The 122,453-nt window shown below is 45.4% G+C and overlaps 1 protein-coding gene across 1 annotated transcript; it reads left to right on the forward strand.

The window, feature by feature from the left end:
* The first annotated feature begins 23,421 nt into the window (after positions 1 to 23,421).
* LOC142748403 (uncharacterized) lies at positions 23,422 to 58,369 on the forward strand. The gene is made up of 5 exons (XM_075855503.1): positions 23,422 to 23,688; positions 41,164 to 41,302; positions 47,062 to 47,141; positions 56,854 to 57,591; positions 57,920 to 58,369. The coding sequence occupies exons 1-5, from the start codon at positions 23,601 to 23,603 to the stop codon at positions 58,126 to 58,128; spliced, it is 1,254 nt and encodes a 417-aa protein (XP_075711618.1). The 5' UTR covers positions 23,422 to 23,600; the 3' UTR covers positions 58,129 to 58,369.
* The last annotated feature ends 64,084 nt before the right edge of the window (positions 58,370 to 122,453 follow it).

A 122,453-nucleotide genomic window follows, 5' to 3' on the forward strand; every position in this document is an offset into this window, starting at 1 on the left:
ACCGCTCAATCAATGGAAATATAAAAAAGTTCTGGCTCTCAGAATAAGGAGACACAAAACTAACTTTATTTTTAAAAATTAGGTTTTTTTTCTGCCCATGGTTTCTCCCGCTGTAGTAAAATGCAAGAAAGTTCCTTTAAGTTACTCACTAGATGGTACCGGACTCCAGAGGCATTGTATCGTCTAAATCTAACAGATAACGATCTTTGCTGGAGATGTCGCACCACTAAGGGTATGTGCACACGATGAGAGGCTTTTACGTGTGAAAAGACAGACTGTTTTCAGGAGAAAACAGATGCGTCGTTTCAGACGTAAAAGCTCCTCCTCGCATTATGCGAGGCGTCTGTGACGCTCGTAAATCTTGAGCTGCTCTTCATTGACTTCAATGAAGAACGGCTCAAATTATGTTGCAAAGAAGTGTCCTGTATATAATGTATATAAGTGCCCTGCATATAATGTATATAAGTGCCCTGCACTTCTTTGCCGAGGCAGTCAATTTACGCGTCGTCGTTTGACAGCTGTCAAACGACGACGCGTAAATGACAGGTCGTCTGCACAATACGTCGGCAAACACATTCAAATGAATGGGCAGATGTTTGCCGACGTATTGTAGCCCTATTTTCAGGCGTAAATCGAGGCATAATACGCCTCGTTTATGCCTGAAAATAGGTCGTGTGAACCCAGTCTTAGGGTTCCATGTCCCATATCTGGTGGACGTGTCCCGTACTCCAACAATTTTGGTCTTATGTAGAACAGACTTTGGAGGAAATTGGTTTACTCACTTCTCCCTTGTCAGTTGAGATGGTGCTGCTTCTCTGCCTCCCAAGATATACCGCCCATCTAAGACGAACTTATTATCGCACCTGCTGTCTATAGCGAGAGCTCGGATTCCTCTTTACTGGCTGGACATTAATCCTCCAGTATTACAAGACTGGCTTAATAAAACACAAGATATATACAGATTAGAGGAAATATCTAGTTGGGACACTCATAGACATTGTTACGTTGGGTATGTGGACCCACTGGGCCGTACCGCCTTGACGGTATGGCAGCTGGCCAACAGGACACAGGTCACAGTCTATAGTTCTTATAGTGCACCTGTGGTAGCTTCAGACAGTAGCAAGAGAGGCTCGGCTGGGACTAGGCAGCAGGCAGAGGCCAGGCGTGGCGTAGCAGGACAGGCGTGGTACACAGCACAGCACGACTTCAGCTTAACACGGCACTTGACCAGGTTAGCACAGGTTACAGGTAGCAGGAATGGGGAACACTGGGACCTGGAAAACACTTAGGAGACCATTTTCATAGACAGACTAGGGTAACGACAACAAGGCTCAGTCAAGGCAGGAAGGGGCATAGCCCTTCTTATAGTCCAGGGTGCTCTGGGAGCAATCAGCTCAATCTCACACCTGTGTGCGCTCCAAGGCTGGACTGAATTTGTGAGCGTACCCTGGTGGTCACTGTGGAACAGGACGGCCGCATGTGCAGACATCTCTGGAGAGAAGGGCGTCGGCCGGATGGAAGGAGTTCGTGGTCAGCGACCACAGACGTTACACACATTCTCTATTTCTTAAGATCTGGTCTCCATGGAGTACTTGGTGGCGAACACACAATGACCACAACGTTTAAATGTTTTATGTACTTCCATCGTACTACCTTCCTGCTTAGTTATGTGAGTTTTGATATTCCTTATATACACGCTAAATGTTCTGATACATTTGAAATGCTTGTTTCTATTTAACTTGCATGGCCTAGGATTGTGTATGCTATTGCTAATACTTTTTTGTTTTCATTATCAAAGTTTATTAGATTTTCAATTTTAAAAAAAAGTACAATAAAGATACAATCACATAGAAAGTAAATGGCCATTCGACCCAAACAAATCAGTAGGATACAAAGAAAGTATAATATATAATATAATAATATATATAATGTCAAATACACGAGTTAACCATAATGTGTAAAACATAAAATAAAATACTATGAGTATGGAAAATGTATATTTAGAAGGAAAGAAAATAAAAACTTTAAAAAAAAAAGGAGTACATAAAACAAAAGGATATAATATGCATAGTATTTATTATTAAGAAATGGAATGTGATTCATGATGTGATTCAATTCCGAGACCCATTCAAGTAATGAAGGGCATTTTGTGGCTTTCCAGTGCCGAGGAATCACACATCTGGCTGCTGTAATGAAATGTCTGAAAATGTCTCCTTTCAAAGCTGTTTCATGGCCTGGTAAGAGGGAGAATAGTCCTATGGATGGTTCAATAGGAATTTGAGAACCAAAAATGACATTATAAAGCGAGAAGATGCTATTCCAAAAAGGAAGGAGAACAGGACACTCCCACCAAACGTGAAGCATAGTGCCAGGGGCATTGAGGCATCTCCAACAACGGTCCCATACAGAGGGAAAGGCTTCGTGGAGCAGAACCGGGTAACGATACCATCGGGTCAGTATCTTATAGTTCTTTTCTTGAGCATAACAAGCAGTAGGCAGTCTATGAGTAAGAAGAATAATTTTGTGCCAGTCCTCGTCCGGGATATGAAACCCCAATACACGTTCCCATGCCTGCAGGTAACGAAGTTGCGAGAGATCAGAGGAAGAGCGAGGTAATGTATGGAGGGTTGATAGAAGTTTAGAGGGCATAGAAGGAAGCAGCAGAACATTTTCCAGTGCAGTTTCCAGCACAAATGACGATATGAATGCTCTAAGTTGAAGATATTCCAGCCGGGATAACCTTTTGTGAGGACAAGACAGGTGAAGGGATGAAAGAGGAGGTAGTTCCTGTGTAGTGGTAAGTTTGGATGAGAGCCTTACATTGTCCTGTTTATTCCAGAGCAGAAACGCATCCGATCCGATGCTGGTGGAAAATCAGGGTTGTCCAAAAAGGTCCGGGACAATAGGAAAGGTTGGAGGACACTGCATCCCCATCCCAGGCCACCAAAAATTGTTGGGTCGATACTGGTAACGTGAGTGTGTGTCTGTGTTTTTTGTCTATCCACGGAAGAGATGTTAACCGCAAAGGTGAGAGTGCATATTCCAGGCGTACCCATTGTTTATGGGGGAAAGATCGAAACCAAATCAGCAACCCTCATTAAAAGAGCCGCAGAATTATACTTTTTAAGATCGGGCAAACACGCACCGCCCTCCAGTTTAGATCTACACAGCACGGACAGTCCTATCCGAGGTTTAGCAGTACCCCAGATAAATTTGTTTATAGCTCTATGTAGTTGTCGAAAATAGGATTGAGTTGCCAAAATCGGTACAGATTGGAAAATTTTTAAAAATCGGGGCAGAATATCCATTTTGACAGCATTGATCCGCCCAAACCGGGAAAGATGTGCAGTGGTGTACTGCTCTAGATCTCTCAAAGTACGATGGAGTATAGGGATGAAGTTGAGATGAAACAACGCTGCCAAATCCTGCGGAATCTGAATCCCCAGCTACTTAAGGGACTCTTGTTGCCATTTAAATTGGAAATGTTGTTTTAAGCGGTCACCTAAATCAAGACTGAGAGATACATTCAATACCTCCATTTTAGAGTAGTTTACTTTAAAATTGCTGAGCTGACTGAAACGTTCAAATTCTTTGAGTATAGATGGTAAGGTTACAATTGGTTCTGAGATATATAGCAAGAGGTCATCAGCGTATAGAGCAAGTTTTGTATGAAGGGACCCTACAACTATGCCTGTGATAGATTGGTTATTACGCATGGCAGTCGCTAAATGTTCCATGGTGAGGACATATAAAATGGGGGAAAGCCGGCAGCCTTGTCTAGAGCCATTCGAGATATGAAGCGAATCCGACAGTAAACCATTCACACGCCGGACCCGAGCTGTGGGTCATGTTTTGACCTAGACCAATTTGTGATAGGGACCCCTGAAGAAATAGCCATCTGATCCTGTCAAAGGTCTTCTCAGCGTCTACAGAAAGCAGACAGCTTGGAATATGCAGTTTTTGGGCATAAGACATGAGTAAGAGAGTTTTGTTAGTGTTATCTCTTGCCTCTCGCCCCCTAACAAACCCCACCTGATCATCATGGATGAGAGAAGGAAGTATAGGAGATATACGAGAGGCAATGGGCTTAGCGAATAGCTTTACATCGACATTAATCGGCGATATCCGGCGGAAGTTGGGGCAAGACGTTGGATCCTTCCCAGGCTTTGGTAGCAAAGTTATATGTGCCTCCAGCGATTGAGGGGCAAAACCACATGTAGGGGAGATGGAATTGAAAACCCGAGTCAAAAGATCCTGGAATGTCTTATAAAACGTATTATTGAAGCCGTCAGGCCCAGGGCTCTTTCCCAAAGGGAAATCTTTAAGGGCTTGTGTAATTTCAGTGTCTGTGAAGTCTGTTTCTAAAAAAAACACTGAGTAAGTACAATAAAATATATGAAGGTGTTTTGCCTGGTTCCCTTCATGCTAGAACAATCAAGAAAAAATATAGAACTAGGTCCCTGATATCTAAATCAGAGAGAGAAATACAAACAAAATTACACTGGAGGGACCCGCGAGTCCCTAAGTGGGAGAGTGTCTAGTCAGGAACCAAACGAACGCTGGACCGGAGCTCCAGCACATAGTAAAAGGAGTACAAGAGAAGAGCACCATAGTATAATAACAGTATAAAACTATAGTGAACATCAGAAGTAAGTTTAGCACGCCGGGACAATAGTAGGTCCTAAACATGAGTTATCAAAAATATCTTCGGTAAGAAACATATCCTACATATTTGGTACAATTGAAAATGACAGGTATAACTATCATATATCAGGAACTTTCAGCCCTTTGGTATGAGCAGTACACGGGCTTCATGCCAACAGAAGTGGGAAAAATCAACACAGAATTCAAAGAGTTCCGAGAGTGAGTCAACGGCAGCCGGAGTGCAAGTACTCACGAAAAAAACCTCAGGCTTCTGGAACAGGTGCAATATGTTGCCTCTCTTGTCGTCTTCCTCGTATAGCTGGAGATCTGCCACATCGACCGTGGTGCATTCTTTGAGGAAGTGGCGGGATGGAAGCCAATCCAATATGGGGACTCTAGGTAGATCAAGAGCCTCGCAAAACTCAGGGATATCTTCCAAATCCCGAACGTACAAGGCCTTATTCACACGGCCGTTTTCAGAACAATGATGTCCTATGGGTGTATTCACACGGCCGTTTTCAGAACAATGATGTCCTATGGGGGTATTCACACGGCCGTTTTCAGAACAATGATGTCCTATGGGTGTATTCACACGGCCGTTTTCAGAACAATGATGTCCTATGGGTGTATTCACACGGCCGTTTTCAGAACAATGATGTCCTATGGGGGTATTCACACGGCCGTTTTCAGAACAATGATGCCCTATGGGGGTATTCACACGGCCGTTTTCAGAACAATGATGTCCTATGGGTGTATTCACACGGCCGTTTTCAGAACAATGATGTCCTATGGGTGTATTCACACGGCCGTTTTCAGAACAATGATGTCCTATGGGTGTATTCACACGGCCGTCTTCAGAACAATGATGTCCTATGGGTGTATTCACACGGCCGTTTTCAGAACAATGATGTCCTATGGGCGTATTCACACGGCCGTTTTCAGAACAATGATGTCCTATGGGTGTAGTCACACGGCCGTTTTTTTAATGGCCCGTGAATAACAGCCGTAAAAAAATAAGACATGGCTCCGTTTTTAACGGTAGTCAATACATGTAACAACCGTTAAAAACGGATCTGTGACATGGGGATTGGCAAGGGAATTCCTAGTTCCTTTGCTGGCTATCGACGGTGCGATGACATACTCACCGATGCAGCACCGACTTCTGGTGTGGCCGCTAGTCTCATGGGTTCTGCGAACGATGGATGGGGGGACCAATGGTGCTGACAGAGTTCAACGATTTCCTCAATACTATTGATCGGACGGTCAAATTTACTCTAGTTAGCTCACAGACGACATTACAATTCCTGGACGTCTTAGTGGAGTTAGATGGTACAACTTTTTCAACGGATCTTTTTGTTAAACTGACTGATCGGAACAACCTATTACGGTATGAGAGTTCTCATCCAAGAGGTTTAATTAAATCTTTACCGGTTAGCCAACTGTTACGAACAAAAAGAATTCTAAATGAACCTGATAGACTTGTGTCTGGCCTGGAGGAAATGATCGAAAACTTTAAAGATAGTCGATTGTTAGATCAACATAAAACATAGGGTTGAATTAATCCCTAGAACTGATCTCTTAAAAAATAGGAACCATGAGTCCCATGACAAACGCATTCCCTTTATCTCCACTTTTTCACAAATCAGTTGTCAAATTAATGACATCTTTCGAGGACACTGGCCCATGTTAGGCAGATGCCTTCAAACGGTGGTTGAATTTCAACAAATGCCCATGTTCTCATATCGGAGATCGCCAAATCTCAGAGATAAGGTCGTGAGGTCGGATATGGGCTCCGCCAAAATTAGTCATCAAACGCATCTATTACGTATAATAGACCACATTCCCCCGCTTAGACGGGGTGGTAATAGGATTAAACTACTTAAACCACGAGAATTACAGTGGATCCATAGGCTCAAGACTCTCAGACCATATGGGTTACATGTTGACTTCCCTTTGGGTAATGCTATATGATATCCCTCTCAAACCGTGCTAAAGACAGCCCCAGTGAGGTCTTGATTTTATCATGTCTGTTTGATTTCAATTTTTCACATTTTTTTTATCCGCAGATCACGCTATTGTGAAACATGGATGGACTCACCAGAAGTGTAGCCAGCTGATAATGATTGTCTTTGCTTTTAATAAAAATTATATCTTGACAAACTACATTTTTTCTGCATATGTCAGTTGTGTGAGCACTAAATACTGTTGCCATTGTGTTGTAACGTCCGTGGTCGCTGACCACGAACTCCTTCCATCCAGTTGACGCCCTTCTCTCAAGAGATGTCTGCACATGCGGCCGTCCTGCTCCACAGTGACCACCAGGGTGCGCTCACGAGCTCAGTCCAGACTTTAGAAGCCAGAGCGCACGCATGTTGGTGATTTGGGCTAATTGCTTCAGAGAACCCTGGGCTATAAGAAGGTCCCAGCCCCATCCTCCCACGCCTGAGCTTTAAAGTGTCTACCGGGGATTATGTGAATGGAATTATTAAGGAACAAGCAGGATGACATAACGTCCCTTACACCCTTCTCTTTTTCTTAGGTTGGTCTTAGAGCATTGTAGATTGCATCAAATGTGGAGTTGCCACTGATTTTTATCTAGGCCGAACCAAAAGCTCTATGTGGTCTGTACCACGGGCCTTATAAATAGCCCTTAGATGGAGATCTCAGACAGGATCGAGTGGGGAGGTTTTTAGGCACCTATCCATACCACAAATATGGCCGGTGTGCGTTTTTTCCTTGTCCGAGCGCGATTGACCTTCCCTTCTCAATTGAGTGGAGAGTGCGCTCCTGTGGGTCTCTGTGTATGTATATTTATCCAAAAAAGTATTGCTTTGGCTGCTCTCATATAAGTGTAATAGTTGGGATGCCTTCCCACGTAATGGGTACATATACATAGGTCACGTTATGGGTTAATGGACACATATACTGTGGTCAGATTTCTAGCGCTATAGACGGCCCACATCCAATATGACGATTCAGTTGAGTTCCTCACATTAGCGCATGCATGGACATGCGCATTAGGGTGACACTCCTGACATATCTAGTTCCCTGGGCATGCGCAGTAGCGCAGCAGGGATGCCGTGAATAGCGCGGTGATACTACATTTCTATGGCCGGCGTCATTATGGTGAGTGTTTCCATGTGTAACTCTTTACCTTTTCACAGGTGATGTTTATGCTTAATTATGTATAATCACCAATATACACCTATTACTATCATGACCTTCGCACGCTATAATGAGGTATACATTACCTGTATCACTATTTTATTGTTCTGTATTATATACTATATTTGTGCTGTATATGGTTAATTACCACTTGATGAAAACACTCACTTCTTGATTGAAGTTCCTCTAGATATATATGTTGTTGACACACGCGTTCACCAGCTGGAGAAAGGCTCCTCTATGGTAGCGCTGAAACGTTGCATTTGACTGATGGATTAAAGCACTTTTTCTATTTTACTACATCTCTGGAGTGCTGCCTCATTTTTGGAACCATATATTTGGGTGACTTTGGTCGTGTCCCTGGAGGGCTTGTACCCTTATCATAACGATTTTTTGGCTGTGCGGCTGACATTTTTTGTTTATCTATCTATCTATCTATCTATCTATCTATCTATCTATCTATCTATCTATCTATCTATCTATCTATCTATCTATCTCATATCTCTATCTATCTATCTATCTATCTATCTATCTATCTATCTATCTATCTATCTATCTATCTATCTATCTATCTATCTATCTATCTATCTATCATCTATATATCTATCTATCTATCTATCTATCTATCTATCTATCTATCTATCTATCTATCTATCTATCTATCTATCTCATATCTATCTATCTATCTATCTATCTATCTATCTATCTATCTATCTATCTATCTATCTATCTATCTATCTATCTATCTATCTCATATCTATCTATCTATCTATCTATCTATCTATCTATCTATCTATCTATCTATCTATCTATCTATCTATCTAGCTATCTATCTCATATCTATCTAATCTATCTATCTATCATCTATCTATCTCATATCTATCTATCTATCTATCTATCTATCTATCTATCTATCTATCTATCTCATATCTATCTATCTATCTATCTATCTATCTATCTATCTATCTATCTATCTATCTATCTATCTATCTATCTATCTATCTATCTCATGTCTATCTATCTATCTATCTATCTATCTATCTATCTATCTATCTATCTATCTATCTATCTATCTATCTCATATCTATCTATCTATCTATCTATCTATCTATCTATCTATCTATCTATCTATCTATCTATCTATCTATCTATCTCATATCTATCTATCTCATATCTATCTATCTATCTATCTATCTATCTATCTATCTATCTATCTATCTATCTATCTATCTATCTCATATCTATCTATCTATCTATCTATCTATCTATCTATCTATCTATCTATCTCATATCTCATATCTCATATCTCATATCTCATATCTATCTATCTATCTATCTATCTATCTATCTATCTATCTATCTATCTATCTATCTATCTATCTATCTATCTATCTATCTATCTATCTATCCAGGGGCGTAACTAGGAAAGACTGGGCCCCATAGCAAACTTTTGACTGGGGCCCCCCTCCCCTGGGTGTCACACAACCCCCCCCCACCCCCCTTGTAGATAGTGCCTTTTTTACAGCCCCCCCTGTAGATAACGCCATACAGACCCCCTGTAGACAACGCCATACAGTCCCCTCTGTAGATAACACCATACAGCCCCCCCTGTAGATAGCGCCATACAGCCCCCCTGTAGACAATGCCATACAGTCCCCTCTGTAGATAACACCATACAGCCCCCCCTGTAGATAACACCATACAGCCCCCCCTGTAGATAACGCCATACAGACCCCCTGTCGATAGCGCCATACAGTCCCCCCTGTAGATAACGCCATACAGCCCCCCCCTGTAGGGAACGCCATACAGCCCCCCCCCTGTAGGGAACGCCATACAGCCCCCCCCCCTGTAGGGAACGCCATACAGCCCCCCCTGTAGGGAACGCTATACAGCCCCCCCCTGTAGGGAACGCTATACAGCCCCCCCCCCCTGTAGGGAACGCCATACAGCGTCCTCAACCCCCCCAAAAAAATGCGACCTACAGTGTGAAAAGACATGTATCCCCTATCCACAGGATAGGGGATACATGTGTGATCGCTGGTACTGATAAGGAGAACGGGGGACCGAAAGTCCCCCAAGTTCTCCATGACTAACCTCTGACTTCCGGCGTCTGCGCAGCTCAATAAAAATGAAAGGAGCGCTGGTCACGCATGCGCACAAGTGCGACCGGCGCTCCATTCATTTCTACGGAGCTGCCGACACAGACCCCGGAAGTCCGAGGTTTGTGATAGAGAACTTCAGGGGACTTTCAGTCCCCCGTTCTCCCTATTAATGCCAGCGATCACACATGTATCCCCTGTCCTGTGGAGATCCTGTGGAGAAGGGGATACATGTCCTGTGGAGATCCTGTGGAGAGGGGATACATGTCCTGTGGAGAGGGGATACATGTCCTGTGGAGAAGGGGATACATGTCCTGTGGAGAGGGGATACATGTCCTGTGGAGAAGGGGATACATGTCCTGTGGAGAGGGGATACATGTCCTGTGGAGAAGGGGATACATGTCCTGTGGAGAGGGGATACATGTCCTGTGGAGAGGGGATACATGTCCTGTGGAGAAGGGGATACATGTCCTGTGGAGAGGGGATACATGTCCTGTGGAGAGGGGATACATGTCCTGTGGAGAGGGGATACATGTCCTGTGGAGAGGGGATACATGTCCTGTGGAGAGGGGATACATGTCCTGTGGAGAGGGGATACATGTCCTGTGGAGAGGGGATACATGTCTTTTGTTTAGTGGCAGAGCGGGGAGATACCTCCCTGCTCTGCCGTAGTGTTCAGTGGCGTCGCACTGTAGCAGCCATAGCGGCTGCTAGCGGAGCCTCCGGCCATGGTGGGGGCCCGTGCCGGCGGTTGACACAGGCACCCTCATGCCGCGGGCCCCGTAGCAGCCGCTACGGCTGCTATAGCGGTAGTTACGCCACTGTATCTATCTATCTGTCTATCTGTCTGTCTGTCTATCTCATATCTATCTATCTATCTATCTATCTATCTATCTATCTATCTCATATCTATCTATCTATCTATCTATCTATCTATCTATCTATCTATCTATCTATCTATCTATCTCATATCTATCTATCTATCTATCTATCTATCTATCTATCTATCTATCTATCTATCTCATATCTATCTATCTATCTATCTATCTATCTATCTATCTATCTATCTATCTATCTATCTATCTATCTATCTATCTCATATCTATCTATCTATCTATCTATCTATCTATCTATCTATCTATCTATCTATCTATCTATCTATCTATCTATCTATCTATCTATCTATCTATCTATCTATCAATTCAATTTCAATTCAATCAATTCAATTCAATTCAAAGAAGCTTTATTGGCAGGACCAAATACATATTAGCATTGCCAAAGCAAGTAAGAAGTAAGGGAATGAGGGATAGGGACTGAGGGATTGGGGGATAGGGACATATCTAGGGTTGGGGTTATACAAGTCCATGGCATATCATGTCTCTCTCAGTTTATGGCATGCAGTGACATATTGTGCCGCTGTGCCCACTGTGGTTTCCTCTTCACCCAGCAGGATGTAGAGTTTCTCTTGCTCTTCCATGGAGCTGAAGTCCGGTAAGAGATCAGAGAGTCTCCTGAAGTGAGTGTCCCTCACTGCTGAGTATTTGGAGCAGTGTAGCAGGAAGTGGGCCTCATCCTCCACGGCCTCCTGGTCGCACTGTTGGCACAGTCGGCTCTCCCTGGGCTTGTAGGTCTGTCTGTGGCGCCCGGATTCGATGAGCAGGTTGTGGGCGCTCAGTCTGTAGCGGCTCAGGATCTGTCTGTCTCTGGGGTTTGGCAGTTTCTCCAGATATGGCGCCAGTTTATATTCCCGCTGTAGACTCCGGTATATTGTCAGTTTCTGGGATGTCTTTATGTCGTTCCTCCAGTCACTGATATATTCCTCTTGGCCTTTGTTTATTGTCTTCTTGATTTCGGCTTTTGTGAGGCCGCGCTGGGTGACATTTTCTTCAGGCCGGGTCAGGGTGAGATGTTCTGGGGGGCCTGGTTTACCTGGGACCCCTTGGTGTAACAGGGCTTTATGGTGATAGGAACTTTGCCTGCTGCTGTGTAGATGGGCCCAGAATGATAGCGCCCTCTTCTGGATTGTGAGGTGTAGTGGGAATCTGCCCAGTTCTGCCCGACAGGCACTATTTGAGGTGCTCCGATGGACTTGGAGAAGGTGTTTGCAGAATTCTAGGTGGAAGATTTCTGTTGGGCTGGAATCCCACCTTGACCAGTCTGGGTATGTGTCCGGACCCCAGACTTCACTGGCATACAGGAGGATTGGGGAGATGATGGAGTCAAAGATTTTCAGCCAGACCGTCACTGGTGGTTTGAGATGATAGAGTTTTCGTCTGATGGCATAGAAGGTTTTGCACGCCTTGTCTTTCAGAATCTCTATGGCTTGTTTAAAGCTTCCTGATTGGTTGATTTCTAGGCCCAGGTAAGTGTACCTGTCGGTCGCTGTGATTGTGGCGTTATTTAGTGTGAGGGTCGGGTGCCTGGGGGATTTTGAGTTTCTCTTCTGGAACACCATGATGTTGGTTTTCTTGGCATTGATGGGTAGTGCCCACGTGGAGCTGAATTTTTCTAGGATTTGCAGGTTGTCTTGGAGACCTTTCTCGGTTGGTGATAGTAACAGAAGGTCATCTGCATACAGCAGGAATTTCACCTGGGTGTCATGGAGGGCGAGACCTGGTGCTGAGGAGGATTCCAGAGCTGTGGCCAGTTCATTGATGTAGATGTTGAAGAGCGTTGGACTGAGGCTGCAGCCTTGTCTGACTCCTCGGCTCTGCTGGAAATCAGCCGTTCTTCTCCCGTTCACCTTCACGCTGCATCTGTTCTCTGTGTAGGAGCTTCTGATGACGTCATAGGTTTTACCTCCTATTCCGCTCTCCAGCAGTTTCAGGAATAGGCCCGGGTGCCACACTAAGTCAAAGGCCTTCTTAAAGTCCACAAAACAGGCGTAAATCTTCCCATGCTTTGTATTGTGGACGTGGCTCTTGATGAGGCTGCGCAGGGTGTAGATGTGGTCAGTGGTGCGGTGGTTTGGCATGAACCCAGCTTGGCTTTGGTGGAGGACATTGTGCTGGGTGAGGAAGCTGAGGATTCTCTTATTCAGGATGCTGCTGAACAGTTTCCCCAGGTTGCTGCTGACACATATCCCTCGGTAGTTGGCCGGGTCGTACCTGTCCCCACTCTTGTGGATTGGTGTTATAAGGCCTTGGTTCCAGATTTGCGGGAAGTAGCCGGCACTCAGCACTATATTAAATAGTTTGACTATTGCGGCCTGTATTTCTGGCGGGCTGTGTTTTATCATTTCTGGTGAGATTCTGTCTAGGCCGCTGGATTTTTTACACCTTATGTCTGAGGTTCTCTCTGTTACTTCTTGCAGTGTTATTGGTGTATCCAGGGGGTTTTGAGAATCTTTAAGTGTTTCCTCCATCGCCTTCAATTTTGATATTATTTGTTTTTGTTCTTGGCTTTGTTCTTCTTTCGGGATATCTTTGTAGAGGTCCCTGAAATATTGGAGCCAGATGTTGCCATTTTGAATATGAAGGTTGTTTTTCTTGCAATTTTTGCCCATGTGTTTCCATAATTCCCAGAACGAGTTGTCATGGAGGGCATCTTGGAGTTGGGTAAGTTTGGTGGAGATGTGCCTTTGTTTTTTCTTTCTATCTATCTATCTATCTATCTATCTATCTATCTATCTATCTATCTATCTATCTATCTATCTATCTCATATCTATCTATCTATCTATCTATCTATCTATCTATCTATCTATCTATCTATCTATCTATCTATCTATCTATCTATCTGTCTATCATCTACTGCTATATGTTATGTACAATTCTAATAGTCTAGAAATTCCAATAGTCTGGCACTTGCTTCAAATACTGAGCTGGAAGTTAATCTGGAATTTCACAAGACGGAGCAGACATAACTCCCTACTATTGGAAATAATTTGTCTATACTTCTATATGACCGTCCAGTAACCAGGAATAATTGATAATCTGGCACCTATCAAGTCCCATTGGTGTCAGGATTCATTATACTGCATATTGCCCAGTATATAGTTTATGGAAAAATATGTCGCTTAGTGTCGCCACCTGCAGGCTACACATACAATAACAGTGCGCGTGCAGATTCTTTTTAGATTTTTGTTTTGCAACTGAATACAAATTAAACACAATGATTGTCCTTAAAGACGAAGATCCAATCTCTAGGACCCAGACCGATCCCAAAAATAGGAAATCAGCTGATTGAGCAGGGAAGGGTTAATGAGCCATTTGGACCCACAGCCCATTCTCAGCAGGACAACATTATTCACTTATAGTACTAAATAGAAACACATAATAAGAGATTAGTTCTGTCAGCAGCAGCTTGCTGATGGTTTCCAGTTACCAACATAGCACTAAAAAGTTTTTTTTTACTGAGAATATAGCTAATATTGACCCAAGGTGGTGCTCCACCAGCAATTTACAGACAATAGGGCATATCTACTAATCCAGGCATACCGCCAGCAATGACGTTCCAAGGAGCTGAGCATTTTTTTCTTGACTTCCTGTCACACGTCTAATTTCCTGTCAGGACTTCCCACAGCCAAACCGAGACATTTCTATTACTTCAGTGATGTAAACATATCTCTCATCCCTACATCTTCTGTCTGGGTTTTTGAAAGCAGAACGACTGCGTCTCATTAACAGATCCTACTCATTTCTGTATTTTAATACCGGACAGAACTCAGTTTCCCTGATACAAAGCTCCAAATCCCATGCATAAACCTAGCGTTAAATTATAAAATTCCGGATACCTGCCACCCCCACTAGAGGGAGCTGAGGAGATTACTGCATACTGATGTTTTTATGGAGTTCCATTTTATCTCGTAAGCTCCCTCTAGTGGTGACTGCAGGTAGGCATTTACCTACTAGCATTTACCTCTATGTCTATGCAGAGGATTTTAAGTTCTGTATCAGAAAACACAGAGCTCAGCGTTATAACAAAGGGATTTTCCAGTATAAAAAATAATTTTCATACACCAATATTAGGGAATTCTGAGATAATAGAGGGGGGTCCTCTGTTCAGGATCCCCATCTCTTGGCCAGAGTGGAGAGCGGTTACATAGAGCGTCTCTTTCTCTGGAGGATCTGTCCTGTCCTGTATTACACAGACAACACATTGATATGAATGAACACTGTGTAATGCTTCATTTCTCCTGTGGTGGCGCTGCAGAGAAATTGAACACTTACTGCCAGGTTTCCCCACAGAAAACCAGCTCCAATTACGTACGTAAAAGACGCCGCGAAAAACGCGTGCACTTGTAAAAACGTCTGAAATTCAGTAACCGTTTTCTCCTGAAAACAGCTCTGTAATTTCAGACGTATTTGGCGTTGTCGTGTACACATACTCTTACTGCCAGATTTCCACACAGATTACAGCTGATCACTGGGGGTCCAAGCAAGGGGACACTTTGTGATCTACTTATTTTCAAGGCACCCTTCTAACAAGTAGGAATTGTCCAAAGTGGAGAATCCCTTTAAGAAATTAATCAGCACAAAAATTTGTACCTAAAAACGTGATTGTATTAAAAGGTGGACTGTCACTTTAAGGCTTTCTTTAAAGGGGTATTCCCATCGCTAGGATATGTCATAACATTATGATCAGGGAATCAAGGTCAGACCTTGGGGATCCTAAGGGAACACAGTTCTTGCAGCTTTTCCCTTGGAGGGGGCGCCAAAAAAACTGTAACTAGCACTGCAGCCTCTTCATTCCGGCAGACTGACCCCCCCATCCTTTAAGAAGTGATGGCATATCCTATTGACATGTTATCGCTTCTTGTGGCCGAGAAAAAAAATCCTTTAGCATACCTCCCAACTGTTCCGGATCCAGTGGGACAGTCCAGGATTCCGGACGGTGTCCCGGGCGGCCGGTGGTTTGTCCCGACGTCAACTGTATCTGCGTCCCTAGGATGCAGATACAGTTGAATCCAATGCTGAAGTAGGTAACTGTCAGATCTCTGCTTCAGCATTTAACTATAAAGCCCCCGACCAGAGCAACACAACTCTCTGGCCAGGGATTCCTGTCTTGGGAAAGCCCTTGACTTCACTGCCCATATATGGACAGTGACATCAGTGACTCTTCCAGGAGCAGGAGACCTAATGCCGCTATCTAGAGGGGGGGGGGGTACCACAATCTACAGGGTGGGTGGCACAACACTATCTACATGGACACTGTGGCAATATATGGACACTATCTACAGAGGACACTGTGTGTGGCACTAGCTACATTAGTACTTTATATGTGGGCATTATATTATATGGAGGCAACTGTGGGGGCGTTATACTGTATGGGTGAAGCTATAGGGGCATTATACAGTATGGGGCAGCAATGTGGGCATTATACTGTATGGGGGCAGCAATGGGGGCATTTTAATGTCTGGGGCAGCTATGGGTTCATTATAGTGTGTGAAAAACACATATATGAAAGGACCCTGGGTAGTTGGCGGGCACAATATAATAACTAACAACTAATTGCCAACAGGCAAGAAAGCCCTATTTCCCAACTACCATATAACTGAATAGATATAAAATGAAATTCTGTATTAGGCTATATTAAGAAAAAAGACAGACCCCCACATATAAGATTAAAATTGTCAATGCATGACGCTAGCTAAATATCATAGGTGATTGCTACAATGTGCAGAGGTGTAGATCACCTATTGATCGGACCAGTACGAGGGCTGCAGTGTGCAGCAGTCAATTCATGGATTAATCCAACAATGTGCCGAGCAGCCAGGCATGAAATGAAAATGAGAAAAGCCCCCCCCCCCCCCCCCCCCCGACATGTTTCTCTACTGCTGTAGCGTCCTCAGGGGCTATCGGGGCTAATGACGGCGTGCCGAAAACATCTCCCCCCGACATGTTTCGCTCATTTACAAAGAGGGACAAGTGAGGCTACGAATGAAATAACGTCAGTCAGCCAATGGGAAAAGAACGACCGCGCATGCGCCCAAACAGGGACATAGCGGAAGATCTCATCGGAGCCGGAGGTAAAGGTAAACTGCGCATGCTCAGGGACTTAGCCTGAGAAAAGAGAATCCGCGCATGCGCATACGCCCATGGATAACACGACCATGCACATGGCTGCGTCCATTATTATCTATGGTCCCGGACCGCAGAGCACGGCTGTAATTAGACAGGTCCGTTCTTTCTGCGGTCCGGGCTCCGGGGCCATGCACGGACCGTGGAAACCACGAATGTGTGCATGGGCCTATAGAAATGAATAGGGCCGTTATTCTCCCGTGTGCATGGGGCCTAAATATTTTGGGACTGCAGCGGTTGTACATGTCCCTTAGGGGTTAACCAAAATTAGTAAAACATTGCTGCTTTTTTCCAAAAACAATACCCCACCTGTCCACTGTCTGTGTTTGGTATTGCAGCTCCAGTGAAGTGAAAAGGAATGAGCTGCAATTTATGGTCAAAGCCAGGGTGTCGGGGGTGGGGTGCCTTATTACTGTACCGGGCTCACATCATTAACAGCAGCCACAGTCCCCCATCTCAATGACAGCAAGTGCCCCCGCAATAATTTCAGCTACAGCGCTCAACAACAGTGACAGCCACAGTAGCCCCATCCTAGTGACAGCCATTGTGCCCTCATCTCATTGACAGCCACAGTGCCCTCACCTCAGTGACGGCTACAGTGTCCTCATGGCTGTTACATCCACAGTGCCCCATAACAGTGACAGCCACAGGGCACTCGTAACATCTAAAGCCATTGTGCCCCAATCTTAGTAACAGTCATGGTGCCCCCACAACAGTGACAGCCTCAATTTCTCCATAAAAATGACAGCAACGGTGCTCCAATAAGAGTGACAGCCCTCATAACAGTAACAACCACAGTGTCCCTATAACATTGACAGACAGTGCCCCGCAATAGTGGCAGCCGCAACTCCCCCGTAATAGTGACAGCTACAGTTCCCCCAAAACCGTAACAGCCACAGTGGTCCCATTACAGTGACAACCACAGTGCCCCCATAACAGTGACAGTAAACGTGCCCCATAACAGTAACAGTCACAATGCCCCCATTACAGTGACAACCACAGTGCCCCCATAACAGTGACAGTAAACGTGCCCAGTAACAGTCACAATGCCCCCATAACAGTGAGAACCACAGTGCCCCCATTACAGTGACAACCACAACAGGATCAACCACAGTGCCCCAATATCCGTAACTCTACATAACCGATCACCTTAAATTTCTTTTCACTTTGACATTGGAGGGGGGGGGGGGGTCATAGCAGATTACATACAGGGCTCTGCTGTATCTTCTGTGACAGCGCCACCCCCGGGCTGCGTGTGTTATTGCAGCCACGCTCCATCCTCCCGTTCCAGAATCTCATCCTCTGTCATGTAGAATCTGTTTTTATTTAGTAATAAATATAATGAAGATCAATCATGTTACACAATAATAGAGCGGAGCGGGGGCGGGGCTGGGGCTGAATACTTTTTCGAGACTCTGCATGTTGCACCCTGAGCTGCGCTCCCTGGATTGTTATTCTTCTTTTTTCCTCCCAGTGTAGGTGGTTTACCACACAGTATACAGCGTATACTCCCCTATAGCTGCCGTATGGAAGTGAAGAATGGAGGGGGTCACATACTGGTTTCAATTCTTCCCACTTTTCAATATCTTTTCTTGCTGTCAGGGAATGGAAATATTATTGTGTACAAGCATAGAAACTAAAAATCAGTCCTTACCTAGTTACGCTCACACAGCTGAGGGGTTGTTACAATGTATGTGTAGGAAAGAGCTTCCAGCCTGGAGATGAGAAAAGGATTGTCTAGACCAGGGGTCTCAAGCCCCTGGGGCTGTCATCTGCGGCCCGCGGGACACAGAGCCGCTAGTACAGGCTCTGCTCCGAGACTCTGGAATTCCCTGACATCGCTGTCCACATATGGACAGTGTGTCAGGGTCTTTCCCAGAGCGGAGTCCCGGGCAGAGCGGTAGTATCGGCTCTGCTCCGGGACTCTGTGGAATTCCCTGACATCGCTGTCCATGTTTGGACAGTGTGTCAGGGTCTTCCCCAGAGCGGAGTCCCGTGCAGAGCGCTAGTACAGGCTCTGCTTCGGGACTCTGTGGAATTCCCTGACATCACTGCACATATATACACAGTGTGTCAGGGTCTTACCCAGAGCGGAATCGAGGGCAGAGCGCTAGTATTGGCTCTGCTCCGGGACTCTGGGGAAGCCTCTGACATCGCTGTCCATACATCGACAATGATGTCAGGGGCTTCCCCAGAGCAGGAGTCCCAGTGATGTCAGGAGCACCGCTGGAGTCCCAGGAAGAGCCTACTAGCGCTCTGCCCGGGACTCCAGCTCTGGGATTGCCCCTGACATCTCTGTCCATATATGGACAGTAATGTCAGGAGCAGAGCTGGAATCCCAGGCAGAGTGCCAGAAGCAGCTCTGCTCCGGGACTCCAGCTCTGGGCAAGCCCCTGACAGCACCGTGGTAGCATCTGCGGAGGGCACTGTGGCAGCATCTACAGAGGGCACTGTGGCAGCATCTACAGACGGCACTGTGGCAGCATCAACAGAGGGCACTGTGGCAGCATCAACAGAGGGCACTGTGGCAGCATCTACAGAGGGCACTGTGGCAGCATCAACAGAGGGCACTGTGGCAGCATCAACAGAGGGCACTGTGGCAGCATCTACAGAGGGCACTGTGGCAGCATCCACCGAGGGCACTGTTGCAGCATCCACAGAGGGCACGGCGGCAGCATCTACAGAGGGCACTGCTGCAGCATCAACAGAGGGCACTGTGGCAGCATCTACAGAGGGCACTGTGGCAGCATCCACCGAGGGCACTGTGGCACTATCTAAAAGGGGCTGCCCAATCTTGACATGTGTGTCTGCCAAACGCTGCTAACTGAGTATTATTATAGTAATATATTGTTATAGTATTTCAAATAACTAATTGATTAACAATAATTTTGTGTTGTATCAAATTTGAAAGTAATGCGGCCCATCAACTTCCCATTTTTCCTATATGCGGCCCACTTACCCGGCCGAGTTTGAGACCCCTGGTCTAGACTGATACAATGTAACGCCCCGATCATCATGTGACTCACTGTTCTCCTGGATTCTGTAAATAAATGGTAACATTTATGGGATACATATGGAATGTCACAGTTTCAATACCTCTGCTTGCTGTCAGTAAATGGAGACTTGGAAATATTTTTGTTTACATTCAGAGGCTGAAAACGTATATAATCCTGTATATTCACACGCAGAGTTTTCAGGCTTATTTCGGGGTGTAAACGCCTCAAAATACGCCTTGAAAAACGTGACTGATACGCAGACAAACAGCTTGCCATTGTAATCAATGGGAAAAACGGCGTTTACTTGAGACGGGGCATTTTTTACGCTGTGGTTTTAAAAAACGGTGTGTAAAAATACGCCGCGTAAAAAGGAGCAGGTCACTTCTTGAGCCGTTTTGGAGCAGTTTTTCAATGTGTCAATAGCTCCAAAATAAGCTCTAAAAATGTCTGAAAATCAGAGGCTGCTTCCCCTGAAAACAGCGCCGTCATCTCCAGCTGCTTTTACCTGTCAGTGTGAACATAACCTAAGGCGATATTCACACCACAGTGAAAAAAAATGTCCATTAAAAACTGATCAACTGTCCGTATTTCATGGCCGTTTTGCATCAGTGTCTCTAAATTTTCATCCATTTCCAGTCCGTCTGTCCGTTTTTCACAGGCGTTAAAAAAACTGATGATTTTAATTGGTCAAGATTTTTTTGTCCCAACCCCCTGAAAACACCCACAGGAAGGTCCCACGTTCCCCCAGACACGATTTCCTCCGGCGTTCACAGCATGGAGACCCTTGTTGATCCCCTGGTTTTTCTGCATTGATTTCTGGGATATTTATAGCTATTTGTGGGCTGCAATGTCCTCAGTATTTGTCCACGTTTATTTTCGCCACGCTCCCGCTACCAGTATTGATCTGCACGTGTCAGGCTGTCCAGCCTTTTATATTACAATGTATAATTTAAAGGGCTAGGCTAATGGATATGTGCTGACGCTCGCACTCACACTGTTCCTGAAGATGGTGCCACACAGTGCCAATGTAGATAGTGCCACACAGTGCCCATGTATATTGCCATGCACTGGTCCCTGTAGATAACGCCACAGACCTCTTGTAGATGATGCCACACAGACCCCTTGTAGATGATGCCACAAAAAACCCTTGTAGATGATGCCACACAGCCTCCCTGTAGATGCCACGCACCTCCCTGTATATGATGCCACACAGCCTCCCTGTAGATGCCACGCACCTCCCTGTATATGATGCCACACAGCCTCCCTGTAGATGCCACACAGCCTCCCTATAGATGCCACACACCGATGCCACACACCTCCCTATAGATGCCACACACCGATGCCAAACACCTCCCTGTATATGATGCCACACACCGATGCCAAACACCTCCCTGTATATGATGCCACACAGCCTCCCTGTATATGATGCCACACAGCCTGCCTGTATATGATGCCACACAGCCTCCCTTTAGATGATGCCACACAGCCCCCCTGTAGATGCCACACACCTCCCTGTATATGATGCCACACACCCTCCCTGTAGATGCCACACACCTCCCTGTATATGATGCCACACAGCCTCCCTGTAGATGCCACACAGCCTCCCTATAGATGCCACACAGCCTCCCTGTAGATGATGCCACACACCTCCCTGTATATGATGCCACACAGCCTCCCTGTATATGATGCCACACAGCCTCCCTGTAGATGATGCCACACAGCCCCCCTGTAGATAATGCCACACTGCCTTTCTGTAGATGCCACACAGCCTCCCTGTATATGATGCCACACAGCCTCCCTGTAGATGATGCCACACTGCTCCCCTGTAGATGATGCCACACAGCCTCCCTGTAGATGATGCCACACAGCCCCCCTGTAGATGCCACACACCTCCCTGTATATGATGCCACACACCCTCCCTGTAGATGCCACACACCTCCCTGTATATGATGCCACACAGCCTCCCTGTAGATGCCACACAGCCTCCCTATAGATGCCACACACCTCCCTGTAGATGATGCCACACACCTCCCTGTAGATGATGCCACACACCTCCCTGTATATGATGCCACACAGCCTCCCTGTAGATGATGCCACACAGCCTCCCTGTAGATGATGCCACACGCCCCCCTGTAGATGATGCCACACTGCCTTTCTGTAGATGCCACACAGCCTCCCTGTATATGATGCCACACAGCCTCCCTGTAGATGATGCCACACTGCTCCCCTGTAGATGATGCCACACAGCTCCCCTGTAGATGATGCCACACAGCTCCCCTGTAGATGATGCCACCCCCCCATTGTAGGTGATGCCACACAGACCCCCTATATATGCCACACAGCCCCAAAGTAGATGATGCCACAAAACCCTGGTGTAGATAATGCCACACAGACCCCCTGTAGATGATGCCACACAGACCCACTCCCTGTAGGAATTTTCAGGTACTGTCTCACGGAAAATTCACTACAGTTGACCACTATGTATAATGCCCCCTGTCCTAGCGCCACACTAGCCTTGTAGTGGGCGCAACAATACACTACATTTAACTTTCGGCTGCCCTACATACTCACTGATGCAGCGCCGTCTCTCGTCTTCTTCAGGTGTGGACACTCGTCTGCGCGGCATCTGCGAAGGCGGCGCGATTACGTCATTGCGTCGCCTTCGCAGAACCCGTGAAGACCACACCTGAAGAGGGCGCTGCATCGGTGAGTATAACGCCGATGGCCAGAGAGGGAACTAGCAATTCCCTTGCCAGTCCCCATGTCACAGATCAATTTTTAACGGTTGTTACATGTATTGACAGCCAGATCAAACGGATCCATTGTCTTCTATGGGGGCCGTCTGGCCGTGAAAACGGCCAAAAATAGGACATGTCCTATTTTTCGACGGCCAATATTCATGGGCCGTTAAAAATATCGGCAGTGTGAATACACCCATAGAACATCATTGTTCAAAGAACGGCCATCGCATGGCCGTTTTTAACTGTCGTGTGAATGTAGCCTTATCCATTTGACAGCTGAGGGTTTGCTACAATTTCTCCATAATAATATAAATTGCATTGGACTTTGCTTTCAATTGCTCACCATTTGCAAGAGCTCTGCTTGCTGCCAGCAAATGGGAACATTCTTGTTTATATCCAGAGACTAAAAAAAGCTGTTCATATCTAATGGTTTCTAACAATTGTACCCAGTCTAGACAAAAACACATCCGCAGCATAAACCTCTAACCAGTTTGTTACAATGTATCAGTGCAGGTAAAATATATCAGTCTGGAGTCCAGAGAGGATACAATGGTAACAAACGCTCAGCAGTGAAAAGATTTAAAAGCCTCTGCATGTCAAGAAGAATCTTTTCATATACTTATTTACTGACAGCAAGCAAAGATCTTGAAAACAGAGATTCTTTTGACCAAATTCTCCCCACATTTTTACCATTTATTCCCTGAATCGGGAGAACAATAAGTCACATTATTTTATAGAGACGAATGACGATGGGAAAGTCCGAAGAATCAACTGAAAGTGAAACCTTAAAGAGACAATCACATTACGAGGAGCGAACTAGACCCAGTCCTGGCGAGACGCGCGGAGAGGGAGGAGAGTGAGAGTTGTACTCTGAGACAAAGGACGCTGAGGGTTGTATGAAGGACCTTGGGGACCTGCATCTAATGGGTTAAACGATGTCGTTCCGGAGTTGTCGTGTCGGGATGTGGAGTCCAGCATTGACTTTTCTCCTCTTTCTGATATTGGAGCTGATCGCGCAGCCAGGTATGTGCCTCACCTGATACTGAACCACAGCTGCGTGTCCAGATGTAGCAGGGCCGAGTCTGTCATTCAACCGTTTCTTATTATACACCAAGTTAATGCAGATCTATCAAAAACTACAGACATATAATATACACATGTAACATATAGTGAGATCAGGAGCTATAAAAGTGAACTCAGCTCTGCTACATCCAGACGCATAACTTGAAGCCCCTGGGCCCCAGTACAAAATCTGTAACAGGACCCCTCGTTTACCATGTACTATTTATAATCCCTGTCTTCTTATGTGTCAGAGGGACCTTCGGGCTCTCTCAGGCTGGGTGCCACTCATACCGCTGCACCCTCTATTGTTATGCCCCTGGCTACTTCTGACAAACTCAGCTGTGCTGCTTATGTACCTTTATATACATAGTAATGTTGTTCCTGTCCTATCACCTGCTTACAACTGCCCCTTCTTACATAGCTAAAGTAATGCAGATCACAGATTCAACATGTCAGCTTGCTGTCAGTGAATGAAAACTGATTTACATCTAAAAACATGTACTGGTCACGTCCTGGTCACACAGTTGCATGACCAGTATTTTTTGTTTGTCACAAGCTGTATGACAATGTGATGTGTGTTGTGTGGCATCATTACTCAGGCACTGTGCGTAGAGTAGGGTACTTATACATATTTTCTACTTTATGGCACTATTTCATAGGCACTGTATGGAAGTGTTATATGGGTAATGTATGATAGTGTTATGATGAGTGTAGGCACTGTATGGCAGTATTATGGTAAGGGTATGGTAGTGTTATGTAGGCACTGTATGGCGGTATTATGGTAAGGGTAAGGTAGTGTTATGTAGGCACGGTATGGCGGTATTATGGTAAGGGTATGGTAGTGTTATGTAGGCACTGTATGGCGGTATTATGGTAATGGTATGGTAGTGTTATGTAGGCACTGTATGGCAATATTATGGTAAGGGTATGGTAGTGTTATGTAGGCACTGTATGGCAGTATTATGGTAAGGGTATGGTAGTGTTATGTAGGCACTGTATGGCAGTATTATGGTAAGGGTATGGTTGTGTTATGTAGGCATTGTATGGCAATATTATGGTAAGGGTATGGTAGTGTTATGTAGGCATTGTATGACAGTATTATGGCAAGGGTATGGTAGTGTTATGTAGGCACTGTATGGCAGTATTATGGTAAGGGTATGGTAGTGTTATGTAGGCACTGTATGGCAGTATTATGGTAAGGGTATGGTAGTGTTATGTAGGCATTGTATGGCAATATTATGGTAAGGGTAAGGTAGTGTTATGTAGGCACTGTATGGCAGTATTATGGTAAGGGTATGGTAGTGTTATGTAGGCACTGTATGGCAGTATTATGGTAATGGTATCATAGTGTTATGTAGGCACTGTATGGTAGTGTTATGTAGGCACTGTATGGTAGTGTTATGTAGGCACTGTATGGCAGTATTATGGTAAGGGTATGGTAGTGTTATGTAGGCACTGTATGGCAGTATTATGGTAAGGGTATGGTAGTGTTATGTAGGCACTGTATGGTAGTGTTATGTAGGCACTGTATGGTAGTGTTATGTAGGCACTGTATGGCAGTATTATGGTAAGGGTATGGCAGTATTATGGTAAGGGTATGGTAGTGTTATGTAGGCACTGTATGGCGGTATTATGGTAAGGGTATGGTAGTGTTATGTAGGCACTGTATGGCAGTATTATGGTAAGGGTATGGTAGTGTTATGTAGGCAATGTATGGCGGTATTATGGTAAGGGTATGGTAGTGTTATGTAGGCATTGTATGGCAATATTATGGTAAGGGTAAGGTAGTGTTATGTAGGCACTGTATGGCAGTATTATGGTAAGGGTATGGTAGTGTTATGTAGGCACTGTATGGCAATATTATGGTAAGGGTATGATAGTGTTATGTAGGCATTGTATGACAGTATTATGGTAAGGGTAAGGTAGTGTTATGTAGGCACTGTATGGCGGTATTATGGTAAGGGTAAGGTAGTGTTATGTAGGTACTGTATGGCAATATTATGGTAAGGGTATGGTAGTGTTAAGTAGGCACTGTATGGCAGTATTATGGTAAGGGTAAGGTAGTGTTATGTAGGCACTGTATGGCAATATTATGGTAAGGGTATGGTAGTGTTATGTAGGCACTGTATGGCAGTATTATGGTAAGGGTATGGTAGTGTTATGTAGGCACTGTATGGCAGTATTATGGTAAGGGTATGGTAGTGTTATGTAGGCATTGTATGGCAATATTATGGTAAGGGTAAGGTAGTGTTATGTAGGCACTGTATGGCAGTATTATGGTAAGGGTATGGTAGTGTTATGTAGGCACTGTATGGCAGTATTATGGTAATGGTATCATAGTGTTATGTAGGCACTGTATGGTAGTGTTATGTAGGCACTGTATGGTAGTGTTATGTAGGCACTGTATGGCAGTATTATGGTAAGGGTATGGTAGTGTTATGTAGGCACTGTATGGCAGTATTATGGTAAGGGTATGGTAGTGTTATGTAGGCACTGTATGGTAGTGTTATGTAGGCACTGTATGGTAGTGTTATGTAGGCACTGTATGGCAGTATTATGGTAAGGGTATGGCAGTATTATGGTAAGGGTATGGTAGTGTTATGTAGGCACTGTATGGCAGTATTATGGTAAGGGTAAGGTAGTGTTATGTAGGCACTGTATGGCGGTATTATGGTAAGGGTATGGTAGTGTTATGTAGGCACGGTATGGCAGTATTATGGTAAGGGTAAGGTAGTGTTATGTAGGCACTGTATGGCAGTATTATGGTAAGGGTATGGTAGTGTTATGTAGGCACTGTATGGTAGTATTATGTAGGCACTGTATGGTAGTGTTATATAGGCACTGTATGGCAGTATTATGGTAAGGGTATGGTAGTGTTATGTAGGCACTGTATGGCAGTATTATGGTAAGGGTATGGTAGTGTTATGTAGGCACTGTATGGTAGTATTATGTAGGCACTGTATGGTAGTGTTATATAGGCACTGTATGGCAGTAGTATGGTAAGTGTATGGCAGTATTATGTAGGCACTGTATGGCAGTATTATGTAAGCACTGTATGGTACTGTTATGATAAGTGTAGGCACTGTATGGCAGTAATATGATAAGTGTATGTGTCATGGCGCGGGGTGTGGACCCACTGGGCCGTACCGTGTAGCGGGATAGTAGCTGATAGCACGGGATACAGGGTACAGGCAGCAGGGACAGGGTAACACTGGGAACTGGAAAACACTGGGAGACCATTTGCAAGACAAACTTTAGGCATACAACAACGCTCAGGCAAGGATCAAGTGGGCAGAGCCTTTTTTATAGTCCAACAGCATTCTGGGCTAATAATTAAATAATGACAGCTGGACGCGTACTGGCCCTTTAAGGCCGTGCACGCGTGGGCGCGCGCGCCCTGCGGGAAACAGTCCCAGAACCCGGAAGTGAGTGCCGGCGTCTCCCTGGAGGGAGATGTCGCCGAGAACACAGATGTCCATGGCCAGGGCCGTCAGAGGGTAAGTCTGAACGACGGCCCTCGGCCATAGACGTTACAGTATCCCCCCTCTTACGCCCCCTCTTCTTGGGACCAGAGCGGGAGAGAAATCTCTTTACGAGGACAGGGGCATCGATGTTCTCCTCTGGCTCCCAAGAGTTCTCCTCTGGACAAAATCCCCTCCAATCCACCAAATAAAACGTCCTTCCTCCCACTTTTTTGGTGGCCAGGATCTCCCTCACTTCGAAAGTCCCAGACCAACTGCAAGGAGCCACTGCGGAACTAGGAGTCCTGGAGTAGCGGTTCAGGACCACGGGCTTCAGCAAGGAGACATGGAAGGAATTAGGGATCTTGAGGGTAAGAGGCAGCTGAAGCTTGTAAGAAACAGGATTGATCTGTAGCAGAATCTCGAAGGGTCCGAGGAACCTGGGAGCAAACTTGCAAGACGGCACCCTCAGCCGGATATTCCTGGAAGACAACCAGACCTTCATACCTGGAAGAAACTGGGGAGGTTCTCATCTTCTAGTGTTTGCCTTTCACTTCATGCGGTCCACTGCCAGCAGAATAGAAGATCGTGTCTGTTGCCATATCTGCAGAAAGTCCCTGAAGGTAGAGTCGGCTGCAGGCACCTGGGACATAGTAGAGCCAGGCAGGGGTATACAAGGAAGTTTGCCGTAGACGATGAAGAATGGACTGGAGGTGGTGGACTCACTAGTATGGTTATTTTAGGAGAACTCAGGAGCTGTACCAAGTCATCATGCCATCTGGAGACAAAGTGACGCAGATAGTACTCCATAATTTGGTTACACTTTTCGACTTGTCCATTGGAATGATAAGCTGAAGAGAAGTCCAACTTTACACCGAGGAGGCTGCAGAGTGCTCTCCAGAACTTCGAGGTGAACTGGACCCCTCGATCCGAGACAATATTCAGAGGCAAGCTGTGCAGACGGAAGATGTGTTGTATGAAGAGGTCGGTCAGTCGAGCAGCAGAAGGCAGACCAGTCACAGGAACAAAATGAGCCATTTTAGAAAATCGATCCACCTCCATCCAGATCACACTGCATCCTGCAGCGAGAGGCAGATCTGTGACAAAGTCCATAACAGCATGCCACCAGGGGGCATCGGGCAAAGGCAGTGGTTGGAGCAGACTGGCTGGTCTGGAGTGGGAAACTTTGTTTGCTGCGCATACCGTGAAGGAGTAGACAAAGTCCATGACGTCTTTGGGCAGCGTGGGCCACCAGAACTGACGGACAATTAGGTCTCGGGTCTTACGAGCACCCACGTGACCTGCCAGCTTGGAACTGTGACACCAGCGAGGCATTCTTCCTCTGTCTGCCAGACATACAAAAGTCCTTCCCGGAGGAATGTCTCTAACTTGCAGAGGGTTAACAGAATAGATGCAGGAAGGGTCGATAATATTCTGTGGGGACTCCACCGTGTCCTGTGTTTCAAACGACCTAGACAAGGCATTGGCCCTCACATTCTTGTTGGCAGGTCGGTAGTGGAGTTCGAACCGAAAACGAGCAAAGAACAGTGACCACCTGGCCTGATGAGGATTCAGCCGTTGAGCCGTCTGAAGATAGGTCAGGTTCTTGTGGTCCGTGAAGACCAGGATAGGATGAGCTGCACCTTCTAGTAGGTGTCTCCACTCCTATAGGGCCAGCTTGATGGCCAGTAACTCCCGATCCCCAATCGAGTAGTTGCGCTCTGCGGGAGAAAACAGCTTAGAATAGTAGCCACATACCACAGTCTTGCCTTTCAAACCTCTCTGGAACAAAAGTGTGCAAACACCAACAGAAGAGGCGTCCACCTCCATGGAAAACTGTAGGGACACATCAGGATGATGAAGAATAGAGGCTGACGTGAAGGCCTTTTTTAAGGTTTTAAATGCGACTTTAGCCTCTGGTGTCCATACCTTGGCATTCATGCCCTTTTTAGTGAGGGTGGAGATGGGAGCTGTCAAAGATGAGAAGTTGGGAATGAACAGCCAGTAGAAGTTGGCGAATACCAGGAAGCGTTGTATGGCCCTTAAGTCTTGGGGGCGTGGCCACTTCAGGACAGCCTTTACCTTCTCAGGGTCCATTTTAAGACCCTGATCAGAGATGATATAGCCCAGGAAGGGTAGAGACTTCTCTTGGAACACACACTTCTCCAGCTTGACTTGACTCTGATAAGTCACAAGATCTGGGGAAAAAATCAAAATGTCATCGAGATACACGACAACACAGACATAGAGGAGATCACGAAAAATGTCATTGACAAATTCTTGAAACATCGCGGGGGCGTTACACAGGCCGAAGGGCATGACCTGATATTCGTAGTGTCCATCACTTGTATTAAATGCAGTCTTCCACTCGTCACCCTGACAAATCCGGATTACATTGTAAGCCCCCTGCAGGTCTAGCTCAGAATTTTTTTTCACCCCCCCGTATGCGATCAAAGAGTTCTGAAATCAAAGGCAATGGGTACCTATTCTTCACCGTGATCTGGTTGAGGCCTCGGTAGTCAATGCAGGGTCGGAGGGATCCATCCTTCTTCTTGACAAAGAAAAACCCGGCTCCGGCCGGGGATGAGAATTTTCGTATTAAGCCCCTCTCCAGATTCTCCTAAATATGTAAGCCAACATAGACTGGGTCTCAGGCAAAGAGCGAGGGTATACCCTACCGTGAGGAGGGGACGAATAAGGAACCAAGTCGATAGGGCAATCATATGCTCGATGTGGTGGCAATGTCTCTGCTTCCTTCTTGTTGAAGACATCTGCGAACTGAGAGTAACAAGGGGGCAACCCTGTCAATGACTGATGCGGAGAAGACTGAGGTGGATGGACATGCACCAGACAGCGGTCGAGACACTTGGGACCCCACTGGAGAACCTCTCCAGAGTTCCAATCCAGGACTGGGGCGTGTAGACGGAGCCAAGGCAAACCCAGCAGCACGGGGTTGACGGCCTTGGGCAGGACAAACAGGGAGTTGAGTTCAGAGTGAAGAACTCCCACTTGGAGTCTTAACGGCTTGGTCACAGACAAAACTGGGTCAGGCAAAGGCAGTCCATCTACCGAGGCAACGATCAATGGCCTTTCCAGCAAAACAGTGGGCAACTGAAGAAAATCCATAAGGTCTTGGCAGGTGAAATTGGCTGCAGAGCCAGAGTCCAGGTAGGCAGAGACTGGATGAGGTCTCTCGCCAGCGACGATGGTCACAGGAATGAACAGTTTGGAGGAGAGTTCTCTATTAAATGCAGTATCGCCCAGGGTTGTCTCTCCAACCAATCCTAGGCATTGGGGTTTTTTGGTTTCTGAGGACACAGACGCACGACATGGTCAGCGAGCCCGCAATATAAACAGAGTCCAGAGGTGCGCCTGCGCTGTTTCTCTTGAATGGACAGTTTAATCCGATCCACCTGCAGCGGAACCTCGGGCGGGAGAGAAGAAGAAGGCAAGAGGGGTTGCTGGAAGTTGGGCGCCAGTCTAGGAAGCCGTCTCTCCTGTCGAACCTCTTGAGATCTCTCTCTGAGCCTTATGTCCACTCGAGTAGCAAGTAGAATCAGGTCGTCCAAAGCAGCTGGTAGATCTCGAGCAGCAAGTTCGTCCCTGATCTCGGGCGATAGGCCATGCCAGAGGGATGCTACCAAGGCCTCATAGTTCAAGGACAATTCTCCTGCCAGGGTCCGGAACTGGATGGTGTATTCGCCCACGGGGGCGTCCTCCTGGCCAAGGTTAAAGGGAATGTGTCACGAAAAAAAAAAAAATTTATGTTTTTGCTTTTAGTATGTTATTAAAATAAATTTTAATTATTTGTGTTTTTGTGTTTTACTTTTAAATTTTTTCTTTTACGTCTCTATGGGGGCCGCCATTTTGCGATTAACGACACATACAGAAATGGAATACGGCACATACATCCCCATAGAGAATGCGAACGGGAGCCGTTCCATTCACTATAGCGTACGCCATCTGTGTGGGAACGGTGCATACGCCGCTCCCACACAGTCCAAAAGGAAGGTCTTTAGCCGAGCGACTTCCAGCGCCATTTTCATGTGGACCGGAAGCCGCGGCCGGACAGTAAGATGACTACTTCCGGTCGCGGCTTCCGTCCATATGTTCAGAAGCAAGGACCAGGAGCGGAGGGAGCGGACGGAGCAGAGGCAGCGGAGCGGAGGCAGCGGCGGCGGCAGGAGCAGGTAAGTTATGTTTGTGTATGTTCGTGTTATACTGTGTGATTACCCTGTATCTAATCCTCCACTGTGCATTCGCTCAAAAAATGGCGGAACACAGTGTAGGAAGTTTGAACATTCAACCCCCTCCTTTCTCCTGGCACTAGCCAGCATAAAGGAGGGGGCATTGTGTGAGCACACTAGAGCGTGTGTGTCTACACCAAATTTGCAGCATAAAACAATGAGGTTGCTTTACCACATTGCAATGCTGTAATTTTGGGAATTGCTCCCTCTAGTGACCAGCACATGGAAATGTTATAAATTAGAATCTACTTGTGACTTGTGACAAAATATTAAAAAAATTAGAACAATGTGTAATCATTTATTGAATAACAGTTTAACTAAAAAAATATATATATAGTTTTCTAGCGACACATTCCCTTTAAAGATAGCAGTGACTGCCGACAAGACTCGTCCAGGCTTCTTGAATATGGTACGGAAAAACCGCACTAACCCCTGGAAGTCTCGGGTCGGTGTCGTTCCCAGATTGGATTCGCCCACGTCAGGGCCTTGCCGGCAAGTAGAGATATAATGAAGGCTCCGTCTGAAGGAAATGCTCGGGCGTGCATAGTGAAGTGGATATGGCATTGGTTCAGAAACCCCCTGCACGCACTTGTGTCTCCATGGAACAGAGGTGGCAATGGCAGCGAGAACCGAGGATCCAAACCGGAGCTGCCAGGAGGCGTAGCAGGGGGGGTCGATTGGAGGAGCTCGAATAGGAGCAGTGAAGGAAGTAGCTAGCGCCCCTATCTGCTGTGCCATGGAGTCTACTGCCACAAGGAGTTGATCGTGTCATGCTCACAGATCCTGCAGGTTGAATTGACCAGGGGGGTCCATGAGCGTACTGTTACGGCACGGGGTGTGGACCCACCCGCGTAGCGTGATAGCAGCTGGCCGTACACCCTGCCAGAAACAGTTCCAGAACCCGGAAGTGAGTGCCGGTGTCTCCCTGGAGGGAGATGTCACAGAGAACACAGATGCCCATGGCCGGGGCCGTCAGAGGGTAAGTCTGAACGACGGCCCTCGGCCATAGGTGTTACAGTAGGCACTGTTATTATAAGTTATAATGTTATTATAAGTGTAGACACTGTATGGCAGTACTATGATAGGCACTGTATTGTGAGGATAATTTATTTCAGTTACTTATATAGGGCCAACATATTACGCAGCACTGTACTGAGGTCCTCTTTTTTTACTGTCCCCATTGGGGCTGACAATCTAAATTCCCTATTGGTATGTGGGAGGAACACAGTGAGAACATACATACTCCATGCAGATGTTGTCCTTGGTTGGATTTGAACCCAGGACCCCAGCGCTGCTAGGCTAACCACTGAGCCACCGTGCTGCCCTGTTAAGTGTAGGCACTATATGGCAGTAGTATGGTAAGTGTATGCCAGTATTATGTAGGTACTGTATGGCAGTATTATGGTAAGGGTATGATAGTGTTATGTAGGCACTGTATGGCAGAATTATGGTAAGGGTATGATAGTGTTATGCACTGTATGGCAGTATTATGGTAAGGGTATGATAGCATTATGTAGGCACTGTATAGTAGTAGTTTTCTGGTGAGTGTATGGTAGTAGTATTATGATAAGTGTATGGCAGTATTATTGTAAAGGTATGGCAGTAATTTGGTACGTGTATGGTAGTAGTATTATGATAAGTGTATGGTAGTAGTATTATGATAAGTGTATGGCGGTATTATGGTAATGGTATGGTAGTGTTATGTAGTCACTGTATGGCAGTATTATGGTAAGGGTATGGTAGTGGTATGTAGGCACTGTATGGCAGTATTATAGTAAGGGTATGGCAGTATTATGGTAAGGGTATGGCAGTATTATGATAAGTGTATGGCAGTATTATGGTAAGGGTATGGTAGTGTTATGTAGGCACTGTATGGCAATATTATGGTAAGGGTATGGTAGTGATATGTAGGCACTGTATGGCAGTATTATGGTAAGGGTATGGTAGTGTTATGTAGGCACTGTATGGCAGTATTATGGTAATGGTATGATAGTGTTATGTAGGCATTGTATGGCAGTATTATGGTAAGGGTATGATAGTGTTATGTAGGCACTTTATGGCAGTATTATGGTAAGGGAGTGATAGTGTTATGTAGGCACTGTATGGTAGTAGTTTTCTGGTGAGTGTATGGTAGTAGTATTATGATAAGTGTATGGCAGTATTATGGTAAGGGTAGGATAGTTTTATGTAGGCACTGTATGGCAGTATTATGGTAAGGGTATGGTAGTGTTAAGTAGGCACTGTATGGTAGTAGTATTCTGATGAGTGTATGGTAGTAGTAGTAGTAGTATGATAAGTGTAAGGGTATGGCAGTAATTTGGTAAGTGTATGGTTGTAGTATTATGATAAGTGTATGGTACTACTATGGTAAGGGTATGGACAACTTAGACAATGGTCCTACAATATTTGAAAGTGGTTTGAAACAACTCCATACCTATATTTAAACCAATTCGAGAAAATGAAGTCATAAAATACACAAATACACAATAAGCAGAATATTATGAATCTAAAATATACATTTTATTAGATAAGTTTGAAATACCGAATGAGATAAGGATATGGATACAGCTCTGAAGCAGTCAACTCTCAGATAATGCAACATCAATACTGGGACAACTTAGTTAGATACATGATTCTGATGAATATGTGACATAGGAGAAGATAAGAGACGATGCAATGGTACTAACAAAAAAAGGGGAAGGGGAAGTAAATGTAGGTGGCCACAACGAAGTTACTCAACAGCCGTATGAATGTCTGTATGTACCGGGATGTAACTGATTGTAAGTGAGTGCAATGTAATGCACGTGTGACCAGGGCCGGCCTTAGGTTGGATGGCGCCCTGTGCTGGACTCTCTATTGCCGCCCCCTACACAAACCAAAAATTAACCACATATATAGACACGCACATACTGGAACATATATATTGTACATACATAGAGACAGAAATTTAGACATACAGGCAAATATACATACACACACCTGGAATATAAACATACAGGTAAATATATAGACATACAGATACACACACACACACAAACACACACACACACACACACACACAGGCAGATAAATACACAGACAGGGACATATACAAATGCATAAAAGGCACATATACACAAGCACAAAGACACATTCACAAACAGACCCATAAATGCCCAGTACAGATAATGTAGTAGATCTCATGTGCAGCCCTATGTAACACCACAGATAACACACAGTAATAACTGAGTACAGATAATGTAGTAGATGTTGCCTGCAGTCCTATGTAACACTACAGATAACACAGTGATAACTCTCTGAGTACAGATAATGTAGTAGACGTTACCTGCAGTCCTATGTAACACTACAGATAACACAGTGATAACTCTCTGAGTACAGATAATGTAGATGTTACCTGCAGTCCTATGTAACACCACATATAACACACAATGATAACTCTCCGAATACAGATAATGCAGTAAATGTTACCTGCAGTCCTATGTAACACAACATATAACACACAGCGAGAACTCTCTGAGTACAGATAATGTTGTATATGATAACTATACCCACAGACAAATATAAACAGAACACACACATAGGCATATATATAAGGGAAGCAGAGTATATAAGGGGCAGCAGGGTATATAGGGGCAGTAGGGTATATAAGGGGCAGCAGGGTATATAAGGGGCAGCAATGTATATAGGGTCAGCAGGGTATATAGGAGGCAGCAGGATATATAGTGGCAGCAGGATATATAGGAGGCAGCAGGATATACAGGAAACAGCAGGATATATAGGGGGCAGCAGGGTATATAGGAAGCAGCAGAGTATATAAGGGGAAGCAGGATATATAGGGGGCAGGATATATAAGGGATATATAAGGGGCAGCAGGTTATATAGGGAGCAGCAGGATATTTACACACTTTTACAAAGAGACATAAACATATGCAGACACACACACACACACACTGTAACATATACACATACAAACACAGGGAAACATACTGTATACACACACACACACTCAGCATCTCTCCATGCTGACAGGATCACAGGCTTTGTGAAGTATGGGCTGTGGGCAGAGCTTCCTCCTCTGCTCCTCAGCACTTATTTACTCCGTGTGTGGAACAGAGCACAGAGTAGAGGCAGAGCCCAGTGGCGCCCCCTACATGCTTGTGATAAGTCCCTGGCCCCTGTTACCAACATAAATGAAAATCATTGCTAGTGTCAGGAAGAATGCTGACGAGCCTTGATATATATGTCATTGTGGGTATAGTATAATCTACACTATTTTTTTCACCTCATATACCTGCTTTGCAATACACCAATTAGTACTAGGCGTCTTCATGACAAGGCTGAACTGTAAGAGCCCAAGGAAGGAAGTGTTGTCATGGGCACAACAATGCAAAAATTATTCTTTACCTGTCCATGCGGTGACCATGATCTCAACCTTAGTGGGGACTTGGCAGAACCCAAGTGAACCACAGGCTAGTGGTCGTACTGAGAAAGATAATATGAGGTCTGTACATCCGTAGGCTCTTCCAGGTTTCTGCAAACTACTACCACAATAAATAAATTAAATAAATACTCAATTTTGTTAATTGTGAGACTACAACTCCCAGCATGCCCTGACATTATTATGTCTGTCAGGGGATGCTGGGAGTTCTAGTGTCACAACAGCTGGAGAGCTGGTGGATATCGGCCATAAAACATGCTTGGCTCAAGTGTCTATTAAAACCAGATGTCCGGAAAAAGAATCCACGCCGTTGTTAATAAACCCCGCTGGGTATTGCTCCTTCTTGGACGATAACATTTATTACATCCAGATTATACAATTTTAGCAAAAACTCCAGATTCTAAAATCTGTGTTTTTAAGAATGAATCAGAGATCTGTTGTACATATAAAGTAGTAGATGATTAATATGTAGTAGGCACCAGGCGCCGACAGAACCTCATGACATGACCATTATTCCTCGGCGTTAGCGCTTAACTTTTGTTTGTTCTACAATAGGAATTGACTCACCCAGCCTAAAGTTCGGGTCTTTAGCCTAGCTGGCTAGAAAGGTTTATAGGGAAGCTCTGGGCCTACCATAGATGATAAATCCATAGATAATTCCAACTCAGCGCAGACAGGAACGCCATCATTCCCACCTTCTAGATTCCCACCAGTTTGACACATAAGACATATCTGGAGACTCAATGGCCATTTCATGCATCTTGAAGACACCAGTTTCTAACTTGTCAGTCCTCATCAGCTTAAGATATGGAAACCAGCGATGGTGTAGGCTTTACAGATCACCATTATAGGATCGTCTGTAACGTAAGCGTGAGAAGAACTTCGAGAGGTTTTGTCACCAGGCAAATCTCTGTATATTATTGGCACAATGGCACCCACAGAGATAGCGTTTGGGGCTAAAAGGTAGTGTGCCCTGTGTGGAAAACAGCATGTCCCTGGCTGTTGGGAGGAGAAGAGGGTTCCTGTGATCATCTCATCGACTGCGTTACAAGGAGGATGATGTCGAGCTGGTTAGGAGATCCCTCTCAATTATGTTTTTCATACGTCGTGCCATTCCTGTAGGTACCATAATCAGAAGTTTGGGGGGCACTCAATGGCAGATACTGTACTATTTAATAAATCCTCGGGAAGAAACCAAAAAGTAATTTACACCTGGGTGGCATGATGATGGCTCATTGGGTAGCCTTGCAGCCTTGGTGACCATTGGGTCGGATTAACACTGGCAGGGACCACCATCAAAGTTCTGGAACCCACCTGATCCTGTATAGCAGCCACATATAAGAGAGATGCGCGTTGCCCTCTCCACTGAAGTCTATGGGAGTTAAGGCGATAGTTGGGCGACACGCATGCGTCTCCACCTCTTCCTGGCTGGATAAAATTGCTGAATAGCCATCAGGGGATCAACATTTTCCTGAGAGGTGGGGGTCCCAGTGGTAAGCAGTGTACAAGCTATCCATATAAACAGTGACTGCCAGGGGTGTAACTATAAAAAGCTGTGCCACATAATAAATTTTTGAAAAGGCCCCCTAGTAAATTTTGGGGCCCTTTTAAAGGCCTTCCCTCCTCAGTATAGGTCCCTAGGTCATACATACCCACTTAAAGGGTCATTGAATTTAATAGATATATAGATAAATGTAAAATTGAAAAAAAAAACGACCTGGGCATGAAGGACCGGTGGTGGAGTGCCCATAGGTCCACAAGGTGGTGGAGGCCCCGGGGCACATGCCACTTGTGTCCACCCTATAATCCGGCCCTGCTGGTGACTAGTGTCTGAATTTGATCAGCAGCAACATAAAGTTTATAGGTTCCTCTCACATTCAAAAAACATCCTGTGTTGGGTCTCTTTCCACTTGGCTAATGACCCATCTCTGCTCCACCGGAAACAACCCAGCTGAGATGTCATCTGACCATAAAGAGGTTCAGAGATGGATATCATCTGCCCATAGACAAAGAAACGGCGATCTGGAATTTGACACAATAAGATGGATTTCCAGATGTCCTCTAATACATGGGGTTAGGCTGAGGGATGGTGGCTATAAATAGAGTGCATGTTCTCTTGTATGAGTTTATACTCGGGCCGGTCTTGGCGTGTTACATAAGACATCTGTTCTCTGAGGAAAGAATAAGGCAAATCTGTTGGTCCTGTCCCCAGTGGAGTCCATAATTTGACCTATCTATCATACACAATCTCCATGATCAAAATGCGTAACCCTTATTTTAATAACGAGGGTGCAAGAACATATCCAGTGGCAAAAATTGTAGCACACAAAATTAAAGGCCAACTCTACTGCGGTAGCTACACAAACATAGCCTATCTGTATTACATATATTATCATAATCTGTGGGGGGTTTTTCTATTCATTGGCCTCCTCCTCCTTAATTCTTTAGTTTAAACAACCACTTGACTTCCTGTCTGGGTGACGACCATTGGCGTACATGCAACTACATATACTGACGTGGTCCCCTAGGAATCAACCGGTTTGAGTGTAAATTCCAGATCAGAACAGGTTTAGTAAGTCCTCAGACCACTATTGGGGGAGGCAAGAAGAGGTTGGGGGGGAGGGTGGCCAAACTCACAGGCCTCCAACAACTATGAAAGTGAAATACGCCTTTAAAAATTTTATTAATTTGCCGAGATATTTTTTATAAGCCTTCCTCCCGTTCTTTATCTAATTGGGGGTTTCCGTGGCTCATAAAACATTCCACATTCCAAGATTGTTATTAGACTACGGTAGTTTACGGTTAACCATTAACACGATTGTTTTCTTTCTAACGAATTGAAGGTGAAAATATAACATCTGATCTGCGCTGTGATCTGGGATCTTTGCTGTGTTTGTCAAGAACTCAACAACATGTGGGTTTGAAGAATGTCTTTTTCGACATCTCATCTGCCATCATCCTTAAAGGGACAGTTGGAAAACAACAAACACTCCCAAACACAAGGGGGCGCATTTATAAAAAGTGTCTTTATTTTGCAATAGTCACAAGGCCTACTGGAGATGGTGTGGACCCTCAGGATCCCTAGCAGATTTGACGCGGGCCTAAACGAGGGAGCGGAGTCTTAGGGATCGTGGGTTCTTCACCCTTAAACCCCACAATGAGGGGTGAACTTTCCAACAGGAAATCCCTAGGTCTCTACCCCCCGGAGTAGTCTCTGTTAGCATGAATAGAAGACACCTATTCGCGGGACCAAGGCAGCAAATAGGAGACATGGTCAGGCGGGCATAGTTCAGGGCAGACAGTGCTCAGTCGTACGGGGGAGTTAGGCAGAGGTCAGGACGGGCAGCCGGCAATAGACGTGGTCAAATAGCAGCTGAGTCAAAGCCAACAGAACAGGAACAATACACCGGTGCACAGTACAGAAACCAAAAACCTCTTATTGCCCAGGCACTGGGAGACGGGGGAAGGGACCTTAAGATACCTGTGAAGACTGGTCTTTGGCTGAGCAGGAAGAGCTTTGACGCATGATGGCCCTATAAGAAGCCTGGAGTTAGCGCGCAGCAGCTGGGTAGCGGCAAGCAGGATGGCGGGCACTGAGGCCCTGAACTAGGGAGCAGCAGAGGAGAGCAGGACGCTGGGCACGGAGGCCACGAGGTGGAAAGTGGCAGGACATTTCCACAGACCGTTTTCCACCATCGAAAGAGGCGCAAAATAACTCGATGTGTGTTGTGGTCACATAAATATTACATGAACGTACAAGACTTTGGATATATATTGGCGGATACTTGGAGAACATGCCAAAAATGGTGGCCAAATGTTGCTTGTAAATCCGACATATTCTACTTCGGATTGACTAAAAGATAAAATGGTGAATTTTTTTTTTATTTCCCCGCATCGTCCTGTCATCAGTCCTGCGCTCTTCCCACTGCATAGTGACTGGGCCGGGAGGTGGTTGTTTCACCACAAGGCAATGACTCAGAAAGCGGACGTTTCATTTTTAGTTAATAATTGAGCAGAAGAAAAAAATCTGTTGACACGTTGAATTATAGGATTTGCTGAACTATTGAACCATTAAAAGAGTTAACAGTCCAAAAATTGCATTCTATAAGTACGCTGGAATGTATTTCCACAGTTAGGGTATGTTCACACAGGGAAGATACGCTGAGTAAAAGCACACAGCATATCCGCCCTGGGCACCGCTGGGAATTCTGACCGAAAGAGCGCACCAAATTGTGGTGCAGTTTTTTTGGCCGGAAGTCCGCTGCGGAAAACTGCACGTACAAAAAACCCCCAAAAAAACATTCTTATCCTCTTTTCATCCCATGTGACCGCTGAAGCCTGTAATTGGCTGCTGCGATCACATGGGATGAAATGTCATCCCAGGAGGCCGGCCTGGACGAAGAAGCACAGAAATATTGGTAAGTATAGGATTTTTTTTCCTGAGTTGCGTTTTCTGCGGCGGAATCGCTGCTTGTCCACCGCAAAAAACACAACATCTGCTATTTGTTGTATTGAATTCAATAGGGAAAACCCGAAACACAAAAGCAGCTATTATGCAAATACAATTGACATGCTGCGGATTAAAAAAACGCACCGCAGGTCAATTTCTGAGCGGTTTTTCTAAATCTGCAGCATTTATGCTACGTGTGAACTTACCCTTAGACTGATGCACAGTACCACAATACCACGGAATCCGTAATTACAAATGAAATTGCAGACCCATTCATTTCTTTTGGCCACGAACACCTTTCGCAATATTGACAGAGATGTGTCCGGGCCGTAGAAATGATCCGCAAATATATAAAACATGTCCTAATCTTGTCCGCAATCGCAGCATGGACTCACCCAAAGAAGTCTACCACGATTGCGGACGGCTACCGCAGTGCATCCGTATTTGCGGATGGTAAAAACCCTTATGGTCGTTTGCATGTGGCCTAAAAGTTCTACTGGTACCTTCACGTTCACAGTCCTACTTCTACACATGCGGCAGGCCCACTGGTGTAAACCTTCACATTCACGTGCCCGCTGTCCTGGTTGTACGCCCACAGTCAACCCCACCGTTTCTCCACTCTTCTACTGCTAATCTCCACCCATCCTTGCCCCAACCAAGACCCCTGATTCAGGAATTAGTTAGAAATCCAGAATTTGATCTAATATTTGAAAATGTTACAACTCCCTTTTGACCCTCAAACTTGTTCTACCTTTATTCATGAATGACTCTGCGGCTCGTTACATGTTATGTATGTAGTGACTTCATTATCCTAATTGATTATCATTTGTCTCTTCTCAGGTGTTTCACAAGGAGTTAAAGCCCCCCCAATTTGTCGAGAATGTAAAGGTCTACTGACGGAAAAAGGCGTGACCCAAAAATTCTATCAGATTTTGGTTGAAAGGGCTAATTATTCAGGCTGCCCCAACAATATTGTCGCGTAAGAGTGATACCTATTTATACAACCCCTCTAAGTCCCTCCTCTTACAGTAAAACTGCACCTTAAAGTGAATGGCCACCATTCAAAACTGATTCAATTCTTAATATATATTTAAAGAGGTCAGAGCTCTGTTTTCTGATACATGGCTTCATAATCCCTGCATCAAGTTTAGGTGCCTTTCATGGTTAGAAGTGTCTATTATTTATGCTCCATGAACATTTATTTTCTATGTTACCATCATGGTGAGAACCACCTCTTGTACTGTGCCCCTTCATAGTGAGGAGCACCTCTGGTCTATGCCCCCCCCCAACATGGTGAGGAGCATCTCTGGTCTATGCCCCCCCAACATGGTGAGGAGCACCTCTTGTCTATGCCCCCAACATGGTGAGGAGCACCTCTGGTCTATGCCCCCAAAATGGTGAGGAGCACCTCTGGTCTATGCCCCCAATATGGTGAGGAGCACCTCTTGTCTATGCCCTCAACCTGGTGAGGAGCACCTCTGGTCTATGCCCCCAACATGGTGAGGAGCACCTCTTGTCTATGCCCCCAACATGGTGAGGAGCACCTCTGGTCTATGCCCCCAAAATGTTGAGGAGCACCTCTGGTCTATGCCCCCAACATGGTGAGGAGCACCTCTGGTCTATGCTCCCAACATGGTGAGGAGCACCTCTGGTCTATGCCCCCAACATGGTGAGGAACACCTCTGGTCTATGCCCCCAACATGGTGAGGAGCACCTCTTGTCTATGCCCCCAACATGGTGAGGAGCACCTCTTGTCTATGCCCCCAACATGGTGAGGAGCACCTCTTGTCTATGCCCCCAACATGGTGAGGAGCACTTCTTGTCTATGCTCCCATCAAGGTTAGAAGCACCTCTTGTCTATGCCCTCAACATAGTGAAGAGCACCTCTTGTCTATGCCCCCAACATGGTGAGGAGCACTTCTTGTCTATGCTCCCATCAAGGTTAGAAGCACCTCTTGTCCTGTGCCCCATCATAGCGAGGAGCACCTCTTGTCTATGCTCCCATCAAGGTTATAAGCACCTCTTTTTTATATGCCCTACATAGCACAGCCAGACTGAGCCTTAAAATCAGTCCTGGCATTTTAAAGCACACAGGCCCACCATCTCTCCCTGCATGCTGTCCAGAGTCGGTACGTTGGGCTCACCCTTTAGACAACAAGTGAATGGGGCAGTCTGCAGTTCTCTGCACAGCCAGGTGGCCGGGGGCAGCACTACTTAGGGAAAAACAGTGAAGTGGTCACAGCGCTAAATCAGTGCTGCAGCCCCTTCATTCTCAGATTTGGTGGAGGTCCCATAGGTCTTAGATCATAAAGTGATGGCTTATGATAGAATATGCAATCAATTTTACAAGATGGGAATACTCCTGTGTGACCTGAACCCGCTCATGCCCTAGAGTAAGAAACTGCAGGATAATAGGTGAGGGCCACTCGCCATCTAAACCAAAAGAATGCATGTTCTGTTTAGAATTATCAATGTCTGAACTGAGTTCCCGATGCTGTCTGAAGCATCATTTTCCTTCCATGCTAAGGCACACAGTGGGATATGTCACCCAGGGACCAGCCCTGGGAAAGCTCCTGAATTCACTGTCTATATATGGTCAGTGACTTCAGGAGCAGTGCTGGAGTCCCCGGGCAGAGCGCTGGCTGATGATCTGCTGAGGAACTCCAGCGATAAGAAACTCCTGACATCACTGTCCATATATCTATAGGAAAAACAACCCAAGCACTCAAGTATAGAGATAAATTTAGAAATTGATTACATTTAGAATTTTCCAAAGATTTACATTTTCAAGATATGAGTTATCATAGTCTGAATTATACACTTGTAACAGATGATTTTTTTTCATAGGCAATTTTTTTTTCGACGTTTCGGCCTATCACAGGTGTTATGCTTAATGGTACGGCATCTGCCAGACGCTCTGAATTAAGTGTCTGGCAGACGCCGTACCATCAAGCATAGCACCCCTTCTACTCAGTAAAGCGATTGTGACAAAGGCCTGGGATAGGCCGAAACGTCGAAAAAAATCGCCTGTTACAAGTGCATCATTCAGACTATGATAAACTCATATCTGGAAACTTAAAATCTTTGGAAAATTCTAAAAGGAATCGATTTCTAAATTTATCTCTATACTTAAGTGCTTGGGTAGTTTTTCCTATACAAATAGTGGGGTGTCCAGACCCGAACCTTTATAGCACCTAAACATTTGGGCTAGGAGTGCAGTCCATAATTTTCTTTCTACACTGTCCATATATGGATAGTGACATCAGGAGCAGTGCTGGAGTCCCGGGGCAGAGCGCTAACTGATTTTCTGCTTGAGGACTCCAGCGATAGGAAACTTCTGACGTCACTGTCAATATATGGACAGTGACATCAAGAACAGTGCTGGAGTTCAGAAGTAGAGCGCTATCTGATGCTCTACCCCTGGACATATATGGACAGTGATGTCAGGAGTTTCCCATCATTTGAGTCCCCAAGCAGAGAATTAGCTAGCAGTGTCCTGACGACACTGTACATATATGGACAGTGATATTGGGAACTCCCTGAGGTATACGTTTAACGTACAGTATACCTGTGACAGATGCCACACAGTGGAATCCGTCACCCATAGGCTCCCATGTTAAAAAAGACTTTTGTGGGATCCCTCAGGATGGAATAGCTTTGTCTTCTACGCTATTCCATCCTGCAAAAAAAAAGGTATATCGACGTATACAGCCCGACGGAGGCCAAAAGAACTCTCCTTTGGTCTCCGTTGGGATAATGGAGCCCTATAAACACGTTTACCTTGTATGTTGGGATTTTTCCTAACATACAAGATAAACGTAGGGCAATAACGCAATGTGAATGGGGCCTTACACATACATTTGACACACATACTGTATGCACATATACAAAGTATATACATTATTCACACACACACATATATAGTATTTAAACACAATTGCATAATTTACACACATTACACATTTACCTTTTCTGCGGATAGCTGATTTCTGGACCTCTGACCTGTAGGAAACCTTAAGAAGCAGGGGCAATTACCCACTGCTATTTTTCACATCCCAGGACAGTGGTAGAAGGGGCCATTAGTAAATCAGCAACTTGCTGGGCAGAGAACAGGAGAGAGTAGCTAGAGGGGAAACAGAAGACAGGAAGGAGCAGCTAGAGGGGGAGCAGAAGACAGGAGAGAGAAGCTAGAGGGGAGCAGAAGACAGGAGAGAGAAGCTAGAGGGGGAGCAGAAGACAGGAGAGAGAAGCTAGAGGGGGAGCAGAAGACAGGAGAGAGCAGCTAGAGGGGGGGCAGAAGACAGGAGAGAGCAGCTAGAGGGGGAGCAGAAGACAGGAGAGAGCAGCTAGGGGAAGCAGAAGACAGGAGAGAGCAACTAGAGGGGGAGCAGAAGACTGGAAAGAGCAGCTAGAGGGGGAGCAGAAGACAGGAGAGAGCAGCTAGAGGGGGAGCAGAAGAAAGGAGAGAGCAACTAGAGGGGGAGCAGAAGACAGGAGATAGCACCTAGAGGGGGGAGCAGAAGACAGGAGAGAGCAGCTAGAGGAGGGAGCAGAAGACAGGAGAGAGCAACTAGAGTGGGAGCAGAAGACAGGAGAGAGCAGCTAGAGGGGGGAGCAGAAGACAGGAGATAGCAGCTAGAGGGGGAAGCAGAAGACAGGAGAGAGCAGTTAGAGGGGGAGCAGAAGACAGGAGAGAGCAACTAGAGGGGGAGCAGAAGACAGGAGAGAGCAGCTAGAGGAGGGAGCAGAAGACAGGAGAGAGCAGCTAGAGGGGGGAGCAGAAGACAGGAGATAGCAGCTAGAGGGGGAGCAGAAGACAGGAGAGAGCAGCTAGAGGGGGAGCAGAAGACAGGAGAGAGCAGCTAGAGGGGGAGCAGAAGACAGGAGAGCCGCTAGAGGGGGAGCAGAAGACAGGAAGAGCAGCTAGAGGGGGAGCAGAAGACTGGAAAGAGCAGCTAGATGGGGAGCAGAAGACAGGAAAGAGCAGCTAAAGGGGGAGCAGAAGACAAGAGAGAGCAGCTAGAGGGGGAGCAGAAGACAGGAGAGAGCAGCTAGAGGGGGAGCAGAAGACAGGAAAGAGCAGCTAAAGGGGGAGCAGAAGACAAGAGAGAGCAGCTAGAGGGGGAGCAGAAGACAGGAGAGAGCAGCTAGAGGGGGAGCAAAAGACAGGAGAGAGCAGTGAGGCCCTGCTTCATGGTAAGGAGCAGCTCTTCTTTATGCTTCCATCAAGGTTAAGCGCACCTATTTTCTTTGTACCCATAATGGTGCCTCTTCTCTATGTCCCCATCATGTTTAAGAGCCCCTCTTGTCTATGTCCCATCATGGTGAGGAGCACTTCTTGTCTATGTCCCATCATGGTTAGGAGTACCTCTTGTCTATGTTCCCATCATGGTTAGGAGTACCTCTTGTCTATGTTCCCATCATGGTTAGGAGTACCTCTTGTCTATGTTCCCATCATGGTGAGGAGCACTACTTGTCTCTGTTCCCACTATGGTGAGGAGCACTTCTTGTCTCTGTTCCCATCATGGAGAGGAGCCCCTCTTGTCTATGTCCCATCATGGAGAGGAGCCCCTCTTGTCTATGTCCCCATCATGGTTAGGAGCCCCTCTTGTTTATGTCCCCATCATCTTTATGAGCCCCTCTTGTCTATGTCCCATCGTGTTTAGGAGCACCTCTAGTCTATGTCCTCATCATGGTTAGGAGCCCCTCTTGTCTATGTCCCCATCATGTTTAGTAGGCCATCTTGTCTATGTCCCATCACGGCTGCGCCCTTGGATTTCCCCGATTTCCCCGATTTTTTCTTTATACTGGATCATGTTTAGGAGTCCCTCTTGTCTATGTCCCATCATGGTGAGGAGCACTTCTTGTCTATGTCCCATCATGGTTAGGAGTACCTCTTGGCTATGTTCCCATCATGGTTAGGAGTACCTCTTGTCTATGTTCCCATCATGGTTAGGAGTACCTCTTGTCTATGTTCCCATCATGGTGAGGAGCACTACTTGTCTCTGTTCCCACTATGGTGAGGAGCACTTCTTGTCTCTGTTCCCATCATGGAGAGGAGCCCCTCCTGTCTATGTCCCATCATGAAGAGGAGCCCCTCTTGTCTATGTCCCCATCATGGTTAGGAGCCCCTCTTGTCTATGTCCCCATCATCTTTATGAGCCCCTCTTGTCTATGTCCCATCGTGTTTAGGAGCACCTCTAGTTTATGTCCTCATCATGGTTAAGAGCCCCTCTTGTCTATGTCCCCATCATGTTTAGGAGGCCATCTTGTCTATGTCCCATCATGTTTAGGAGTCCCTCTTGTCTATGTCCCATCATGGTTAGGAGCACCTCTTGTCTATGTTCCCATCATGGTTAGGAGTCCCTCTTGTCTATGTCCCATCATGGTTAGGAGCACCTCTTGTCTATGTTCCCATCATGCTTAGGAGCACTTCTTGTCTCTGTTTCCATCATGGAGAGGAGCCCCTCTTGTCTATGTCCCATCATGTTTAGGAGCCCATCTTGTCTATGTCCAATCATGTTTAGTAGCCCCTCTTGTCTATGTCCCATCATGTTTAGGAGCCCCTCTTGTCTATGTCCCATCATGGTTAGGAGACACTCTTGTCTATGTTCCCATTATTTTTTAGAAGACCCTCTTATCTCTGTTCCTATCATTGTTTATTCTCTGTATATGATTGGTGTATCATCCTGTCCTATCACTCTCATAACTTTTTGTTTATTTTCCTCTCATTTTTAGATTTAAACTACCAAATAGAACCTACTGTGGCTCCAAAATGGAATCATGGGTGATCAATCTAATCAAGTGCATTGACCAAGGTGAGATTCCATGGCTACAGTGGGCAATACGACAATGAATATAGATGATGAAATCATTAATGCCGGTCAGAGATGATTTTTTTTAAGGAAATTCTATTATCTCTCAAAGAAAGATATACAGTGAGGGTATGTTCACACGAACTGTTTTCAGATGTAATTCGGTATTTTACGCTTTGAATTACGCCTGAGAAAACAGCTCCATTACGCCAACAAACATCTGCCCATTGCTTTCAATGGGAATTACGATGTTCTGTTCCCACGAGCCTTTATTTTACGCGTCGCTGTCAAAATACGGTGCGTAAAATGACGGCTCGTTAAAAGAAGTGCATGTCACTTCTTGGGACGTTTTTGGAGGTGTTTTTCATTGACTCCATTGAAAAACAGCTCCAAAAACGGCCGTAAAAAACGCAGCGAAAAACAAGAGTTGTTAAAAAAAAAAGTCCGAAACTCAGGAGCTGTTTTCGCCTGAAAACAGATCCGTATTTTCAGACGTTTTTTGTGACTGCGTGTGAAGATACCCTGACCCTGGATTCACACGAGCATGTTCGGTCCGTAAAGGACGGAACGTATTTCGGCCGCAAGTCCCGGACCGAACACACTGCAGGGAGCCGGGCTCCTAACATCATAGTTATGTACGACGCTAGGAGTCCCTGCCTCGTTGCGGGACAACTGTCCCGTACTGTAATCATGTTTTCAGTAAGGGACAGTATTTCCAACGGAGAGGCAGTGACTCCTAGTGTCATACATAACTATGATGCTAGGAGCCCGGCTCCCTGCAGTGTGTTCGGTCTGGGACTTGCAGCCGAAATACGTTCCGTCCTTTACGGACATAACATGCTCATGTGAATCCAGCCTAATTCTCTGTACAATTTGTTTTTATTAATTTATTCCCCCATTTTATTTCCATATTGATCACACATTGATGAGTACCACTAAAATTATACTAAAAGTACTGCTTGTCACAGCCACACCCTTGGCACTAGGAAAATAGATAGACAGACAGACAGACAGACAGATAGATTGTAAAGGATCTGCCAGACACAACTTCTGTGTCGACGCCCATAGGTAACCAGTCTGCACCTGCTTCTATGTCTGTGAGACTGACTCCATCTTCCACCACCCAGGATGGAAGGCTTAGGAGTGGGAGAGCCTATCACAGCCTGGCCAGACGGAGCTAGCTCCCGCCCTCTGTCTATTTATACCTGCCTTTCCTGACCCTCCTTTGCTTGTGATTCTTCTCTGTTTGTTTCCTGGCCCTGCTGCAGCTTCTTGAACTACTGATCCTCTGCTTGTGATTGATCTTGGCTTTTCTGACCACTCTTCTGCTCTGCGTTTTTGTACCTCGCTCATCTCCTGGTTTGACTCGGCTCGTTCACCTCGCTTGTTGCTCACGGTGTTCCCGTGGGCAACTTCCCCATTTCCCTGGCTTCTTTGTACCCTTGTCTGTTTGTCTGTCGTGCTGTAATGACGGGGGTAGGGAAACGGACAAGTGAGCCCTAATCTACCCGCCACTCTGTCCCTGCCTACTTGCAACGACCCGCCCTAGGCGACGGGGTACAACTGGGCGGCGGTCCCTACGCTCAGTAAGTGCAAGAGACAAACAGACAAGGGAACACAAAGCAAAGGGAAATGGGGCAGTTGCCCACGGCAACACCGTGAGCAACAAGAGTGGTGAACGAGCCGAGTCAAACCAGGAGTGCACGAGGTACCAAACGCAGAGCAGGAGAGTAGTCAGAAAGCCAGGGTCAGTATGGAGCAGGATCAAATAGTCAGAAGCTGTAGCTGGGCCAGGAAACCACACGAGAAGAATCACAAGCAAAGGAGGAACAGGAAAGGCAGGTATAAATAGACAGAGGGCGGGAGCTAGCTCCGTCTGGCCAGGCTGCGATAGGCTCTCCCACTCCGAAGCCTGCCATCCTGAGTGGTGGAAGCTGGAGTCAGTCTCAGAGACATAGACTCAGGTGCAGACTGATTACCTATGGGCGTATACACAGAAGTTGTGCCTGGCAGATCCTTTACAGTACCCCCCCCTTTTATGAGGGGCCACCGGACCCTTTCTAAGTGGACCTGGTTGATTGGGGAAACGGAGGTGGAACCTCCTGACCAATACCCCAGCGTCAACATCCCGGGCGGGTACCCAAGTCCTCTCCTCAGGCCCGTATCCTCTCCAATGGACCAGGTACTGGAGGGAGCCTTGGACCATCTTGCTGTCCACAATCTTGGCCACCTCGAATTCCACCCCCTCAGGGGTGAGAATGGGAACAGGAGGTTTCCTCGAGGGAGCCAAGGACGGGGAGCAGCGTTTAAGGAGGGAGGCATGAAACACGTCGTGTATTCGAAAAGATGGGGGCAACTCCAGTCGAAAGGAGACAGGATTGAGGACTTCAATGACCTTATACGGCCCAATAAACCGGGGAGCAAACTTCTTGGACGGGACCTTAAGGCGCAAGTTCCTAGACGATAACCACACCAGATCCCCGACCATAAACAACGGGTTAGCAGAACGTCTTCTATCAGACTGAGTTTTTTGTACACTCTGGGACGCCTCTAGGTTCTTCTGAACCTGGGCCCAGACTGTGCACAGTTCCCGATGAACGACCTATACCTCGGGATTGTTGGAACTACCAGGTGAGACGGAGGAGAACCGTGGATTAAACCCAAAATTACAGAAAAAGGGGGAGACCCCTGACGAGTTACTGACCCGGTTATTAAGGGAAAATTTGGCGAGGGGAATGAATGAGACCCAATCATATTGACAGTCAGAGATAAAACACCTTAAATATTGTTCTAGAGATTGATTAGTCCTCTCAGTTTGACCATTAGTTTCAGGATGGAAGGCAGAGGAGAAGGACAGATCAATCTCCAACTTTTTACAGAAGGCTCTCCAAAACAATGAAACAAATTGTACCCCTCTGTCCGAAACAATATTGACAGGGACCCCATGGAGACGCAGGATGTGTTTGACAAACAAGGTAGCTAACGTCTTAGCATTAGGTAGTTTCTTGAGGGGCACAAAGTGGCACATCTTACTGAAGCGGTCTACTACCACCCACACCACCGACTTGCCTTGAGATGGAGGCAAATCGGTGATAAAATCCATGGAGGTATGGGTCCAAGGTCTCTGGGGAATGGGCAAAGAACGTAGTAAGCCTGCTGGTCGGGACCTGGGAGTCTTGGACCTAGCACAAACCTCACAAGCGGCGACGTAGGCCTTAACGTCTTTAGGCAACCCAGGCCACCAATAGTTTCTGGCAATGAGGTGTTTGGTACCCAGGACGCCTGGATGACCAGATAGTGCGGAGTCATGATTTTCCCTAAGTACCCTTAGCCGGTATTGCAGGGGAACAAACAGCTTGTTCTCAGGAAGGTTCCCGGGAGCTGAACCTTCATCAGCCGCAATTTCAGAGACTAAATCAGAATCAATAGAAGAAATGATTATACCAGGAGGCAAAATACAAGCAGGATCTTCCTCCGAAGGAGGGCTGGCCATGAAGCTACGTGACAGTGCATCGGCCTTAATATTTTTAGACTCAGCCCTATAGGTAACCAAAAAGTTGAATCTGGTAAAAAAATAGCGCCCATCGAGCTTGTCTCGGGTTTAGCCTCCGGGCAGATTCTAGGAAAACCAGATTCTTGTGGTCGGTAAGGACCGTTACCTGGTGCCTAGCCCCCTCCAGGAAGTGGCGCCACTCTTCAAATGCCCATTTAATGGCTAAGAGTTCGCGGTTGCCAATATCATAGTTACTCTCAGTGGGCGAAAACTTCCTGGAGAAGTAGGCACAGGGACGGAGATGGGTGAGGGACCTGGTACCCTGGGACAAGACAGCCCCCACTCCCACCTCGGATGCGTCAACTTCCACGATAAATGGCTCCATTTGGTTGGGCTGGACCAGCACCGGGGCCGAGATAAAGCACTTCTTAAGGACCTCAAAAGCCTGGACAGCCTCAGGGGGCCAGTGGAGGAGATCAGCACCTTTGCGAGTGAGGTCCGTAAGAGGCTTAGCGATGACCGAGAAGTTAGCAATAAATCTCCTGTAATAATTATTGAACCCCAAGAAACACTGTAACGCCTTCAGGGAGGCAGGTTGGACCCATTCCGCCACAGCCTGGACCTTGGCGGGGTCCATGCGGAATTCATGAGGAGTGAGGATTTGACCCAAAAATGGTATCTCCTGTACCCCAAACACACATTTTTCGGTTTTCGCAAACAGTTTGTTTTCCCGAAGGACCTGGAGCACCTTCCTGACATGCTCAATGTGGGAGGACCAGTCCTTGGAAAACACCAGTATGTCATCAAGGTACACTACAAGAAATACCCCCAGGTAATCTCTTAAAATCTCATTTATGAAATTCTGGAAGACCGCAGGAGCATTACACAACCCAGGTTATACGCCCCCGTAGATCAAACTTAGAGAACCATTGGGCCCCCTGAACCTGATTAAAGAGATCAGGAATCAAAGGAAGGGGATACTGGTTCCTTACAGTGACCTTATTCAAGTTACGGCAGTCAATGCATGGCCTAAGACCACCATCCTTCTTCTCTACGAAGAAGAAGCCAGCACCTACCGGAGAAGTAGAAGGGCGAATGTAACCCTTGGCCAGGCATCCCTGGAAATACTCTCTCATGGCTTCATGTTCGGGACAAGAAAGATTAAATATCCTACCCTTAGGGAGCTTAGCTCCTGGTACCAATTCGATAGCGCAATCGTATTCTCTATGAGGAGGTAACACTTCGGAGGCCTCCTTAGAGAAAACATCAGCGAAGTCCTGAACAAACTCAGGTAGCGTGTTCACCTCCTCGGAGGGAGAAATAGAATTAACAGAAAAAAATGATGTCAAGCATTCATTACCCCATTTGGTAAGCTCCCCAGTATTCCAGTCAAACGTGGGATTATGCAACTGCAACCAGGGAAGGCCTAAAACCAAATCGGACGATAATCCCTGCATCAACAGTACAGAGCACTGCTCCAAATGCATGGAGCCAACAAGGAGTTCAAAAACAGGGGTATGATGTGTAAAATAACCATTAGCAAGAGGAGTGGGGTCGATACCCACTACCGGGACAGGTTTAGGCAAATCAATTAAAGGCATAGCTAGAGACATGGCAAATTCCACAGACATGATATTAGTAGATGACCCTGAATCCACGAAGGCACTGCCGGTAGCAGACCTACCCACAAAAGAGACCTGAAAGGGAAGCAAGATTTTATTACGTTTCATATTTACGGGAAATACCTGTGCGCCCAAGTGACCTCCCCGATGATCACTTAGGCGCGGAAGTTTTCCGGCTGCTTATTCTTACGCCTAGGACAGTTGTTCACTTGATGCTTGTCATCCCCACAGTAGAAGCAGAGACCATTCTTCCTGCGGAACTCTCTACGTTGTCGGGGGGACACGGAGGCCCCGAGTTGCATAGGTACCTCCGAGTCTTCCGTGGAAGAGCGAAGCAATGGGACCTCGGGAGGCATCATGGGGGAGTCAGAGGGGAAAACACAAAAACGTTCAAGTTGTCATTCCCTGAGACGTCGGTCAAGTCGTACCGCTAAAGCCATAACCTGGTCAAGGGAGTCAGAAGAGGGATAGCTAGCTAGCAGGTCTTTCAGGGCGTTCGACAGACCCAACCTAAACTGGCACCTTAAGGCAGGGTCATTCCACCGAGAAGCTACGCACCACTTCCTAAAGTCAGAACAATACTCCTCAACAGGTCTCTTACCCTGACGTAAGGTCACCAGCTGACTCTCAGCAAAGGCAGTCCTGTCAGTCTCGTCATAAATGAGTCCGAGAGCAGAAAAGAAACGATCAACGGAGGAAAGTTCAGGGGCGTCAGGAGCCAAGGAGAAGGCCCACTCTTGGGGCCCTTCCTGGAGCCGGGACATAATAATACCCACCCGCTGGCTCTCAGAACCTGAGGAGTGAGGCTTTAAGCGAAAATAGAGCCTACAACTCTCCCGAAAGGAGAGAAAAGTCCTCCGGTCCCCTGAGAACCGGTCAGGCAACTTGAGGTGGGGTTCAAGAGGTGAGGTGAGGGGCACTACCATGGTAGCGTCAGGCTGGTTGACCCTCTGAGCCAGGGCCGGGACCTGTAGGGAGAGACCCTGCATTTGCTGGGCCAGGGTCTCAAGGGGGTCCATAGTAGTGTCAGGGACCAGTGTAGACTAGGTATATGGGCTTGTGATTATGTAATGACAGGGGTAGGGAAACGGACAAGTGAGCCCTAATCTACCCGCCACTCTGTCCCTGCCTACTTGCAACGACCCGCCCTAGGCGACGGGGTACAACTGGGCGGCGGTCCCTACGCTCAGTAAGTGCAAGAGACAAACAGACAAGGGAACACAAAGCAAAGGGAAATGGGGCAGTTGCCCACGGCAACACCGTGAGCAACAAGAGTGGTGAACGAGCCGAGTCAAACCAGGAGTGCACGAGGTACCAAACGCAGAGCAGGAGAGTAGTCAGAAAGCCAGGGTCAGTATGGAGCAGGATTAAATAGTCAGAAGCTGTAGCTGGCCCAGGAAACCACACGGGAAGAATCACAAGCAAAGGAGGAACAGGAAAGGCAGGTATAAATAGACAGAGGGCGGGAGCTAGCTCCGTCTGGCCAGGCTGCGATAGGCTCTCCCACTCCTAAACCTGCCATCCTGAGTGGTGGAAGCTGGAGTCAGTCTCAGAGACATAGACTCAGGTGCAGACAGATTACCTATGGGCGTATACACAGAAGTTGTGCCTGGCAGATCCTTTACACGTGCACCTATTGAGTGTAGGGACCATCGCCCAGTAGTACTCCGTCGCCTAGGGCGGGTCGTTGCAAGTAGGCAGGGACTGAGTGGCGGGTAGATTAGGGCTCACTTGTCTGTTTCCCTACCCCGACATTACATAATCACAAGCCCATATACCTAGTCTAAACTGGTCCCTCACACTACTATGGACCCCCTTGAGACCCTGGCTCAGCAAATGCAGGGCCTCTCCCTACAGGTCCAGTCCCTGGCTCAGAGGGACAACCAGCCTGATGCTACCCTGGTAGTGCCCCTCACCTCACCTCTTGAACCCCACCTCAAGTTGCCTGACCGGTTCTCAGGGGACCGGAAGACTTTTTTCTCCTTTCGGGAGAGTTGTAGGCTCTATTTATGCTTAAAGCCCCACTCCTCTGGTTCTGAGAGCCAGCGGGTGGGTATAATTATGTCCCGGCTCCAGGACGGGCCCCAAGAATGGGCCTTTTCCTTGGCTCCTGATGCCCCTGAACTTTCCTCCGTTGATCTTTTATTTTCTGCTCTCGGGCTCATTTATGACGAGACTGACAAGACTGCCTTTGCCGAGAGTCAGCTGGTGACCTTACGTCAGGGTAAGAGACCTGTTGAGGAGTATTGTTCTGACTTTAGGAAGTGGTGCGTAGCTTCTCGGTGGAATGACCCTGCTTTAAGGTGCCAGGTTAGATTGGGTCTGTCGAACGCCCTGAAAGACCTGCTAGTTAGCTATCCCTCTTCTGACTCCCAAGATCAGGTTATGGCTTTAGCGGTACGACTTGACCGACGTCTCAGGGAATGACGACTTGAACGTGTTTGTGTTTTGCCTCCAGGTATAATCATTTCCTCTATTGATTCTGATTTAGTCTCTGAAATTCCGGCTGATCAAGGTTCAGCTCCCGGGAGCCTTCCTGAGAACAAGCTGTTTGTTCCCCTGCAATTCCGGCTAAGGGTACTTAGGGAAAATCATGACTCTGCACTATCTGGCCATCCAGGCATACTGGGTACCAAGCACCTCATTGCCAGAAACTATTGGTGGCCTGGGTTGCTCAAAGACGTTAAGGCCTACGTCGCCGCTTGTGAAGTTTGTGCTAGGTCCAAGACTCCCAGGTCCTGACCAGCGGGCTTACTATGTTCTTTGCCCGTTCCCCAGAGACCTTGGACCCATATCTCCATGGATTTCATCACCGATTTGCCTCCATCTCAAGGCAAGTTGGTGGTGTGGGTTGTAGTAGACCGCTTCAGTAAGATGTGCCACTTTGTGCCCCTCAAGAAACTACCCAATGCTAAGACGTTAGCTACCTTGTTTGTCAAACACATCCTGCGTCTCCATGGGGTCCCTGTCAATATTGTTTCTGACATAGGGGTACAATTTGTTTCATTGTTTTGGAGAGCCTTCTGTAAAAAGTTGGAGATTGATCTGTCCTTCTCCTCTGCCTTCCATCCTGAAACTAATGGCCAAACTGAGAGGACTAATCAGTCTCTAGAACAATATTTAAGGTGTTTTATCTCTGACTGTCAATATGATTGGGTCTCATTCATTCCGCTCGCCGAATTTTCCCTTAATAACCGGGTCAGTAACTTGTCAGGGGTCTCCCCCTTTTTCTGTAATTTTGGGTTTAATCTATGGTTCTCCTCCATTTCACCTGGTAGTTCCAACAATCCCGAGGTAGATGTCGTTCATCAGGAGCTGTGCACAGTCTGGGCCCAGGTACAGAAGAACCTAGAGGAGTCCCAGAGCATACAAAAAACTCAGGCAGATAGAAGACGTTCTGCTAACCCCTTGTTTGTGGTCGGGGATCTGGTGTGGCTATCGTCAAAGAATTTGCGCCTTAAAGTCCCATCCAAGAAGTTTGCTCCCCGGTTTATAGGGCCATACAAGGTCATTGAAGTCCTTAACCCTGTCTCCTTCCGACTGGAGTTGCCCCCGTCTTTTCAAGTACACGACATGTTTCATGCCTCCCTCCTTAAATGCTGCTCCCCGTCCTTGGCTCCCTCGAGGAAACCTCCGGTCCCTGTTCTCACCCCTGAGGGGGTAGAATTCGAGGTGGCCAAGATTGTGGACAGCAAGATGGTCCAAGGCTTCCTCCAGTACCTGGTCCATTGGAGGGGATACGGGCCTGAGGAGAGGACTTGGGTACCTGCCCGGGATGTTCACGCTGGGGTATTGCTCAGGAGGTTCCACCTTCGTTTCCCCAATAAACCAGGTCCACCTAGAAAGGGTCCGGTGGCCCCTCATAAAAGGGGGGTACTGTAAAGGATCTGCCAGACACAACTTCTGTGTCGACACCCATAGGTAATCAGTCTGCACCTGCTTCTATGTCTGTGAGACTGACTTCATCTTCCACCACCCAGGATGGCAGGCTTAGGATTGGGAGAGCCTATCACAGCCTGGCCAGACGGAGCTAGCTCCCGCCCTCTGTCTATTTATACCTGCCTTTCCTGTTCCTCCTTTGCTTGTGATTCTTTTCTGTTTGTTTCCTGGCCCTGCTGCAGCTTCTTGAACTACTGATCCCCTGCTTGTGATTGACCTTGGCTTTTCTGACCACTCTTCTGCTCTGCGTTTTTGTACCTCGCTCATCTCCTGGTTTGACTCGGCTCGTTAAGCTCGCTTGTTGCTCACGGTGTTCCCGTGGGCAACTTCCCCATTTCCCTGGCTTCTTTGTGCCCTTGTCTGTTTGTCTGTCGTGCACCTATTGAGTGTAGGGACCGTCGCCCAGTTGTACCCTGTCGCCTAGGGCGGGTCGTTGCAAGTAGGCAGGGACTGAGTGGCGGGTAGATTAGGGCTCACTTGTCTGTTTCCCTACCCCGACATTACATAGATAGATAGATAGATAGATAGATAGATAGATAGATAGATAGATAGATAGATAGATAGATAGATAGATAGATAGATAGATAGATAGATAGGCCCATTATATGAATTGCCATCTATGTTGTGTTCCCAACTAATAATCTTGGTCTCGTTTTTGCAGGTAGAAACCCTTGTCTACAGTCCTCTGAGAGCCAGCAAGATTTCTCTAAAGGCTCTAACGAGAAGCCACCCTCAACTAACCAAGAATCAACATCATCTACAGTCAGATTAGGTCCTTCTATAAGACTGTCCACACAGAACTGGAAAGAAGGAACATTTAAGCCCTCCGAGACTACAATAGAAGACCTTCTTAGCACACAGAAAATCCTAGAGACCACCACAGATCTCACCTCCAGAGGTCCAGCCACCACAGGTCTCACCTCCAGAGGACCAATCAACACCGTTCTCACCTCCAGAGGTCCAACCACCTCAGATCTCGCCTCCAGAGGTCAAAACACCACTGGTTTCACCTCCAGAGGTCCAACCACCACAGGTCTCGCCTCCAGAGGTCCAAACACCACTGATCTCACCTCCAGAGGTCCAACCACCACAGGTCTCACCTCCAGAGGTCCAATCACCACCGGTCTCACCTCCAGAGGTCCAACCACCACAGGTCTTACCTCCAGAGGTCCAACCACCAGCGGTCTCACCTCCAGAGGTCCAACCACCACAGGTCTCACCTCCAGAGGTCCAACCACCACAGGTCTCACCTCCAGAGGTCGTACCACCACAGGTCTCACCTCCAGAGGTCCATCCACCACAGGTCTCAACTCCAGAGGTCCAACCACCACAGGTCTCACTTCCACAGGTCTATTAACCACTGCACCAGACTCGGATTCGAATAACAGCCTACTGCATGGTACGTAACTGAATTTATAATGCATTATATCACTGTAGCTCCATAACAAAATGCTGACCCTAGACCACGGGTAGACTGAGGGATGTCAGGGTGGGACTGGTGGCATCACTTAATGAGACACACTCAATCCATTCACTGGCTGAGCATCACAAGTTCAGTGGAGTAGGAAGTAATGGTTGGTGTCATCTGTATGGGAGTGGGGGTGTTTCCTCAAGTATTGGCCAATTGCCCGCTCAGTCCAATTCAACATTAGTTATTTGATTTTTGCTGTGTAAAAATGTCTCCAGCTAAAACCCCACCTTTGTATTTCCCTCCTCATCTCTAACAGGTAATGAAACTCCAAACAAGGTTGACGAAGAAAGCAAAACGAAAAAAATGTCGATAGCCATTATCTTATTACTATTAATTGTCCTGGGAATGACGGCTGTTGGTACATATTTTTGGTGCCGGAAGGGGAAGTCTACTAAATGTGTAAAAAAAATTGACGAGAAAAATAGCGGGAAGTATGAATTAACACTTTTAGAAGATCTATATTGAGTTAAGGGGTGAAATCTCTCAGACGCCACGTTCTCTAGAAGATAAGGCTTATCGAAAGATCTTCTATCAACGTTACACCTTAACATGATCTACAGGATCAAAGTCCCAGAAATGCTTGCACTGACCTCTCATTGTGCTTTTTGCCACTGGATGCATAGGAAAGTTAGGACTGGGTCAACTGAGAGGGGTTGTAAACACAAAACCTTGACCCCAAAATAAAACAAAATGCCTCTGGATATAATGTGTTTGGGGGTCTACTCTCAGCCACGTTGAAAATGATCAGGTTTCAAATGACCAAAATTTTGCACTGTGAGGTTTCTCAGCAGCTACATGAAAAGTTCTGTATCCAGACACTCAATAAAGCAGCTCTTTCTGCCTTCTAACACAGCAGGTTGTCTCAGCACCACAGTCTCAAGCACCAAACACGAGGAGATTCACTCACTTCCAACACTCAACAGACTTCAAAAACACCATCAGCAAACACTTAACTTAATGGGGCAGGACTTCCAATATTCTTCTAGATAGAGGTGGATACCCCAATGTGTCCAAATATTGCGTTACATCACTTTACTGTCTTTAACCCCCTTCATGACAAAAGACAACTTGGAAGCAGTAGCTCGGAGAGATGACCCAAAGACGATAGCCAAGTGTCCTGTAATATAAGATATTATTATACGTAGGTGGGTGTTATGGCGTTATTCAAGGACAAATGTCCAACCACTCCAGAGAACCACATATATCGGAGACTTTTATCAGTCATCTCCGTTTTTGAGGTTTTTAGCTAACCAGTTGCCCAGAAGAAACGTTGAAGAACACAACAGGCTTGAAATTGACCAATGGCGCATGAAAGGAGTTTTCATCATTGGCCAAGAAGCCAAACCTGACTAGTCCATTTATTTCACCAGTGTCAACTTTAATGGTCCAAAAAGACAATAGTTCCACCCTGAAACCCTACAAGCTAAGATGTCCACCTTCACCACCACCTGGTGAGGCATGTCTTGGTTCGTAGACCGGTATCATCATGATATACACTGTAGATCTAAGCCTTTCCTTGTCCAAGCCTGACATAATCGAAGCCACATTGAGGAACTGGACGGTTGTCCTGGGCTGAGATACTGCACAGTTCCATCTGTAGAATGACCCATTCCTCTCGTGTGAGGAAGGTTGAAGATTGTTTCCACCAGCCTCATCTTGTCAGTATAGATACGATGGAGTAAAACATTGGTCTCACCATGAAAAGTCCTGTAATTTCTGCACTGAGTGTCCTCTTATTGCCCAACGTAGAGGGAATTTTTATATTTTATTTTGGTCTCAGAACCGGTCATGTGTGACACTGATGTTACCGCAGCCACTTGTCATAGCGAAACAGTTACTTCTTGAAAAACATTTTCTGAAAAGGTTCTCTACTGATGGATGTATCTTTACTGCCATCTGAGCAAAGTCAACTGCAAAATTATAGGATCTGCTTTATTCACCGTCTTCTGAGTGAAGCTCCACCTATGACGAACATTGGATCTATACTTAGTTAATATAAAATTCAGGATCTTTGTAAAATGTCTTCAATCCCTTTTCAATATTTATTTAAATTTCCAGTACATTTTCGTGCACTATTGGAGATTTTTCTATATGGAAAACATCAATAAGTTGCTCTTGACGGATCTATTATTTTTATAATGTGTCTCTAGTTTACTGGTGCCATGTCTTGAATTGGCTGTGAGTCTTATATCTCATTGCCACTTTCATACATCCTGCAGTCGTGATCATTAACTCACGAGTCATCCGTTTTTCTTACCTGTTCATATTCTAGGTGTTTCAACCTGACCCCTTCCCCAAGAGTTATACTGAACCGAACTTACAGCATCATAGGAATCATATGTATTTGTGAATTGGGTATTGCCACAAGTCATAATAAAGATAACGTTTAAGCTATAATAGCTCCATTCACATTAGTTGTTCTACTTGTTGATGGTTTCCATGTAGAAACAGATTTTTTTTTTCTAGATATATTACAGTTATGCTAGACATTATAAAGCCAATGGTAAAAAAAAAAGTGGATATATTTTTATTCTCTTCTGTACATATTGGCAGGGATAGCATACCTGTAATTACCCCCAAGACCTGGGAATGGAGTATTACCCAACAAGCCTGAGACAGTTGTATATGTAGTGAAATAATAGGGCTATATTTGATCTGTACGTCAGCGGGTCTGGATGAAGGGACGGCGACCAAAGGGTCAAAAAAGACTGCATGACTCCTCCCATTATCATAAAGTGAGAAACTAACCCCTTATTTTTGTTCATTTTAAAGAAAAGCGGTGACATGCAGATGTCTTCTGTTTTAGGAAGGAAAGCAAAGCCAAGGGTCAACTTGTAAATAGTGTTTTCAGTTTTTACATTAACTGTTTATCAAAAAACGTAAGTTGTAATGCTTGGGAGTTGTAATGCTGGGAGTTGTAGTTTCACAAGAGCTGGGGAGCCACAGGTTGGAGACCACTGACCTAAAGGAAACAAGATGATGAGCCCATGATGAACGGGAAGAAAAATAGTGGGTAAAAAAAAAATATTTTTTAATTTGCAATGGAAGATCAATATAGGAAAAGTAGGAAAATCGAGTGAAATTGTTTGACTTCCTTGGTTATTATGTATTAATAAAGTATTATTTTTCAAAAAATTCCGTACTCATGGTAATGTATCAGTATGGGATGGATATGGGATTATTCCCGCATAGCGTTGCATGCTAAATATAAAATAGTGCTGCACCCTCCTTGTATCTAGGACTGAGGCCTAGAGGACGCCTTCTGCACCTCATCATCTTATTTATAAAGGAACCGATCCAATAGAAGTCAATGGAAATAGTCCATGACCCCGAGACTTGAGCACCATTTGCATTGAAAAGTGGGATGGGAAACTGTAGAAGTGATCGTTCTTGATTTTGCAATCTTCTGAAGAACCCCTAACAAAGTTCTGGGTTATTCCAGGTGTCCTAGTTGGGGGGACACTGCTTTAAGCAGAGCCTGAAACTTTGGTGAAGAAGTTGGACCTGTCCCCCCTTACCCATCACCCTCAAAGCTGTTACAGTATACATGGATATGTACGGTTCCCTCTCACCACCTAGCACCTAATCAGTAATGTCATATAGACCCATCATGCCCTAATATAGAGTAGGGAAGATATTAACCCCTTCACGTTCCAACTGCCGATGCCCCGTGTAGTTGTCATCTATATAAACGTTGGCAGCCTGGAATGGGGTTTAATGAGCGCAGTGCTGCTTCATTGTAAGTGGCGCTGCACTCTCATGTCTGCTGGGGCTTTGAGAGCCCCGCCAGCACACCCCCCTGTACATAGCACAAAATCCATTGTAGATAACGCCAACTAAGCTTCCTCTAGTAGCGCAATCCCTGGTCAGATCACTCTGAATAGAGATTCCGTGACAAGAGGGAGCTTAGGAGGCGCTATCTACAGGGGGGGTGGCGCTATCTGCATGGGGGTGGCGCTAACTACTGGGTGGTGGTACTAACTACAGCGGAGATGGTGCTACCTGCAGGGGGTTGGACTATCTACAGGGGGTATGGTGATATCTACATGGGGGTGCTATATACAGGGGGTGTGGCACTATCTACTCTACATGGGCACTGTGGTACTATATGGGCACTACCTACAGGGGACACTATGGCGCTATCTACATGGGCACTGTGTGTGACACTATTTACAGTGGGAACTATAGCACTATGTGGGCACTATCTGCAGTGGGCACTATCTATGTGAGCACTGGCAATATCTACATTCTACTAATTCTACTATACGAATAAAATTAATCTATATTTTTAACGGCCATGAAAAACGGATGGCAAATGGTGGTGAAAAACGGTCAGACGGCCGGGAAATGGATTCAAATTTTGAGACAAAACTGACAGTTTATCCGTTGTTAACTTCAGTTTTTTTCACGTCATGTGAATATAGTGTATATAGCCTTATAGTCCTCTTCACTCTCCCCCACAGCGATCCAGGCTGACAGAGAGAGAAGACGACTAACTGTTACAGAGCTGTGCAGTGTATGTATCTATCTATCTATCTATCTATCTATATATATATATATATATATATATATATATATATATATATATATATATATATATATATATACACTGCCGTTCAAAAGTTTGGGGTCACCCAGACAATTTTGTGTTTTCCATGAAAACTCACACTTATATTTATCAAATGAGTTGCAAAATGACTAGAAAATAAAGTCAAGACATTGACAAGGTTAGAAATAATGATTTTTATTTGAAATAATAATTTTCTCCTTCAAACTTTGCTTTGGTCAAAGAATGCTCCATTTGCAGCAATTCCAGCATTGCAGACCTTTGGCATTCTAGCTGTTAATTTGCTTAGGTAATTTGGAGAAATTTCACCCCATGCTTCCAGAAGCCCCTCCCACAAGTTGGATTGGCTTGATGGGCACTTCTTGCGTACCATACAGTCAAGCTGCTCCCACAACAGCTCTATGGGGTTGAGATCGGGTGACTGCGCTGGCCACTCCATTACAGATAGAATACCAGCTGCCTGCTTCTTCCCTAAATAGTTCTTGCATAATTTGGAGGTGTGCTTTGGGTCATTGTCCTGTTGTAGGATGAAATTGGCTCCAATCAAGCGCTGTCCACAGGGTATGGCATGGCGTTGCAAACCCTCTTCCTAGTGTACGATGAAGTAAAATTCAGTAAATGTTTGTCTCTTGATGAAGTTGGGTTATCCGGCCCGAGATTGTAGAGGCAAGCAAGGAAGAATCAACAATTAAACCAAAACAGTCAAAACTTGGTGCCGCTATCCTTAGTAAAGAATCTGATTCTTATCCTAGACAAATGAGTCCTAGAAACTAACAAAAGGCTCTAAGCAATTTCTACGAGGACCAACTACGCCACTGGGCTTCACATTGTGGCAATCTGTTTTCCAGTATACTAATTAATTTCTCAAATTGATGTATCTCTTTAATTTTGTTCAGTGTCCTCAGAAATGGGATAGTTAAGGATTTCCAGCTAATGGCTACTGTCCATTTGGCTGCTGATAAAATATGCGAGACTAATTTTCTATTTTGTTTGGGTACATCAGGAATTTCTGCGTACAGCAACGCCGACCAAGGGGATAACTTGATATGTAAATGTAATTTAGAATTAATAAGACGCTCAATTCGTTTCCAATGAGCCTGTACTACTGGACAGGACCACCAAATATGTGCCATAGTGCCCCTTTCCCCACAGTTTCTGAAACAGGCGTCAGAACTACTTGGAAACAATTTAGTTATTCTATCTGGAGTAAGGTACCACCTTGTTAAAATTTTATACGATGTTTCTTTAATGTTATTCGATTGAGAGACTTTAGCTGTGCTATCATATATTTGTTGCCACGAGATCGAGTCAGGTATAGTTCCCAACTCTCGTTCCCAAGCTACCATATATGAAGGAGGACCATTGTATGTTTCGCTTCTGAGTTGTGAGTACAAGACTGAAATCAGCCCTTTTCCCCTTGGTGAGTCTCGACAGTTTACTTCATAAAAGGTTATCCTGGGGTCGTGTGGTAGAAAGACAGAGCCCGAGAGAAGATGGTGTATTTGTAAGTATCTAAAATGTTCCCGGAGTGGGATTTGAAAATCCTGACGTAGGGCCTCAAAAGGATTTTTCTAGCCATTGTGAGAGTTTAATCGAACCCACAAATGTAATGCTCCAGATTCTCAACTAGCTCAAAGGAAGGTCAGTTTTATAGCTCCTGTAAACAGCAAAACTGTTTACAGTGGTGCTAACATAATTGCACAAGGGTTTTCAAGTGTTTTCTAGTCATCCATTAGCCTTCTAACACAGTTAGCAAACACAATGTACCATTAGAACACTGGAGTGATGGTTGCTGGAAATGGGCCTCTATACACCTATGTAGATATTGCATTAAAAACCAGACGTTTGCAGCTAGAATAGTCATTTAGCACATTAACAATGTATAGAGTGTATTTCTGATTAATTTAATGTTATCTTCATTGAAAAAAACTGTGCTTTTCTTGCAAAAATAAGGAAATTTCTAAGTGACCCTAAACTTTTGAACGGTAGTATATATATATATATATATACACATACATAGAAGATAGATAAATATATATAAAAAATTACAAAAAAGTTAGGTTTTTTTCCATTTTTAGTGATTTGTCTGCTCATAATAAAAATGAAAAACATGGAATTAATTAAACTAATCTAGAAAATGGAAGCCTCAAGAGTCTTGTAAAAAAAAAACAAAGTAAAAATAGTTGTGATATTCAAAGCGGTTGCATAAATATGAAATGGAAAATTGGACCTGGACACGGGCATCAATGACCCTTGGTGTCACGAGGTGGGGTGTGGACCCACTGGGCCGTTCCGTGTAGCGGGACGGCAGCCGGCCAAACAGGTATGGTGTAAAGTCTATAGTCCAGAAAAGGGTACCTGAGGCGATGTAGACAGCAGCAAGGCAGGCTCGGCTGTGACCAGGTAGCAGGCGGACGTCAGGTGAGATGAAGCAGGTCACATGTGGATACAGCACGGCACAACTTTGGCACAGCACAGTGCTAGACCAGGAAGGTAATGAATGCTAAGAACAGGAACAGGTATGGGAACGGGAACAGGTACAGGTAACACACTAGGAGGCCATCACATAGACGTTCTAGGGAACAACAACAACGCTCAGGCATAGAACTAGAGGTCTGGACCCATCTTATAGTCCAGGGGACTCACAGGTCAAAGTTCATCACAAGTTCTGGTGCGTGCGCTGCCCCTTTAAGAGCGGGCACGAGCGTGCGCACGTACCCTACGGGATCCGGCTGAGGTGAGTGGACGCGAGCGCTGGCGTCTCCTGAGGAGCAGACTGGGGCCAGCGCTTGCCGACTCGTGGCTGCGGCTGTCAGGGGGGGGTTGGAGCTGACAGCCCGCAGCCACGGATATTGCACTTGGTCATGAAAGGGTTAAGTATGCGGTCTCTGGTAGTCAGTGGTTCTAGCAGCGTCAGTTAATGTAGGTCAGGAGTGTAAACAGTGGTCAATCCCTAAAGGTCGAGGGAGTAATTCCATGCACAGAGAATCATTTAGTATCTGGTAATTCGGCATCTCGTCCTTGGTCACCAATGGTATAATTTGTGTCTGGTGCTTCTGACGATGTCCTGTACCAGATGGTCCCTGGTATATTCAGCATCCAGTCCCTGCTGGTTAGTGGTACTCACAGTGTCTTATCCATGCCAGTCAGTTTTGTGTTGGTCATTGAAAGCTTTTTACTTGGTGGTCAGTGTCTGGACTCCGTGGTCAGTGTTACCGTCAAGTTCTGTAGTCAGTTGTACATTTAGGAGCCTGATCGTTGGCGGTCCAGCGGGACACATATCTGGTAATATGCAGCTCGATCCCTGGACGTTTACTGGCCTGCGCATCTGGTGATATGTGGCCTGACTTCTGGTGGTCCAAATATCCCTCGTGATTGGTGGCCTGATCCCTTGTAAATACCCTTGGTGATATTAATTGTGATCCCAGGTGGCCCAGTGGTCTAATTATCCTTATTGATGTGATCGTCCAATGGTCTGAATATCCCTAGATATCTTTCCTGATACCTGATGGTCCAGTCGTTATTTATCCCTAGTAGAGTTGTCACGATATCAGAATTTGGACTTTCATACGGATACTTTGTGTAGTATTGCGATACTTCATACCAAAATGATACTTTGCCAACAATAATAATAATGAAAAAACAGTTCCTCCGTTTTCTGATGTGAGGCGCGTGTTGTGATGAATTTTTAAACCTCCACATGACTCACATTAATAGAAACTAAGCCCATCATGTTCCTCAGTCATAATGGACAACATTGGGTTAATGTATGAGGTACATGATGGTTTTTTTTTGTATTAATGCGAGGCACATGGAGGTTCAAAATTCATAACACCTCGTGCCTCACATTAATAAGTGAAAGAAAGCCATTTCTTTTAATATTATAACAGCGTATACATGAATGACGCTATAAATGTGTTATTACGGTCGCGACGATACCGAATCTGTGTATACTTTATGTATTGAGACTTATTTTAAAGTATTTATTGTAAAAAAAAATGTGTGCCTTTTTAATTTAACATTACTTTATGTTTTTTTTAAAAATGTTATTTTTAAACTTTAATGTCCTGGCATATATATATATATATATATATATATATACACAGATAGTATATATATCTATATACTGATACTGATATATATCTATATACTGATAGTACACAGGCAGTTGTTAGGGCCTACCTAAGTATGCCCTAGCAACAGGAAATATGGTTAGACAGCCCTGGGGTCCTTCAATGTACCCTGGACTGTCTGTCCATATATGGTATGTCCCTCGATCGCGTCACAAAACGTAATTATCCAGCAGCACGACCAGCAATGGAGACGGAACAACAGTATCCCAACATAAGGGGGGGGGGGTGCGCACGCAGGTAACTATCCCCGGCCCAAAAGGGATCACGAATCCATACAGAGAGAAGAGACCGCAGCACTCAAGGGGAAAAAAAATTGTGTTTTCTTTAATTCATCAAAACATGGACATGCAACGTTTCGACCCTGTCAGGGTCTTTCTCCAGCATGGAATACAAAGAACAAGTGCACAATTTATAGCAGGCGGACTGTGACATCACATCCTGTCAGATAATTTATACAAAAGTTCATAAAATAGAAAAAATAGTGAATAATCGATAAAAGCAGCATAAACATATCAATGTAATGTGAGTGACATCTTATAACATACATGTAACAAGCAGAGCAGTAGCTAAAGGCTCATGGGCCCCGATGCAAAAGTTCTTATTGCCCCCCCCCCCTCAAACTTTTCATGGCCGACGGTATGTGTGTGTGTGTGTGTGTGTGTGTGTGTGTGTGTGTGTGTGTGTATGTGTGTGTGAGTTTGTGTGTGTGTGTGTGTGTCTCTGTATATGTGTATATAGGAGGCAGCATATCTATAGCACTACGACCCTATACACTATTGATAGGATTAGATACAGTGGCTCAGCAGACAGTATCACACATGATAGGATTAGATACAGTGGCTCAGCAGACAGTATCACACATGATAGGATTAAATACAGTGGCTCAGCAGACAGTATCACACATGATAGGATTAGATATAGGGCCCAGCTCGCTGACATTGCGGCTCCAGCGCTGGACCCAGGAAAGGTAAGAATAATAATTATTTTGCTTCTTTATGTGTTACTAATTATCTTCTTGTGTTATTTTACAGGTTCGATCGTTGGACTTCGTCGGGTTCGAGGACGACTTCAATGACAGCGTTTTTTTTTTATTCTTAATAAAACAATTAATGAGGGTTGTGTGTGTTTTTTTTTTATTTCAATAAAATATTTTTTCTATGTCCTTGTATTTTTTTAGACTTTATTATTACCGCCTTAGTAATAGCTGCTGGCTTATTGACAACGCCCATTACTAAGGTGGGGCTTAATGTTATGCCGATGCAGAGGCTAACAATAACCCCCATTATTACCCCGGTACCCACCGCCACCAGGGGTACTGGGAAGAGCCGGGTATGAACCAGTACCCAACCATCTGTATTGATGGTTGAGCACTGGGGCGGCCGCAGGCTGGTAGTATTAGGCTGGGGAAGACCAAAAACAGTGACCCTTCCCACCCTGGTAATGCTTCCTGCTGCTGCTGTGTTGTATCTGGCTGGTTATGAAAATTGTGGGGACCCCACATCGTTCTTTCCAATTCTTTTTTATTTTTTTAAATGACGTATACAGGGGATAATGGCGGAGATGAGAGGTTTCTTTGATCTCCGCCGTTAGAGCGGGGCTGCGGCTGTGCAATACAGCCATTTGCCCTGCTCCTGACAACAAGTGCGTGTGGTCAGCATAAGGTGATGCGGCCGGCGCTGCACTAATGAGCGGTGGCGCAGACACTGAAGACTGAACATGGGGGTGTTTTGTAGTGCGCCCACCATGTTCTGTCTTCAATGCCGGCAATCATTAGTGCAGCGCTAGCCGCATCACCTAGTACTGACCGTGCGTGCACTTGTCAGGACTCAGGAGCGGGGCAATGGCCGTATTACACAGCCACAGCCCCGCTCTAACAACCTTCATGTGTTACTATACTTAGATGGGCGACCGCACAACTTAGTATCGAAATACATGAAATAACAGTATTGAACCGTTTGAGGGTGCACGGTATCGAAACTGTATCGAAGTTTCGATGCATCGTGCAACCCTAATCCCTAGTGATCTGATCTCAGGTGGTGCTGTGCTTTGAATATCCTGATATGCAGCATGATCCCAGGTGGTCCTGTGGTTTCAATATCACTGTTGATATGTGACTTGATCCCTGGGGGTCCAGTGGTCTGAATATGCCTGGATGTTTCCTGATACCTGATGGTCCAAACTATCATTTGTGATGTGATCTGATCCTTGGTGGTCCAGTGATTTGAATATTCCTGGATGTTTCCTCACTTCTGGTGGTCTAAATATCCCTTGTGATTTGTGGCTTGATCCCTAGTAAATAACCTGGGTGATATTAATTGTGATCCCAGGTGGTCTAGTGGTCTGAATATCTTTGGTGATCTGTTCTCTGATGGTCCAGTGATTTGTATTTCACTGTTGATATTTCACTTTATACCGTGTGGTCCAGTGGTCTGAATATCCTTGGTGATCTCATCTGTTTTCTGGTGGTCCAGTGGTCTGAATATCCTTGGAAATCTCATCTGTTTCCTAGTGGTCCAGTGGTCCGAATATCCTTGGTGATCTCATCTGTTCTCTGGTGGTCCAGTGGTCTGAATATCCTGGGTGATCTCATCTGTTCTCTGGTGGTCCAATGGTCTGAATATCCTTGGTGATCTCATCTGTTCTCTGGTGGTCCAGTGGTCTGAATATCCTTGGTGATCTCATCTGTTCTCAGGTGGTCCAGTGGTCTGAATATCCTTGGTGATCTCATCTGTTCTCTGGTGGTCCAGTGGTCGGAATATCCTTGGTGATCTCATCTGTTCTCAGGTGGTCCAGTGGTGTGAATATCCTTGGTGATCTCATCTGTTCTCTGGTGGTCCAGTGGTCTGAATATCCTGGGTGATCTCATCTGTTCTCTGGTGGTCCAGTGGTCTGAATATCCTTGGTTATCTCATCTGTTCTCTGGTGGTCCAGTGGTCTGAATATCCTTGGTAATCTTATCTTTTCTCTGGTGATCCAGTATTCTGAATATCCTTAGTGATCTCATCTGTTCTCTGGTAGTCCAGTGGTCTGCATATCCTTGGTAATCTCATCTGTTCTCTGGTGGTCCAGTGGTCTGAATATCCTTGCTAATCTCATCTGTTATCCGGTGGTCCAGTGGTCTGAATATCCTTGGTTATCTCATCTGTTCTCTGGTGGCCAGTGGTCTGAATATCCTCTGTGATCTCATCTGTTCTCTGGCGGTCCAGTGGTCTGAATATCCTTGGTGATCTCATCTGTTCTCTGATGGTCCAGTGGTCTGGATACCCTAGGTGATCTGATCCCTGGTGGTCCAGTGATTTAAATATGCCTGTTGATATGTGACCTGATCCCTGGTGGTCTAGTGGTCTGAAAATCCCTGGATGTTTCCTAAATACCTGGTGGTCCAGTGGCTTGAATTTTCTGGTGTGTGGCCTACACCCTGTTGGTTCTGTTGCCTAAACACCTCTGGTAATACATGGCCTGATCTCGGAGTATTATGAATATCCTTTGTGATATCTGACGTAATCCCTGGTGGTCCAATGAGGGTGTGATTTCTCTATCCAAGTTGCTTTTTGAGGAACCGATGAATGTTACTCTACCCGTCATTCTATGTATGAGCAATAGTTTAAAACTTAATACAGACTCCTCTGCCCCAGCTGGGACGTAGCACCAGGGTCTTGGCTCTCTTGGCTTGGTGCCTTCCTTCACTGTGGCCCGACCCAGCGTCTCAGTCCTGCTTCCGATTAGCACACTATGAAGATATTTTGTAATGTGAATTGCTGGTCAAGTTGTTTCTTTATTACATTGAATAAAATGAGTTTTATAATTTCTCTGTACTATTGCACAATTTTATATAAAACATAAAGGAACATAAAGGGGTGGGGCTAAACAACTTGAAATGGTTGCGTCAAATTTATTATTGACTTGCGCTTACTTTTGGGTGTACACGTAGAACAGCCGAGAGATGGCACTGGTTTGTCTATTAGGTAATGAGATACGTTATACATAGTTTGTATAGCATACGCCATATTGATAAATTTAGCTCAATTTGCAGATTTTCCATAGAAACTGCCATTTATTTGGGGACATTATCCAATGATTCCCGATACCCTCCTATAAATAGGTCCCAACCCTCAAACAACAGCCTCCTAGAGCAGACATACAGTGAAGGAAATAAGTATTTGATCCCTTGCTGATTTTGTAAGTTTGCCCACTGTCAAAGACATGAACAGTCTAGAATTTTTAGGCTAGGTTAATTTTACCAGTGAGAGATAGATTATATTTAAAAAAAAACTGAAAATCACATTGTCAAAATTATATATATTTATTTGCATTGCGCACAGAGAAATAAGTATTTGATCCCTTTGGCAAACAAGACTTAATACTTGGTGGCAAAACCCTTGTTGGCAAGCACAGCAGTCAGACGTTTTTTGTAGTTGATGATGAGGTTTGCACACATGTTAGATGGAATTTTGGCCCACTCCTCTTTGCAGATCATCTGTAAATCATTAAGATTTCGAGGCTGTCGCTTGGCAACTCGGATCTTCAGCTCCCTCCATAAGTTTTCGATGGGATTAAGGTCTGGAGACTGGCTAGGCCACTCCATGACCTTAATGTGCTTCTTTTTGAGCCACTCCTTTGTTGCCTTGGCTGTATGTTTCGGGTCATTGTCGTGCTGGAAGACCCAGCCACTATCCATTTTTAATGTCCTGGTGGAGGGAAGGAGGTTGTCACTCAGGATTTGACGGTACATGGCTCCATCCATTCTCCCATTGATGCGGTGAAGTAGTCCTGTGCCCTTAGCAGAAAAACACCCCCAAAACATAATGTTTCCACCTCCATGCTTGACAGTGGGGACGGTGTTCTTTGGGTCATAGGCAGCATTTCTCTTCCTCCAAACACGGCGAGTTGAGTTAATGCCAAAGAGCTCAATTTTAGTCTCATCTGACCACAGCACCTTCTCCCAATCATTCTCAGAATCATCCAGATGTTCATTTGCAAACTTCAGACGGGCCTGTACATGTGCCTTCTTGAGCAGGGGACCTTGCGGGCACTGCAGGATTTTAATCCATTACGGCGTAATGTGTTACCAATGGTTTTCTTGGTGACTGTGGTCCCAGCTGCTTTGGGATCATTAACAAGTTCCCCCCCGTGTAGTTTTCGGCTGAGCTCTCACCTTCCTCAGAATCAAGGATACCCCACGAGGTGAGATTTTGCATGGAGCCCCAGATCGATGTCGATTGACAGTCATTTTGTATGTCTTCCATTTTCTTACTATTGCACCAACAGTTGTCTCCTTCTCACCCAGCGTCTTACTTATGGTTTTGTAGCCCATTCCAGCCTTGTGCAGGTCTATGATCTTGTCTCTTGACCATGTTGTAGAGGTTAGAGTCAGACTGATTAATTGAGTCTGTGGACAGGAGTCTTTTATACAGGTGACCATGTAAGAGCTGTCTATAATGCAGGCACCAAGTTGATTTGGAGCGTGTAACTGGTCTGGAGGAGGCTGAACTCTTAATGGTTGGTAGGGGATCACATACTTATTTCTCTGTGCACAATGCAAATAAATATATATCATTTTGACTATGTGATTTTCAGTTTTTTTTTAATATAATCTATCTCTCACTGGTAAAATTAACCTAGCCTAAAAATTCTAGACTGTTCATGTCTTTGACAGCGGGCAAACGTACAAAATCAGCAAGGGATCAAATACTTATTTCCTTCACTGTAGGTCCTCCTGAGAAGGCCAGTCCGTAAAAAAAGATATTTCTGGGTTCCCTCAAATTAAGGGGTTGTTTGAGATTTTTAAACTTTCCCCAAATTTTATAAACCTGTAAAAAATAGATAAATAAAAATGTTTGACATTAAAATTACGGCCGGGCCGCAGCGACATTGCGTCTATATTGATGCAGCGCCACGAGATCGTGTAGTCCAATCACCATCATTGTAGTACGTGACTTTACATAACTATGGAGGAAAGGTTGCGGCAGCTCAGGGAATACATTGTTATCTGTCACGACTCTCTCGGACCCCTGCGTGTTCTTTTCATAGCCCAGGAGATAAGCGGCTGCCAGATACCTTTGATGCCACCTATTTTTTGGGGGTAGCAAAGGATTGGACAGGTATTTTAAACTCCCTCTGATCTGTTTCTTCCGTCTGGAGACATTGGGGGGAATGTCACACCTGCCTCATATACATTATATCACTAAATTCAGGTGTTCCATTCAGTCCCATTGAGAGAGGTATATAAAATCCAGCACCTCGCCATGCAGTCACCTTTAGGGTATATTCACATGGTGCGGTTTTGGCACGGGGAAAACCGCACAGAAAAACGCAAGCGATTTTGCCGGTGTTTCCGTGCTAATTGCAAAACCACGAGAAAATGCATGCATTTTTCTGGGGCGATTTTAGGCCAGGGCAAAAAAAAAACGCACCAAAACCGCACCGTGTGAATACACCCTTAGGCCAGGATTATGCACACGGTTTTTGATGCAGTTTTTGTCTCCGTTTTTTTAGCCAAAGCCAGAAGTGGATCAAAAATGAATGAAAGGTGTAAAGACTGAGGCATCTCCTTTCTTTTGTCTCCACTCCTGTGTTTGGCTCAAGAAACTAAGCCAAAAATGGCATCAACACTGTGTGTGTGGGATCCTGGTTTTATTGCCGCCAGGATCGTAGTCTTGCTCTCAAAAGAGCATCCCAGCAGTGGCGGACACAGACTGCAAAAGGCCCCTGTGCAGATAATGTGCCAGGGCCCCCCCCCCCCACCCCGCAAACTTCTCATGGCCGACGGTCCGCTTTCAGCTGCATCGCTGGGTCTCCTAAGTGACCCAACAATGCAGCACTAGCAGCCGGGGCGTCACTAAGGCTGGGTTCACACACACACTATTTACGGACGTAATTTGGGCGTTTTAGCATTGAATTACATCCGAAAATGCGGCTCAAAAGCGTCGGAAAACATCTGCCCATTCATTTGAATGGGTCTTACGATGTTCTGTGCCGATGGTCATTTTTTTTTACGCGCCGCTGTCGAAAGGCGGCGCGTAAAAAACTGCCTGTCACTTCTTCAGATGTAAATGGAGCCGTTTTCCATGGACTCCATGGAAAACCAGCTTCAATTACTTCCGTAGTGGACGCAGCAAAAGACGCCTGCACATGCCATTACGGCTGAAATTACGGTGCTGTTTTCTCCTGAAAACAGCACAGTAATTTCAGCCGTAACAGACGCTGCCGTGTGAACATACCCTCAGGGCTTAAAATGTCCGGGAAATAGCCCCAATACATATGTGTCCGCCCCAAAAAAAAGTGTGTGTATAGGAGACAGCATAGCATATCTATAGCACTACGACCCTATAAACTATGGATAGGATTAGATACAGTGGCTGAGCAGACAGTATCACACATGATAGGATTAGATACAGTGGCTCAGAAGGCAGTATCACACATGATAGGATTAGATACACAGCTCAGCAGACAGTATCACACATGATAGGATTAGATACAGTGGCCCAGCAGACAGTATCACACATGATAGGATTAGATACAGTGGCTCAGCAGACAGTACCACACATGATAGGATTAGATACAGTGGCTCAGCAGACAGTACCACACATGATAGGATTAGATACAGTGGCTCAGCAGACAGTATCACACATGATAGGATTAGATACAGTGGCTCAGCAGACAGTACCACACATTATAGGATTAGATACAGTGGCTCAGCAGACAGTATCACACATGATAGGATTAGATACAGTGGCTCAGCAGACAGTATCACACATGATCGGATTAGATATAGGGCCCAGCACAGTATCATACATGATTGGATTAGATACACAGCTCAGCAGACTGTATCACACATGATAGGATTAGATACAGGGCCCAGCTCGCTGACATTGCGGCTCCAGCGCTGGACCCAGGAAAGGTAAGAATAATAATTTTGCTTCTTTATGTGTTACTGATTATTTTTGTGTGTTTGTGTTTTTTTTACAGGTTCGGTTGTTGGACTTCGGATACGAGGACTTCAATGACGGCGTTTTTTTTATTCTCAATAAAATGGTTAATGAGGGTTGTGTTTTTATTTCAATAAAAAAAATTTCTATGTGCTTGTATCTTTTTAAACTTTATTATCACCGCCTTAGTAATGGCCGCTGGCTGATTGACAACCTCCATTACTAAGGCGAGGCTTAATGTTAGCCGGTGCAGAGTCTACACTAACCCCCATTATTACCCCGGTACCCACCGCCACCAGGGGTACTGGGAAGAGCCGGGTACAAACCAGTACCCGACCAGCTGTAGTGACGGGCAGGCACCGGGGTGGCCGCAGGCTGGTAGTATTAGGCTGGGGAAGGCCAAAAACAGTGGCCCTTCCCACCCTTGTAATGCTGCCTGCTGCTGCTGTGTTGTATCTGGCTGGTTATGAAAATTGGGGGGGACCCGACATCGTTCTTTCCAATTATTTTTTAAATGACGTGGCGTCCCCCCCATTTTCATAACCAGCCAGATACAATAAAGCAGCAGCAGCCTAGCATCACCAGGGTAGGAAGGGCCACTGTATCTGGCCTTTCCCCTCCTGATAATACCAGCCTGCGGCCACCCCAGTGGCCGACCATCACTACAGATGGTCAGGTACTGGATCGTACCCGGCTCTTCCCAGCACCCCTGGTGGCGGTGGGTACCGGGGTAATAAAGGGGGTTAGTGTTAGCCTCTGCACCGGCTAACACTAAGCCCTGCCTTAGCAATGGATGCTGTCAATCAGCCGGCGGCCATTACTAAGGCGGTAGTAATATAGTTTAAAAAAAACCACAAAGACATAGAAAAAATATTTTATTGAAATAAAAAAAAAAAACACAACCCTCATTAACCATTTTATTAATAAAAAAAAAAGCTGTCATCGAAGTAGTCCTGGAATCCGCCGTAGTCCAACGACCGAACCTGTAAGAAAACACACAAAAAATGATTAGTAACACATGTGTTAGGGTATGTGCACACACACTAATTACGTCCGGAATTGACGGACGTATTTCGGCCGCAAGTACCGGACCGAACACACTGCAGGGAGCCGGGCTCCTAGCATCATAGTTATGTACGACGCTAGGAGTCCCTGCCTCGCTGCCGGACAACTGTCCGGTACTGAAAACATGATTACAGTACAGGACAGTTGTCCCACAGCGAGGCAGGGACTCCTAGCGTCGTACATAAGTACGACGCTAGGAGCCCGGCTCCCTGCAGTGTGTTCGGTCCGGTACTTGCGGCCGAAATACATCCGTCACTTACGGACGTAATTAGTGTCTGTGCACATACCCTAAGGCTTAGATACAGGGCCCATGTGTGATACTGTCTGTGGGACCCTGTATCTAAGCCTACCACAAGGTAGGCTTAGATACAGGGTCCAGCAGACAGTAATCTTATACAGTATAAGATTACTGTGTGCTGGGGCCCTGTATCTAAACCTACAGTGTGGTAGGCTTAGATACAGGGCCCAGCAGACAGGATCACGCATGGGCCATGTATCTAAGCCTACCATGTGATTGGCTTAGATACAGGGCCCAGCAGACAGCATCACACAATCTGTGATCCTGTCTCATGGGCCCCCTAAGCCTGCTACATCGTAGGCTTAGGGGTTGTGCAGTCCCTAAACATTGATGGCCTATCCTCAGGATAGGCCATCAATAGCTGATGTGTCGCCCGGGACCCGCAAATCAGCTGTTTTGAAGGGGCCGCAGCACTCGTACGAGAGCTGCTTCCCCTTCATTTCACTACTCGCCCACACTGTGAATCGCCGAAACCGATTCACAGTGTGACCGGAATGAAGTGACAGGAATGAAGGGGAGCAGCTCTCGTACGAGTGCTGCGGCCCCTTCAAAACAGCTGATTGGCGGGTCCCAGGAGTCGGACCCCGCCAGTCAGGGCTATCTTACCTTCCTCTTCGGCCGCGGCGGGAGTTCTGTCGTCTCGATGCTGTGCGCGGCGCATAGCGCTGTGACGTCATGTGCTGCGCACAGCGCCTGACGTCAGGACCTCCGCTGCGATCCGGAACCAGGAAGGTAAGTAAAGTATGTTACTATAGTAACAGGGGCCCGCGGCCCGAGTTACTATAGTAACTTTTTATTGATGTGGTGCGGGGGGCCGTGGGCCCCCCTGGCTTCGGGGCCCGGTCGCAATTGCGACCGCTGCGACCCCTATAGCTACGCCAGTGGTCCACGGGCCTCTGTCTCAGTCCTCAGCATCGCGCAGCTGAGAACTGAGTCGGCCAGCAGAGGAACGGGCCCCCTTCCCACGCGGGGCCCTTGTGCAGCTGCACCGGCTGCACATGCGGTATGTCCGCCCCTGCATCCCAGCACCGCCACCCAACCCTAACAAGTCCCTGCAGATAAGAGTTATATATAAACCACAAGCTCTCCTACATGTTTCCCCAGGCATTCAGGGATCGTCAGGGAGAGTTCGGTTGTGTCTCTTGGTTTGTGTTATTTTAGTGCAGGTTTAAGCAGCAGCCGTGTGGGCTGGGAACGCCGAGATTATGACTAGGACCTACTCGGAGAGGACGTCATGCGAGCGAACAGTCATTCAGCAGAGGGGCTCATCCATAGCGTCATGGAGCCGTGCTCCCCGCTCGTCAGTTGACCAGTTGCTCTTATTTCTTCCATTGGATCGTTATGTTATCATGGGGACCTATAAGGCGTCACCTGCCCCATGAAACCGAGCGGATATCCTCCATAGATGGCTCAATGCCTCTACAACGGGTCGCTGTGGATCCTCATTATTATTTACAAAGAGTGTATTTTACTTGCCCTGAATAGCAGCTCTGGGAATGCTTTTTGCCCCCTCTGGTTTAGTGTATATTATCTAATCTATGTGGCACTTATAACCAATCCATTGTCTAATTTGCATAAAGAGCACACCAAAAAGGGAATACATCCCCATCGTCCACCTATGACGCACTACGTAGTGTTTATTTATGGTAGGTTGCACATATAGCATATCACAATAGTTCTAAATGACACAAGTGGTAAATAACAATGAGGATCCTCAGCGACATGTTGTACAGGCATTGAGCCATCTGTGGAGGAAATGGCCCAGCAGCTGCATGCCAGCCTTATATCACCAAGCACAAGGCCAAGTGTCGGATGGAGTGGTGTAAAGCCGCCACCACTGCACTCTGGAGTAGTGGAAACGTGTTCTGAGGAGTGACGCTTCTCTATCTGGCAGACTGATGGATGAGTCTGGGTTTGGTGAATGCCAGGAGAACCTTACCTGCCTGACTGCATTGTGCCAGCTGTAAAAAGTGGAGGAGGGATAATGCTATGGGGATGTTTTTCAGGGGTCGGCCTCTTAGTTCCTCTGAAGGGAAATCTTAATTATTCAGCATACCAAGACATTTTGGAGAATTTTAGCTTCCAACTTTGTGGGAACAGTTTGGAGTTCGGCCCTTTTCTGTTCCAGTAAGACTGCGCCCCAGTGCACAAAGTCCATAAAGACAAGGTTGGTTGGGTGAATTTAGTGTGGAAGATCCCGACATAGAGTCCTTACCTCAACCCCATCCAACACTTTTAGGATGAACTAGAACGGAAATTGTGAGTCAGACATTCTCCCCCAACATCAGTGTCAAATTCTCACAGACACTCCAAAATCTTGTAGTAAGTCTTGCCAGAAGAGTGGAAGATGTTTTACTGCAAAGGGGGAACCAACTCCATATTAATGTCTATGGATTTAGAATGGGATGTCATAAAAACTTCTGTAGTGTAATGTGGAGATGTTTTCAATACTTTTGTCCATATACAGTACAGCTGGATCCATCAAAAATCAAATGTCTAGAACTGTAACAGAGAGAAAAAGTGTAACTTAATATATTAACCTGTTTCATGGCACTGTATCATAATGAAAGTGGCATAAAAACTTCACTAAGAAAGCTGGAGGCAATACTGACTTTATAATAAAGAAAAAAATCTAGAAAACGTCATCGATATAGCGTTCTTCCTAAGAAAATAGAAACAGCTGTAAGAAAATAGAAACAGCTGTAAGAAAATAGAAACAGCTGTAAAAATGAGACAAATCTTATCATGTCTTTGTCTCACACTGTTTGCCAAATACACAAGTACAAAGCTGTGATTGTAAAGAGTATTCACTCCCCAACTCTGCTTTGGACTTTTTATTGCATAATAAAATGGAATGACAGTGGATTTAATTAGTTTTATTTCCCAGCAATACAATAATCCTGGATATTAAGCCAAAGCTACACAGCAACAGCTGAAAACATTCATGCCCTGAAGAGTCCAGATCTGATCTAAACTGAGAATTTATTGATGAAAATGCTGCTTTACAGGGTATGAAGACTTTTGCCAACAAGAATTAGGATAAATTGCAGCACTCACATGTACAAAGCTGATTGTGACTGATCCATGTACACTCTGTGCACACAATTGTATTACGGCTCCGTACAACCTCCAAGTTGTACAAATATGGCACCCGAATGTCTCACCTGATCTATCCAGCTTTTTACACTGAGGCTGCCAAAGATCACGCACCAGATTGAATTCAGTTTGAAAGAGGTAGGGATGGAGAAGGATAGAGCAGGGACTATGCATTTCTATGGAGCCTGTGTGACCCAATGACAAAAAAAAGCTTCACAGATGTTAAAAATGGCAGCTTTCTGGACTCAGTTATAAAAATAAGAGAAGGTCAAGAGCATAACATGGCTAACATAGGCCAATTACACACCGCTGGTATGCCCCTTCAACAAGGAATGTATGAATAAATCCCTGGAGCAACCACCAATCTCCAGTAATCTAGTGATCATAATTTGTAAGATTATTATGCGCAAGAAAGCCATCTAGGCCCCTATGAATTCTCCATAACAACTTCCTTTGACAGACAGTTCCATAGTCTCACTGCTCTTACAGTAAAGAATCCTCTTCTATCTTTGTGTAGAAATCTTCTTTCCTCTAGACAGAGCGGATGCCCTTTGTTATAGTTACAGTCCTGGGTATAAATATATCATGGGACATCTCTGTATTGGCCATTGATATAACTATACATACAGTGGATATAAAAAGTCTACACACCCCTGTTAAAATGCCAGTTTTTTTCATGTTACAATATCAGTACAGGATAAATAATTTAAAAACTTTTTCCACCTTTTATGTGACCCATAAGCTGGACAATTCCATTGAAAAATAAACTGAAAACTTTTAGGGTGGAAAAATAAAAACAAAAATAATGAGGTTGCATAAATATAAACACCCTTAAACTAATACTTTGTTGAATTACCCTTTGACTTTATGACAGCATTCAGTCTTTTTGGGTAGAAGTCTATCAGCATGGCACATCTTGACTTGGCAATTGTTGCCCACTCTTCCTTGCAAAAGCGCTCCAAATCTGTCAGATTGCAAGGGCATCTCCTGTGTACAGCCCTCTACAGGTCACCCCACAAAATTTCTAAGGGATTAAGGTCTGGGCTTTGGGTCTTGTGCCAATATTGACTGATATTTGGAACTGTTCATAATTCCCTTCACCTTGACTAAAGCTCCAGTTCCAGCTGCAGAAATACAGGCCAAAGCATAATGCTGCCTCCACCATGCTTCATAATGCTGCCTCCACCATGCTCCATAATGCTGCCTCCACCATGCTTCATAATGCTGCCTCCACCATGCTCCATAATGCTACCTCCACCATGCTCCATAATGCTGCCTCCACCATGCTTCATAATGCTGCCTCCATCATGCTTCATAATGCTGCCTCCACCATGCTCCATAACGCTGCCTCCACCATACTCCATAATGCTGCCTCCTTCATGCTCCATCATGCTGCCTGCACCGTGCTCCATAACGCTGCCTGCACCGTGCTCCATAACACTGCCTCCACCATTCTTCACTGTGGGGATGATGCTCTTTTGGTGATGTGCAGTGTTGGCTTTGCGACAAACATACCTTTTGGAATTATGGCCAAAAAGTTCAACCTTCGTCTCATCAGACCATAACACGTTTTGCCACAGACTTGACGTAGGTCTTTGCAAAACATAGCCAGCCTTGAATGTTTTTCTTTGTTAGAAAAGGCTTCCGTCTTGTCACCCTACCCCACAGCCCAGACATATGAAGATCACAGGAGATTATTGTCACATGCACTACACAACCAGTACCTGCCAGAAAGTCCTGCAGCTCCTTTAATGTTTCTGTAGGGCTTTCGGTAGCCTCCCGGACCAATTTTCGTCTTGTCTTTTCATCAAGTTTGGAGGGACGTCCAGTTCTTGGTAATGTCACTGTTGTGCCAAATGTAATCCATTTCTTGATGACCGTCTTTACCAGTGGCGTAACTACCGTGGCAGCAGCCGTAGCGGCCCGCCAGCCGACATGCCCCCCCATATGCCCGGTGGCGCCGCTAGCAGCCATTATAGCTACTACAGCAGTAGCGCCGCTACTATGGGGCCCGCGCCGCCGAGCCTCCAAGTATGGGCTGGGCGACACAGGCCCTCTCATGCCTGTAGGTGTTGCTAGCACCGGAGGGGGCCCCGGTGCTAGCGACAGCCAAATACATTCATTGGCACTGAATGGCAGGGCATGTTCAATACCCGACCATCCAGTGCCTTACAATGACGCTGATTGGCTAGCGGCGCGATGACATCATCGCGGCGCTTCCATGCTTGGAAGGTGCTGATTGACGGGGCAAGTCATTCTGCCCTGCCAATCAGCGTCATTGGATGACGCTCGTTCAGCTCCTGCAGACCCGCTCAGAAGAGAGCAGATCTGCATCGCATGTCAAGTTTATCTTTTTTTCTCATAAAAATGTGAGTGGCATTATCTATAGTGGGGGCTCTATCTACAGGGGGTCATCTATATGAGGGCCGTTATATACAGTGGGGTCTATATGTGGGCCACAATATACAGGGGGGTCTATATGTGGGGCACTAGCTACAGGGGAGGTCTGTATGTGGGGATATGGGGCACAATCTACAGGAGGAGTCTATATGTGGGGATGTGGGCCACTATATACAGGCGGCTCTATATCTGGGCCACTATATACAGGGGGCTCTATATGTGGGCCACTATATACAGGGGGCTCTATATGTGGGCCACTATATACAGGGGGCTCTAAATGTGGGCCACTATATACAGGGGGCTCTATATGTGGGCCACTATCTACATGGGGGTCTATATGTGGGGCACTATCTACAGGGGGGTCTATATGTGGGGCTCTATATGTGAGACACTATACAGGGGTGGGCTATATGTAGAGCACTATCTATAGGGGAGCAATTTTTTTAGGGTACTTTCTATAGGGGTGGGCTATATCTGGGACACAATATACAGGGGTGGGTTACCTGTGGGGCACTAGTAACAGGGTGGCTATATGTAGTGCACAGTCTACAGGGGTGGGCTATATGTGGGACACTATATACAAGGGGAGCTATATGTGAGACACTATCTACAGAGGTGGGCTATACGTGGAGCACTATCTATAGGGGAAGCAGTTTGTAGGACAACATGGTGGCTCAGGGGTTAGTACTATTGCCTTGCAGCTCTGGAGTCCATATGTGGGCACTATCTACAGGGGCTTCTATGTAGGACACTATCCACAGGGGCTTCTATGTAGGTCACTATCTACAGAGAATCTATGGGGGTCACTATCTACAGGGGGCTATGGGGGCACTATCTAAAGGTGGTATGGTGTGTGTGTGTGTGTGTGTGTGTGTGTGTGTGTGTGTGTGTGTGTGTGTGTGTGTGTGTGTGTGTGTGTGTGACAGTGTATGGTACTATTGTAATCAGGGACACAGTGTATGGCGCTATTATAGTTAGAGGTGTAGTGTATGGTGCTTTATTATATTTTAGAGGTGTTGAGAATTTTAACTTTGTTTATAGGTGCAGAAATGTTTTAAAAGTGAGAAGCTGAAGACATCTGAGCGAAATGTAATGACGGGGGAAGGGAGACAGACAAGTGAGCACTAATCTACCCACCACTCAGTCCCTGCCTACTTGCAACGACCCGCCCTAGGCGACGGGGTACAACTGGGCGACGGTCCCTACGCTCAATAAGTGCACGACAGACAAACAGACAAGGGTACACAGAGCTAGGGGGAGAAAGGGGCAGTTTCCCACGGCAACACCGTGAGCAACAAGAGAAGTGAACAAGCCGAGTCAAACCAGGAGAGTACGAGGTGCCAAACGCAGAGCAGGAGAGTAGTGAACAAGCTGAGTCAAACCAGGAGTGTACGAGGTACCAAACGCAGAGCAGGAGAGTAGTCAGCAAGCCAGGGTCAATATGAAGCAAGGACAATAGTACAAGAAGCTGCAGCAGGGCCAGGAAACCAAACGAGAAGAATCACAAGCAAAGGAGGAACAGGAAAGGCAGGTATAAATAGACAGAGGGGGCGGGAGCTAGCTCCGTCTGGCCAGGCTGTGATAGGTTCTTCCACTCCTAAGCCTGCCACCCTGAGTGGTGGAAGATGGAGTCAGTCTCACAGACATAGAAGCAGGTGCAGACTGATTACCTATGGGCGTTAACCCCGAAGCTTTGCCTGGCAGATCCTTTACAGTACCCCCCCTTTTATGAGGGGCCACCGGACCCTTTCTAAGTGGACCTGGTTTACTGGGGAAACGAAGGTGAAACCTCCTGACCAATATCCCACCGTGAACATCCCGAGCGGGTACCCAAGTCCTCTCCTCAGGCCCGTATCCTCTCCAATGGACCAGGTACTGGAGGGAGCCCTGCACCATCCTGCTGTCCACAATCTTGGCCACCTCGAATTCTGACCCCTCAGGGGTGAGAACAGGGAACGGAGGTTTCCTCGAGGGAGCCAAGGACGGGGAGCAGCGTTTGAGGAGGGAGGCATGGAACACGTCGTGTACTCGAAAAGATGGGGGCAACTCCAGTCGGAAGGAGACAGGATTGAGGACTTCAATGACCTTGTACGGCCCTATAAACCGGGGAGCAAACTTCTTGGACGGGACCTTAAGGCGTAAATTTTTAGACGATAGCCACACCAGATCCCCAACCATAAACAAGGGGTTAGCAGAACGTTTTCTATCTGCCTGAGTTTTTTGTATGCTCTGGGACGCCTCTAGGTTCTTCTGAACCTGAGCCCAGACTGTGCACAGTTCTCGATGAATGACCTCTACCTCGGAATTGTTGGAACTACCAGGTGAAATGGAAGAGAACCGTGGATTAAACCCAAAATTACAGAAAAAGGGGGAGACCCCTGACGAGTTACTGACCCGGTTATTAAGGGAAAATTCGGCGAGGGGAATGAATGAGACCCAATCATATTGACAGTCAGAGATAAAACACCTTAAATATTGTTCTAGAGACTGATTAGTCCTCTCAGTTTGGCCATTAGTTTCAGGATGGAAGGCAGAGGAGAAGGACAGATCAATCTCCAACTTTTTACAGAAGGCTCTCCAAAACAATGAAACAAATTGTACCCCTCTATCAGAAAAAATATTGACAGGGACCCCATGGAGACGCAGGATGTGTTTGACAAACAAGGTAGCTAACGTCTTAGCATTGGGTAGTTTCTTGAGGGGCACAAAATGGCACATCGTACTGAAGCGGTCTACGACAACCCACACCACCGACTTGCCTTGAGATGGAGGCAAATCAGTGATAAAATCCATGGATATATGGGTCCAAGGTCTCTGGGGAATGGGAAAAGAACGTAGTAAGCCCGCTGGTCCGGACCTGGGAGTCTTGGACCTAGCACAAACTTCACAAGCGGCGACGTAGGCCTTAACGTCTTTAGGCAACCCAGGCCACCAATAGTTTCTGGCAATGAGGTGCTCGGTACCCAGGATGCCTGGATGGCCAGATAGTGCAGAGTCATGATTTTCCCTAAGTACCCTTAGCCGGAATTGCAGGGGAACAAACAGCTTGTTCTCAGGAAGGCTCCCGGGAGCTGAACCTTGATCAGCCGGAATTTCAGAGACTAAATCAGAATCAATAGCGAAAATGATTATACGTGGAGGCAAAATACAAGCAGGATCTTCCTCTGAAGGAGGGCTGGCCATGAAGCAACGTGACAGTGTATCAGCCTTAACATTTTTAGACCCAGCCCTATAGGTAACCACAAAGTTGAATCTGGTCAAAAATAACGCCCAACGAGCTTGTCTCGGGTTTAGCCTCCGGGCAGATTCTAGGAAAACCAGATTCTTGTGGTCGGTAAGGACCGTTACCTGGTGCCTAGCCCCCTCCAGGAAGTGGCGCCACTCTTCAAATGCCCATTTAATGGCTAAGAGTTCGCGGTTGCCAATATCATAGTTACTCTCAGTGGGCGAAAACTTCCTGGAGAAGTAGGCACAGGGACGGAGATGGGTGAGGGACCTGGTACCCTGAGACAAGACAGCCCCCACTCCCACCTCGGACGCGTCAACCTCCACGATAAATGGCTCCATTTGGTTGGGCTGAACCAGCACCGGGGCCGATATATAGCACTTCTTAAGGACCTCAAAAGCCTGGACAGCCTCTGGAGGCCAGTGGAGGAGATCAGCACCTTTGCGTGTGAGATTCGTAAGAGGCTTAGCGATGACCAAGAAGTTAGCAATAAACCTCCTGTAATAATTAGCGAACCCCAGGAAGCACTGTAACGCCTTCAGGGAGGCAGGTTGGACCCATTCCGTCACAGCCTGGACCTTGGCAGGGTCCATGCGGAATTCATGAAGCGTGAGGATTTGGCCCAAAAATGGTATCTCCTGCACCCCAAACACACATTTTTCGGTCTTCGCAAACAGTTTGTTTTCTCGAAGGACCTGGAGCACCTTCCTGACATGCTCAATGTGGGAGGACCAGTCCTTGGAAAACACAAGTATGTCATCAAGGTACACTACAAGAAATACCCCCAGGTAGTCTCTTAAAATCTCATTTATGAAATTCTGGAAGACCGCGGAAGCATTACACAACCCAAAGGGCATGACGAGGTATTCGAAATGACCTTCGGGCGTGTTAAACGCAGTCTTCCACTCATCCCCCTCTTTGATGCGGATAAGGTTATACGCCCCCCGTAGATCAAACTTAGAGAACCATTGGGCCCCCTGAACCTGATTAAAGAGATCAGGAATCAGAGGAAGGGGATACTGGTTCCTTACAGTGACCTTATTCAAGCTTCGGTAGTCAATGCATGGCCTAAGACCACCATCCTTCTTCCCTACGAAGAAGAAGCCAGCACCTACCGGAGAAGTAGAGGGGCGAATGTAACCCTTGGCCAGCCATTCCTGGATATACTCTCTCATGGCTTCACGTTCGGGACAAGAGAGATTAAATATCCTACCCTTAGGAAGCTTAGCTCCTGGTACCAAATTGATTGCGCAATCATATTCTCTATGAGGAGGTAACACTTCGGAGGCCTCCTTAGAGAAAACATCGGCGAAGTCCTGAACAAACTCAGGTAGCGTGTTCACCTCCTCAGGGGGAGAAATAGAATTAACAGAAAAACATGACGTCAAGCATTCATTACCCCACTTGGTAAGGTCCCCAGAATTCCAGTCAAACGTGGGATTATGCAACTGCAACCAGGGAAGGCCTAAAACCAAATCGGACGATAATCCCTGCATTAACAGTACAGAGCACTGCTCCAAATGCATGGAGCCAACAAGGAGTTCAAAAACAGGGGTATGCTGTGTAAAATAACCATTAGCAAGAGGAGTGGAGTTGATACCCACTACCGGGACAGGTTTAGGCAAATCAATCAAAGGCATAGCTAGAGACATAGCAAATTCCACAGACATGATATTAGCAGAAGACCCTGAATCCATGAAGGCACTGCCGGTAGCAGACCTACCACCAAAAGAGACCTGAAAGGGAAGCAAGATTTTATTACGTTTCATATTTACGGGAAATACCTGTGCGCCCAAGTGACCTCCCAGATGATAACTTAGGCGCGGAAGTTCTCCGGCTGCATTCTTACGCTTAGGACAGTTGTTCACTTGATGTTTGTCATCCCCACAGTAGAAGCAGAGACCATTCTTCCTGCGGAAATCTCTATGTTGTTGGGGGGACACGGAGGCCCCGAGTTGCATAGGCACCTCCGAGTCTTCCGGGGAGGAACGAAGCAACGGAACCTCGGGAGGCATCATGGGGGAGTCAGAGGAGAAAACATCAAGACGTTCAAGTCGTCGTTCCCTGAGACGTCGGTCAAGTCGTACCGCTAAAGCCATAACCTGGTCTAAGGAGTCAGAAGAGGGATAACTAACTAGCAGATCTTTCAGGGCGTTCGACAGACCCAACCTAAACTGGCACCTTAAGGCAGGGTCATTCCACCGAGAAGCTACGCACCACTTCCTAAAGTCAGAGCAATACTCCTCAACAGGTCTCTTACCCTGACGTAAGGTCACCAGCTGACTCTCGGCAAAAGCAGTCTTGTCAGTCTCGTCATAGATGAGTCCGAGAGCAGAAAAGAAAAGATCAACGGAGGAAAGTTCAGGGGCATCAGGAGTCAAGGAGAAGGCCCATTCTTGGGGCCCTTCCTGGATCCGGGACATAAATATACCCACCCGCTGGCTCTCAGAACCTGAGGAGTGGGGCTTTAAACGAAAATAGAGCCTACAACTCTCCCGAAAGGAGAGAAAAGTCTTCCGGTCCCCTGAGAACCGGTCGGGCAACTTGAGGTGGGGTTCAAGAGGTGAGGTGAGGGGGACTACCATGGTAGCATCAGGCTGGTTGACCCTCTGAGCCAGGGCCTGGACCTGTAGGGAGAGACCCTGCATTTGCTGAGCCAGGGTCTCAAGGGGGTCCATAGTGGTGTCAGGGACCAGGGTAGACTAGGTATGGGCTTGTGATTATGTAATGACTGGGGAAGGGAGACAGACAAGTGAGCCCTAATCTAACCGCCACTCAGTCCCTGCCTACTTGCAACGACCCGCCCTAGGCGACGGGGTACAACTGGGCGACGGTCCCTATGCTCAATAAGTGCACGACAGACAAACAGACAAGGGTACACAGAGCTAGGGGGAGAAAGGGGCAGTTGCCCACGGCAACACCGTGAGCAACAAGAGAAGTGAACAAGCCGAGTCAAACCAGGAGAGTACGAGGTGCCAAACGCAGAGCAGGAGAGTAGTGAACAAGCCGAGTCATACCAGGAGTGTACGAGGTACCAAACACAGAGCAGGAGAGTAGTCAGCAAGCCGGGGTCAATATGAAGCAAGGACAATAGTACAAGAAGCTGCAGCAGGGCCAGGAAACCAAACGAGAAGCTCTAACTATAATAGAACCAACTGTTGCTGTATGTAAGTACTGAGCTTGGTTCTTGTGCTGTATATACGTATGAGATTGGTTTTGGTTCTGTGTATATATGTACTGAGCTTTGTTCTGGGGATGTATTTATGTACTGTGGTTGGTTTTGGTGCTGTATTTATGTACTGAGGTTGGTTCTAAAGCGGGGCTATATAGTACTGTCTACAGGGGGGCTGTATGGCACATTCTACAGGGGGCACTATTTATAAGGGGGCTGCTTGTGGCACCCGGGGGGGCCCCGGTCAAGAGTTTGCTATGGGGCCCAGTCTTTCCTAGTTACGCTCCTGGTCTTTACTGTGTTCCATGGTATATCTAATGCCTTGGAAATTGATATACCAATTGATACCCCTGTCCGCCAATTCCTGCCCGTCGTAATCTCCATATACTTCAGTGGAGATATGGCTGCATGCAAGCGCAGCCACCTCTCTATTGAAGCGTATGAAGAATATAGCGGCTGGGAATTGGCAAATGGGGGGTCAGTGGACCCCTGTTCTGCTGATAGGGGATGATCCCATAGGTGAGACCAGCACTTTTTAGGCATTTATGGCAAATATCCTATGCATATTCCATAAATGCCTAAGATAAGAATACCCCTTTAACCCCTTACCGATGAACAAAGGATATATCCGTCACAAGCAGGTGCTAGTTCCCACATCGATATATTCGTCACTCGGATCTCGTGGGCACTGCCAGTGTACCAACAAGAATAGATACAGCCTGGCTCCTGCTAAAACTGCCGAAATTGTAGAGAACAATTCCGGCAGTTTAAGCCCTTAGATGCCGCAGTCAACAGCGACCACGGCATCTAAGGTGTTTGACGGAGGGAGCTCCCTCTGTCACCCCATCGGCACACCCGCGACACGATTGCGGGGCGCTGATTGATTACCATGTCAGGCGGGGGGCTTAACAAAAGCCCCCAGGTCTGCCAACAGTAACTGCCTAATAGGCCATGCCAGAGGCCTAATGGATTGCCTGTTACCCCAAAATACTACCAATGCAAACTACAGTTTGTCCTGCAAAAAAACAAGCCCACATACGGCTGCATCGACGGAAAAATAAAAAAGTTCCGAATCTTGGAATGTGGCGATGCAAAAACAAAATCTTTTTTTTTTTTTTAAATGTGTATTATTATCGTGCAAACGTAGGGAAACATAAGAAACTATACTTATTTGGTATCGCCGCTTTCGTACTGACTCATACAATAAAGGCAACATGTAATTTACGCCGCAAAGTGAACGGTATAAATTTTTAAATGCGAAAAACAATGTTTGAATAGCTGTTTTTTTCTTTATTCTATGGGTCGGTACAATTACGGTGATACCAAATTATGAAGAGGTTTTTTCATGTTTTCATATATTTGCACAATACAAACCCTTTAAAACGAGAATTATTTGTATTTGCATTGACGCTTTCCAAGAGATATAACTTTTTCATTTTTCCGTATATGTAGTCGTATGAGGGCTTGTTTTTTGCGGGACAAGGTGTAGTTTTTATGCTGCTATTTTGGTGTCATGGGACTTATTGATTAACTTTTATTATATTTTTTGGGGGGTAATGGAAAAAACTAGAAGAGATTTTGCAGGTTTTTTTGTACGCTGTTCACCATGCGGCTTAATTAACGTGTTTACTTTATTTTTCCGGTTGTTATGATCGCTGTGATACCATATATGTGTACTTTTTTTACACTTATTAAATAAAATATCTTTTTATGGAAAAGATGGTTTTATGTTACCTTTTTTATTTCATTTAACTGACTTCACAATGCGATCTCTGAGATATATTGCGATGGTATACTTAGTATAATAAAGCATTATTGCCCGTCAGTGTAAAACTGACAGTCAATCTATTAGGCCATAACTCTGGCACGACTTAATAGGCATACAGACAGGACAGGCCTTGGGCCCTTTGCTAGGCCCCCCAGCAGCCATTGCTACCCGTCGGTGGCCGGCGATCGCGTTCATGGGCTGCTGATAGGTGACAGAGGGAGCCCAATTCCTGTGCATCTAAGGAGTTAAATGGCTGAGATTGGAGGTTTCTACAATCTCCTCAGCTGTTGCTGTCAGTCAAAGCCGCGCTCCTGCGATGATCATAAGGGCACCGCTTCGGTGCCCACGTGATCACATCACATACATGCCCGTCACAATGTGGGAAAGAGACACTTCCCATGATGTACATGTACGTGAAAATGCGGGAAGGGTATAACAACTACCAGTACACCATTATACAGGGCCCTAGGTAAAAAGTAAAATAAAAAAAAAGGGACCACAATGGCGCTGCTGTTAGTATGAATAAAATGAACAAAAGTTCATGTTTAATAAATAAATGAATGGACAAGCGCTACGCGTTTCAAGCCGGACTGGTGTCTTCATCAGGCTATTAAAATACAGACAATTGGCAGGAGTATATCTATATACACAGCAAAATACAATTGTACTTTTTTCAAACACACAAAAAAACCGCCAAAAAGACGGTTCAAAGATCACTTGTTACGTCACAAAAAACCGCAACGGCCATACAACAACAAAGTTACCCTGGGAGGAGAAATATAAATGCAAAATGTTCTAGGTGACTAACTGAATGATATGGCTAAATGTAATATAAAACAATAATTCAAAATAGTAACTGTAAAAAATTGCGAAGATGCACAAAAACATAGAAATGAACTTCCCAGGAACGGTCATTAGAAACACTCATTAAAAAGCAGATGATAATAGTAAAAAATTGCTAATATAAATACAACGATTTAAAAACTCACCAAAAGGTGAAAAAGAGAAAGGCAAAGTCCGAAACAATATTCTAATGAAAAGATAGCGTTCCTGGCGTCAACGCAACCGCGAACATTACGGTGGCCGAGAGGGACCAAAAGGAAATCGTGGAACGCAAGGTGACACGCAAACGAAAATAAGGAGAATACTCGTGTAGAAAAAGGGGAATATAGATGAAAAACAGACAAATCCAAAAAGTAAGTGAATAAGATAAATTGGTGATCTGTACAGAAGTTGCAATGCAAATATATATATGACGGAAATAAAAGAATGAAGAAAAAAATAATGATGATAATAATAATAATAATAATTTGATGAATAAAAAATAATGAATAGATAATAAATAATAATAATGAGCAATACATGGTGGTATAAGTAAATTAAAAAGCAAAAAAAACCACAAAAAAACAAAAACGAAAACAAGAATGGAATAAGTATGAATGAGAATAGATAAAATACGTAATATATGAAAAATATGAAAAAGAAACGAAGACACATTATGATGATGCTAATCCAGTGCAGACGCAGTTAAGTCATTCGGACCATTAGGGTGCAGAGTCCCAAGTTTGTAAATCCAAAAATGTTCCCTCTGTTTTAGTCTAATAAATCTATTGGATATATCTGCAGGGATGATTTCTATGGGAGCAACTGTGATATTATGGAGACACTCTGTCTGAGGAATCCCTTCTTTACATTGGATCTATGTTTATTTATTCTGTTCCTCAGTGTTTGGGTCGTGCGTCCCACATATTGTAAATTGCACGAACATTGCAGTAAATAAATGACAAAACTGCTGCCACAGTTCAGGGAACTCTTAGGCTATGTTCACACTGAGTATTTTGCCGAGTTTTTTGACGCGGAAACCTCGTCGCAAAACTCGGCGAAAACGGCCCGAAAACGCCTCCCATTGATTTCAATGGGAGGTGTCGGCGTCTTTTTCCCGCGAGCAGTAAGACTGCCTCGCGGGAAAAAAAAGCGACATGTCCTATCTTCCGGCGTTTACGCCTCTGACCTCCCATTGACTTCAATGGGAGGCAGAGAAAGCGTATTTCACGGTGTTTTATGCCCGCGGCGCTCAATGGCCACGGGCGAAAAACGGCGCGAAATTTGCCGTGAAAATCGGCGTGCAGGGAGAGGAAAATCTGCCTCAAAGTTCCAAACTGAATTTTGAGGCAGATATTCCTCCTGCAAAATACTCCGTGTGAACATAGCCTTAATTGGGAACAATTCCTGTGTTACAATGGAACTAAAATCAGTCCTTTCATTCACAATGTCATTGGAACAATTTTTTGGTATCCTCCTGAACTGGCCAAAAGGTACATGTGTTCCTTTTTAGCCATGGTGGATAATGGGCACTCTTAAAATTTAAGTAACTATTTACATCCACTGTTTTGAAATTAGTTTTTATGGAGAGCAAATGACCATTCCTCTCAATTGTGAGGTCAAGATAATTAATTGTACGGTCAGCAAATGTATGTGTGAAAGTAAGACCAAAGGTGTTATTATTTAAAGAGGCTCTGTCACCAGATTTTGCAACCCCTATCTGCTATTGCAGCAGATCGGCGCTGCAATGTAGATCACAGTAACGTTTTTATTTTTTTAAAACGAGCATTTTTGGCCAAGTTATGACCATTTTTGTATTTATGCAAATGAGGCTTGCAAAAGTACAACTGGGCGTGTTTACAGTAAAAGTCCAAGTGGGCGTGTATTATGTGCGTACATCGGGGCGTGTTTACTACTTTTACTAGCTGGGCGTTCTGATGAGAAGTATCATCCACTTCTCTTCACAACGCCCAGCTTCTGGCAGTGCAGACACACAGCGTGTTCTCGAGAGATCACGCTGTGACGTCACTCACTTCCTGCCCCAGGTCCTGCATCGTGTCAGACGAGCGAGGACACATCGGCACCAGAGGCTACAGATGATTCTGCAGCAGCATCGGCGTTTGCAGGTAAATCGATGTAGCTACTTACCTGCAAACGCTGATGCTGCTGCAGAATCAACTGTAGCCTCTGGTGCCGATGTGGCCGACACGATGCAGGACCTGTGAGTGACGTCACAGATCTGCACTGCCAGAAGCTGGGCGTTGTGAAGAGAAGTGGATGATACTTCTCATCAGAACGCCCAGCTAGTAAAAGTAGTAAACACGCCCCGATGTACGCACATAATACACGCCCAGTTGTACTTTTACTGTAAACACGCCCAGTTGGACTTTTGCAAGCCTCATTTGCATAAATACAAAAATGGCCATAACTTGGCCAAATATGCTCGTTTTTTAAAAATAAAAACGTTACTCTTATCTACATTGCAGCACCGATCTGCTGCAATAGCAGATAGGGGTTGCAAAATCTGGTGACAGAGCCTCTTTAAATAGTTCATAAATGAAGTGGCAGCGGATTATCTCCCTTCCAAATAAAAAAAACATCATCAATGTAGCGTTTATAGAGAATAATATTGTTTTTGTAACTATGTTCACCATAAGGGTATGTTCACACGACAGCGCAAAATACGTCTGAAATTACGGAGCTGTTTTTAGGAGAAACCAGCTCCTGAATTTCAGACGTAATTGCTCGTACTCGCGTTTTTCGCGCCGTCTTTTACGGACATAATTGGAGCTGTTCTTCATTGGAGTCCAAGAAAAACGGCTCCAAATACGTCTCAAGAAGTGTCCTGCACTTCTTTGACGCGGGCGTAATTTTACGCGCCGTCTTTTGACAGCGACGCGTAAAATGACACCTCGACTGCACAGAACGTCGTAAAACCCATTGCAGGCAATGGGCAGATGTTTGCAGACGTATTGGAGATGTCTTTTCAGGCGTAATTCGAGGCGTAAAACGCCCCCATTACGTCTGAAAATAGGTCGTGTGCACATACCCTAAATGTAAAACTCTTCGAATGCGCCCATATAAAGATTGGCTTATGAAGGAGCAAAACATGACCCCATCGCACAGCCCTTAACCCGTTAGTGACCGCCAATATCCCTTTTCACGGCGGCCACTAACGGGCGTTATTCTGATGCATATGCCTTTTTACGGCTCTGCATCAGAATAAATAAACAGAGAAGGGAGCCATTAAATCTCCCTGCTCTCAGATACCAGATGTAGCTGAGGGCTGGGGGCATCCCTGCTCGAACAGGTGAGATCGATATAAGTATCGATCTCACCCAATTAACCCCTCAGATGCGGCGCTCAATAGTGAGTGCCGCATCTGAGTGGTTTTGGAGAGAGGGAAGGAGCTCCCTCTCATCTCACAGACACCCGGTGATAAGATCGCCGAGTGTCTGTGTCTCCGATGGCAGCCGGGGGCCTAATAAAGGCCCCCAGGTCTGCCTGTAGTGAATGCCTGCTAGGTCATGCCAGAGGCATGGCCAAGCAGATGCCTGTCCGTTTTAAACGGACAGGCAGTAATACACTGCAATACAAAAGTATTGCATTGTATTATAATAGCGATAGGAGGATCGCATATTAAAGTTCCCTAGTGGGACTAGTAAAAAAGTGAATTTTTTTTTTTAATAAAGTTAATAAAAAAAAATCTGAAAAAAAAAGAAAAACCCACTTTTTCCCCTTACAAAATGCTTTACACCGTGTTCCAAATTATTATGCACATTGGATTTAAGTGTCATAAACATTTAATTATTAGTTTTTCAATTAAACTCATGGATGGTATTGTGTCTTAGGGCTCTTTGGATCATTGTAATCAGTCTCAGACACCTGTGATAATTAATTTGCCAGGTGTGCCCAATCAAAGGAAAACTACTTAAAGAGGCTCTGTCACCACATTATAAGTGCCCTATCTCCTACATAAGGATGTAGGTGACAGTAATGCTTTTTATTTAAAAATTTTCACAACGTTAGGAGCGATTTTGGTTTATGCTAATGAGTTGCTTAATGCCCAAGTGGGCGTATTTTTACTTTCGACCAAGTGGGCATTGTACAGAGGAGTGTATGACACTGACCAATTGGCATCATGCACTCCTCTCCATTCATTTACACAGCAGAATCGCATTCTTACTAGAACATGATCTGCAGCCACATACACAGCGATTCTGCTTGATTAACGTTAATCCCGTGTCCTGATAATGAATACACATGACCATCCAGCCTGGACGTCATGTGTACTCAGAATCCTGACACTTCTGAATCTTTTCTGTGAGATTCCAGCAACGGATACGAAATCTCGCGAGATTACGGAGGTAAATGATATTTTGTTTCCCTTGCTGTAAATCTCACAGAAAAGATTAAGAAGTATCAGGATTCTGAGTACACATGACGTCCAGGCTGGATGGTCATGTGTATTCATTATCAGGACACTGGATTAACGTTAATCAAGCAGAATCGCTGTGTATGTGGCTGCAGATCATGTTCTAGTAAGAACGCGATTCTGCTGTGTAAATGAATGGAGAGGAGTGCATGATGCCGATTGGTCAGCGTCATACACTCCTCTGTACAACGCCCACTTGGTCGAAAGTAAAAATACGCCCACTTGGGCATTAAGAAACTCATTAGCATAAACCAAAATCGTTGGATATTTCAAGAAAACTTAAGCGTGATCATTGTATGTATTGTTAAAAGCTTTTTATCTGATTCCAAGCACAGACGGGTTCGTTCAGATAAAGGCATAATGAGGAAGGTTTCTGCCAGACAAATTAATAGGATTAGGAGAGCAGCTGCTAAAATGCCATTGCATAGCAGAAAACAGGTATTTGAAGCCGCTGGTGCCTCTGGAGTCCCGCGAACCTCAAGGTGTAGGATCCTCCAGAGGTTTGCAAGTGTGCAATAAGCTATTATTCGGCCACCCCTAAACAATGCTCACAAGCAGAAACGGTTGCAGTAGGCTCAGAAGTACATGAAGACTAATTTTCAAACCGTGTTGTTTACAGATGAGTGCCGTGCAACCCTGGATGGTCCAGATGGATGGAGTAGTGGATGGTTGGTGAATGGCCACCATGTCCCAACAAGGCTGCGACGTCAGCAAGGAGGTGGCGGAGTCATGTTTTGGGCTGGAATCATGGGGAGAGAGCTGGTAGGCCCTTTAGGGTCCCTGACGGTGTGAAATTGACCTCTGCAAAGTACGTAGAGTTTATGACTGACCACTTTCCTCCGTGGTACAAAAAGAAGAACCGTGCCTTCCGTAGCAAAATTATCTTCATGCATGACAATGCACCATCTCATGCTGCAAAGAATACCTCTGTGTCATTGGCTGCTATGGGCATAAAAGGAGAGAAACTCATGGTGTGGCCCCCATGTTCCCCTGACCTCAACCCTATTGAGAACCTTTGGAGCATCCTCAAGCAAAATATCTATGAGGGTGGGAGGCAGTTCACATCAAAACAGAAGCTCTGGGAGGCTATTCTGACATCCTGCAAAGATATTCAAGCAGAAACTGTCCAAATGCCTACAAATTCAATGGCTGCAAGAATTGTGAAGGTGATATCAGAGAAGGGGTCCTATGTTAATATGTAACTTGGCCTGCTAAGTTTTTTTTGATTGAAAGAGCTTTTGATTTCTGTAAATATGACCTCCTGATGCTGCAAATTCAACAAATTACCATTTTAGTTCTTTTTACAACCTTTAAAATGTTTTGATCTCTGTTGTGCATAATAATGTGAAATAGTGCATTTTGAGTTTTTTACTTCTAAAAAAAAATCTGTTATCATTAGGAGATTTGTTCAATAAAATGTACATTATACTCCAACGGTTGATGGCTTGAAGATTATACTGACTGACATTTGCATCGACTATTTAGAAAAATCAGCGAAAAATAACATTTGCATAATAATTTGGAACGCGGTGTAGTATTAAAAAACCAAAATAAAGTAAAAAAGTTACGCATATTTGGTATCGCCGCATCCGTAACGACCCCGACTATAAATCTATTACATTATTTGACCCGTACGGTGAACGCCGTAAAGAATTAAATAAAAAACTAAAAATTGCTGTTTTCTGTTAAGCCTGACTTTAAAAAATGAGAAAATGTGATCAAAAAGTCGTATCTACTCCAAAATGGTACCAATAAAAACTACAAGTCTTCCCGTAAATAAAAGCCCTGATACAACTGCATCGGCTGAACAATAAAAAAGTTATGGCTCTTCAAATATGGAAACACAAAAACAAATAATTTTGAAAAAAAAGCATTTTTACTGTGTAAAAGTAGTAAAACATACAAAATCTATACAAATTTGGTATCGTTGCGATCATAACAACCCGCTGAATAAAGTTATCGTGTTATTTATAACACACGGTAAACGGCGTAGATTTAGGACGTGAAAAAGAGTGGCGAAATTTCTGGGTTTTTTCTATTCCCCCCCCAAAAAAAGTTAATAAAAGTTAATCAATAAATAATATGCACCTCAAAACGGTGCTATTAAAAAATGCAACCTGTCCCGCAAAAAACAAGACCTTATACAGCTATGTCGACGCAAAAATAAAAAAGTTATAGCTCTTGGAATGCGACGATGGAAAAACGTAAAAAAATACCTTGGTCGTTAAGGTTGTAAATAGGCTGGTCATTAAGGGGTTAACCTGTTTGTAAAAACTCCCTTCAAATGTAAAAACATTGTGAGTTAAAATAAATTCAATACAATTCATTAAAAAAAATAATGTGCTTATTCGGAAAACGATAGTCTGAAACAAAAAAAGAGGTAACGGCTCGTATACCAAGGTCATGTGGAATATGGGGACGATACATATAGGGACGATACATCTGCTGTTAAGAAACTTATATCAGTCATATCATAAACGGATAGTAAATCTTGTAACTCTCTGATAAGATGTGTGGAGTGTTTTAAAAAAGCAGGTAGTCTAGAAACAAAGTGCTGAAGCTGCATATCAATATAATGTGAGAGATTGCTAGTCAATAACCCGATACCCGAAATAATCGGTCGACCCGGGGGAGTAGATAACGACTGGTGGATCTTCGGTAAATGGTACATGAATGGGACAGTCGGAAAAGGAACAGTTAAGAACAATTTTTCTTTTTTGCTTAAAATATTTTCTAAAAATGCTGCTTCAGTCAGGGATTTGTACTCAATTTCAAACAAAGGGATTGGATTGCAATTTCTCATAAAACATTGTATCCGATAACAGTCTATACGCCGCATTTGTATAGTCAAACCACCGCCCTTATCCGCAGAACGTATGACGATTTGATGATTTTTCTGTAGGCTTCTTAGAGATCTCCGTTCGGATTTAGTAAGATTATCTGTGAATGCAATAGGATGTTCGATTGTTTAAAAATCGTTACTCACTAAATTAAAAAAAATTTCCAGGGCTGGTCCCCGATGGTGAAGGGGGTAAATGATGGATTTAGGGAATACATCCACTCTAACAGGCGTAGGGGATTGAAACTGAGGAACAGGTATAATGGTGGAAGGGGAAATTGCAAAATGACGTAATAATAGTGTAATGACAGGGGGGGTAGGGAAACAGACAGTGCGCCCTAATCTACCCACCACTCAGTCCCTGCCTACTTGCAACGACCCGCCCTAGGCGACGGGGTACAACTGGGCGACGGTCCCTACGCTCAGTAGGTGCACGACAGACAAACAGACAAGGGGACACAAGCAAGGGAAATGGGGCAGTTGCCCACGGCAACACCGTGAGCAACAAGAGAGGTGAACGAGCCGAGTCAAACCAGGAGTGTACGAGGTACCAAACGCAGAGCAGGAGAGTAGTCAGAAAGCCGGGGTCAGTATGAAGCAAGGTCAAATAGCTAGGAGCTGCAGCAAGGCCAGGAAACCACACGAGAAGAATCACAAGCAAAGGAGGAACAGGAAAGGCAGGTACAAATAGACAGAGGGCGGGGGCTAGCTCCGTCTGGCCAGGCTGCGATAGGCTCTCCCACTCCTAAGCCTGCCCTCCTGAGTGGTGGAAGATGGAGTCAGTCTCACAGACATAGAACCAGGTGCAGACTGATTACCCATGGGCGTATACACAGAAGTTGTGCCTGGCAGATCCTTTACAAATAGTAGTAGAGGGAAGATGGTGTCGACCCCCCCCCCCTCCTCCTCTACACCCTCTAAATCACTTCTTTTAATAATGGTAGTAAATTAATTACATCAATACTTCATAAACATTGGCACATCCTCACGAATTATCCCTTCATGAAAACGCTCCTTCCAGCCAAACCTAAAATGACAAACAGAAGAGCCAAGACTTTAAGAAATGTAATAGCACCAAGTAAACTGCACAGCGCCCAACTGAACCCCCAAAAAATGTTTACACTGAGAAATGTCTCTTTTCGCTGAGGTCATGTTAGATGTCTCTGCTGTCTGAGCGTCGCGAATAAAAGGACTGATTCTAGTTCCATTGTAACACGGGAATTATTCCCAATTAAGAGTTCTCTGAACTGTGGACGACCCCAATTATAAAACAATGACATTATTTAACCCGCACGGTGAACGCCATAAAAAATAAAATAAAAAAACAATGCCGGAATTGCTGTTTTCTGTGAATCCTGCCTTCAAAAAAAAGTGATAAAAACTGATCAAAAACTCACATCTACTCCAAAATGGTACCAATAAAAACTACAAGTTGTCCGGCCAAAAAAAAGCCCTCATACAACTGCATAGGCGGAAAAATAAAAAGTTATGGCTCTTATAATGACGACACAAAAATAAATAATTTTGAAAAAAAAAGAAAGGGTTTTTACTGTGTAAAAGTAGTAAAACATAAGAAAACCATATCAATTTGGTATCGTTGCAATCGTAACAAACCGTTGAATAAAGTTATTATCTTAATTTAACTGCTGGGTTTTTTTCTATTCCCCCCCCAAAAAAAAAGTTAATAAAAATTAATCAATAAGTTCCATGTACTCCAAAATGCTGCTATTAAAAAATACAACTTGTCCCGCAAAAAACAAGACCTTACACAGCTATGTCGACGCAAAAATAAAAACATTATAGCTCTTGGAATGAACAATGAATAAAGGTAAAAAATAGCCCCCCTAACAGTGTAATGCCCCCCCCCCCCCCCATAGCTGTCCCCATACAGTATAATGCCCCATAGTGCAGCAATGCCCCTGTAGATAGTGCCACAGTGTCCACATAGATGGTGCCAGTTCACACATAGTGCCACAGTACCCACTGTAGATAGTGCCCACATAGTGCCAGTGTCCACATATAAGGTGCCATAGTGCCCACCTAGTGCCCATGTAGATAGTGCCACACACAGTGCCCGTGTAAATAGTGCTACACCCCCCTCTATCCATCTAATCTATCTATCTATCTATCTATCTATAGATAGATAGATAGATACAGCCCTCCCCCTTGCAAATAGTGCCATACAGTTCCCTTATGTGTATAGTGCCACACAGCTCCCCCTTGTGTATAGTGCCACACAGCTCCCCCTTGTTTATAGTGCCACACAGCCCCCCTTGTGTATAGTGCCACACAGCTCCCCCTTGTTTATAGTGCCACACAGCCCCCCTTGTGTATAGTGCCACACAGCCCCCCCCCCTTGTGTATAGTGCCACACAGCCCCCCCCCCCCCTTGTGTATAGTGCCACAAGGCAATTGTGCATCCGAGAAAGTTGTATCAGCCAGGGAGATATCGCTCAAACATGGAAAGGTGGGTTTGGAGGCAGGACTATGTGACTCTTCAGGATAGCGGCACCGCCCCATGACCCTCTAATGAGCAATTAGCATATAGTGCGTGTCGTTTTAAAAGTGGATTTTAAGGATTTTGCTGCATCTGAAAAAAACATACAAGGGAATGTTTGGAAATATTGTCAGGTCATGTATTGCCGCATGGTGGCGGTTCAAGGGGTTAAAACTGCATGACAGATTCCTATTCAATTTACAATGAATTGAGAACAATTCCATCTGCCCTGCAATTTTATTATTATAAATATATCCTATATAACTACAGATCCAGAACCAAGCTCTGACATATATATACAGTACCACAACCAAGCTCAGTACATAAATACAGCACTAGAAAAAAAAAAATAATTACATATATACAGCACCAGAACAAAGCTCAGTACATACATACAGTACGACAACCAAGATCAGTACATATATACAGCACCAGAACAAAGCTCTGACATATATACAACACCAGAACAAAGCTCTGACATATATACAGTACGACAACCAAGATCAGTACATATATACAGCACCAGAACAAAGCTCTGACATATATACAACACCAGAACAAAGCTCTGACATATATACAGTACCAGAACCAAGCTCATATGTATATACAGCACCAGAACCAAGCTCAGTACTTACATACAGCATCAGAACCAAGCTCAGTACTTACATACAGCATCAGAACCAAGATCAGTACTTACATACAGCATCAGAACCAAGATCAGTACATATATATACAACGCTAGAACAAATACAGCTCAATTTAGTGCAACCCGTGCCGTATAGGTTTGTACGGCGTAAAACTACAGCTCCCAGCATGGCCCAAACAATGGTAAGGATATGCTGGGAGATGCTGTTTCACAAAAAAATATCATATCATAATAATCTCGTTGCAGATCATAGTGACTACAGTGCTGATTAGAGGCAGAATAAACATTTACATTAAGTGACTCACCGGTGACGTCTCAGATTCTAGTTCTTTTCTTCTCCCTCCAGTCCAGACCTCTATTATGGATTTCTACCGGCCATGACCCATTTCTGCAGTTTTCCGCTCAGATGTCTTCAGCTTCTCACTTTTAAAACATTTCTGCACCTATAAACAAAGTTAAAATTCTCAACACCTCTATGTAGCGTCCATGGCCGCGGGCCGTCGGGTTCACTCACCTCCCAACGCCCACAGCCATGGATCCGTGAGCGCTGGTCCCCGTCTCCCTCCTAGGAGACGCCAGCGCTCACTTCCGCTCCGTTCGGCTGTGTCCCGTAGGGTGCGCACGCACGCTCGCGCCCGTCCTTAAAGGGCCAGCGCGCGCAAATAGGAAATCGTCATCATCATCAACTGCCACGATTCCCTGGTCTATAAGAAGGCCCATGGCCTTCTAATCCTTGCCTGAGCGTTGTTAGTTTTCCCAGTCTGTCTTGCAAATGGTCCCTTAGTGTTTCCCGTTCCTGTTGTTACCCATGCCTTGTTCCCCATTCCTGTTCGCGATCTGCCATCTACCCTGGACGATCTTATCTTACTCGCTTCCCGGGTTGACATGAGGATCCGGGAACGTTCCCAAGAGGTTCTCCGGGAGAGAGAACTTCCTAGGCTGGATTCTGCTGTCCTGCAATCCCCCTCAGCCGTCCCACCAGAGGTTCCGATGCAGGGTAATTATGTCAAATTGTCAACCCAGGAGAGACAACGCAGACGCACTTCTGGACTTTGTTTGTATTGCGGCCGTGGAGGTCATATTGTGCGTCTGTGTCCCCAGAGACCGGAGAGACCTCATTGCCTAGGATTGGTTGGAGAGACAACCCTAGTTGGAACGGAATCTAACAGAGCATTCGGTTCCAAATTGTCTATTCTTGTGACCCTGGTATCCGGCGAGAGGACACATCAAGTTTCTGCCTGGCCGGGGATGGATTCTTCATCGTTAAAAAGAAGGACGGATCTCTTCGTCCCTGCATTGACTACCGGGGCCTCAACCTGATCACAGTCAAGAACAAATACCCGTTGCCACTCATTTCTGAGCTGTTTGATCGCATACGAGGGACCAAATTTTTTTCTAAGCTAGACCTACAGGGGGTTTACAATCTAGTCCGGATTGATGAATGGAAGACAGCATTTAACACCAGGGACGGGCACTATGAATACCTAGTGATGCCCTTCGGACTGTGTAATGCTCCCGCAGTGTTTCAGGAGTTCGTTAACGATATCTTCCGAGATCTACTCTATGTCTGTGTTGTTGTTTATCTCGATGATATTTTGATTTTTTTCCTCAGATCCGACGACTCATCGGAGGCATGTCCGTCAGGTTCTACTACGATTGAGGGAGAATCATTTATACGCCAAGTTGGAGAAGTGCGTCTTTGAGAAGAGTTCTCTGCCCTTCCTGGGCTACATCATCTCGGATCAAGGCCTCAAGATGGATCCTGAGAAAGTGAAGGCTGTCCTGGAGTGGCCACGTCCTCAAGGCTTAAGGGCCATACAGCGGTTCCTGGGATTCGCCAATTTCTACCGGCAGTTTATTCCTAACTTCTCTTCTCTGACGGCTCCCATCTCAACCCTTACCAAGAACAGTGTGAACGCCAAAGTGTGGACTCCAGAGGAAGAGTCCACATTTATTTGCCTCAAGAGAGCCTTCACTTCAGCCTCGATCCTCCATCACCCTGACGTATCTTGTCAGTTCTCACTGGAAGTGGACGCTTCCTCTGTTGGTGCAGGTGCACTTCTGTTCCAGAGGAGCTCCAAAGGAAAGGCAGTGGTATGTGGCTACTACTCTAGACTGTTTTCTTCTGCTGAGCGCAATTACTTCATTGGAGATCGGGAGCTGCTGTCCATCAAATTGGCTCTGGAGGAGTGGAGACATCTTCTGGAGGGCGCTGCTCACCCCATCCTGATCTTCACCGACCACAAGAACCTTACTTACCTTCAGTCTGCACAACGACTGAATCCCCGTCAAGCCAGGTGGTCGCTGTTCTTCACCCGTTTTCAGTTTGTGCTCCACTACCGTCAACTGCCACGATTTCCTGGTCTATAAGAAGGCCCCTGGCCTTCTAATCCTTGCCTGAGCGTTGTTAGTTTTCCCAGTCTGTCTTGCAAATGGTCCCTTAGTGTTTCCCGTTCCTGTTGTTACCCGTGCCTTGTTCCCCGTTCCTGTTTCCCGTGCTGTGCCTTAGTATCAAGTTGTGCCACGTCCGGTGTCTTCTGCCACGTCCAGAGGAATCAACCACGTCCTGTGTCCTCTGCCACGTCCAGAGGAATCTGCCACGTCCTGTGTCATCTGCCACGTCTAGAGGAATCTGCCACATCCTGTGTCATATGCCACGTCCAGAGGAATCTGCCACGTCCTGTGTCATCTGCCACCTCCGGAGGAATCCGCCACGTCTGGCGAAACTTGCGGCTCCTGTGTCATCCGCCACGTTTGGCGCTGTCTGCTGCAACCATCTCCATCTGTGCCAGAGCTGCGGCCACCGTCCAGACTATCCAGGTACCCTTGTGCGGGACATTGTATCTCTGGGGTTTCCTGTGGTTTGGCCAGCTGCCTCCCCGCTACGGCGGTACGGCCTAGTGGGTCCACTAACCCGCTTCGTGACACTCTAAATATAATAAAGCGCCATTCACTGCACCTCTAACTATAATAGCGCAATACACTGTGTCCCTGATTATAATAGTACCATACACTATGTCATACACACACCGTGCCCCCTGTAGATAGTGCCCCACATAGCCCCCTGTAGATAGTGACCCCCATAGTGCCTCTGTAGATAGTAACCTACATAGAAGCCCCTGTAGATAGTGCCCACATATGGACCCCCTCTGTAGACAGTGGCCCACATATAGAGCCCCCTGTATATAGTGGCCCACATATAGAGCCCCCTGTATATAGTGGCCCACATCCCCACATATAGACCCCCCTGTAGATTGTGCCCCACATCCCCACATACAGACCTCCCCTGTAGCTAGTGCCCCACATATAGACCCCCCTGTATATAGTGGCCCACATATAGACCCCCCTGTATATAGTGGCCCACATATAGACCCCCCTGTATATAATGGCCCACATATAGAGCCCCCTGTGTATAATGGCCCACATAAAGACAATCCCCTGTAGATAGACCCCCCACTATAGATAACGCCACTCACATTTTTCTGAGATAAAAACATATAAACTCGACATACTCACATGCTCCCGTTCCCACGCTGTTCACTGGCGATGCAGACATGCTCTCTTCTGTGCATGTCTGCTGGAGCTGAACGAGCGTCGTCCAATGCCGCTGATTGCCTGGGCAAAATGACTTGCCCCGTCAATCAGCACCTTCCAAGCATGGAAGCAGCGCGATGATGTCATAGCGCAGCTAGCCAATCAGTGTCATTGTAAGGCACTGGATGGTCGGGCATGCCCGGCCATTCAGTGCTAAATCATGTATTTGGCTTCCGCTATCACCGGGGCTCCCTCCGGTGCTAGCGACACCTACAGGCATGAGAGGGCCTGTGTCGCCCAGCCCATACTTGGAGGCTTGGCGGCGCGGGCCACATAGTAGCGGCGCTACCGCTGTAGCAGCCATAACGGCTGCTAGCGGTGCCACCGGGCATATGGGGGGGGCTTGTCGGCTGGCGGCAAGGGCCCCCTCAAGCCCCGGGCCCCGTAGCAGCCGCTACGGCTGCTACCGCGGTAGTTATGCCACTGAAAACGTGTATACAGGTGCAAGAACACCTGTGACTGCAAATATACAGCAGACAAGAAAATGGATACAGCACACTGTCTATCTATGTAATATCTATCTATCTATCTAACTAATATTTATCTATCTATCTAATATATATCTATGTAGTATCTAACTATCTATCTATTGTAACATCTATGGCCATGGACCGTCGTCCTGACTTACCCCCTGACGAGTTAGTGTCGGGAGATGCCGGCACTCACTTCCGCATCTAGGTACTGGTTCCCGTAGGGTGCGCGCTCACGCCAGGACACGCACCTGCAGAATATCTGCAAATTAGCCCAGAATGCCTCTGCACTATAAAAAGGGTTATGCCCTTCCATCCTTGCCTGAGTGTTGTTGTGTTACCCTAGTCTGTCTTTGCAAATGGTCCCTTAGTGTTTCCCAGTGTTCCGTTCCTGCTTCCAGTACCCCGTATCCCGTGCTACCGTGCCCCTGTGCCTTAAAGTGTTGGAGTCGTGTTGTGCTCTCTGCTGCATCTGCTGCGTTTCACCCCGCCTGGTGCCTGCCTACTGCCGGAGCCTCATCTCAGCCAGAAACCACCGCTACTGTCTATGTTGCCTCAGGTACCCTTTCCAGAACTATAGACATCGCCTATACCTGTTTGGCTAGCTGCTATCCCGCTACGTGGTACGGCCCAGTGGGTCTATACCCCGCGCCATGACAGTACGCTCAGGCCATGGACCCCGCTTGTCGATTTAAGGGCCTGTCACCTTCTCAAGCCATTAAAGCGGATCTGCAGAACCTGCGAACTCGACAGGATCAACTCCTTGCGGCAGCAAATGCCATGGCACAACAGCTTAGGGCGCTAGCTGCTTCCTCCTCTGCTCCTGTTCAAGTTTTTCTGGCTGATCCTCCTGCTACACCTCCTGTCAGCACCAGTTCTGATCCCTGGTTTTCGCCGCCACTACCGCCTCGTTTCAACGAAGACGCAAGCGCATGTAGGGGATTTCTCAATCAGTGTCACATTCACTTCACCTTGCGTGCAAGAGCATTTTCCTTGGACGGGGCCTTCATTGTTTCCCTGCTTGCTGGCAAGGACCTGGCGTGGGCGAACCCTATCTGGGAACGACAGGGACCTGAGACCCGTGACATCCAGGGGTTCCTGCGGGTATTCTGCACTGTGTTTGAGGAGCCTAGAGGAGTCTCGTCGGCAGCTACCTTCCTACTGAACCTTCACCAGGAGGACACCTCCTTGGGCAAGTACACCATCCATTTCTGGACCCTAGCAGGTGAGCTGTCCTGGAACAAAGAGGCATTGGTAGCTTCCTTCTGGCATGGACTGTCATCAGAGATCAAAGATGAACTGGCTGCCAGTGATCTACCACCTACACTGGACGACCTCATTTTACTTGCTACCCGGGTTGATATGAGGCTCAGGGAAAGATCCCAAGAGGTTCGTCAGGAGAGAAGGCTCCCTAGGTTGGCTCCCAACTTCCAGCAACCCCTCTTGTCCTCATCTGTTGACCCACCTGAGGAGCCTATGCAGGTGGATCAACTTAAAGTATCTGTCCAGGAGAAACAGCGCAGGCGCACTTCTGGACTTTGTCTATATTGCGTCCTCGGAAGGCCATGTCGTGCCCCTATGTCCCCAGAAGCCAAAAAACTCCAACGTCTAGGATTGGTTGGGGAGACAATCCTGGGCGACACAGCATTTGACAGAGAACTTTCTTCCAAGTTGTCTATCCCTGTGACTATTATCGCTGGCGAGAGGACCCACCTGGCTTCTGCCTATCTGGACTCTGGCTCTGCAGCCAATTTTATACGCAGATACTTAGTGGATCTCCTTCACTTGCCCACTACCCTTCTGGAGAGGCCGTTGATCGTTGCCTCAGTAAATGGACTGCCTCTGCCCGACCCAATATTGTCTGTGACCCAACCCCTGAGGCATCTCCTTTTTTGTCCTGCCCAGCGCCATCAACCCCGTGCTGCTGGGTTTGCCTTGGCTCCGTCTACACGCCCCAGTCCTGGATTGGAACTCCGGAGAGGTCCTCCAGTGGGGTCCCAAGTGCCTCAACTGCTGCCTGGGGCATATCCATCCGGTTCAGCCTCCTCCGCATCAGTCATTGGCAGGGTTGCCCCCTTGCTACTCTCAATTCTCGGATGTCTTCAGCAAGAAGGAGGCAGAGACGTTGCCCCCACACCGGGCGTATGACTGTCCTATTGACTTGGTTCCTGATTCGTCACCTCCCCGTGGTAAAGTATACCTTCTCTCCTTACCTGAGACCCAGTCTATGTCCGCCTATATCAAGGAGAATTTAGAGAGGGGCTTCATACACAAATCCTCATCCCCAGCCAGGGCCGGGTTTTTCTTTGTTAAAAAGAAGGACGGGTCTCTCCGACCATGCATTGACTACAAGGGCCTCAATCAGATAATGGTAAAGAACAGATACGTGTTGCCTTTGATTTCAGAACTGTTTGATCGTATATGGGGAGCAAATTTTTTTTCGAAACTAGACCTGCGGGGGGGTCTACAACCTAATCTGGATTAGTTGGAGTGACGAATGGAAGACGACATTTAATACTCAAGATGTGCACTACGAATACCTGGTGATGCCTTTCGGTCTGTGTAACGCTCCTGCGGTCTTCCAAGAGTTCGTCAATGACATCTTCCGAGACCTCCTCTATGTCTTTGTTGTGGTGTATCTCGATGACATATTTTAATTTTTTTCCCCAGATCCAGCGACTCATCAGAGACATGTCTATCAAGTTTTGCTTAGATTGAGGGTAAATCGCCTATATGCCAAGCTGGAGAAGTGCGTGTTCGAGAAAAAGTCTCTAACCTTCCTGGGCTACATCATCTCTGATCAAAGTCTCAAAATGGATCCTGAGAAGGTAAAGGCTGTCCTGGAATGGCCACGTCCTCAAGGCTTAAGGGCCATACAGCGCTTCTTGGGATTCGCCAACTTCTACCGGCTGTTTATCCCCAACTTCTCCTCACTGACAGCTCCCATCTCCACACTCACCAAAAAGGGCATGAATGCCAAAGTGTGGACTCCAGAAGCAGAGGCCACATTCAGGAGCTTAAAGAAGGCCTTCACGTCAGCCTCTATTCTCCATCATCCTGATGTATCTCTACAGTTTTCGTTGGAGGTGGACGCCTCCTCTGTTGGTGCTGGCGCGCTTCTGTTCCAGAAAGGCTTCAAAGGCAAGACAGTATGTGGCTATTACTCCAAGCTTTTCTCTTCCGCAATGTGCAACTACTCGATTGGGGATCGGGAGTTACTGGCCATCAAGCTGGCTCTGGAGGAGTGGAGACACCTACTAGAGGGCGCAGCTCATCCAATCCTAATATTCACGGACCACAAGAACCTCAACTATCTCCAGACGGCCGAGCAGCTGAACCCCTGTCAGGCCAAGTGATTTCTGTTCTTTGCCCGGTTCCAGTTTGAGCTCCACTAACGCCCTGCCGACAAGATTGTGAGAGCCAATGCCTTGTCCAGGTCGTTTCGAGACAGAGGATACCATGAAGTTTCCACAGAATATCATTGATTCATCCTGCATCATCCCTGTCAACCCTTTGCAAGTTAGAGACATTCCTCCGGGGAGGACTTTTGTGCGTCTGTCAGACTGAAGAATACTCCGATGGGGACACAGTTCTAAACTGGCAGGTCACGCGGGTACCTGTAAGACCCGAGACCTGATTGCCTGTCAGTTCTTGTGGTCCACGCTGCCCTGCCCAAAGAAATCACAGACTTTTTCTCCTCCTGCACGGTGTGCGCAGCAAATAAAGTTGCCCAATCCAAACCGGCTGGCCTGCTCCAGCCGCTGCCTGTGCCCAATGCCCCCTGGCAACATATTGCTATGGACTTGTCACGGACCTGTCTCCTTCTGCTGGATGCAATACTGTCTGGGTGGTGGTGGACCGATTCTCCAAGGCCGGCCTACTTTCTGCTTCCCAACTGGCCAATCTCTTCATCCAACACATCTTCTGTCTGCACGGCTTGCCTCTGCATATTGTGTCGGATCGGGGGGTTCAGTTCACCTCAAAGTTCTGGAGAGCCATCTGCGGTCTCCTCGGTGTGAAGTTGGACTTTTCCTCAGCCTACCATCCCCAGTCCGATGGTCAAGTCGAGAGGATTAATCAGATCATGGAGAACTATATTCGACACTTTATCTCCAGGCAGCATGATGACTGGGTGTAGCTGCTTCCTTGGGCGGAGTTCTCCTACAACAACCACACTAGTGAGTCCACCGCCTCCACGAGGGCAGGAGCCATAGGTGAACATCAATGCTCCTGTCCTCGTGAAGAAGTTTCTCTCCCTTTCTGGCCCCAAGAAGAGGGGGCATAAGAGGGGAGGATACTGTAACATCTATGGCCGCGGACTGTCGTCCTTTCTCACCCCCTGACCGCCGCGGCCATGGACGAGTGAGTGCCGGGCGACATCTCCCTCATGGGAGATGCCGGCACTCACTTCCGCATCTAGGTACTGGTTCCCGTAGGGTGCGCATGCACGCGCGTGCTCGGCCTTAAAGGGCCAGTACGTGCACATGCAGAATATCTGCAAGTTAGCCCAGAATGCCTCTGGACTATAAAAAGGGCTATGCCCTTCCATCCTTGCCTGAGCGTTGTTGTGTTACCCTAGTCTGTCTTTGCAAATGGTCCCTTAGTGTTTCCCAGTTCCCAGTGTTCCATTCCTGCTTCCAGTACCCCGTATCCCGTGCCCCTGTGCCTCAAAGTGTTGGAGTCGTATTGTGCTCTCTGCTGCATCTGTTGTGCTGCACCCCGCCTGGTGCCTGCCTACTGTCGAAGCCTCATCTCAGCCTGAAACCACCGCTACTGTCTACGTTGCCTCAGGTACCCTTTCCAGTACTATAGATATTGCCTATACCTGTTTGGCCAGCTGCTATCCCGCTACGCGGTACGGCCCAGTGGGTCCACACTCCGCGCCGTGATATCTATCAATCTAATATCTATCTATCTATGTAATATCTATCTATCTATCTCATATCTATCTATTTCATATCTATGTAATATCTATCAATTCAAAGAAGCTTTATTGGCAGGACCAAATACACATTAGCATTGCCAAAGTAAGTATCTATCTATGTAATATCTATCTATCTATCTATCTAATATCTATATCTATATCTATCTCATATCCATCTATCTATCTATCTAGCCAGCTATGTAATATATCTATCTATGCAATATCTATCTATCTAATATCTATATCTATATCTATCTCATATCCATCTATCTATCTATCTATCTAGCCAGCTATGTAATATATCTATCTATGCAATATCTATCTGATAGATAGATATGGCATAGATAGATTATGACATAGATAGGTAGATATGACATAGATATGTAGATATGACATAGATAGATAGATAGATAGATAGATAGATAGATAGATAGATAGATAGATAGATAGATAGATAGATAGATAGATAGATAGATAGATAGATAGATAGATAGATAGATAGATTTATTTTTTGTGTTATACAAATAAAGATTATTATTATTATTTCTATCCACCTATCTATTTATCTATATATTTCATATCATAGATATAGATTTAGATATATAGAGGTAGATCATATATAGAAGTTCAGTTTTAGGCTGGGGCTACATGGTGTCTTTGGCCATGACATACACATACACACAGATCGTTATTGAACCTGCTTTGGAAAATTTGCTCTCCAAAAGTCAGTTTGCGCACCCTTCATTGTAAGCTCCGCCTTGCGCCCAAGCGTGTATGAAGTGCGCGCATATTTTGTATCGTTGAAGGTGGCAGAATTTGCCAAGTATGTATTCAGGTGTGTTAACCCAGTGGCATGCACCAGATGTAGAAAAAAAGGTCACCTGATTTCACATATTTGGGGAAAAAAATACCAGTTTTTATTTTTTCCATCAAAGTCAATGATATAAACCATACAAAAAAGAACTAGAGCATGTAGCCAAAAGTATATAAGAATATGACAATTTTATTACACAAATACGAGAAACACTGTATTAAAAAACGTGTAAAGACAAGACTCTAGTAAAGTTTATGGAGCGAAACATGGAAATTGCTGGATAACATGTAAGAATAGAAAGGCTGTACTAGATAACTGCAAGATACCAGCAGCATCGGGTATATAGATGGTGCATGGGTAGGGGCCGATCTGGCAATACATCTCGCTCTAGATCATCCTCCACCTCATCTCGTACATCTGTGGATGAGTCATCTAGATCTAGAGAGACTAGAAATACTTCCGAATCTGGTAATAACCAGGGATCTCAAGGTCTACAATGGCATTATGACAGACAAGTAAAACAGAAGAATCCATCTAACCACCAACGGGATAAGAAGCCTAGGAGTAACCTAGAGGTAACAAATCTCTCTTCACATGTCCTCTCTGATGTCCAATGTGAGGTCTTAGGTAAACGTTTCTCACCCACTAATTCCTTCAATTTCTTTACAGCTCTAAAAGATTGACATCTTTTCTCAAGGAAAGTGGTGTTGAAAAAGTTACACAGTAAGGGAGCTGAGCCTCTGGAAATCACTAGCCCAATGGAATGGGAAGTCTTATTGGCACTGGAAGAATTATTGCGGGAACAAACTGCCGATGTGCCAGGTATGTTTCCAACAGCTGTTGTGCCCAAATCCACCAGGTTTCCCCCCTTGTCCCTATGCCCTCAGGTGGAAATTTTCACTAAATTAGTCATCGATGACTTTAAAAAGCTATCCACCTACAGGACTAATGATAACCTAACCTTAGATCTAAGGAATGCATTGAGGGAACTCCAATCATTTGATGACGTAGTATTTAACCCCTTCCCGCACCTGGACGTAACTGTACGTCCAGGTGAGCAGTAACTTTGCGCACCTTGGCGTACAGTTACGTCCGCGCTTTAACAGTTAACCGCCGCGCGGCGCTACACCGCAGCGGCGGTTAACTGTGCAGGGTGTCAGCCCTGCTCTCCCCGTTGCCGATCAGCGGCCTGTCGCCGCTGAAATCGGCAATTAACCCCTTCGATGCGGTGGTCGATTGCGATCACCACATCGAAGAGGTTTACAGCGGATCGGCAGCCCCCCACATGTATTTGCGGGGGCTGGCGATCCTTATCATGGCAACCAGAGGCCAGACAATGACCTCCGGGTTGCCATGTACGGAAGCCTCGGAGGATCAGCCCCCGGCCGGTCCTCCGATGCTTCCTGTCAGTGTGACTGTCACGTCACAATGACAGTTAGAACACATTACACTACGTGTGTAGTGTAATGTGTTCCAGCAGCGATCAGAGCTGCCAGTCTAAGTGTCCCCTAGTGGGACAAGTAAAAAAAGTAAAAAAAAGATAATAAAAATGTTTTTAAAAAGTGTAAAAATAAAAGTTAGAAGTGACATAAACAAAGAATGCTTTTTTTCCTATAATAAGTCTTTTATTATAGGAAAAAAATTAACACGTTAAAAAAAGTACACATATTTGGTATCGCCGCGTTCGTAACGACCCCAACTATAAAACTGTAATATTATTTTTCCCGCACGGTGAACACCGCAAAAAAAATAAACAAAAAACAGTGCCCGAATCACAATTTTTTGGTTACCAACCCTCCCAAAATATGCAATAAAAAGTGATCAAAAAGTCGCACGTACGCCAAAATGGTACCAATACAAACTACATCCCGTCCCGCAAAAAACAAGCCCTTACATCGCTTTTTTGACTGAAAAATAAAAACGTTATGGCTCTCAGAATATGGTGACACAAAAATGTATTTATTTTATAAATAAGTGATTTTATTGCACAAACGCTGCAAAACATAACAAAATTATATACATCTGGAATCGCTGTAATCGTATCGACCCGCAGAATAAAGTATAATGGTCATTTATAGCCCAGGGTGAAGGCCATAAAAAAACGAATAAAAAACATTGTCAGAATTGATGGTTTTTGGTCACCTTGCTTGCCAAAAAATGGAATAAAACGTGATCAAAAAAATTTCTGGTACCCCAAAATGGTACCAATGAAAACTACAGATTGTCCCGCAAAGAATAAACCCTCACACAGCTCCGGTGGAGAAAAAATAAAACCGTTCTGGCTCTCAGAATATGGCGATGCAAAATGTGCAGAGTGTTCCAAAAGCGGATAAGATTGGGCGCCATTTACCAGTGCGACACCGGTCACATATCTGCGGATTATTATTTATTTACTGCATTATTATACCCTCTTATTATACCCTGATGTACCCCGCACAGATAACATGTACCCTGATGTACCCCGCACAGATTACATATGCCCCCACATTACAAACTGAAACACCAGTAAAACCCCAAACAGAACAACTACCAAGCTACATCTGCGCTCCAAAAGCCAAATGACGCTCCCTCCCTTCTGAGCCCTGCAGCGTGCCCAAACACCAGTTTACGTCCACAGATATGGCATCGCCATACCCGGGAGAACCCGGTTAATATTTTATGAGGTATTTGTCTTCAGTGGCACAAACTGGGCATAACATATAGTGCACTAAAGTGGCATATGAGTGGAAAATTGTAATTTTCACTCCGCACCATGCGCTGCGCTTTAACCCCTTCGCGCACCACAACATAGCATGTCGTAGTGTGGGGGGTGATGTATGGAGCGTCTCACGTGAAAAATAAAGAATTTAAAACGGCAAAATCGCTGTTTTTTTGGTCACCTTCGCTCTAGCTAAAAATGTAATAAAAAGTGCTCAAACAGTTGTATGTACCAAAAAATGGTACCAATAAAAACGACCGCTCGTCCCTCAATAAATAAGCCCTCATACCGCTCTATTGACTGAAAAATAAAAAAGTTGTGGCTCTTCGAACGCGGGGAGGAAAAAACTAAAAAGGAAAAGAAAAAAATGGATCAGTCCAGAAAGGGTTAATTACTTTCTAATGAAAAACCATTTATGACCACACGTGGGGTATAGCCGTACTCGGGAGAAATTGCTTTACAAATGTTGGGCAGCTTTTACCCCCTTTATCCTTTGTAAAATTGAAAAAAATGCAACATTTTAGTGGAAGAAATGTTGATATTCATTTTCATGGCCCAATTCTAATAAATCCTGCAAAAGACTTGTGGGGTCTAAATGCCCACTATACCCCTAGATAGATTCTTTAAGTGGTGTAATTTCCACTTTTGGTGGGTTTCCACTGTTTTGGCCTCTCAGGGGCTTTGCAAATGCGACATGGCACCCAAAAACCATTTCAGCTAAATTTGAGCTCCCAAAGCCAAATAGCGCTCCTTCCCTTCTAAGCCCCGCTGTGGGTCCAAACAGCACTTTATTACCACATATGGCGTATTTACGTAATCGGGAGAAATGGTTTTAGAAATGTTTGGGTGCTTTTTCGCCTTTATTCCTTGTAAAAATTAAAAATGGCTACCTTTTTTCAGAAAAAAAGTCGATTTTTACCTTTACAGAATAATTCCAATGAATTCAGCAAACAACCGTGTGGTCAAAATGCTAACTTTACCCCTAGAAAAATTCCTTGATGAGTGTAGTTTCCAAAATGGGGTCACTTTCCGAGGGATTCCACTATTTTGTTCCCTCCAGTGCAATTCAAACGCGACATGGCACTGAAAACTATACCAGCAAAATCAGAATTTCAAAATCCAAATGGTGCTCCTTCCCTTCTGAGTCCTGCTGTGGGTCCAAACAGCAGGTTATTACCACATATGGGGTATTGCTATAATCAGGAGAAATTGCTTTACATATGTTGGGGTGTTTTTTCTCTTTTATTCCTTGAAAAAATTACAAATTTCTACGTTTTTTCAGAAAAAAAGTAGATTTTCACCTTCACAAACTAATTCAAATAAATTTAGCAAAAAAAACTGTGGGTTCAAAATGCTAATTATACCCCTAGATAAATTCCCTGAGGGGTGTAGTTTCCAAAATGAGGTCACTTTTGGGGGTCTTTATTGTTTTGGCCCCACAAGACCTCTTCAAACCTGACATGGTACCTAAAATATATGCTAAAAAAAAGGAGGCCCCAAAATCCACTAGGTGCTCCTTTGCTTCTGAGGCCGGTGTTTCAGTCCATGACCGCACTAGGGCCACATGTGGGGTATTTCTAAAAACTGCAGAATCTGGGCAATAAATAATAAGTTAAATTTCTCGGGTAAAACCTCCTGTGGTATAGAAAATTTTTTATTACAAATGAATTTTGTAAAACAAAAATGAAATTTGTAACTTTCACCTCTACTTTGCTTTAATTCCTGTGAAACGCCTAAAGGGTTAATACACTTTCTGAATGCTGTTTTGAATACTTTGAGGGGTCCAGTTTTCAAAATGGGGTGATTTATGGGGACTTTCTAATATATAAGGTCCTCAAAGCCACTTCAGAACTGAACTGGTCCTTGTAAAAATCACCTTTTGAAATGTTCTTGAAAATATGAGAAATCGCTGCTAAAGTTCTAAGTCTTGTAACGTCCTAGAAAAATAAAACAATGTTCAAAAAACGATGCAAACATAAAGTAGACATATGGGTGATGTTAACTAGTGACTATTTTGTGTGGTATTACTATCTGTTTCACAAGCAGATACATTTAAATTGAGAAAAATGCTAATTTTTGCAAATTTTCTCCAAATCTTGGTGTTTTTTACAAATAAATATTGAATTTATCAACCAAATTTTTTCACTAACATAAAGTACAATATGTCACGAGAAAACAATCTCAGAATCGCTTGGATAGGTAAAAGCATTCCAGAGTTATTACCACATAAAGTGACACATGTCAGATTTGAAAAATCGGCTTCGTCCTGAAGGCCAAAACAGGCTCAGTCCTGAAGGGGTTAAGGCTGCGGACAAGGGGGGAAATGTTGTGGTTTGGCCAATAGCAAAATATAAGAAAGAGGCGTTTAGACAGCTACGGGACAGGCAGACTTATGCTAGGCTACCATCTAATCTAGTGTGCATCTTTTTCCGGGAATTGCTTAAGATTCTGAATGGGGCCTTTGATAGGGGTGTCATCCCTAAAAAAAGATATGATGGATTAGTGACTAATGACCCTAAAATTCAGACTTTGTACTTCTTACCAAAGATACATAAGAATCCCACTGACCCCGCGGGACGTCCGATTGACAGACTCTGTGATCCTGTGTGTAAGTTTATTGATCACTACTTGAAATCTATGGTGAACGACCTACCTTCATAGGTCAGGGACACGACGGACGTCCTTGGGAGGATCGATGGGATTCAAATCAAACCAGATATGCATCTTGTGACAGCGGATATAGAGTCACTCTATACCAATATGACATCCTGATCGGCTGGGGGCGGTCCGCTTCTTCCTTGGGTCCGGCAACCGGGGTGGCCAACTTTGTGACTTTATTTTGGATTTATTACAATTTATTTAGAGTTATAATTTTTTTGTATTTAAAGATTGTTATTATTTGCAGAAACAGGGTACTGCCATGGGGGCTGCGTGCGCTCCGTCCTATGCAAACCTGTTTCTCGGTTTTTGGGAGAGACAGGTTTTTCATGGGGACGGCGCCCGCGCTGCTGACCATGCGCACTCTTGGTTACGTTACATTGACAATATTTTTTTTGGGAAAGGATCAGTGTCTGGGCTGACAAGTTTCATGCAGCAGCTCAATGAAAACCCATTCAACATTAAGTTGACATATAAATAGCATGCACAACGTGTTGAATTTCTAGATGTATAGATTTTTAAGAATTATGATTAGTTATCTCTATTTTGGGACACTACACCTTGTAATGCTGTTGATTGGGTTTAATATTAACCCCTTAATTATGTACTGTCACTTTAATGATACACATCTATGTAGGAGATTTGAGTATGTTTCACTTTATATTATATATTTGATTGATGTACAGTATATTAGTACTCTTTCATCTTAAATTTACGTTTGTCTCACCTGCAGTTCATCATTATTATTATTTATTTTTTGTGGTTCACTTTATTTTTCATTCATTCATTCATTCATTCTCTACTATACAGGTTTTCTCTTTATTGATTTAGCAATACATGTTTATTTGCAGTAATTCATTGGGGACATATTACTTGGGTTCGTTAAATCAATCCAGGGTGTCGATCTATATAGTGAAGGCATCGTTTGCTTAGTATCTTGGGTTCACACTCTTCTAAAACCATCCCCAGCGATGAGGTGCGCATGCGCGCAGTGGCTGCTGGCGGCGATGCATTGCCCTCTTCGGCTTCTTAGGCGCTCTGCGCTTGTCCGGAACTCCCGTTACGCGTCAGGAATCCGGATATGCACGCCAGTGCTTCAAACCGGAAGTGGAGCCTGCCTATCTTCCGGTCACGTCAGCGGGCATGCACCGTTTCTCTCATTGTGGCGATGGTGTACAGTAGATACACTTATCTCCTTACTATATAAGGGCTGGATATTGTCAGGACACAACACACACCCCCTGAGGAAGCACTCACAGCGAAACGCGTGTTGGGGGTCTCTGTGGTAGAGCGAACATTGGTTCATACAACCTTTGCTGCTATGGGTAAGGCTGTCTTCTGAGTGATATTTGCATGCACTGACACTTTCTCTTGTTCCCCCTTCCACTAGTTGATAATGTTTACAGGGTATTATAGGTAATCAGTATGGAACTCACAGATCTTGCAGTTATCTCGTACAGCCTTTCTATTCTTACATGTTATCCAGCAATTTCCATGTTTCGCTCCATAAACTTTACTAGAGTCTTGTCTTTACATATTTTTTAATACAGTGTTTGCTGTATTTGTGTCATAAAATTGTCATCTTCTTATATACTTTTGGCTACATGCTCTAGTTCTTTTTTTTGTATGGTTTATATAGTTATGGAGCTGCCTGCAGGGTAAATCATGGGGAATGTTGGTATTATAAGCATCACCCAGCCCTTAACATAACTGCTTTAGGAGTTTATATATTGATTTCAAAGTCAATGATATGTCTGAAAAAAAATAGAGGGCTAAAATCTCTTATATGTCGTTAAACGAATACCTTGAGGGGTCTAATTTCCCCCCCCAAAAAAAAAGAGTCATTTTGTGGGTGTTGACTCTTCACAACATCTGTAATGGTTGTATGGTGTCCGCAAACCAGTTTTGGAAAATTTGCTCTCCAAAAGCCAGTTTGCGCACCCTTCATTGTAAGCTCCGCCTTGCGCCCAGCGGGTAAGACATAATCACATATTTGGTATCGTTAAAGACGGCAGAAGTTTCCAAATATGTATTTGGTTGTGTTTACCCAGAGGCATGCACCAGATGTAAAAAAAAACAAAATCACCTAAAATTACATCTGCACATTTTTTTACATTTATTTCCCTTTTACATTTTTTAAAAAGTCAAATATATCTATTATTTTTTTTACACAATTTGGAAGCTCAACATGTTCTGAGAATTTATGTTATTTTTATACACATCCTTTTTTTTATATTTTAGCATTTCTAGGCTTAACGCTTGAAAATAATAGTAAAAAAATAGGCTTTTCTACTTTTCAGCTATTTTTTTTTCTGGTAATAATATAGTTTTATCCTAAAACAGACCTTTTATTTGTGATCGTCATTATCTACTGTCAATTTTGATATGTTACATGTTTAGGGTAACTGGGCTAGCGTTATGACAATGATTATTACATTTTTTTGCACTTTATTTTACTTTTATTTTTATTATCATGGTCTGTCCCTCAAAAGGTCACTGTAATTGGGGCTGTACAGCAGGGAAATCAGCCGTTATATTCACTGTAGTCACTAATAGGACTGTGCTGGGTCTAGTTGTACCCAGCAGGAGCCTCCCACTAACGGCATCCCGACAATCACGTGACCAGTCACGTGATCACCGAGAACAATAGAGGCAGCGGACGAGCACCCGACATCGCTCAGCCAGCCAGCTAAAACCCACGCCGTAAATACAGTATAGCGCGAGTTTTAAGGACCCTGACCGCCGGATGTTTATATACAGCTGGCGATCGGGAACCGGTTAAATCCTTTTTTTTAATTATTATTAATTGCCCCCTTTGTATTTTTATTTATCCACATTGGTTTTCTCCTGTTCCTTACCCTTTTTGTTTTTATTCAAAAAATGTAAGATGCTTTTAAAACATACTAAAAACATATAAAAAAAATCTTATACTTACCCAGGAGTCTGTGTTTCTTCCTCCAGGCCAGGCTCCTGGGATGACGTTTCATCCCATGTGACCTCTGCAGCCAATCACAGGCTTCAGCGGTCACATGGGATTAAACATCATCCCAGGACGCCAGGTTGCAGGAGGGCGGAGCGACGTGTCGCCATGGCTACGTAAGTTTCAAATGTTTTGTTTTTTCCTTTATGTACAGTTTTCTGAAGCGGAAATTCCGTCCGAAAACTGCGCCACAGTGTGGTGCAGATTTTCAAATGGAATTCCTTGCGGCGACCAGGGAGGATACGCTGTGCGCTTTTACGCAGCGTATCCGCCCTGTGTGAACACAGCCTTATTTTTAAGACATTGTCCCAGTGAATGAGGTTTAGGGCATCTCTAAGTTACTCGAACTCCATCATCCTGAAGTTCAGAGTTTTTGTGGATCCTCGACATAAAACCCTATTGAAAGGGGAAGTTTATTATATTATGGTCACTATTTCCCATTGTACATTCTACATTTTGGATGGACTTGCTTCTAACATGATGTAATATTTCCCCAGAAGATGATAAGAGCAATGACCTGATCTCTAAAACCCAGAATAAGCATGAAATTTACGAGGAAGCGAAAATTGAAACTATTTTATGCGGTGAAATCCTTTGTTCCACTTCTCTCATACGTTTTATAGAATTCTACTTAAAGGGAAAGCTGGCCCTTTAATTAACATCGGCTCTATAGTCCGCAAATATACCATCCACTATATTGTCCTTACGTTTTGTCCTATTGCTACGTGGAAACCACCAATAAGCTGCTGTTGACGGATCTGATATTGTTATTAGGTGTGGATAACGGTGTTCTGCTATGAATACGACATGAATGTTTATTTTCAGCCTGAAAATAACCTATTTTATCTATAGCGCATGTACGTAATGCACTGTTAGCAATTATTTTAAATATTTTCTTTGCAAGTCTTACTATGATAACATTTTGAAAAAGTCCGACGGGTAGCGCTAAGTTTTCTCCATGTAATATGGGAAATAATGGGAAAATATAGTGCCTTATACAAATCGGAACATATATTGCCATCTAGTGGTCAATTGTATGTACTACAACTACACTAGATAAAATGTTTGATCTGCGCAATGTTTTTTTTTAATAGGGTTTCTGCAAAATATAATTTCCCCCTTTACAGCTATTTATGTCCGATCACATAAAGCACATGCAAGAAGGATGTGAATATAAGACATGTGGACAGTCTGATGATGTCATAAATGATGAAGTGATTAGTTCCCAGTCGCAAAAAGTGCTAAACACATCGCTCAAAGTGACGTCTATGATTACCATTGAGACCTTGATGCAGTAAGTAGTCACCAGAGGTTGCAATACCATTGGAGAGGCTGGGGTGACAGGATTTTTGTCCTCCCTGCATTCCTCTGTATGCAGGTCACAGCTAATAGTGATTTAATGGCCTATAGTATAAGTACCAGGCCCAGTCACTACCCAATATACAGCGCTGTGCCTGGGTAAATGAAGGGAGCATTATCTGATCATGGGGGCACCGGCAGTCAGACCACCACCGATCAGATATCGATGCCTATCCCAAGAATAGGCCCTCAATATTACAGTCCTGGAAAAGCCCTTTAAGTGTTAAAGATTTTCTTCTTTTCGGTCATTACTTATGAAATGCGTTTAGACATATTTGATTTTGTATATGAAACATCTTCCTGGTCATTGCAGATAGTATGTGGTGTTGGTGTATCTGGATCCTAGGACTTTATCTCCACTGAGTCAGGGGCAAATGCAGGATTTTTAAAGAGGGGTTACAAAATGCTTCCTTATTAAACCAAGTTATTTTTGCCACGCTCCTGCTACCCCCTGGATTTTAGGCTACAAGTATTGGTCTGCATGTATCCATCAGCTGAGCCCTTTATTTAACAAGCTCTAATATACAGGGCTAGGCTAGTGGATATGTGCTGACCACTACATGTAGCGTAAATGGCAGCAATAATGCCACACACCGTGCCCCCTCTAGATAGTGCCACACACCAGCCCTGTAGATCGTGCCATAGTGCCTATGTAGATAGTGCCACAAAGTGCCCCCTGTAGATAGTGCCTATGTAGATAGTGCCACACAATGCCCCTGTAGATAGTGCCATAGTGCCTATATAGATAGTGCCACACAGTGCCCCCTGTAGATAGTGCCTATATAGTGCCACACACTGCACCCTGTAGATAGTAGCATTGCCTAGATAGTGCCACTCTGCCCCCTGAAGATAGTGCCAATGTAGATATTGCTGCACACTGCACCCTGTAGATAGTGCCACAGTGCCCATGTATCACACATAGTGCCAATGCAGATAGTGCCACAGTGCAAACTGTAGATAATGCCACAGTGTCTCCTGTATATATTGTCCCACAGATCCCATGTATATTGTACCACACACTGCACCCTGTAGATAGTGACACACACTGCCCATATAGTGACAAGTGCCCATGTAGATTGTGGCGCACGCTTTAATAACACTCACCCAGTTCTCGCACCGTCCTCTCCTCCATCGATGCAGGCCTGGTCTCTTCTAGCCAGGCCTTCTCCACCGCAGATAAAGTCATCGCATTGCCTGCATCACAAGAAAAGCGCTGAATGGCGGGGAGGGGAACTAATGATTCTGTTGACTTGCCAGCACAGGTACAAATAAGTGCTGTAGTATGTAAGGGGCTTCCGGCCCTGGTCACAGGGGGTCTCCATGCAACTGGAAACCCCCCCCCCCCCCCCCCCCCCCCAAATGTAAGGATCTTAGCGACTGTGACAAGAGCCAAATTGTGATGTCTAGACGACCGGGTCAGAACATCTCCAGAACGGCCGGTCTTGTGGGGTGTTCCCGGTATGTAGTGGTTACTACCTACGAAAAGTGGTCCAAGGAAGGACAACCAGTGATCCGGTGACAGTGAAGACTAGCCCGTCTGGTTGGATTCCACAGAAGTAGTACAAATTACTGAAGAATTTACTGCTGTCTATGATAGAAAAGTGTCAGAACACGCAGAGCATCGCAGCTTGCTGTATATGTAACTGCGTAGCCGCAGACCGGTCATAGTGCAGAAAGCTCCTACAATGGACACGTGAGCATCAGAACTGGAGTACGGAGCAATGGAAGAAGGTGCCTTGTCTGACGAATCACGTTTTCTCTTACATTATGTGGAGGGCTGGGTGTGCGTGCGTCGCTTATCTGGGGGAAGAGATGGCACCAGGATGCATTATGGGAAGACAAGCCGGCGGAGACAGTGTGATGCTCTGGGCAATGTTCTGCTGGGAAACCTTGGGTCCGGGAATTCATATGGATGTGACACGTACCACCGACCTAAACATTGCTGCAGACAAGTACCCCCTTCATGGCAGCGGTATTCCCTAATGGCAGTGCCCTCTTTCAGCAAGACAATGCCCCCGCCACACAAGGAACATAACAAAGAGTTCAAGGTGATGACTTGTCTCCAAATTCCCCAGAGTTCAACCTGATTGACAATCTGTGGGATTTGCTGGAAAAACAAGTCTGATCCATGGAGACGGCACCCCAAGGATCTGCGGCTAACGTCTTGAGGCCAGATACCACAGGAACTTTTAGAGCTCGATGCCTCAAGGGGTCAGAGCTTGTTTTGTCAGGTCACTGTGGGATCCGCAATGTTACAGCAAGTCACTGTTCCCTATAAGGTGTGCGGCCACGCATGGGCGGCTGCAGTGGCGGATCATCATATGGGCGATTTGGGTAGCCACCCACAACCCAAGGTTCCTAGGGGGCCTATGGCCGCCCGTCCCATAAATGGACCCTCTCA

The sequence above is a fragment of the Rhinoderma darwinii genome, chromosome 3 (assembly GCF_050947455.1).
Source record: "Rhinoderma darwinii isolate aRhiDar2 chromosome 3, aRhiDar2.hap1, whole genome shotgun sequence".
Classification (NCBI taxonomy): Eukaryota; Metazoa; Chordata; class Amphibia; order Anura; family Rhinodermatidae; genus Rhinoderma; species Rhinoderma darwinii.

Coding starts and splice junctions, on each gene's coding strand:
- LOC142748403 (XM_075855503.1), top strand. CDS start 23,601: ATGTCGTTCCGGAGTTGTCGTGTCGGGATGTGGAGTCCAGCATTGACT. Junction 41,303..47,061: donor TGCCCCAACAATATTGTCGC/GTAAGAGTGATA, acceptor TCTCATTTTTAG/ATTTAAACTACCAAATAGAA. Junction 47,142..56,853: donor AATCAAGTGCATTGACCAAG/GTGAGATTCCAT, acceptor TCGTTTTTGCAG/GTAGAAACCCTTGTCTACAG.